The sequence below is a fragment of the Colossoma macropomum genome, unplaced genomic scaffold, assembly GCF_904425465.1.
Source record: "Colossoma macropomum unplaced genomic scaffold, Colossoma_macropomum, whole genome shotgun sequence".
NCBI lineage: Eukaryota > Metazoa > Chordata > Actinopteri > Characiformes > Serrasalmidae > Colossoma > Colossoma macropomum.
Window position 1 is genome coordinate 38,825,567 of NW_023494791.1, and position 121,941 is coordinate 38,947,507.

At 37.8% G+C, this 121,941-nt stretch overlaps 2 protein-coding genes across 14 annotated transcripts; one reads left to right on the plus strand and one right to left on the minus strand.

Moving 5' to 3' along the window:
• Positions 1-51,235: 51,235 nt before the first annotated feature.
• mlh1 (mutL homolog 1, colon cancer, nonpolyposis type 2 (E. coli)) lies at positions 51,236-68,357 on the plus strand. Its single transcript, XM_036575037.1, has 19 exons — positions 51,236-51,452; positions 53,308-53,398; positions 53,556-53,654; positions 53,982-54,055; positions 55,536-55,608; positions 56,226-56,317; positions 56,422-56,464; positions 56,549-56,637; positions 57,499-57,611; positions 57,726-57,819; positions 59,014-59,167; positions 59,499-59,812; positions 60,487-60,650; positions 61,041-61,149; positions 62,808-62,871; positions 64,857-65,021; positions 66,877-66,969; positions 67,091-67,201; positions 68,034-68,357. Exons 1-19 carry the CDS (start codon positions 51,346-51,348, stop codon positions 68,184-68,186), a joined length of 2,202 nt encoding a protein of 733 aa, XP_036430930.1. The 5' UTR covers positions 51,236-51,345; the 3' UTR covers positions 68,187-68,357.
• A 1,757-nt stretch (positions 68,358-70,114) lies between these two features.
• Positions 70,115-121,071, minus strand: lrrfip2 (leucine rich repeat (in FLII) interacting protein 2). Of its 13 annotated transcripts, none has more exons than XM_036575040.1 (28): positions 120,595-121,071; positions 112,091-112,254; positions 105,668-105,754; positions 103,569-103,625; positions 99,561-99,614; positions 99,405-99,452; positions 98,272-98,346; positions 94,879-94,926; positions 93,833-93,895; positions 90,707-90,802; positions 89,883-89,930; positions 89,229-89,276; positions 89,064-89,120; positions 87,448-87,519; positions 86,721-86,834; positions 85,225-85,269; positions 84,602-84,736; positions 82,541-82,612; positions 81,276-81,446; positions 79,854-79,946; positions 79,457-79,549; positions 77,448-77,549; positions 76,859-76,991; positions 75,611-75,660; positions 75,342-75,462; positions 73,102-73,181; positions 72,369-72,473; positions 70,115-70,889 (listed from the first exon to the last, which is right to left on the minus strand). In XM_036575040.1, the coding sequence occupies exons 2-28, from the start codon at positions 112,178-112,180 to the stop codon at positions 70,779-70,781; spliced, it is 2,268 nt and encodes a 755-aa protein (XP_036430933.1). In that variant the 5' UTR covers positions 112,181-112,254; positions 120,595-121,071; the 3' UTR covers positions 70,115-70,778. The 13 variants fall into 13 exon arrangements, with proteins under 13 accessions (XP_036430933.1, XP_036430932.1, XP_036430934.1 ...); XM_036575039.1 differs by having other exon boundaries at positions 99,405-99,455; XM_036575041.1 differs by lacking the exon at positions 82,541-82,612 and having other exon boundaries at positions 99,405-99,455; positions 120,595-121,070.
• Between the last annotated feature and the right edge of the window lie 870 nt (positions 121,072-121,941).

Consider the following 121,941-nt stretch of genomic DNA (forward strand, 5'->3'; position numbering starts at 1 on the left):
ACCTTGTCCATATGACTGCGCCATTGACCTCATTAAAAATGCTACTCTGCCCCAGTCTAGAATTTACCCTTTAACTCAGGAGGAGAAATGTGCTATGGATACTTATATACAAGAAACATTAGAATGGGGCTTTATCAGATCCATAACCTCACCAGCAGCCTCATGGTTGTTCTTTGTTAAAAAAAGAACGGTGGTCTCTGTCTTTGCATACATTAGCAAGCCCTAAACCAAGTGACCAAGAAGTACCCTTACCCACTCACACTCATTCTGGTAGCTTTAGAACAACTTATAATTTGATGAAAGTCAGGGAGGGTAATGAGTGGAAAACCGCATTTGTCACTACTAGGGGCACTTTGAGTACCTGGTCATACCGTTTGGCCTGTCAAATGCTCCTGCTGTGTTTCAAGCATTTGTTAATGATGTTTTACATGATATGAGTGGCACATTTGTTATCAACTATATATAGATCCTCTTAAATTACATCCTACACCCTTTCTCTTCACATAAACTAAAACCAACCAACATAACTATGATATAGGAGACCACAAGCTTCTTGCAGTAAAACTAGCCCTAGAAGAATGGAGGCATTGATGAGAGGGTGCTAATCACCCATTTACTGTGTCAACCGATTATAAAAATCTGGAATAACTTTGTACTGTGAAATATCTTAATCCCAGCCAAGCACATTGCTCATTGTTCTTTTCAAGATTCAGGTTTTTATAAATGGTTGACACAGTAAATGGGTGATTAGCACCCTCTAACCAGTGCCTCCATTCTTCTAGGGCTGGTTTTACTGTGTCAACCGATTATAAAAACCTGGAATAACTTTGTGTTGTGAAATATTTTAACCCCAGCCAAGCACATTGCTCATTGTTCTTCAAGATGCAGGTTCAGCATTTCTTTTCACCCAGGATCTTTTAATATCAAGGCTGACACACTATTGAGAACACATCAGGGACTAAAAGAGGTAGAGAACACACATGAACCCAAAAATATTCTGCTCCCATGCATTAGCATTTCCTCTATTCATTGTGAAATAGATGAGGAGATAGAGAAGGATCTAGAGAGCACAGAGATACCAGACTAGTGTCCCTCAGAAAATGTCCGGTCACCGTTTGGAGATTGTCTCGTTACTTGGGCTAGTTCTACCCTTACTTCTGGCCACCCAGGTGAAACCAGATCACAAGAACTTATCACCAATCGCTGTTGGTGGGAGACAATGAATAGTGACAATCATGCTTTTGTTTTATCTTGTTCAGTTCACTCTCAATGTAAAACACCAAGAACATTTCCTGAAGGTAAACTGATGACATTGGCTGGCCCAAAAGACGCTGGTCCCACATCACACTTGACTATGTCACAGACTTATGAGAATCTCAGGGTTTCACTACCATACTTACCATAGTAGACCGATTTTCTTGTAGTGTAAGATTTATTCTGTTTCCTTCCATCCCAACCGCAGAAACTCTGGTTAACCAAGCTTTTGGGTAAACCTGAAGATATCCTGTCAGACAGAGAGCCCCAATTCACATTTTAAGTGTGTTCGGCCTTCTTTGAACGTATAGGGTTTCTGTGAACTTGACTTCTGGACATCACCCGCAGTCTAACAGACAGTGTGAGCAAGTAAATTTAGAACTAAGAAAATTTCTCAGAATTTTCTGTCACAATAACCCCAATGATTGGTCTTGCTATATTGTCTGGGCAGAGATGGCACAAAATTTTTCTTTAGTTATTATTAAATTTCAGTGCGTTCTCAAAACCACCTGTTGCCCCATGGACTCGACTCTCCTCTAATGTTCATGCTGTGGATGAGTGGAGGCAATGCAGTGAAGGGGTCTGGGAGGAGACACACCAGCGAATCGAGGCGGCCCTAGAAACGGAATAAGCAGCAGGCAGATCACCACCATAGTGATGCTCCTTCCTACCAGCCTAGAGACCAGGTTTGGCTGTCGACTCAGGACTTCAATATGAAACCATAAAAATTTAACATTGCTGTGTGGTGTATTTATTTCTTTAATATTGAATACATAATGAAAATTTAAATTCTTGTGATCTCAAGATGCCAACTGTATCTTTGTGCATACTTCTCAAAGAAAATCACTCCCGTAGAGATAAAGTTAAAACTGTCACTGGAGGAGTGGAGGCACTGGCTAGAAGAAGCCAAAGAATCATTTCTCATTCTAGCAGTACATAAAAACCTGGAGTATATTAGGGCAGCAAAGACAATGAACCCAAGGCAAGCAAGGTGGACACTATACTTTACCCATTTCAATTTTCATAGACCAGGACCTACGGACACAGAGGCAGATGTTCTATACAGGATTCATAAGGTTGACTCTGTAAATTCAGAGCCTGACACTGTTCTGTCTCAGTCTATCATTGCAGCCCCTGTGTTCTGGGAGACTGATGAGGATATCCAACATGCCCAAGGGAATGATCCCACTCCAGCACATTGTCCTTCCAACCACAAATGTGTACCTCAGTCAGCTTGTCGATAATACCATTTCCTAGTTTGCCTAATGCCTTTCAGGTTGCAGAGACAATGTTTACAGTCATTACATACTTTATATATATAATATATTTATATATTTATTGGCCTCCCTGAGGACATTGTGTCTGATTGTGGCTCACAGTTCACCTCCCATATATGGAAACTGTTCATGGAGAGACTGCGTGTCATAATCAGTCTCATATCAGGTTACCACCCTCAAGGTAATGGTCAAGTGGAGAGGATCGAACAGGAATTGGGCTGTTTCCTGCTGGGGCACTGTCATGACCTGCAAGACCAATAGGCCAAGTTCCTCCCCTTGGCAGAATATGCTGAAAACTTGATCCTTGATTTCGCACAGATATGAGTCAATTTTAATGTGTCCTTGGATATCAACCACGCTTGTTACCCCAGATACTGATCCTCCACCATTGGAGATCAATGGTTTTCTGGCTTACTCAGTTCGTTCAGAGGGGGGTAGCATCCAATACTTTGTGGACTGGAGGGCATACAACCCAGAGGATTGGTGTTGGGTCCCCTCTTGGGACATTCTGCACCCTGAGCTGGTGAGGGAGTTTCATCTAAGAAAGCCTTGCTATTGATCCTGGACATTTTTTCTTGATTTTTTGAGACTGTCTGCCCCTTGTTCTGACACTGTTTGCTGGCTTTAGTTCTTTGTTTTACCTTTTTGCTTGTTATCATTAAAGCCTTCTGCTCTTGCATCCAGTCTGTATCTCATACCTGACAGCAACTTAGGTACTGGTACCCCAGAAAAAGAACTCAAAAGTGCTGGCTGACTACAGACCTGGAGCACTAACATCACATCTGCATGACAGAGGGCAGAGGCTGCATCTTTATAAAATGGATCAATGCAGTTCCAGTCTAAGGCAAGATGAATCAAACCAAAGGCTCACAAGGCAGGCATCATTAAGGGAAAGCCACAGAGCAACACTGAAGAATGTTTGCTTCTGTAGTAAGATGCAATAAATGTGGTTCACGTGACCCAGAGAAGAAGGAGTTGAAGAGGTGAGGCAGTCAAGTTTAGCTTATAGAGTAAAGAGACAGTGTCCAAAAGGATGGAAATAGTGTCTAGGCAAAGGAGAATACAAAACATGACTGAAGGTGGTAGATGAATTGGTGCCAGCTGGAGATGGGTTGAGAAAGATGGCATGGAGAGAATGCAGACTTCACTGGTAGGGCCATATGACCCTTGAAAATGTACCTTCTGGTGAAAGTAACCACTGTAGAAGTCGGTTCTTTGCTGAAAGTGACCCTTCAAAGCCTGAGAACAGGTGGTGGTAGACACTGTCCAAAACAGAAGGCTGGTCAAAAGAATGTCCCAATAGACAGAAAAACAAGAGGAATGAAGTATCAGGCATTGGCAGACAGGACTGTCAGAGGTAGATGGCGGCACCAGTTGTGCAGGGAGTGCTGGAGCCAGCCAAGGTGCAGAGCAAGAGGAGAGAAATTAAAGTCTGTAAGTGGAGAATCCATGAGTGCAAGACAGAAGGGACTGGAAGAGGCACAGAGAGCCAGGCATTGAGAGTTGGGGCTTTGGGGTGGAGCAGTAGAAACAGAAATTCTGCATGAAGTGATGGAACCAGCCGGGGGGCGGGGTGGGGGAGTGGGGGGGTGACAAGAATTGTCCAAGTCCAAGAACCCAGAGGATTAGCAAATTTATAAAAGTCAAGAACTTTTGTTTACTTTAGTGATCATCCTTATCTTCCCTATATTTATAGATGCTTGAAGGTATTTGCTAAAGGAAGCATTCTGAAACCGGAATACTCAGAGAAAACCCACACAGACATGGGGAGGACATGCAAACTCCACACAGAAAGGACCCTGGTCACCCAGCCAGGAATCAAACCCAGGCCCTCCTTGCTGTGAGACAACAGCGCTACCTGCTGTGCCACCCTGAAAAGAGTATAAAGACAACAAATATTGAAACTCAGAATTTTTTTTTTTAGAAATATATGCCCATTTTGAATTTGAATTTTGTTCCAAAAAAGTTGGGACAGTTGCAAGAAGAAAGACTGGTAAAGTTGTGTAATGCTGAAAAAACACCTGGTGGTTGATCAGTAATATGACTGGTTATAAAAAAGCATCCCAGAGAGTCTTTCAGAAGTAAAGATGGGGATGGGGTTCGCCACTCTGTGAAAGACTGCATGATCAAATGCAACAAATGCAAGTGCAACAAACCAAGATTAACATTTCTCAACAGCAAAGAACTTTTGCTTTTTATTATCTACAGTACATTATAACATTATAACATTAAAAGGCCAAAAAACAGTATTTGCTGGCCGTGATCTTTGGGCCCTCAGGCAGCACTGCATTAAAAACAGACCTGATTCTGCAGACAAAATCACTGCATGGGCTCAGGAATACCTCTGAAAACCACTGTCTGTGACAGTTTCGCTACATCCACAAATGCTAATTAAAACTCTTAAATGCAAAGATGAAACTGTACATAAACAGGATCCATAAATGCTGCCACCTGCTCTGGGCCAGAGGTCATTAAAATGGTCATTAAAATCAACATTTTGAATTCTTTTTGGAAATCATGGACACCGTATCCTCCGGGCTAAAGACCACTCAGCTTGTTATTGGTGCACAGTTCAAAAGCCAGTATTCATGATGGTATAGGGGTGCATTAGTGCCCATGGAATGGGTGTTGTGTATATTTATGAAGGCATCATTAATGTTGAATGATATATACAGGTTTTGGCAACATATGCTGCCATCCAGACGATGTCTTTTTCAGGGAAGCCCTTGAATATTTCAGCAAGACAATGCCAAACCACATTCTGCATGTATTAAAACAGCATGGCTCCATATTAAAAGAGTCTGGGTGCTAAACTGGTCTACCTGCAGTCCAGACCTGTCACCCACTGATATCGTTTGGCGCATTATGAAATGAAAAATATGACAAAGGAGAGCCTGAACTGTTGAGCAGCTGAAATCCTATATCAATCAAGAATGGGAAAACATTTCACTTTCAAAACTAAGCAATTGGTCCTGCTCAGTTCCCAAACTCTTACAGAGTGTTATTAAAAGAAGAGGTGATGAAACACAGTGGTAAACATGCCCCCATACTAACTTTTTTGGAATGTGTTGTTAGCATCAAATTCAAAATGGGCATATATTTTTCAAAAAACAATAACGTTTCTCAGTTTCAACATTTGATATGTCTTCTTTGTAGTATTTTCCTCTAAATATATTGTTCATGCGATTTGCATATCATTGCATTCTATTTTTATTTACATTCTGGACAGTGCCCCAACTGGAAATAGGGTTGTAATATGAGTAGGAAAATATGTAAATTGCATTGTGTTTGGAATTGTTTCTAGGGGTGGCAACAATTGTGAAATGCTTTTGTTATTATTTTATATATATTTTTTTAATTATTTTATTTTAACTGAAACATTAGATTCATTTTATATTGTAAGATTATTCATTACATTTTTAAAGCCTTCTTCATAAATGCTAATATTGTGGTGGCTGCAGCTTGCTGTGGTTCGTTGGGGAGGGGGGCTCTGGAGGCATAGTTGCTGTTTGTTTTGCTAATATTGTTCCTCGGTTTGAAGGTGTTTGTGTGTGTTTATTGTGTCATTTTTGTTGGGCAGTGGGGTCAGTTAGAGAGGGTTTTCATACTGTAGAGTGAAGAGCTATGGCTGGCAGTGACCTGCCTGCTTTGCCTGGCTGTTATGTGCCTTTTCTGCTGGTGTTAATGAAGAGCTTTTCTCATAGCGGGAATCATGGCCTCTCCTGTGTCTCCTGTGTGCCTTTGAGTACATTTAGCAAGGAAAACAGCAGACTAAACATCATAGTAATGCAAAACCATCAGATTCAGTAAAGCCCTTTTACATGGAAGAGCACTATTGGATGAAAAATGTATGATTTAGCTTCCTTAATTGTGACAGCTGCATTTGGCTACACAAATTTGAGTAGATACCCCTGCAACTGAATGCTTTAATGCTTTAATCTGATTTAACAAGATAAATGAAGGCAAATAATCTAGGCTGCTTGTTGAGGTATAATGGCATTTAAACAAATCTATATACCTTCATAAAGCATCATGAAATACTATGGACTGACCGATGTCCTTGAAACTCAAGTATACTTGGACTTGGTCGAGACTAGAAAATATATGTGGTGAGAGTGATGGCCAAGTCTGTGACAAGTCTAAGACATCTGGAGTCCAGGCTTGAGTACTACAACTCTACTTAGGCCTACTGGAACACATGCTGAGGGCACTTTCTCATGCAAATATTGATATGTAGGTTGTATACCATGGAAATATTGATATTGTTGGTTTGAATAATATTTGAATAGCAGGTGTGTTTTCATCATTTCAGTAAATAACATTCACATACTCCAGAAGACTAGCAGGACCCCAAGGATACCTACCACCAGGTAAAAAGCCAATAATAAACAATGGGCCTCATTCACCAATATCTAAGTTTTTTTCCTAAATTTGTTCTTGAGAAAGGTCCTAAGAAAAAGTCTGTCAGATTCATGTTGTGTTCTTAAACTGCAGAATTGTTCACACCTTTGTGCTTTTGAGTGTGCATAGATTCTGTTCTTACCTAAGAAGAAATCCCACATAACAAAACATTGGTGAATGTCAGAATCTTTGTGAAAACTGCAGAAGTGAGTTTTTGGAAGAAATTTCTTCTTAAGAAAGATTGGTGTTTGAGGCCCAATGTTCCTTTAACAAAAATGTTGAATAAGTCTAAACAGTATATACAATTTAGAATTTATGTAGCTCATTCATGATCTGTGGATTGTGTGTATGTTGTTACTTAAGACTCTTATTTTATATATCTTTCCACTGATGCTTTTAAAGCCATGCATACTTTACTTTTAATTCACTTTTTATTATTTATGTTTATGTATTGACAGCTCGCATGCTTTATATGACCCAGTTCAAAGTTCTATTTGCACAGTGTTTACTTTACTACATTTCTTTACTTACTACATTTCATGTTCTAAGACAACACTAATTGCCTGATTTTCTTTTCCACATTACAGCTTCATTACAGAATGTTAAACATCTGTGATGGATATTAATTCCACTTTTAATTCAACTCTAGATCTTGAGGACTGTTTAGATAAAACCCATGTTGGAATGGTTGTGTCCTATGTTGTAATGCTGCTCTGCTTCTTCCTGGGAACACCAGCTCATTCTTGGCTTCTCTGGCTCCTTTTCCGTCATGGATGGAAGATCAAACCCACTCAGGTGTTTCTTGTGAATCGCACTGTACTGGAGCTGATCTTCTGCATTCAATGTGCTGTTAAGATGCTCGATCCCCTTACCAGTGATACAATTATCAGGAGTGTATTCGTTTATTTCTGGCCTAAGCTGGGTTGGCAGACCTCTGATGCAGATCTGCATTTGTGTTGAGCGGTATCTGGCAGTGCTCCATCCAATAATATTCTTGAAATATAAAGGTATCCAGTACAGGATTGCATCAGCTGCAGCAGTTTGGCTGGTGGCAGCTGCATATGCCACATATGAAGCCATTGCAGATATTTACCAGGAGTTTGTTTATGACATTGTCTTCTTCACAGCAGTGACTGTGATCTCGTTTTGCTGTGTGTCTGTCCTGCGTGCCCTGAAACACCCAGGACCAGGAGACACACAGATCACAACACAGAGAGGTAGAGATGTTGGCAACCAACAAAAGAGGAACGCCTTTAAAACAGTCTTTTCAGGATTGCTCATAATCCTGTTCAGCTACCTCCCTCAGATATCACTTACTTTATTTAATGTGATACAAATAGATGACAAATTGTTGCTTTGTGAAATTATTCCCATTGCAGACTGTTTCAACATTGTGAGCGTGATGATTACACCACTGCAAATAAAATTTACAAGGATGATCACCTGAAATGCCTAAACCATCAAAGGAAAATGAAAGGGAACTCATGAGTGGGTAGCATGGTTCTCAGAATCTCTATATAGCACCTGTTTAGACTCTGCATGGTTCAGATCAGGCACAGTACAATGTTCTGGTCTGAATATAATCTGAATATGATTGTGCTGAATGTCTCTGCTTGTAAATGGGAATTTCCTTTATTAGGTTCATTTGATTGTGTAACTAGAGGTAAAGTTTGCAGATGCACTTCAAACAACAAGGCAAATGTGAAACAGGTGCTACTAAATTCTGAAGATACATGCTTATGGGTCATTCTCCATTTGGAGTGGGATTTCAGGTGGATACATTTTTTAAAAATCTGTTTCTTTCATCCCAAAACTAAATAATGTCCATTGACATCTCCTATTATCATATATGCAAAACAGGAGAGCTTGATTCCATATTGTACATGTCACTGGTGTTATATGAATGTGGTCTAACACTAGTGACTGTGACACCAGTGACATTCTGGTTAAAACTGAGGATGTTGTAAATTGGCTGGCTCATTGACAGTCAGGTGATCTTGTGCAATTATTTCAAATCAGTAATAAAAATGATAAAAAATCAGTATCCATCCATTAAAGCACATAACACCAGTGACACACAGAAGTTATGTGCTGCCTGATAAACAAAATTATCAGTATATTAATGAAATATAGTGTGCAAATGTGGTCTTGTAAGTACTATGTGAAAATGTAATATAAGTCCTGATAAGAGTGCTGATAACACCAGTGACCTAAATCTCTGTGACAAATGATTTTTTTAAATAAAATACATATTTTTAAATGTCGTATAATGTTAATGATTTAAAAATAAACATGAATCTGTTTTATACAAATTCCTAAGTTAAACCTCTTAAAAATATTGTGTTATATTAAAAATGGTTTCCCAAATGCTGAAAATTGGTTTTGTGATGAGCTCTTTTACATATGCAGAGCAACTATGAAACAAACTGTGTATATGTAAATACCAACTTCTGGAGCGGTGCCTAATATTTTAAGCATCTTTTTAAGCCCTGCAACCTTTGTGACATGGTTTACCACTGATGGGAAATATTGAATAAAACATTCCTTGATTAGTGATCAATAAACTAAATATTAGCTGACTAGAGACCACTCCTAAAAGACTGTATGCGTTGGACTCTCTAACGGGGGAAGAGTTTCTGGGCCCACGGAAGGGAGTTGTACCAGATGACAGTTTGTTATAGCTGAGGTCCACTCTTTTACGTATATGGAGGGTTGTGTAAGATGGCCCTATGGAGAGTTGCATAAGAGGGTCCAGTAAGGAGAGAACTGTCTAGTAAGAGTCAGACTAGAGTGTGTTTTAAAAAAAGACATCATACGCGTTTGGGTTTAAAGGCTACCAAAAAAGGTGTAAGGTTTGGCTATGATGGGGACTAAAATGGTATGGAATTGTGTAAATGGGGTGGGGAGATTACCTCATCCCCCCAGAGGGGAATACAAGGGGATGTTTTGAGATGTTATTTGCATTGTGGTTGTTCAGGAACCATCTTGCCATTTGAAGCTCAATAAAGCGAAGGCCTTTTCCTTCCTTCCACAAGAACTCAGCGGCTGAAGTCTTTTTTTCATTCCTTTTTATCCTTTTTCTTCATTTTTGTTGATATTCTTTGATTCTTTTTTCTTTTTAAAGACATTAGATTGCAGATAGTTATTAGGGCAATAGAATAGATAATATTAGAGTTACTCATAAATGTCCAGACCCTGGGCAAAAAGAGAGAGCTCTTGGTTGCGACACCACTCCAAATGGATAGTTTGGTCTCAAAAAAAGAGCTTTTTTCTCACTGGCAAAAGATTTGTTTCTGGCACGCATTAAGAGTCTTTAGATGACATCAAAATACAATTATTTTCCACGTTAAAGCCCCCAAACGGTATTTGTAATAGTGATTTAGTGCTATTTCAGGGGGATAGTTTGGAAGAAAGAAACATATTGAAGTTTCACCTATTTTGTTTTTGTCTAAATGACTGGACAGATCTCTCGAACAAATTTACACCAAACAGCACATCAGCTTTGTCATGACAGTTCCGTGACCAGCAGCACCCTGATGACTGTTTAACTGTGAGAGCGTGACCACTTGAACCAATAAAACACGGACAGCTTGAACCTCTGAAACACTTTGTTGTAATATTTCTTTCACTGGCCAATCAGGAGGGGAAGCAATGAATGCAAACATACAGTTTCTACACTTTTTCTTAAATATATAAGTGAGTTATTTTTTTTCTTAAACATTTAAATGAGCAGTGTTTATCAGTATGTGACTAACTTTCAAACTCTAACAGCAAAAACTGAAGAGAATGAAAAATAAAAATGTAATAGGTGCTTATGCAGTATATATGTTAAAGTTATCACTGGTGAAAGGATAATGTATTATTGCTCAGCAATTAGAGGAATTTGTGTTAATTTTCTGTTAGCATGCATTTCGTGGAAAACGTTTGGCTTTATGGGCAAATTTTTATTTTTAAACTCGGGCAGGACCACTGGGAAATTTGAGTCACTTTGTGAAAATATCCTTCCATAACACATATTTATGGGTAGAGCTCTACATAAAACTGTAGGTAGGATGTTTTGATAACCTAAATCACCTTATTGGAGATCTTTGAGCAAAATCACAGTTTGTCAATGGTTACGCATATTTTATATAGAAGGATGTATTGATTTCCTGAACACAGAACAGCATTAAACATTTTAACACCACTGTTATATTTTTGAGTGCTTTTGAATACCAACCAATCAGCAACCTGTAGCAGTAATGCCAACGAGTTAGCATTAAGTAGCAGTAATGCTGGCATCCTACTACCTAAAACCTGTTTTCTGCAGAAAAAAGGAAACATACGGATTCATTTTCTTTGCTTACTGAAATACATCCTTCTACTTTCTAAAATTAATGGACAAATGGTCTGGACAAATAATTAAAAACTATTTTAGCTTTTCATGCAACAGGTAACAGGTAAACACTGCCATCTACTGGAGAACATTTTTGGCATCAGATCACTAAATGCACTCAACACTCGTTGCCAGTTCAGTTTGGATTAGTTTGACTTCTCTGGGGGCTACTGGGGCTGCAATATCCAAATGATCCCACTAACCAATCACAGTGCTCTTTTTTACTGTTCTGTGAGCATCTCAAACAAGGGTATATCCAGTGTTTTTACTACAATCCAATAACAGTACTTTTTGGTCAAAATAATGTGGGCCAATCATTAAACCTGTCACATTAATGGTGCATTAATTAATTGGTGTATTATCAGTGTGTTATTCTCAATATATTGCTATATCACAAATGGTATATAGTGTTATCTATAAAGATGTACTTACATGAACTGAAGGTGTTTAGAGAGTTATGATTATTATTATCACAGACCAAGTCCGTCCAAAAACGTCCAGCATCTTTTAATGACACTGGGCCATGACTGGCAATTCCACAAATTTAAAGTATTTTAATGATCATTATTACTTTTCATTATTTATTTTATTATTACATTAGAATTCATATATAATATGATATAATAATAATAATAATAATATAATTTAAGACGCATTTTATATACGTCAATTATTTTCCTTCAATTCCAATTACTTTATATGTCTAGACCTCTTTGTTTATTAACCATATGTAGCTCGATTTAAAGCACAACATTTACTCAGATTAACATTCACATTAGTTCAGCTGCAGCATAGCAGAAAATCCAAACAACCATGCATGAAAACCAACTAGTTCTTTCTCAGTACTTCACTCAGTTGTTGAAGGCAAACAGAACAGAACTCACAGCTATTTTATTTATCAGGGAAGCCCAATCCTAATGTAGGAAAAACACAGGTGAACACAACTGTGTAATTAACCCTCCGCCACAGTTTGAAGAAAATGAAGTGCATTATCATGAATTAAGCCAATGTGTACTCTACATTGTTCTTAAAGCTACCTGTGTTCACCTGTATGTATGTAATCAATTTTCAAATAAGACAATTTAAAATGTGTATTTTTAATGTTTTCAATTAAAACTAATGTTTAGTATAACAAACTACAAGTTTTCATTGTTCTATTTAAAGAGTGAAACCTCAACCGTAATTACAAGCAGAATTATAGTCCTTAATATTCTCACCTCCTGTACACTAAGAAACAGAGACTTCATAATGTAACGCATTACTTATTTATTTATTTATTTATTATGTTTGCTGGGGTTTTCCTGCTGGTCTGTAGTTGTTAGGCATCCTGGTGGAAGGTGGTGTTTTGTATTTGGCCCAGGTCATCCTAAAGGTGTAGATAATGATCTTCATCCTTAGAGTCTTCATTTTGCTGATTCTCATGACTCTCAGTCGTCTTCATCATCCTCCTCTACTTCAGACAGGTCTGGCGAGATGGACACACGCTTTCGCCTACGGAAGAAGTACGACTTGACCCCAAGTGTCTCACAGAGCTCTGCCTTAGATCTCCTGCTCTGGCACAGATGGACCGCAGGGACGTCCTGCTCATTTAAGGAGGGAGCAGCATCAGGTTCACGAGCACTATCATCATCCTGAGAGGAGTCCTCGATGTGCTCATGTATCTCCTGATCTTGATTTTTGTTCTGCACCTCTTGTTGTTGTCCAGTCTGAGCGTCATCTTCTGCTGCGATGTCTTTTTTGAGCTCAGTGTTTTCAATTTTATCTTCCAGCACTACCTTCTCAAGTCCTTTCAGTGCAGTTCCACGTCTCCTCTGTGACGCGAGCCTCTGGGGCTTTGGACCAGCAGGTGGAGTTGGCTGAGTGTGTGGACGTTGAGCTGAGGTGTGAATTTCTCCAGTCACTGCACAGCCGGTATCTTGGTTCCGCAGCAACGTTTTCATTCCCTCTCTGTGTTCAGGCTTCTGATCAACACAGAGAGCTTGGTAAGCTTTCAGGGGTTCTAGCATCGTCCTTTTACCTGCAGTCACAAAGTTTCGGTGGGATGTTCTCAACTGAGGTCTGGATGAAGCTGTCCTTTGGGTGAAGCTCTTCCCTGCTGCACCTACAACATTTCCACTGACGTTCTGCACAGGCAGTGGTGGAAACTTGGTGGGTGCGCTGGGCCTGGGCTTCTTCACAGTTTGGGGGTCTTTTTTCAAAATGTCTGGCAGAAAAGAACCACTGCCCTTTCTACTAGGAGTGACGTCACAGGGTTCTCGTCTCACTGTGAGAGGCTGTAGAACCTGTCGTTTCTCCATTAGGGTGGTCCTTTTACTCCTCCTCTCATAGTTGTCCTCCTTCATAACTACACCTCAGTAATGACAACAGGTGGAAAGAAACTCAAAATGAGGTGTTAAAAAAACGCTGAAAGAACTTGCAGACAAACGTCAAGTTCTGTTTCTGCTGTTTTAAAGAAGAAAAACGAGTCTATTAAAAGACTGTGCGCAAAAACCGTTGTGTAATAGTCTCAGAGTACTTCACTGATCAGATGAAAATCCAAAAGTGATGTCTTCCCTCATGAAGGTCATATATATACCCTCACATGCCCCATTATGACATCATCAGCATGTATGAGTGATGTCACAATCACACTGCCACCAATTTGGTCACTCAGTTCACTCAGCAGTGCTGTGGCAGTTTGTAATGAGAACAAAGCCAAAACTGATCCAGCAAAGGCAATAAAACATTTTTTAGATCTCATTTTAAAGTGTTGAGGTAAATTATTGTATATATTGGAGTAAATTAATGTTTTTATTGATGTAAATTAATGTTTTTGTTGATGTAAATTAATGTTTTTGTTGAGGTATATTAATGATTTTGTTGAGGTAAGCCGATGTTGGCTTCGTTTTCACCAACTTTGGAGATTCGTTTTACGTTTAAGGCACAATGTTGTTCTGACTTGCACTCATCTGTTTGTCTTTTTTCATCCCTCGTTCCCCCAATAGAGTCCCATTCTTTTTTGCTCCCCAAACAAGCCTAGTTGCACCAACAAACTACTTGCACTTACCCAGGTCAGGCCTTCAAACTCTACTCCACAGCCATACTGACCCTCATTCCTTTACATGTTGCTTTTTCATCCCTCGTTCCTCCCATAGACTCCCATTCATTTTTGACAAAACTAGCAACCACTTTGGCAACCCGCTAACAAGCACTCAGTTCACACCCCTCATGCCATAACAACTGCCTTGAAACACGTTACCAACTGCTGGAAACAATCTTCAGCAGTGCAATCACTCTGCATTCAGGAAATGCACTACGCCAGTTATTATTATTATTATTTTGGTAACACTTTACATTAAGGGTCGCTAATCAATCATTAAATATATAATAATCAACTATTAGTTTCCCATTATTTAGCTATTAGTTAACTCTTCATTAAGCATTAGCTATTACTTAGTAATTGATTAAGCACTTATCAATTAGTAATTAAGTACACTGTTAGTTGATAAGTTAGTTTGTCGTTAGTTTGTGACTTACTCGTTATCTGTGTGCTAATTGCTGCTTATTACATTGTTAATTAACTAATAATATTTTTCTTCATATAAAGAAGTAACGTGATAACTTACTAGCACCTATGTGTTAATCCCGCTAATTATCTGTTAATTAACTTTCCATCACCTCCATATATTCAGTTGCTTCACTTTTCTCACTTTGGTTCATTAAAGATGCTTATGGTCACATCTGACCGTAAGATGAGCGCACACAAATTCATGGACAGTTTTGTTATTCATCACGTTCATCTTGGCATATCTGTACTCATATCTGGTAGGAGTGCATGTAAATTTGGGCATAAATGCTGGATATGTGGCTAATTAACCAAAACTATTATCAACATAATCTGTAATTGCAAAAATAAGAACAACAATAGAAAATTTCAATAATACTAATTTGTGTGCATGACAGTCCAGTACAAAAGTGGATGTACTTACTTTACATGCACATTGATATAAACAAGTGCTGCAGCTATTTGATGTTCCATTTAAAGACACATTACACTGTGCTTTTGTTTCATACTACTGACTCACAAACACAGCTTCGGTCATACACTGCAATAATACAGCGTTTATTTTAGGGAATTAATTACACTAAACAATCACTCTACTATGTTAACAACACTGAGTATTTAGTTTTATTTCACATTTTATTTTTTCCAGTTGTTGTCATTTTAATACTGTAACGGGTTTTGCAATTTTTAATATTATTATTGCTAGAACCTTATGTGAGGGTGTGAGGTAACCCAGATTTATTTGAAGTCTACAGACCAGGGCAAGAGAGAGAAACGCTCGCACCAAGGATGCTTCAGAAAAGGGAATTTATTGGCTAAATATCAAACTACTTTTGGACTACATTCAATGATAAACAATAGAAAATAAAACCAGAAAACAAAACAAAACAAAGTGATACTAATGAAAGACAAAATAGCTCGAGTAAGTTAGAGTGATTCACGGCTAAACGGTATGAGGCAGTGTGGTTTGGGGAGCCGCTTGGGAGAGCCTCTAGAGAATTAACCTAAGACTGGATGGGAATAACTATATGGCTGGATGTACCTATAAAAGTTATCTTATTAAATAAATTGGCGTCAGGGCCCTGACTGCAAATTGGTGGTTCCAGCTTATGTGGGGGTCGGGGGCTGATTTCGGGAGGGGTCGTCTCAGGACAGACTCGATCGTAGGCTGGAGCTCACGCGGTGGTTCCTCTCCTAGCTGGCCGTGGATGCTGCATCTCCGTGCGGGCACGCGCCTTTCCGTCAGTGATTGGGCAGAGGCGTCTCGTGGCCGTCTGACGGTGGAGCTTGGGCAGCCTTTCGAGGGTCGATCTGTTCACAGATCAGTGTGTGGCTCTGGGTGCGATGCTGGGTCTCCGTGGCGTCCGAACCGCTCCCACTCCGCTGGCGAGGTTCAGGTTGCAATAAGGGTTCTGAGGCTGGTGGTACCAGTTTAACTAACTACCTCTCTTTAGCAGAATCGAAAGTTATGGATATATCCTCCCGGGCCAGACAAGAAATATCCACCTTCCTTCTCTGAGGGTGGTTCAAACTTAAGGTGTGTAGACGAACAGGCAAGTTACAAAACAAACAAAGGTTTCAGATCTGAAAATTTAGCGTCCCAATACTTCTGACCTGTCTTTCTGACCTAGGCCGGCACAAACTTAGAAACTTTTGTTGCGAACGCAGGAACCCAAATTTGCGGTGCACTCTGGTTTTGCTCGGCTGGAGGCCCTACCCTTTGGAGGTGGTGCCAGAGTGCTGATAGGTTCTCTTCACCTAAGGTTCTCTGATTGGTTGTGCATAGTTTGAGGAATGCCTTCCCCAAAATCACTGCCTCCTTTGTTTCAGCTAGTTTAAACAAAGAAAAAGAACATTTCTATATCATCCAATTGGTTTAACTTTCAAAATCAAGGAATGAACAATTAGGATATTCAGGCATGTTTCTAAGAGAGAGTTTAACCCTTGTTACATGATACACAATACATGTCAAAGAACACAGGTACTATTTGCCTATCATCTCTGAACATGACCCAATGCATGAAAAAATAAAATAAAATCAACAATAAAAGGAAAGGAACAAAGGAAGAAAGAAAAGAAAACCACATTCAGGATACATCTTGGTCAATGGTCTAAACTCATAGCAATTAAATGGTTGGGTCTGACTGTTATCAAAGTTATACTCTATGTATTTCTAGCGTGTAACAATAGAAAAAGATACCGGTAATATTTAGGTACTACCCAACAACAAGATTAATACCACAAGTAGTATTACTTATAGATCATAGAAACGTCGATAATCAAGCAAACAAAGCACGAAGTTTCTGGCTTCTTATAAGCACAAGTCCTTATGGCGGTGATGCGGTAATTTGCGGTTTGACCCCTTGGGGGTGCTGTGGGTCCATGCTTGAGATCCCTAGGGAATTTAGAAAGTTGGAATTTTGCCGTCCAAAGTCGTACAAATTCCGTTTTGGTATGTCTAGTTTAGTTAAAAAGAGTTCTACCGAATGGTTGCAGTATGCAGTGGACATACACCTTAGAAATGTACTTTCTGTTACTTAAGATAAAAAGTTGTCCACAGTACTTTGGAGAGGCATCTGCCACATTCCGGAGGAAGTTTCCTGTTTTTCTGCTAGGTGAAGGAGCAGGGGGGCTGGTTCTCGATTCAGCTGTAAATCTGACTGAGTCTGGGGTTGGGGGTATTAAGCCGAAAGCTTTACGCCTCACTCCCAGACTTGCTGGAGCCAAAAGGCCCTTAACTTTTGGGTAAACACTCTGCTTGAGGTAGAGTTTCAGCCAGTGTTCGCTACAATACTATTAAGTTTGATCAGCAGGGGAGGAGTGCACTCACTGCTGGACATCAAACTCCACCCACGAGCACGGCCATTAGCTTTCATGCCAAACACTGCCGTTTTATTGGCTGGCTACTGAAACATCTGCATGAATTAGTGTGTGCTTCATGTAAATGATATGTAAATGAGGTGCTGGTCGGCTGGTTTCATGCACTGAAGCTGATTTATCATTTATGCTCAAATCTCCACTTGTTTCCACATCGTACAAAATTGTTATGAATCAGATGCAGAGCAGTTCATACCGTATAAAAGGCAAGAAAAAGGTGTTTTTTTATGTAACTTTGATGATTAATGGGCCCTTTTCACAAGATTCGTGATTACTTCCGGTTTAAGCATTAGCAGGGTAAAACTCACTTCCTCTCCATAAAGCTACTGCAGACGCGATGTCAAAATGTTTAGTAGTGAACTGTAACGCTCAAACACTGAGCTACAACAGCTGTATTTGAGTTGTCCTGCACGGTTGTGACAGTGAGAGTAAGAAGTGGACGGAAGCTCTGATTTAACTGTAAACAGAGCTGAGATGCTGTATGTTGTTTTTACTGCAGTTCTGCTGCAGCTGCTTCACATCAAGCCGTCTCTGTGTCTTTGTACAACATGCCAGCGATTTCGGTAATCTTCTGTTTTCAAAAGAAAGAAGAACTTTTATATGTAGCATGAATGTTATAGACTCTGTTTATATTAAGCTAGCTTTACAGGCTAGAAGCTACTGCTAACCAAACTAGCCTGGCTAACATGAAGAAGCTTTTGCAGATGTTTTTTTTTCAGCTAAGAGTCGCGTTTTTGACTGAGCAGTGAAAGGTGGATGTTTTCTGAAGTGCTGCTTCAAAGATTGCCATGAAACTATAAGAATAATGCTGTTTGGCAGATCGCTAACATAGCCAGCGTTAGAGTGAACTTAGCTTTAAAGTGTGCTGCTCATACGAAGCTGGTGCTCCTCAAACTGCTAATGGTAGGCTAGCTAATTAGCGACTGTAGCCTGCTAGCCTAGCTTAAGCTAATACAGTTTAAACGATGTCTATCAAAAAGACTTTACATGTAAAAGTTTTTGTTTGTGTTTATGTCAGAAGTCACTGCCATCATGTAGCTAAATGTGTCACAGAACCTGCTCCACGTTAGCCGGCTGGTGGTAGCAGCTGATGAAAGCTAACTAGTTTCCTTATTTTGGGAACACAGCTACAGTTAGAAATGGCTTCTAGCGTTGCTAACTAGCCACAGCTAAACAACGTCTACCAAATTCATTCTACACAGAAGAACTTCAATTTCTTTTAAAAACAAAAATATTACAGAATCAGTGCTTCCATTCACTTCCTTTTGTCATGATAATTCCACTTAATCAACCATTCATTGCTTCTTAAATTCCTCTTACTTAACCATTAATTACTGCTTTTGTGTTGTCACTTTACTTGGAGGGACACAAAAGCAGTACTTAATGGTTAAGTAAGAGGAATTTAAGAAGTAATTAATGGTCAAAATGTAAAGATCTAATGGCCATGGGCCCTTTTCACAAAGAGTCACGATTACGTCCGGATTAAGCATTAGCAGTGAACTATAATGCTCAAATACTGAGCTACAACAGACATATGTTAGTATTTGTGCACAATCATGACAAAATGGCCATTAGATCTTTACATTTTGACTATTAATTACTACTTAAATTCCTCTTACTTAACCGTTAATTACCGATTTTGTGTTGTCACTTTACTTGGAGGGACACAAAAGCAGTAATTAATGGTTAAGTAAGAGGAATTTAAGAAGCAATGAATGGTTGATTAAGTGGAATTTAAGAAGTAATTAATGGTCAAAATGTAAAGATCTAATGGCCATTAATCATCAAAGTTACATAAAAAAGAACACATTGTTCTTGCCTTTTATAAGGTATGAACTGCTCTGCGTCTGATTCATAACAATTTTGTACGATGTGAAAACAAGTGGAGATGTGAGCATAAATGATAAATCAGCTTCAGTGCATGAAACCAGCCTACCAGCACCTCATTTACATATCATTTACATGAAGCACACACTAATTCATGCAGATGTTTCAGTAGCCAGCCAATAACACGGCAGTATTTGGCATGAAAGCTAATGGCCGTGCTCATGGGTGGAGTTTGATGTCCAGCAGTGAGTGCACTCCTCCCCTGCTGACCAAACTTAATAGTATTAAAATGAAAACAACTGGAAAAATAAAATGTGAAATAAAACTAAATACTCAGTGTTGTTAACATAGTAGAGTGATTGTTTAGTGTAATTAATTCCCTAAAATAAACGCTGTATTATTGCAGTGTATGACCGAAGCTGTGTTTGTGAGTCAGTAGTATGAAACAAAAGCACAGTGTAATGTGTCTTTAAATGGAACATCAAATAGCTGCAGCACTTGTTTATATCAATGTGCATGTAAAGTAAGTACATCCACTTTTGTACTGGACTGTCATGCACACAAATTAGTATTATTGAAATTTTCTATTGTTGTTCTTATTTTTGCAATTACAGATTATGTTGATAACAGTTTTGGTTAATTAGCCACATATCCAGCCTTTATGCCCAAATTTACATGCACTCCTACCAGATATGAGTACAGATATGCCAAGATGAACGTGATGAATAACAAAACCGTCCATGAATTTGTGTGCGCTCATCTTACGGTCAGATGTGACCATAAGCATCTTTAATGAACCAAAGTGAGAAAAGTGAAGCAACTGAATATATGGAGGTGATGGAAAGTTAATTAACAGATAATTAGCGGGATTAACACATAGGTGCTAGTAAGTTATCACGTTACTTCTTTATATGAAGAAAAATACTTATTAGTTAATTAACAATGTAATAAGCAGCAATTAGCATACAGATAACGAGTAAGTAAGCCACAAACTAACGACAAACTAACTTATCAACTAACAGTGTACTTAATTACTAATTTATAAGTGCTTAATCAATTACTAAGTAATAGCTAATGCTTAATGAAGAGTTAACTAATAACTAAATAATGGGAAACTAATAGTTGATTATTATTTATTTAATGATTGATTAGCGACCCTTAATGTAAAGTGTTACCAGATATTTGACTTTGAAATGTAGTGGAGTGAAAGTAAAAAGTCACCAAAAAATGGAAATACTTCAGTAAAGTACAGATACACGAAAAAACTACTTAAGTACAGTAACGAATTACATTTACCTAGTTACTGTCCACCACTGGTTAGTAGTGTTACATTTTTAACACTCACACTGTTGTTTTATGACACGTGAAATAGGACTTTTAACACTAAATTGTGTCATTGCCTTTTAATAGGAGTGTTAATTCCTGACATTCACTGTGTTGTTTTATGACACAAAGTATTTTTGAAGAGTTTACCTCCATATTAATGTATGCACTGCACTTCCACCATAAATGTCTTCACCAAATCTCCTCATTCTCTGTATTCACATACGTTTACAAAATTTGTTCACCCACAAGACTTAAAAGTGAACAGGTGTAATAAATCACTAAAACAAACCATCATTGAACTCTTTATTCAGGAAACACCATCACCACAACTTATATATATGCACAGTTACAAAGAAAATAAAGATAACATATACATATATATATAGCTTTTTCCTTTTTATTTTCAGAACACTCAATTTATTGATTGCTCTCAGGTAGTAAAGCATATTTCAAGAAATATAACAAATGTTTCGAAAATAAATCTCTTACTCCACCGTTGAATGGTTTACTACTCAGAGATGCAAGTAAGTACAATGTAAGGAGAATTAGTAGCTTGTTAATTTAAGCCGCTCTCTGACGGGTGGGCTCCCTGTCGTGACTAATCAGGCCGTGCACATTTATGCGTTTTAAGGGAGTAGTTTTGGAAGGAGGGCTAAAGGTAGGGGGTGGGATTTTTTCGGTTGGATGTTTTTTCAAAAACCTAGCTTACACTTCATGGTTTCCATAAATTCACCTACTCCACCTTTAAATTCGGGGATCCAAATTACATTGAAACACACTGTACATAGTTCTGCTGTACGTTTGATGTTCTACCAGAGGAAAATGTGCCCCTTACTGATTGACTAACGTAAAGTTAACTGCTAGCATGCAAAACTAAATTAGCTACTATCCACCAGCTTCAGTAATACATATCAAATCATGTCACACCCTACTTCACACTAACCCTTAGTTTATGTAACGATTAACGGCTTGTATAAGTAGATATATTTAGCCGTTACCTTTTTAAATCGTATATTCCAGACACTGGGTTTTCTCAGGCTTCACTGTGAGCTCCAGGAAAAGTGTGTGTTAAAAACGGATGTGGAATTAACTCAGTCAGGAGTGTAAGCACTTCACTCGCTTAAAGAACACGGCCCCCAGAGCTAACTCAGCACTGCAGGTGCGCAGTTAAGACCTAAATCAACACCAATTCACACTGCCGATTTTGCAGTTTAGGCCCAGATCTGGCCCATATCTATTAATGACACTGGGCCACAAGTATTTTAATGGTCGTTATTACTTTTCATTATTTATTTTATTGTTACATTAGAATTCATATATAATATAATAATAATAATACTATAATTTAAGACAAATTATATATACATGTCAGTTCTTTTCCTTCACTTCCAATTACTTTATATGTTTAGACCTCTTTATTTATTAACCACATGTAGCTCTAATAAAAAGTGTGTGTGTGTGTGTGTGTGTGTGTGTGTGTGTGTGTGTGTGTTGAAAATTAACTTGTGTGTCTTGGATGAGTGAATGTTCATATTTTATGAGAGGCTACTTGACAGTAAGTTCCGACATTTAAAATCTGTAATTTTAATGTCTTCAATTAAAACTAACGTTCAGTATAACAAACTGCACAAGTTCTATTTCAAGACTGACAACTGAACCGTAATTACAAGCAGAATTATAGTCCTTAATATTCTCACTTCCTGTACACTAAGAAACAGAGACTTCATAATGTAATGCATTACTTATTTATTTATTTATTATATTTGCTGGGGTTTTCCTGCTGGTCTGTAGTTGTTAGGCATCCTGGTGGAAGGTGGTGTTTTGTATTTGGCCCTGGTCATCCTAAAGGTGTAGATGATGATCTTCATCCTTAGAGTCTTCATTTTGCTGATTCTCATGACTCTCAGTCGTCTTCATCGTCCTCCTCTACTTCAGAGAGGTCTGGCGAGATGGACACACGCTTTCGCCTACGGAAGAAGTACGACTTGACCCCAAGTGTCTCACAGAGCTCTGCCTTAGATCTCCTGCTCTGGCACAGATGGACCGCAGGGACGTCCTGCTCATTTAAGGAGGGAGCAGCATCAGGTTCACGAGCACTATCATCATCCTGAGAGGAGTCCTCGATGTGCTCATGTATCTCCTGATCTTGATTTTTGCTCTGCTCCTCTTGTTGTTGTCCAGTCTGAGCGTCATCTTCTGCTGGGATGTCTTTTTTGAGCTCAGTGTTTTTATTTTTATCTTCCAGCACTACCTTCTCAAGTCCTTTCAGTGCAGTTCCACGTCTCCTCTGTGACGCGAGCCTCTGGGGCTTTGGACCAGCAGGTGGAGTTGGCTGAGTGTGTGGACGTTGAGCTGAGGTGTGAATCTCTCCAGTCACTGCACAGCCGGTATCTTGGTTCCGCAGCAACGTTTTCATTCCCTCTCTGTGTTCAGGCTTCTGATCAACACAGAGAGCTTGGTAAGCTTTCAGGGGTTCTAGCATCGTCCTTTTACCTGCAGTCACAAAGTTTCGGTGGGATGTTGTCAACTGAGGTCTGGATGAAGCTGTCCTTTGGGTGAAGCTCTTCCCTGCTGCACCTACAACATTTCCACTGACATTCTGCACAGGCAGTGGTGGAAACTTGGTGGGTGCGCTGGGCCTGGGCTTCTTCACAGTTTGGGGGTCTTTTTTCAAAATGTCTGGCAGAAAAGAACCACTGCCCTTTCTACTAGGAGTGACGTCACAGGGTTCTCGTCTCACTGTGAGAGGCTGTAGAACCTGTCGTTTCTCCATTAGGGTGGTCCTTTTACTCCTCCTCTCATAGTTGTCCTCCTTCATAACTACACCTCAGTAATGACAACAGGTGGAAAGAAACTCAAAATGAGGTGTTAAAAAAACGCTGAAAGAACTTGCAGACAAACGTCAAGTTCTGTTTCTGCTGTTTTAAAGAAGAAAAACGAGTCTATTAAAAGTCTGTGTGCAAAAACCGTTGTGTAATAGTCTCAGAGTACTTCACTGATCAGATGAAAATCCAAAAGTGATGTCTTCCCTCATGAAGGTCATATATATACCCTCACATGCCCCATTATGACATCATCAGCATGTATGAGTGATGTCACAATCACACTGCCACCAATTTGGTCACTCAGTTCACTCAGCAGTGCTGTGGCAGTTTGTAATGAGAACAAAGCCAAAACTGATCCAGCAAAGGCAATAAAACACTTTTTGAATCTCATTTTAAAGTGTATTAACTGATATATTTCAGTGTATTGATTTGATTTTCTTTCACTTGTTGCTGTAGAGATAACAAATGGAAGCTAAAATCTGAACAGCTGAGATTTCCCACTTTCACGTCCCAAACCACATAGTAGCACACTGAATAGTATGCAAAAATAGCGCATATAGTATTAGAAGTGCACTCATTAGTGTAGTAGGTGAAGTACAGAAGTGTGTGGTTTGGGACGCGGTGTTAGATCCACCAGTGAGACGCGTTTATCAGCTGTTTCGCTGTGCTGCTTATTAGCAGCTCATTAAACATCATTAAACACCAAGCAAGTTTCTGAGGTATTTGTTAAGGATGCATTTATTGAGGTAAATTAATGTATTTATTGAGGTAAATTAATATATTTATTGAGGTAAATTAATCCATTTACTTGAGGTAAATTAAGGTATTTATTGAGATAAATTAATGTTTTTATTGAGGTTAGCTGATGTTGGCTTCACATTCGCCCACTTTGGAAATTCGTTCTACGTTTAAGGCACCTCAGTGTAACTGCAGCACCATTTAAGGTGGAACAGAAAATTTTAATTAGTAGCAGGCAAATAAGAAGCTGAATTGAGCTTGATAAATATATATAACATAATTGTTATCCGATTAATATTTTTTTTCTTCTTCTTCTCCTTCTTCTTCTTCTTCTTCTTCTTTATCTTCTGCCAAATTTTTGTCCGCTAACTCATCCTCTCTGTTTTTGAGAGATCAACACCGTTCCAGCTCCAGAATGTTCGGTCTGATTGGGAATGGTGCGCTTGTATACAGCTTTTTGATCCAATGAGATTTCGTACAATCTTCGTTAAAAATCAGAAAAAACTCCATTTCACATATACTATCTCAGGGTAGGCCCTCGTGCACAAATTCAGTGTTTTTCTGACTCGCACTCATCTGGTTGTCTTTTTTTCATCCCTCGTTCCCTCAATAAAGTCCCATTCATTTTTGCCCCCCAAACAAGCCTAGTTACTGCTTTGCCCGACAGCCTCCAAACTACATGTACTCACTCAGGTCAGGCCTTCAAACTCTACTGCACAGCCATACTGACTTGCACTCCTTTATGTGTTGTTTTATCCTCCCTTGTTCCTCCCATAGATTTCCATTCATTTTTGACAAAACTAGCAACCCGCTAACAACCATTCAGTTCACACCCCTCATACCATATTAACTGCCTGGAAACATGTTACCAACCTCTGGAAACAATCTTCAGCAGTGCAATCACTCTGGATTTTCTTCAGGAAATGCACTACACCAGTTATTATTATTCTTATTCTTATTATTATTTAGGAGCATTGGCAGCTTTGGTGGCCACTTTTATTAGTTTTTATAAAATATCACGCACTGCTAGTTCACCAATCTAGCTAATCTTCATGTAGCATTTTCTGGAGACTGCATTAAAGTGTCTACATATCTTTAAATCTTTATGGTGGTCATTCTGGTCTAGTTTGCTTGTTTTTTATCCACCTGCAGGGTTATAGCTGCTGTAATACTCATGAGACGAGCTCAATCAGAGCACAGTCACAGTAACAGTTTTGCTTCTTTTTTTGTTTTAAATAATTTCGATCGGCAGCTGTGACCAAACAACTAGACCAGGGGTGCACAACTCCAGTCCTGGAGGGCCGGTGTCCAGCACAGTTTGGAGGTTTCCCTGCTCAAACCCACCCACTTAACCTGCCAATTAACAGACGAGTGTGATTAGGTATGCTGGAGCAGATAAATCACCAAACTGTGCTGGACACTGGCCCTCCAGGACCATGTACCCCTGAACTAGACAAACTAAAATAGACCACTTTCACATTTCTTTGTTCGTTAATGTGGAAGAATAAATAGTAGCGTTAAACAGTTTCCAGTCACTTTGTAAATAATGGCTGATACTGCCTGAAATCTTTGCTGTTGCTAAATGTACCAATAATTCAACTAAACAGGCTTATCTGAGTTTCCACTTGATCAAATTTAAAATGTTTAACTTCAGCTGAAAAGCTCTGCTTGTAATTTGTCACTTTTAATGAGGTAACCAATCAAAAAAGGAGGTAAAACTGAACTGTAGAGTGAATGTGGGCTATACAGTGAACAGATTTACTCACACTTGTGATTAAAATGCTCCAAGAAAAATATTCACTGGGCTGCATTTGAGCTCCACACAGCGGTAAACAGTCCACAGACACTCAGGCTCATACAAAGTTCAAATGTTTTCAAGTTTTGAGCGACGCACTTTGACCAAGTCAAACTAGCCTTTCTGTCCATGTTGGAGGAACTACCAGACATGCCAACACCTCTCCTAATAACCACGCTGAGGTCGAAGGATGATTTTTGACGGAGGCTACCAGCCATCCTCCATTTCCGCTCTGTTAACCGGTGCAGGTGGAAGTTCGATAACGCTACTATTTACAGCCGAATGGACGACGCAGAGACTGTGAGAAAGGCCTATTAGCCAGAAATGAAAAGAATACAATTCAGCAATCAGTGTGGACTGTGAAATGCTTTAATCATATGATATTCAGATAAATGTTAATCCTGCAAGTATTGAAAAATTGGAGCTGAACCTGACATTGTGACTAAATTTTAATACCCATTTCATAGTTTATGAAATTCAACAGCCTTTTGTGCCATGTCATCTCTGTAATTCTTTTCCCATACATAAGTGACTAATATTTGTTTTTATGAAGATACAATATGAAAAGGAATGTATGTAATTGAGATCAAGTTTGAGTTTATTTCTTGGACATGTTACCAAATTGTAAAATGTGTATTTAAAGTAGTTAGTTCTCCATCACCAGAGAAAACTTTTTTTTTCTGACAAAATATGAATGTCTGTAATAAAAAGTGTTTTTGTGAAGCCCCTTCAAGTATTACATGCAGTTTCATAACATAGACTGTATTTTTTTAGAAAGTAAATGTCTGTGACACCGTTATTAAAATGAAAAAGCCTTTACTATAACATGGCTATAGACAAAAGACAAAGAGTAAGACTAAGCTCAAGAGTAAGACTAAGCTCAAGAGTAAGACTAAGCTCAAGCTGAAATGTGTTAAGAGACTTTTTGTCTTTTGTACACTACTAATAAGTGCAGTCAAGTTGAGTAGGACTCCTGGCAACAATATGGACAGTGTTTCTCCAGAACATCCTGTCTTCTGTTTGGGTCTTCTGAATGTATCTATCTGTCTTGTTGCTGGCCATCCTCTTCCTCCTTTACCTTCAGCTGTTCCAAGCATAATTGTCTTTTCTAATGAACTGGTTCTTCTTATAATGTATTATTGTCTGTGGGAGAGCAGAAGTAAACAACATCCGTTGAAACCACACAGTGGTGAGTTGAATGGCGCTATCCTCGCTGAAGGAAACACGTTAATTAGTTGGTCAATAATAGGTGCTTATTAAGGCTAAATTAATTTAATTGACTTAAAGTTATTTGAGCAATAAATGTAAACATCTGAATGTTTTCCTGCGCTTTATCAACTCAACTCTGTGGAGGGTTTAAAAGTTTGCTAGCCCTGGTATCCCAAGGACTGATTAACAGCTTAGAGGTAAATATAATTCAGTCAAAATAAGATCGAGAATCTATGTTATTTGCCATTCAAGTTGCTCTTAAAATTCTTTGCCAACACCACAGTTCGAAAGCATCAATATTTTTCCTGTCCTGCTTTTTTTATTTTCTAGCTTTCACATCCGTAGAGAACCACAGGAAAGACCAATTCTGATCTTTCTCTGTAGAGAAAAATCATTACATTTGAAGATCTTCACAAGCTCCGTCATCCTTGTCCTGCCAGGTGCCAATCTGTGTTGAATTTCTTGAGTGCTGGACCTTTTACTTTTTAATAATTGATGCAGGCAGGCAAAAGCTGTCCACTGCTTTACATCTTCACTAATAATAGTCAAGCTAGCAGTTTTTTTACATTGTATTAACCACTGTTTTCCCATCTTTTCATTTTGTTCTTTAACTTTCTTTATAAGAACCTTTCGATCTTTTGGATTTCTCACTTCTGTCGCATCATTGAGAGTCGTCTGTGTTTAGAAGGCTTTTTGCACAGTACTGTATTAGCTATTTGTTTCCCATCACGTAATGGAACACAAGCTGGGAGCACTTTATTATGCAAATATTGACATGTCTATGATGTTGGTTTGAATAACATTTAAATAGCAGGTGTGATTTCATTATTTCAGAAGACTTGCAGGATCCCAAGAGACGTGTGCCACCAGGTAAATAGCCAATAATAAACAGTGTTCTATTACTAAAAATGTTGAATATATCCTTACAGACGGTATGTAATTTATCATATTTGTTATATTGTGTTACAGTCCATTCATAATCAGATGATTGTATGTGGTTATTTGGGCTGATAATTTACACCACATGTTTCTTTCACCTTAACTTTGTCCCAAAATGTTCCAAGGCAACACTAATTGCCTCATTTTCTTTTCCACATTACAGCGTCACTAAACATTGTTAACCAACTGTAATGGAGACTAATTCCACTATGAATTCCACTTTCAATTTTTATAACTGTTTTGAAAAAACTCATTTCGGAGTGGTTGTGTTCTATGTTGTAACACTGCTCTGCTTCTTCTTGGGAACACCAGCTCATTCTTGGCTCCTCTGGCTCTTTGTCTGTGATGGCTGGAAGGTCAAACCCACCCAAGTGTTTTTTGTGAATCATACTGTACTGGAGCTGATCTGCTGCATTCAATGTGCTTCTGACACGCTCACTATGCTGATCTTCAAAAGGGAAACACTATTTAGATATTTGTGTATTGTTTTTGGCATAAGCTGGATCGGCAGGCCTCTGATGCAGACCTGCATTTGTGTTGAGCAGTACCTGGCAGTGATCCATCCAATAATATTCTTGAAATATAAAGATATACAGTACAGAGTTGTATCAGCTGCAGTAGTTTGGCTGGTGGCGGTTGCATTTGCTGTACTTTGGGTGTTTGAAAATTTTTACTCTGGCCCAATTATTTTCATTGTCACCTTCACAGCTGTTACTGTGATCTCGTTTTGCTGTGTGTCTGTCCTGCGTGCCCTGAAACACCCAGGACCAGGAAACACACAGATCACAACACAGAGAGGTAGAGATGTAGGCAACCAACAAAAGAGAAACGCCTTTAAAACAATCCTTTCAGCATTGCTCATAATCCTGATCACCTACCTCCCAGAGGCGTCACTTACTGTATTTACTGTGGTTAAAATCGATGATGAATTATTCAATTGTGATATTATTCCATTCATGAACTCTTCAAATGTTTTGGGTGTGATGATCACACCTTTGCTGAAAATATTCAAGAATGATCTTCTGAAATGCTTAAACCAACAAAGGGAAATTAAAGAGAACACATGAGTGGAGTCTGTGGTTTTCATGTAGAACAGTAGAATGTGTTAGTCATGGATATGATATTCAATGTTGTACAACTCAACTTACCCAGCTCTTATTTAGGTGGTTAAATGGAATTAAAATGAGAAGATACATGTCAACTGAATACATCTTTAAGAGTTGAAGGTTGTTGTTCAAAGTTATATTAACTTTAAGCATCTTACACTCTCAAAAAAGATGGTTCTGTTTAGAACCTTGAGTTTTATAAAGAAGCATTTCATGCTAAAGGGTTCTTTGTATGGTGAAATGGTTCTTCAGATCGATGGAGAATGTGTTGTATATGGTCCTATAATAAAATGAAAATTATTCTATTTAGCACCAATAATTGTTCTTGGTACTAAATAGAATAAAGTTTGTTTGTTTTTCTTTTGGATTTTGGTCAATTAGAATTACAAAATAATTACATGGGACAGTCACGCATTGCATAGGAGACGCTAGGCTACACAGATATATCATTATTTGAGACAGAAATGCTATCAGAATGTTGGTATCTTTATAATTTAGTCAGTTTTGTTAGTTTTAGTCACATTTTTGCTTAAACAAACATCACTGAAATAGTTGATATTTCAGATATCCTTAGATTAGAGTGTCCAGGTTAGAGTGAGCTGTAAAATACAAGAATTTTTATAGTGGTTCATTATATGGCTTATTTCTATGTAAAGATATATATGTATAGTATACAGTGGTCACATTTCTTTTTTCTTTCATCTTGCATCCATTTATGAGTGCTAAAAAACCACTGATAGCCAGCAACACATCACAGGAATACTTGTACAGGAATACTTACCTGTTTATACTACTGAACAATACTGCAGGATGTCAATTATTATTGGTATATTTATTATTATTCATTATTACTTTATCTGTCCAATTTTACTCTGAGCTGAAGTTATTGTAATGGAGCAGCCACCCTCAGTACTGAAATGCCCCCACTGTTGCATAACCCCCTGCCTGCTGTATTTTTAACCCTGCCTGTGATTACTGTGAGTTTTATATTGCCCCTAATAAAGCTGTTCAATTAAATGTATCCTGTTTGTAAGCCTATTTGTTACAGACTTTGCAGAATATGGATGCAGAGAGTTGGAACCTCTTGCAGCCATCAGTAAGGCCTGTACATGAAGAAAGACCCCATTCATAGCAAGACTACTCACTACTCACAGGCTAAGATCTGGAATCTTTTCTCATTCACTTTCAACCTTTTGCTTAACTAAGAATATTAGAGAACTTTGGGGGCCCACCTGTTCCCATAGCAACACCCAGTGCTCTGGAGAGTACTAGCGAGTAGGCACCTTGACCCACAGCATAATCCAGTGCTCTGGAGGGCACCACATGTTGAAGGCATTGTCTGAACTCACAAACTGTAGTTCTGTTATAACTGAAGTTTGGGGAGAGGAGCATGGCTGAAACCCCTCCTTCTTCCCAATCTAACGCCTTATAAATTCACATCCTAACCTTCCATTCCTGTGACGTGAAATGCTCTCAATCCTCACCGCCACCCCATCTCTTCCCTATTCCTCAGTCCTGCATCAGTCTTGCAACAGCTATGAGGGGGATCTGGCCTTCTAGCTACAGGCAGAAGCTGATCAGAACTCCAGCCCAAGTTCTCTGAGTTCTCCTCCTCCCTCAATCAATCTTCCCTCACACTACCACCACCATGTTGATGGCATGGTCTGAATTCATAGACTTTATTTAATGTGATAAAATAGATGAGGAATTGTTTGTAATATTGTTCCATTCATGAGCTCTTTAAACTTTTTTGGTGTGTTGATCACAAAACTTCTAAAAACGTATGGTCATTTGAAATGCGTAAATGTACTAGAAGAAACTAGTAATGATTTAAAATTATATAAGACAATGACAGATAAAAGACAAATATCAAAGAGATGTGGAATTTAAAGAGTTTTCAAATGTTTCTTGAAAGTGTGCACTGAGCTTTACTGTGTAATAAAGCTTTTTAAGTTTTGAAGCATAATACCTGAAAAAGGATCTCTCCATGTTTTTTGTACTTTATATAAGGTGGAGATCTAAGATCACGTGCTGGAACATAGACAGACATTCTGTGAAGAAAATAGGTGCTATGTCATTTAGAACTGTGAACACTAGCAGAACTTTAAAGTCTATTATAAAAGATACAGGTAGCCAGTGCAGTTCTTTCAAAATAGGAGCAGGTAGAATTTGCTTTGTCTCCTATAGGTGGGCAGAGGTCCTGAGATGACGATCATGGCGATCACCTCGGTACTCTTTCTAACAGTATATAGAAGTAGGCCAAAATGCTCCTTGAGGATTTCGCTCCGACAGGATAAGAAGTTGTTCACCCGCCGGCATGAATGATGGTGCAGACATCCTCATGTTTGCTCACAGCGATGAAAAACCACTTGGAGACAACAAGAGATAGCAGCATTACCTCTAGAGACAGCTACTTTCAGGTGTCTTACAATGGAGTCTTCAATCACTAGAACACTGAATTAGTGGCCAAGGAGTCAGGTGGAGAGGTGTGAGCTTCGAGCCAGTTACTGGAGGTGAAGTCCAGTGGATGAGGTGGAGGAGGCCTTTTCTTTCCCCGGGCATGTTAGCATTCCCAGTCCCGCTCCGGTACAGCAGTGAAGTTGGGGAATCCTGGTGTTTGCCATGGATGTAGCGCTGGGTCTGGAGGTTTCAATGTTACTATTGGACTTGGTGGACATGAAACTGCTGCATATGAGGCATCCTGGGCTGCTTGCAAATGTGTTTTCTTCTTGTGGAGCTCAGTCTGCTGCTCCAGGAGAGCCCTGATCTGTCGATCCAGCTGTTGGAGTTTTCTGCTCAGCATTACAAGCTCATGTTCCACGGCGATTGCCATTTTCTCAGCGTCCAGAGAGAAAAGAAAAGTTAAAGTCAGACTGGAAAAAACTAAGAAAACTGTTATAAGAAGCACCATTATTAATAAATTAAGGCATTGATTGTGTATTCAACATAAAGAGATAACTGGAAAGATGATTTATGATTATACACACAAACTGTGTCCACTTACTGTCCAGTCTATTAGACACACCTACCTTGTTGGTCCACCTTGTAGATGTCAGAGATAATAGCTCATCTGCTGCACAGTTTGTGTTGGTCATCCTCTATTCCTTCATCAGTGGTCAGAGGACACTGCCCACAGGATGCTGTTGGCTGGATATTCTCAATTGGTGGACTATTCTCAGTCCAGCAGTGACACTGAGGTGTTTAAACACTGCAGTGCACTCATATCAGCATGACACACACTAATGTGCTATCACCACATCAGTGTCACTGTCAAATATGGCGTGTAGAGTCTTCCTCACACCAAAGCACAAGTTCAGTCCAGCTCACTGAAGCTTCATTGATGCAAATTTTGATGATAAAGACTCAAACCTGAGTGAGGAAACCTGTGTTTTTTTATGTAGAGCTGTTAGTTTAAGTTTATTTTAATTTATCCTCATTAGCACCAGAAGCTAATGTTTTATTTAGTTCCTGGATTTGGACTTTACTCTAAAATCCTTTTGCTTTAAGTGACCCTATACTTTAATCATGTTTATTTCATTAACACATGATTTAACATTCCATTTTGACACTACCAAATCAATCATAACACCACTAAAACTTTACCAAAGGTTTTGGTGTTGACTGTTTCAGTATTGACAAGTTTAAGTTAGTTAAATGTACTTTCATGCAATAATTCATGAAAGAAGTAGATACATCAGGTTAAAATTAAGAAATAAATGCAATCATCAAATCAATCCACTGACAGTGCAGATATAACAGTTTTGCCAGCATAACTTGTGTTCAGCAGCAATGCCAATGCTATCATAATAAAAATATATAATTCTACTGTTCAATGTAAGTTCACTTGATTTGATTGAACACTAAAAAAATTATTTAACACTAAGTATTTTTGATAATTGTAGCGAACACTACATCTGAAACTCTGCTTCAAGCCGAGTGTTTCTTAGCTTATCAACAAAAGTTAAGAGCTTTTGGCTCCAGAGAGTCTGGAGTTAGAAGTGTAAATCTGTCAAAGTTAAAATTCACAAACCACAAACTCAGCCAAATTTACGGCTGAATCAAGGACTAGAACACCTCTCTCAACCCAGGGAGCAATATAACGCCTTGCCTGGAATTCAGCCACATGGCTCTCCAAAGTTCTATGGATAACTTTTTCTTTAAGTAACAGAAAGCACATATTTAAGGTACATAGCCACTCCAAACCGCAACTGTTCGACGAGGCTCATGGCTACGAAATGGGACATACCAAAAACAAAACTAATAAAACAATCTGAACTGAAATTCAAACTTTCTGAATTCCATGAGGGTTTCAGGCATGGACCCATAGCACCCACATGTGGTGAAAATGAGAATTACCACACCATCACCTTAAGGACTTTTGCTTACAAAGGACCCCAGGAAAACTCATTCACATGCATGTCATTGACAATCAACTTTGTGTAATCGGCAATTGATAATGCTTGTATTTTGTGTACTCGATGACTTAAAATGTGTATTCTTTTGATTCTTTTGTTAGATGCTATGAAATGTGTGGTATAACATTTTGCTAAGTTACTGAAGTAACCATTTAAAGTAGTGACTTTAGAACACTGATAAATACCTACCTAGAATGTTACTTTTCACTTGTTTCATTTAACTTCTTTTACTTTACTCTTTGTGTTTACTTGATTTTATTCTCCTGAAGTAACAATTTTACTGTGTCGAAATTTGCTCATAACGAAACGACACCCAAGGATTACCTATAGGGTTGCTTCTGTCTTCACCATGGTTGTTTTCAGGTAACATGAGTAAAAACTGTATAGTGACAGGTGAATGTTTTATTTGTTCTGTTATGGGTTTTGGAAACTTAATTGAATAATCTAAAACTATTTTCATTCTAATCGAATTACAAGTTTTGAGACCTAGTTGGAACAAAGTAGGGAGTGTCCCTGGGAAAAGCAATACCAATCAGAATCGAAAACCATGAATAGCTAATTATCCATTAGGTGAAAAAACCTATCAGCACATTAATTTGCAATAATTTCTACATAATAATAATAAGAAGAAGAATGGTTATGATTATTATTAGCAGTTGTAGTAGTTGTGGTTTGTGGTAATTAAATAATTGTTTCTAAACAAGATGTGCTTACATGTGTTTGTGTTATACAGATAAAATTCATACTTGGAAAGCATAATGATTTTTTTCACGTGCATTTTCCACCAGCCTTTTCTTGGACACGACCATCTGGCAACTGGCCTCCACATAATTTAAGTATGAGATTCCTGTTTTAGTACAACACATTTATTTTTTTGACCTTCCCCTGTGTTGTTTTTGCTTTTATTCCTGTTTTTTTTTCACTCTACAATATAGATACCCCTTATCATTTGCCTTTTTGCTGTGATTTATCCTAAACCACATCAGAACAATATTAATGAATATCATATATGTGTTGTGGTGAGCTTAGCAATAGCACATTATAGTACATATCCATATATTTAATTCTATTCTAAATTTTAATCTCTAAATTCACAGTGGTTCCCAACACCAGTAAGTATGCAAAAAGACAGTGGAGACATGCATATATAGCTCAATTAAAATATCAGGAAACCTTTTATACTTTATTGCAATTTAAGCCAAATTAATAGAGTCAAATAAAACACTGTAATACTATTACTGACCAAACAATGAAACAAAATAAAAAATAGATAAATGAATTTAAAAAAGAAAACATGAAGATTTCCCTTGTGAAAAAGCCATATACTTTAGAATAATATGATATTAGTCTGCTTAAACTATACACAGGATGTTCCAAGTATATTTTTTAAATTTATATTTGACTTTTTATCTAATGAATATCTTTTTACCTAATGAATATCGTTATACTTTAAAAAAATTACTTGGGTGTGCTAATTTGGCACTGATGATATGCTTTATAAAAACATTTACTGTGCTTATTTTATGATGAAACTATACTTCTGCAAAGTGTGTCCTAGGAGCTTGTGTTACTGCTGTGTTAAAAATGTACTTCAATAAAGTATGCTTGAAAAATGTGTTAATTTTGTCTTTCAATAGTGCTAATTTATGCTTTATATTGTGTGTGCAACACAGTAAAACACACTGAATGCAAAAATTGCATAAAATGAAAGAATAATCATCAGTGATGCTGGCATTCAGTTAAATGTAAGTAAACCTCACACAGTATTCAAACAACGCTGTAAAGAAGTTTCTGTTTTCTGCTCTGATATTGCTGCACAGACACTGAAGATAAAGGACTTGAATGGTAAGCTGTATTAAAATGAAACTCATGTAATGTAACTCTGTACTGACTGTCTATCCAGCTGTTTTTTGTGACGATCAACTTGCTGTACTGCGATTCGTAGCACTAGTGCTGCTTCCAGGCCTCTCAGCTCAGCTCAAAGTAAACTAAGCTTTAACCAAGTATGAAGGTGAACAATATTAACAATACTGGTTTGTTCATGCTGAAAAATCTCTCTCTGAGAATCATTTATAAATGTCAGTCACCTAAATCTTTCTGCTAAAACATACTGCTACCACAGTTTAAATGTATTTTTAGGGTTCAGTTTGATTAGGTGACTTGTATATCTGAGAAGGCACCATTACTGCTGAACAATATATATACAGGTTTTGGAGCAACATATACTGCCATCCAGATCACGTCTTTTTCAGCAATAAATGCCAAACCACATTCTGCATATATTACTCTGTAGTAAAAGAGTCTAAAGGTGCTAAACTGCATTGCATGCATTTAAAACATCTGGTGTATTATGAAATGAAAAATATGACAAAGGAGACCCCAAACAAGAATGGGAAAACATTTAACTTTCAAAACTTTCAAATGGTCTACACAGTTTCCAAACGCTTACAGAGTGTTGTTAAAAGAAGAGGTGATGCAATGCAGTGGGAAACAGGAATGTAAGATGAAAAAGAAAATATGCTAACACAGAGGACTTTATCAACCTTACCTTAAGTTCCTAAAAGCCGTTATTGTGCTGCTCAGTCTAAGCCATGTCCTGAAGTACTCTTGGTCCCTTCCTACCCTTTATTCCAGCCATTTCAGCAACCATGCAGTGTAATTCCCAGTTTAGAAAAACCATGAAAATTCTAAAATAAATAGCTCAAATGTTCATCCACACTGGATAAAAATACAGTGTTGGTAACAAAGTACAGCAACTTGACTGATAACTGAAGGTCCCAAACATCCATTGCATTAACCTTTGAACAGTGTCTGGAACATTGCAGAGAACGAATGGCATATCATCGAATAAAAAAAAGTCCAATTTTCATTTTATGATGCTCTGTGACAGAAACCTGATTTAGCTACTGGCTAAATCCATGGTTGAAAACCACTGTGCCCTAGAAAGAATTCAAGGACTATAGGATACAGAAAATAGGGAACACATTCTTCCAAGTCTTACTGTTAACTTGTTGTAATCAACGCACATACCAAGACCACCTTTGTCTTTACTAGAACAATGGGAAGGTATAGGCGCTACTATTATCCATAATGATTTGACTATCTAGCACGTATATGTGCCTTTACAGCTGACATCTTCAGGTTTTTTTTTTGGTTCTCGGTCTGTCTATGCTGACATGATGGAAACAAAAAAAGCACTCTGAACCTTGCGGCTCGAATCCACAGGTCAGAAAATGTGTTTTTTACAAATCCTACAGGGGTTACCTTGCAAAGTACATATGAAGTAAAAGCTAATACATGTTTTGTAAACTATTTTTATTATAAAGCATTATCCAGCTACATCAAGTTCACATGGGTGGATGGCCTTTTATGCTGTGCAGCATACATAAAACAGTTCGGAAACTCAGATACTGTGTTCTGCAGATAACTCACTCTGCTCAAAATTATATTCAGTAGAATTTGCTATTTGATTGCCATAATTTTCTGGAGCATAGACTGAGGGCACTTTGACATAAATATATTTCACATGCAAATATTAAAATACACTTTGCAAATACTGGAATGTATAAATTATCGGTTTGAACTATATTTAAATAGCAGGTGTGTTTATATCACTTCAGTGAATCATTATTGATCTGAAACTTGCAGGATAACCCCAGAGACACCAACCACCAGGTAAAAAGACAATAATAAACAATATTCCTTTACTAAAACTTTTAGATAATTTCAGACAGACTGTATATATGACATAATTTACTGCATTTATCATGTTCGCCATATTTTATTCAACCCGTCTATGATTGGTGGATTTTGTCTTGTAATTTGATTTTTTTTACATTTTTATTTATATTTATACCTTATTTTATAGGTATATTTACCAGTTCCGGCCTATACTTGCACAGTAGCACCTAAACTTTGTCCTGAAATGTCATGTTCTATGTCACTAACTTCATTTTCTTTTCCACTTTACAGCATTACTCACACCTGTAATGGATAATAATTCCACTATTAATTCCACTTTTGATATTTATGACTGTTCCAAACAAACTCATGTCGGAATGGTTGTGTCCTATGTTGTGATGTTGCTCTGTTCCTTTCTGGGAACACCAGCTCAGTCTTGGCTCCTCTGGCTCTTACTGCATGATGGCTGGAAGATCAAACCCACCCAGGTGTTTCATTTGAATCATGTTGTACTGGAACTGATTTACTGCATTAAATGTGTTGTCGAGATGCTCAATGTGCTGATCTTCAACTGTGGCAAATTATGGAAAGTGACATTTATGTTTTTTGGCTTAAGCTCGATTGGAAGATCTCTAATCCAGGTCTGCATTTGTGTTGAGCAGTACCTGGCAGTGATCCATCCAATAATATTCTTGAAATATAAAGGTATCCAGTACAGAATTGCACCAGCTGCAGCAGTTTGGCTGATTTTGGTAGCACATGCTGTATATGAAGATTTTTCAAATGATTTCCCTGACCCTGTTTTTGACTTTGTCTTCTTCACAGCAGTGACTGTGATCTCGTTTTGCTGTGTGTCTGTGCTGCGTGCCCTGAAACACCCAGGACCAGGAGACACACAGATCACAACACAGAGAGGTAGAGATGTAGGCAACCAACAAAAGAGAAACGCCTTTAAAACAATCCTTTCAGAATTGCTCATAATCCTGATCACCTACCTCCCAGAGGTGTCACTTACTATATTTAATGTGATAAAAATAGATATCGATTTATTAGTTTGTGATATTATTCCATTTATGAGCTCTTTCAACATTTTGAGTGTGATGATCAGACCACTGCTGAAAATATACAAGCGCTGCAATCTGAAATCCTGAAACCTTTAAAGGGAAACTAAAGAGAACTCAGAAGTTGTTATGTGGTTATTATCAACTCTATGCAGTATATGCCTCTACATTGTTCAGATTAGAAGCAGATTTGCTGAATTGAATTTCTCATTTTGTAAACTGCTTATTTTAATTGTGTAATAAAGTAAAATGTGCAGATAAGCTTCAACTTAGAAGACAACTGTGCAACAGATGTTATTAAATTCTAGAGATACACAGTTTTATGTTTATTTAATGTACATTTTCATACTCAAGTACAACCCCATTTCCAAAAAGACTTTTTCGACTGTGCAGAATAGATGTGAATAATGTGCATAGAATGCAGATATGCAAATCATGTAAACCATATTTTTAAAAGAAAATACTGCAAAGACAACATGTCAAATGTTGAAACTCTGAAAATGTACATAAAATGTATATAAAAATATATGCCCATTTTGAATTTGATGCCAACAACACGTTCCAAAATAGTTGGGACGGGGGCATATTTACCACTGTGTTTCATCACCTCCTCTTTTAACGACACTCTGTAAGCATTTGGTAACTGAGGAGACCGACTGCTGTAGTTTTGAAAGTGAAATGTTTTCCCATTCTTACTTGATATAGGATTTCAGCTGCTCAACAGTTTGTGGGCTCATTTGTCATATTTTTCATTTCATAATGTGCCAGATATTTTCAGTGGTGACAGGTCTGGACTGCAAGCAGGCCAGTTTAGCCCACAGATACTTTTAATACAGAGCAATGCTGTTGTAATACATGCAGAATGTGGTTTGTCATTGTCTTGCTGAAATAAACAAGGCCTTCCCTGAAAAAGACATCTGGATAGCAGCATAAGTTGCCAAAATATGTAAATATAGTTCAGCATTAATGGTGCCTTCACAAATGTGCATGTCACCCATGCCATGTGCACTAATGCACCTCTATACCATCATGTATACTGGCTTTTGAACTTTGTGCTGATAACAAGTTGAGTGGTCTTTAGCCCGGAGGACACAGTGTCCATGATTTCCAAAAAAAATTTCAAATGTTGATTTGTTGGACCATAGGACACTTTTCCACTTCCCCTCCATTTTAAATGAGCTCAGGCCCAGAGAAGGCGGCAGCATTTCTGGATCCTGTTTATATATGGTTTCTTCTTTGCGTTTTAGAGTTTTAACTTGTATTTGTGGATGCAACGATAAACTGTTTTCATAGACATTGGTTTTCAGAAGTGTTCCTGAGCCCATGCAGTGATTAACATTACAGAATCGTGTCCGTTTTTAATGCAGTGCTGACTGAGGGCCCAAAGATCCCAGCCTTTGTTGGCCCTGTCCCAACTTTTTTGGAATGTGTTGTTGGTATCAAATTCAAAATAGGCATATATTTTTTTAAAAAGCAATAAAATTTCTCAGTTTCAACATTTGATATGTTGTTTTTGTACTATTTTCAATGAAATATAGAGTTTAAATGATTTGCACATCATTGCATTTTGTTTTTATTTAAATTGTGCACAGCGTCCCAACTTTTTTGGAAATGGGGTTGTATTTGTTACCATGACAATGAGAAATCACATAACACTGGAATAAAAAACAAAAGTGCAGTAAAATAAATTTAGAGCTGTGAAGAAAGATACACATAGAAAATGTGTCCCAAATATGCTCATAGTTCAACATAGTTTAAGAAAACCATAGGAAACATAGTTCAAGCCCCTTCCATTATATGTGATAAATCTCAAAAAGTAACATGGAGACATATTTAAGTTTTTAACTAGTGTTTTCTTTATGATAGAACAGTTCTCCAAAATATCTGGATGTTAGTGCACTGCCAGAACATTTGCATATTGTTCCTTATATTTGCCCTGTACAAATGTGAAAAGGGAGCATCCTAATACAGTATGAACAGGAACATGTGTATATTAGACTATGTTTAGAACTGGCTGTTTCATGGCAGTGATTAATTGAAATGATTTCATAGTGATTTATTATAGGTGATGAAAACACAATTGCTATTTAAATATTGTTTAAATAAACAAAGAACTATTTGCATTTTACAGAGATGTTGAAAGGTACTGGAATCATTAATGAAGACTGTGAAAAAAAAGCTATGAAAAGTGTGTTGTAATGATCTTACACTGAAAACACACAATCAATCTGACCTTTCAATGAGCATCTGTCAAACTACTCTTTTATTGGACAGCACCTGAACAAGCATCAACAGGGACACTAAACACAATTTTTTAGATTGAGATTAATTAGGATTGATTTGGATCATTCAACCAATGCAGAACAACTGTTGCAAAATGAATTAAAGCATCTCCTTTTTTTTGTTTTTTTAATCTAAGTTACTTGGTTCAAATGTTAAACTTTAGGTAGTAGAATTTGGCTTTGATGAGGTGTGTTTTATAAGCTAGTTAGACTATGTATTTTTTGCAAATAGTCTTATTATTTGCTGTTCCATCCTTTAACTATAAGTAATGGCAAAAATATGAAACTATTAAAATTCAGTACAAAATCTAACATTCTAACTGCATGGTGTATTTATTTCTTTAATATTAATTACATAATGAAAATTTAAATTTTGATCAGTGTGTTTTCATCAGTTCTGGTAGTGAGGACAGACAGAGTTGTATACAGGGAGTGTGGAGTGGTGTAAAAGAAGTAGGTCGCTTACCTTTCTACTGTTTTTTATCTTTTCCTTAAGGTGCTTCATGAACATTAAGATTCCAAATACATAAAAATGTGAAATGTTCACTTTTTTATTTTAGGCTGGAAAAAAAACAGTCATAAATAAAGGTGCCAAAATGGGTTCTTTGCATGATGCGTGATCTAAAGGAGCCACTTTTGGTTCCTCTAAAAACCTTTCAATGTATGGTTCTTTGGAAGATCTTTTTGTAAAGATGTGTGAATTTAGGACTGTTTTTGAAGTTTAAAGAACATCCACCTAATGTAAAGGTTTAGGTAGATCCCTTACATTGCTATAAAAACCCTTAAAATTAAGTCTTTCATATCTTTAGTATGAATATTCAACTCTATATGTATATTAGACTCTTGTCTAATAATTTCTAAAAAGATATCTGAACTGCTAACTTTTGTGATAGTCAGCACATGCAAATTTCCAAAAGTGTAGGAGGCACCATGTAAATGTTTTGCTAAAAAAATGGCCAGTTTCACAAAGATATCAAAATTGTGTAATCATTAACGTGATGACATACACAGATCAGGCATAACAGGCATAACATTATGACTTGTTTCTACGCTCATTGTCCATTTTATCAACTCCACTTACTATATAGGAGCACTTTGTAGTTCTACAATTACAGACTGTAGTCCATCTGTTTCTCTGCATACTTTGATAGCCCCCTTTTACCCTGTTCTTCAGTGGTCAGGACCCCCATGGATCCTCACAGAGCAGGTAAACACCTCAGTGTAACTGCTGGACTGAGAATTGTCCACCAACCAAAAATATCCAGCCAACAGCATCCTGTGATCACTGATGAAGGACTAGAGGATGACCAACACAAACTGTGCAGCAGCAGATGAGCTATCGTCTCTGACTTTACATCCACAAGGTGGACTGACAAGGTAGGAGTGTCTAATAGAGTGGACAGTGAGTGGACACTGTTTAAAAACTCCAGCAGCACTGCTGTGTCTGATCTACTCATACCAGCACAACACACACTAACACACCACCACCACGTCAGTGTTACTGCAGTGCTGAGAATGATCCACCACCCAAATAGTACCTGCCCTGTGAGGAGTCCTTCCAATAACGACTATGTACCTCAGCTTCCAATCACAACTATGTACCTCAGCTTGTCGATTAATCCCATCTCCTAGTTTGCCTAATGCCTTTCAGGTTGCAGAGACAGTGTTTGAGTGCATTATATACTTTATATATAACATATTTCTATATTTGTTGGCCTCCCTGAGGACATTGTGTCTGATTATGGTCCACATTTCACCTCCCAAGTATGGAAATTGTTCATGGAGAGACTATGTGTCACAATCACCTCACGTCTCATATCAGGTTACCACCCTCAAGGTAATGGTCAAGTGGAGAGGACCAAACAGGAATTAGACTGCTAAGTTTACTGCTAAGGCACTGTCATGACCAGCAAGACCAATGGGCCAAGTTCCTCCCCTTGGCTGAATATGCCCAAAACTTGATCCTTGATTTCAGGTATGAGTCCATTTCAATGTATCCTTGGATATCAACCCCCCCAGATACTGTTCCTCCACTATTGAAGATCGATGGTTCCCTGGCTTAATCAATTCATACTCTTCTGGAATCTAGAGGAGGGGGGTTGCGCCCAATACTTTTTGGACTGGAGGGCGTAATGCCCAGGGGATCAGTGTTGGGTCCTCTCTCAGGTCATTCTGGACCCTGAACTGGTGAAGGAGTTTCATCTAAGAAAGCCAGACCATCCTTCACCACGTCCCCAGGGCTATCCAATGAGCAGGCGTCACCAGGTGGCTGGAACCTCCCCTCAGGAGGTGGGTACTGTCACAACCCAGGCTCCTCATCCTCTTACTCTCCAGAGCTCTGCTTCACCTGCCTCCTGATCACCAGCTCTACCCATCCTCAGGCTCTCTCCCTTCCACACATGAAACGAGTTTCTGGACCATTTGTATAGCATTTGCCTTGTCTCCTGTCTTCATTGGCTATTGATCCTGGACATTTTTTCTTGATTTTTTGAGACTGTCTGCCCCTTGTTCTGACACTGTTTGCTGGCTTTAATTTTTTGTTTGCCTTTTTGCTTGTTGTCATTAAAGCCTTCTGCAATTGTATCCAGTCTGTATCTCATACCTGATAACATCTTAGGTAGGTTGGTATGTACAAGTGTATATGCCAGTCTGGGAAGTTAAGGAGCTAGATTCAAAATGAAAAGTGGGTTGAAACGCTAATGGTAGACCTTTTGAGTGAGAGATGTGGAATGTTTGGTATCCTATGGTTTGGTGCAGACATTTAGAATTTGGGCCATCTCTGAAAGAGGGTGTGTTGTTGTTGAAGGTCATGGCAGAGGTAAGATGAAGGTGGACTAGATTGAACTGATTTGCTCTTCATGACGACATTGTCACAAGCAAAACTAGCAAGCCATGGGTGGCAGTGACAAGAAAATTCTCCCATGAGGAAAAAATGTTTAGAGGAAATAAGACTTAATACAACTACTATCTCTTCCTTCCCTTCCTCTCCCTTTCCTCCACTCCCACCATGTCAATAACAACTGACCAGTTGAAAAAAGAGCTGAGGAGACTACATCAGGCACTGTCACAGTGTTGAAGACCTGGGTGGACCAACTATCTGGAGTGCTACAGCATATTGTTGCTGCCCAAAGAAAAACAAGTATCTCCAAAATAGTGACTTTACAGGAGAGAGTAAAAACATTCTTTACTCTCAATGTAAGTTAATGTAAAGCAGTTTTATTTCAAGCAATCTTGTAGTATTTCTATCAGTCCATTCATCGTGAAATTTTCACACAGAGCTGCCATGCCCAAATGATAAAATGGAGATACATATTTTTCTTTGGACAACCTTTAAGACATCCTGCCTGGTACTGGTACCCAAGAAAAAGAACTCAAAGGAGCTGGCCGACTATAGACTTGTAGCACTAACATCACATCTGCAGGAGCTGCAGGGTTCCAGGGCAGAGGCTTCATCTTTATGAAATGGATCAATGCAGTTCCAGCCTAAGGCAGGATGAACCAAAACAAAGGCTCACAAGGCACTCATCATTAAGGGAAAAGCCACAGAGCAACACTGAAGAATGTTTGCTTCTGTAGTAAGATGCAATAAATGTGGTTCACGTGACCCAGGGGAGAAGGAGTTGAAGAGGTGAGGCAGTCAAGTTGAGCTTACAGAGTAAAGAGACAGTGTCCAAAAGGATAGAAATAGTGTCTAGGCAAAGGAGAATAAAAAAACAAGACTGTAGGTGAGATATGAACTGGATACTTGATGGTGAAATATGAAGAGTTCAGTTGAAAGAGTAGAAGTTTAATGCACGAAGGTGGTTGGATTAGATAATGAGAGGTGGTGCTTATCCTACAGAAGAGAGACTGAAAATAGGTGATTAGGAGGACAACAAAGAAATCAAAACAAGTAGAAGGGCCTACTGCCAGCTGGAGCTGGGTTGAGAAAGATGGCATGGTGAGATTGTGGACTTCACTGGTAGGGCCATATGACCCTTGAAAATGTAGCTTCTGGTCAAAGTAACCACAGTAGAAGTAGGTGGAAGTTCTGAAAGTGACCCTTCAAAGCCTGAGAGGTTGAAAAAGCCTGACAGGTGGTGATAGACAGTGTCCAAAAGAGTAGGCTGGTCAAAGGAATGTGCCAATAGACAGATAAACAAGAGGCATGAAGTATCAGGCATTGGCAGACAGAACTGTCAGAGGTAGATGGTGGCACTAGTTGTTCAGAGAGTGCTGGAGCCAGCCAAGGTGCAGAGCAAGAGGAGAGAAATTAAAGTCCATAAGTGCAAGACAGAAGGGACTGGAAGAGGCAAAGAGAGCCAGGCATTGAGAGTTGGGGCTTTGGGGTGGAGCAGTAGAAGCAGAACTTGTGCATAATGTGATGGAACCAGCAGAGGGGGAAGGACAAGAAGTGTTAATGAAGTCCAAGAACCCAGAGGATCAGCAAACTTATAGAAGTCAAGAACTTTTGTTTACTTTAGTGATCATCCTGATCTTCCCTATATTTATAGATGCTTGAAGGTATTTGCTAAAAGGAATATCATCCGGTTTCCTCCCACAGTCCAAAAACATGCAGTCAGGCCAATTGGATGTGCTAAATTGCCCCTAGGTGTGAGTGTATGTGTGTGAATGTGTGTGTATGTCTGTCTGCCCTGCGATGGACTGGCAACCTGTCCAGGGTGTATCCTGCCTTTCGCCCAGTGACAGCTGGGATAGGCTCCAGCACCCCACTGCAACCCAGAAGGATAAGCGGTTTAGATGATGGATGGATGGATGGATGGATGAATTGTGTTTGGAATTGTTTCTAGGAGCGGCAACAATTGTGGAATTGTTTTGTTACTATTTCATATATTTATTTTTAAATCATTTTATTTCACTGAAACATTAGGCTTATTTTATATTGTCAGTGTAAGATTATTCATTACATTTTCAAAGCCTTCTTCATAAATGCTAATATTGTGCCAGCTGCCGCTTGTTCCGGTTCGTTGGGGAGGGGGGCTCTGGAGGCATAGTTGTTGTTTGTTTTGCTAATGTTGTTGTTCCTTGGTTTGAAGGTGTGTGTATGTGTTTATTATGTCATTTTTTCTTGGGCAGTGGGGTCGGTTAGAGTGGGTTTTCATCTACTGCAGAGTGAAGAGCTATGGCTGGCGGTGACCTGCCTGCTTTGCCTGGCTGTTATGTGCCTTTTCTGCTGGTGTTAATAAAGAGCTCTTCTAGCAGGAATCATAGCTTCTCCCGTGTCTCCTTCTTTTCCAATGCGCTATTTATCTATTTTTTGTGTTTTTTGTTGTGGTTTTGTTTAACTCCAGCCTTCCTATCTTACAGATTCTGACGTTCAATGTTTTCTTATGTGGGATTTCTTCTTAGGTAAGAACAGAATCTACACATGTTCAAGAGCACAACAATTCTGTGGTCTAAGAACACGTCATGAATCTGACAGACTTTTTCTTAGGACCTTTCTACAATTTTACTTAGGCCTACTGGAACGCATGCTGATGGCACTTTATCATGCAAATATTGATATGTAGGTTGTATACCATGCAAATATTGACATTGTTGGTTTGAATAATATTTAAATAACATCATAGTAATGCAAAGCTGTCAGATTCTATAAAACCCATTTACATGGAAGAGCACTACACTGTTTGAACAAATGATTGATTTAGCTTCCTCAGTCATGACAGCTGCATTTGGCTACTCAAACCTGAGTAGATAGCTCTGCGACTGAATGCTTTAAATCATTTCTGATTCAATAGGATAAATAAAGGCAAATAATCTGGGCTACTTGTTGAGGTATAATGAAATTTAAACAAATCTATATACCTGCATAAAGCATCGTGAAATAGCATGGATCAACCAATAATTACATGTCTGCAAAAATTAGTATACTCAGACTACAACATATATTTGGCGAGAACGATGGCTGAGACCAAGACAAGTCAGAGTATACATACTACCAAGTCCAACACAAGTCTGAGACATCTGGAGTCCATGCTTGAGTACTACAATTTTACTTAGGCCTACTGGAACGCATGCTGATGGCACTTTATCATGCAAATATTGATATGTAGGTTGTATACCATGCAAATATTGACATTGTTGGTTTGAATAATATTTAAATAGCTGGTGTGTTTTCATCCCTTCAGTAAATAATTATTATTCAGAAACTCCAGAAGACTTGCAGGACCCCAAGGAGGCCTACTGCCAGGTAAAAAGCCAATGATAAGCAAAGCTTTTTCTTAAATTTCTTCTTGAGAAAGGTCCTAAGAAAAAGTCTGTCAGATTCATGACGTGTTCTTAGACCACAGAATTGTTGTGCTCTTGAACATGTGTAGATTCTGTTCTTACCTAAGAAGAAATCCCACATAAGAAAACATTGAACGTCAGAATCTTCTTAAAACCTGCATAAGTGGGATTCAAAAAGAAATTTCTTCTTAAGAAAAATTGGTGAATGAGACGCAATGTTTCTTTAACAAAAATGCTGAACAAGACTAGATAAACAGTATAGACATCATTTATAACGTTTGTAATTCATTCACGATCTGTGGATTGTGTGTATGTCGTTACTTAAGACCCTTATTTTATTTGTCTTTCCACTGATATTAAAGCCATGCATACTTTACTTTTTATTCACTTTTTATTATTTATGTTTATGTATTGACAGTTCGCATGCTTTATATGACCAGTTCAAAGTTCTGCTTGCAGTGTCCTTAAATCTCATGTTCTAAGACAACACTAATTGCCTCATTTTCTTTTTCACATTACAGCTTCACAACACTGAATCTGTGATGGATATTAATTCCACTATTAATTCCACTCTAGATTTTGATTACTGTGTAAATCAAACTCATGTTGGAATTGTTGTGTCCTATGTTGTAATGCTGCTCTGCTTCTTCTTGGGAACACCAGCTCATTCTTGGATCCTCTGGCTATTTTTCTGTCATGGATGGAAGATCAAACCCACCCAGGTGTTTCGTGTGAATCGTACTGTACTGGAGCTGATCTTCTGCATTCAATGCGGTCTTGAGATGCTCGATATCATCTTTAGCAGTGATACAAGAGAGTTTTGGAGAGTGAAATATCTTGTTTATGGCCTAAGCTGGGTCGGCAGACCTCTGTTGCAGATCTGCATTTGTGTTGAGCGGTATCTGGCAGTGATCCATCCAACAATATTCCTGAAATATAAAGGTATCCAGTATAGGATCGCAGCAGTTGCAGTAGTTTGGCTGGTGGCGGCTGCATATGCCACATATGAAGCTTTTACAAGTATTTACCATGAGTTCGTTTTTGACTTTGTCTTCTTCACAGCAGTGATTGTGATCTCATATTGCTGTGTGTCTGTCTTGTGTGCCCTGAAACAATCAGGACCAGGAGACACACAGATCACAACACAGAGAGGTAGAGATGTAGGCAACCAACAAAAGAGAAATGCCTTTAAAACAGTCTTTTCAGGATTGCTCATAATCCTGTTCACCTACCTCCCTCAGGTATCTATTACTGTATTTAAGTGGATAAATATAGATGAGGGATTGTTATTTTGTAATATTTTTCCCATTATAGACTGTTTGAACATTTTGAGCGTGATGATCACACCACTGGAAAACAAATTACCAGGATGATCACCTGAAATGCCTAAACAATCAAAGGTAAATTAAAAAGAACTCATGAGTGGATTACATGGTTCTCAGAAACTCTACACAGCACCTATTATGACTCTTCATGGTCCAGATCAGGCACAGTACAATATTCTGGTCTGAATGTAATCTTGTTATGGTCGTACTGAATGTCTCTTCTTGTAAATGGAAATTTCCTTTTATTAGGCCCATTTAATTGTGTACGTATAGGTAAAGTTTGCAGATGCGCTTCAAACCACAAGGCAAATGTGAAACAGGTGCTACTAAATCCTGAAGATACATGCTTACTTGTTTTTTTTTATTTATTTCAGTGAAAATGGATGCAGAGAGAGAATGCCCTCAATATTGTCAGAAATGTAAATTAGGTCCTTTCTATGATTCTATTATGTGCCATATTGATGACTAAATTTCCCAAATTTAAAGAGTGTCTACAGTAAATCTCAAATCTTGGTCTCACAAAGTGAGCTTTTTCTCACTGGGAGCAAATATTAAGAGATGGAACCTCTTTAGAGGACATCAAAATACAATTATTCACCAAGTTAAAGCCCCCGGGCGGTATTTGTGATAGTGATTTAGTGGTGTTTTAGGGCTGTAGTTTGGAAGATAGAAACATGTTAAAATTTTAACTATTTTTTCAAAATAAAATGAAGTTCGCTGACCAGCAGCAGCCCAAAGAGTGTTTAACTGTGAGAGAATGACCACTCAGACCAGTTAAAACATGTACAGCTTGATCCTTTTGAAACACTTTGTTGTAATATTTCTTTCACTGGCCAATCAGAAGGGGAAGCAATGAATGCAAACATGCAGTTTGTACTTACTTAAATACATAAATTAGTTTTTTTGCTTATACATTTAAATGAACAGTGCTTTATCAGTATGTGACTGTAACTTTCAAACTCTATCAGCGAAAACTGATGAGAGTGCAATTTTAAAATGTAGGTGCTTATGCAGTATATATGTTAAAGTTATCACTGGTGAAAGGATAATGTATTATTGCTCAGCTATTTAAGGAATTTGTGTTAATTTTCTGTTAGCATGCATTTTGTGGAAAACGTTTGGCTTTATGGGCAAAAAAAAACTGCATCTCTTAGTGCCTATGGCGTGGGCAGCATACACATCTGGAAAGGCACTATCAATGCTGAACTGTATATAGAGGTTTTAGAACAACATATGCTCCCATCCAGACAACGTCTCTTTCAGTGAAGGCCTTTCATATTTCAGCAAGACAGCGCAGAACCACATACTGCATCCATCACAACAGCATGGCTTCACTGAAGAAGTGAGTCCAGGTGCCTGCCTGCAGTACAGACTTTTCACCAATAGAAATCATTTGGCACATCACGAAACAAAAAATCAGGCGAAGAGACAGGACTGTTGAGCAGCTGGAATCCTACATCAGACAAGAATGCGACAACATTCCTCTCCCAAAACTCCAGCAATTGGTCTCCTCATTTAGCACCTAGTAGCAATAAAGCTAGCATCCTACTGCCCAAAATCTGCTTTCTGTAGAAAAAAAGGGAAATAAACAGATACATTTTCTTTGATTTCTTACTGAAATACATCCTTTTGCTTTCTAAAAGTAAAGTAAACTATTTCTAGTTACGGCTCCATTCATCCCTTTAGGACTCACCCATGGACGCACTCTGTCATTTTGCAGTTGGTTTTTTGATAACGGGAGAAATAGATATGTATAGATAGAAAGTGAAAGTGGCCAGACTCTCCTTAAACCAGCTCTGAGGAGAGATGTGCGGATGAGAAGGGAACCCAAAATGGATGAAAGGAGGAGGCAAGGATGTTAAAGGCACTGTCCATTAATATAGTTCATTTTCTGTTCCATTACCTTTTTAAATGCAATAATGTTGTTGTTGTTTCTGTGAAAAAACGAAGGCATTTGTACTTTAAAATAAAATGAATAAATTTACTATTTAAATGATCACAAAAACACATGAATGTCTGTGTCCAACTTTAATATGGTGATTTAATATGGCTGTCCCACCTCACTGACATTGAACTTCTCTATTAAATATATGTATTGAAATCTTCCAGCAACACCATAATTACAGTGCTATTTGTTAAATGTCCGTGCAATTTAATGTTAAAATAATATTTTTTTGCGATTAATTTACTTAATTTAACCAAAAATGTCAAAGTAAATCGTGTCCCACATTTTATGCGCGACCCTGCTACCAAACCCATCAAAATTCCCACAATGTTTGGGACACATCGCTCCCTACTTTCTATCTGGTGCACTATGGTTACACAATAATGGCTTACACACCCAAATACTGAATTATATGTCTACAAGAAAGTAATTTAGTTCCAGTCAAAGCTGCGCAACTCCCGCCCAATCTAACATTTAGTGCACTACTTCGGTGTAGCCATAGTTTCCTTACCTATGAAGTGCACTACATAGGGAGGAGGGATCCATGAAACAGATGAACTAACGAGGCACACTTGGAAATACGACTAAGACATACATTAAAACTGCCAAGAACAAAACCAGAGCCAAACTGAAACAGCGAGCAGCGCTTCGGATTTGTTTTGTCTTAATTTAAAAAATCGTCTCTGTAATGCGAGTCGGCTCTCTTCGTTCACCTAAAAGAACTGACTCAAAGAGCCGACTCACCCGCGAACGACACATTACAAACAGGCAGTGGAGCGAGCTACCTAAGGTCTTGAGGGTCCCGAGAGTGTAGGCAGTGCGCGGTGTGCGCGCTAATTTGGACTACAGGAGCTGAACGGCTGACAGGGTCGTGTTTTCAGAGATGTCTCTGTGGTGAATGAGGTCTGAGGCGTTATGGCGGGAGTGATTCGGAGGCTCGATGAAACCGTGGTGAACCGTATTGCAGCGGGTGAAGTCATTCAGCGACCTGCTAATGCTATCAAAGAAATGATAGAGAACTGGTGAGCTGGCCGGCTAAGAAGCGAGCTTAGCTAAGTTAGCGAGTTTATTCTGCTCTGTCTTCCATTATTAACCGAGACTTAGAGTTACTGGTTTACTTGGTGATGGACAACTAGCTGTTAACTACTGCTGTGAACTAAGTTAATCCACGCAGATGATTGATATTTAACCTACGGTATTCACTTCTAACACTAGCAGCTGGTTTGATAATAGGAATGCACGGTGATATCGGAATCATATCGATATCGGCGTCAGACAGATATTTAGATATCACTGATATTTCAAAACAATATTTGACTCGATCTTTTTATTGCACTTGTGGCTAAGCTTGGGCAATAATGTAAATTTAGACAAACCATTATCGTCTGCTGAATTAGTAGGGCTGAAAGATGAATCGTTTTCTGTATCGAAATTGCAGTTTCATAGTGTGTAACTTTCACATTGAAGGAGCTGCATTTTTTAAGTACAGTAACCTAGTAGCTACAGCTGCATTTATAGCATACAGTATCAAAAATGTTGCCTTAAGTTTTAAGTGGGGAAATTTAACCTAACCACAGAGCTTGTGGACCTGCCCATAGACGTTTACATTTATGGCATTTAGCAGACGCTCTTATCCAGAGCGACTTACAATTGGAGCAGTTTTTTTACACAGGTAGGTGGAGGTAGTGTTAGGAGTCTTGCCCAAGGACTCCTAGTCTACAGTGTAGAAGGCACAGGTGTTACCCACTACACTATACCAACCACTACATTAGACCAATCAGATCAGGTCAAGCCTGAAGCCAGAAAAAGATGATATTCTGGTCTTCATGGCCAAAAAAAGAACAGGCCCGAACCTTAATTTATAGTAAATAATCGCAATTTAAACTGTAGTCGCAATATTAGTCAGAAAAATCACCATTAGATATTTTCCCCTTCAGACCAAATAAAGAGTTATTATGATGAAGAATCACTGTGATAAATGATATCATGATGATTCAAATTCAGTTAGGAAGTACCACATATGAGCATTACTAACTTGCATCCTATGGCTTGCATTTTGTTTCTAAGATATGGCAATATAATTAACGTATAATCAATAATTGGTCTGGTTTCTAATACTATGTCATAATTTATAATGATTATTTATTCATTTACTTACTTAATTGCTTACTTAGCACAGATGGAATTAACACTGTCAACGTTGAGAGGTTCTCTGTGGTCATTTGGTTGAAAAGCAAAATAAACTTTCCTGGAGAGTAGCTCTCATATACTGTAGTTTTGTTTCATTTGCATATTCCTCAGGGTTCCTTTCCACACTGAACATCTAAATTTTGTTGTTAAACTAATTTATGTTCAAAACAGGCATGTGTGTAGTTCGTTAGTCATGATGTTCTGTTTGTGTAGCCCAATTAAGTGCAGCCTGTTCAGCTGTGTAGACTTTAGAACTAATAATTGAGAAGAATGATTGAGAGAATGGCACAGCAATAGAAAACTCACGTAGCACTTAAAACAGAATGAAAATGATTATTTGCATATTTTTTAATTTTTTGCAATATTATTGCGATATTCAGTGATATAAATAATCAGCTCAAGGGCTGTTTGTGACACTACAGAAATAAATGTTGCATTTCTCCTTGATTTTGGTCCAGAAGGATCAGGGGTGTCCAGTCTTATATAAATGAAAAATATCATTAGCATCAACCCACAGTTCCCATACTGGTGCATCTCTTTAGTAGTTTGTTAAGTAAGCTACTGTATAATAAGTTACTATTTGTAATTTGTATATTGTAATAAGTTAGACTGCTGTTAGGTTGAGAAACTGCAGCTGTGGTATGAATGAACCATCACTTAATGAAATCATTAATATTGCATCTGCAGTCTGGATGCCAAGTCCACCAACATCCAGGTTACTGTCAAGGAGGGAGGATTAAAGTTGATCCAGATTCAGGACAATGGCACTGGAATTAGGGTAAGTTGCAGGAGAAGCTGTAGTCCACTGGATCATTACTTCATCTTGGCAGTAAAGATAAGCTAATTAAAATGTACAGCTCATTTTTGTTGTTGATGCAGTGTGGTTAGTTTATCCACAAACGTGTAGCTCATTTTTTCATGATTTTCTTTGGCAGAAAGAAGACCTGGAAATTGTTTGTGAGCGGTTTACAACAAGCAAGCTTCAGACTTTTGAGGACCTCACATCTATTTCCACATATGGGTTCAGAGGAGAGGTATAGTTATGTCTTGGGTCCCTGTTGTTGTTGTGATATATTTAAGAATGCATTCATAGCAGTTCAGCAGAAGGAATTGGAATTACAGAAATATGATCGAATACAATGAAATGATCCTGTGCTATTCTGTGCCATATTAAGTGCACAAAGGTCAAATGTGTGTTTCCCTAAAGAAAAAATGTAATACATCTAATGGTTAGTGCTGGTCAGTGTGCAAAGGCTGTAGTCAGTTTTTACGATTTAATATACACATGATGCAAAGAGGAATAAATTATACAAATAAGACTTTTACGGTATCTTCATTAAGTCTACTGTTGTGTTTGTTAGGCTCTTGCCAGCATAAGTCATGTAGCCCATGTCACGATTACCACGAAAACAGCTGACGGAAAATGCGCCTACCGGTAAGTGCACCTTCTTATGGTCCCTGTTTTCTTGTCTTGTTCCAGAATTTGTGTTGAATCTGTGAATACAGAATTTTGTTGTTTCCAGAAATTGTATTTGTTTACTTTGATGACCAGTTATTTTACTCATGCATTAAATATTGCAAGCTGGTGTTTTGTCAACACTCTCTGGGCATATCACAGTGCCAGTGCCCCAGGAGTATTGATAAATTTATAATCACTATCACCCGGTCGATATATTTTTTGGCTGAGAATATCAGCCAATAATGAGGTCCTGCATATTTATCAGTGACTTTAATAAACCCGCAGATAAAGATGAAGCACCTTTGTTGAAAACATTTGGCTCTATGTTGTAACAAATCTCTGACGTGAAGAAAACACGTTCGGTTTTGAGGATTTCTTGTCTGTATGTCACTACAGAAACTGCTGAACTGCTGACAGGATAGCTCAAAAAACATTTCTCAAGAAAATTGATGAAAAGTAAGAAATGTAAGAGCTAATTAATGGAAACCAAAACCACAGAGAATTCTGTGAAGTGCCGGACCCCGATGCCACAGCGCCGATATTAGTTACGATCTTGAGAGTTTCCGCTATGTTAGTTTAAGAAATGCAGTAAGAACTAACAATTGTTTGGCAGTTGAACTGACACTCGTATCAGTAAAGCAATGTGTAACTAAATCTAATGTGTTTTAATTTGTTAACATAGTAATCAGAATTTTTAGCTTCTTAAAATGAGTATCGCATCAGTCACACAGTTATCACGTCATCTTTCATGCAACTGGCTGTTCATCATTGACATCACACTTTCATGTGCTCATTCATGAGGCTTAATCACAGCCTGAGTATCTAAACCTTGACAGAGAAATTAATAGAGAAAGTGGTTAAATATGTTATGAATTGAGTTAAACACAGCTTTTGTCACGCTTAGTCAGGAACCCTGTCTAAGGGGAATGTGCTTTGTGAGACGGATCTCAGTTCAGAGAATTTATTTTGAAATCAGAACGGAAAGAGAAAAGCTTGTATTTCTTTACTTTGCTGACCAGGAACAATAAACATGCTTTAAATAATACAGCTAATGTCGGGGGGTATCAACATTCCAGTACCTCAGTAGCATTAATGATGATTATAGACTTGCTGATATCTTAATTTGCTGATTGGCTGTTATAGTGACAAATAGGTGGGACCTATTTGTCACAGATAAAGCCTGATATTTAACAACTTGTTTTATATTGTAACAAACCTCTGACGTGATCAAAACATTCGCTTTAGAGGGTTTTATGTCTATATGCCAAAGTCTTCACATCTGTCGAGTCCTGATCACCACAAAAAATAATTACGTCTTTTGAGAGTGTGAATGTAAGAGAGAGAATATTTCAAAATGGTGGAAAGATAATTCCATACATGATGCCAGTTCCTGGACTGTATGCTAAATCTCATCTCATGTCTCCTGAACTCATTATTGGTTTTTTTTCTTCCACAGAGCTAATTACTGTGATGGGAAACTGAAAGCTCCATCAAAACCTTGTGCTGGAAACCAAGGGACACTTATCTCTGTAAATATCTGTCAACAAATCAGAACCTCCAGATTATCTCATGAGTGCAGCTATGCACAACCAGCCTCATCACCTTTTCCTAATGTGATCAAATGTGATCTGTGCTTAGTTTATTTGCGGATTGCGTTTTCGCATTGGCCGTTAATCACCAGAGTTGTGTAGAAATGAGTGCAAGTCTGCCATGATTGTGTGATTGATCCTTAAGCACTTGTCTACTTATATTCCCTACTCAAGGACTAATAAGCTGATAAAGATCCAATTGTACAAATGCACACTCACAAATTACATAATCAAATTGAACTACTTACTATTTAAATAGAAATGTGAAAATATTATTATTAGCTTTATTTTCTAATTTTATTGTTATTACTAATAATTTTAATAATATAGATTTGACAGTTTAAACAAGCATTTTTTATATTGTTAACATATGATGCTCAATTTTACACAAACCAGATGTGAGTTTGATCATATAGTTACACCAAAGATGTACAGATAAGAAAACTGTTGGTTAAATTTGCACACATCCTTTATATGATCAGTTTAGACTTTATGCAGCTTTGAAGAATAAGTGCAATGATGTTTTGTTCTGTATAATAATTGGGCTCTGTTCATAGGTTGAAGACCTTTTCTATAATGTCCCCACTCGAAGGAAAGCCCTAAAAAGCCCCAGTGAAGAATACTCAAGGATTGTGGAGGTAGTGAGTAGGTGTGTCCATTGCTTTTGTAACTTTTTCATGGGTTGAATGATCTGGCAAAACAAAAACTTACAGTGTGTGCCAGTTTCATAATTTTGCTTTTTATCTTCCTCAGATATGCTATTCACAATTCTGGGAAAAGCTTTACAGTAAAGAAGGTAAAAGCGACTTTTAATTTGCAATTATTTATCATTGTGGAGTTTATTGTACAGTAAAAACGTTTTTTTTTTTGTTTGTTTCAGCAAGGAGAGATGGTAGCCGATGTGAAGACTCTACCCAATGCCTCAGTTTTAGACAACATTCGAGTGGTGTTTGGAGTGGCTGTGAGCAGGTATCATGGCACAATCATAGAGCTCTATCACTGGACCTATTTTGGTCTTTTTGCTAATCTATGCTTACTGTCAGTGACTTTGACCATTAACTTGAGCGCTGTCAGCCTGTCCAGCAAGGGCCCAAACACTGTGAAGATTCTCCCCCTGCTGTTTGCGTACAGAACATAGGATAATGAACATAATGTGCCGTGACAGCCCCATATTCATTTATATACATGATGCTATGTCAAAACATTCACAGTAAAAGGCAGAAACACAGTTTTTACATGTATTTCCCTGTACATATATATATATATATATATATCTGTTGACACTGATACATGAACATTTATAAAATTAGAAATAATAGAGCTAAATCTAAATTCTAAAACAATAAAATGAATGTAATACAGACATTTTAGCACAGTAATCCAATGTAACCTTAACGTTCTGCTCTTCTGCCTCTATAAACTAGAAAGCTAGAAACCTTTAAAAGTGAATTTTTCTCTGCCACAGCTTGGACATGACGGCCATTCATACGCAGCATTTGAACAGTTCAGCAGACTTACTTACTGGAAATTCTCATCAATTGCAAAAGGTTTTATAAATATTACACACAGTTGGTCTCATGTCTTAGTTTGCTGAGCAAAAGATAAAAAACATTGTGTTATAGCCACACGAGTCTCCTGGTGTTTCAAGCCTATACCTACCATAAAAAGCCAGTATAACATGCAGTGTTTAACTATTTTTGTTTAATAACGGCCACAAATTATATAATTTATGAAATATACTCTAGTACTCACTTCAGCCGGTTAATTGTGGTGTATTATAAGGATGTTAAAGTGTCCTAAAAGTAGTAAATACAACTTTATTTTTTCCAGGGAGTTGATCGAAGTTGGATGTGAAGATCAAAAGCTTGCCTTTAAACTGCAGGGATACATTTCCAATGCAAACTACTCAGTGAAGAAGTGTATCCTCATCCTCTTCATTAACCGTAAGTGTGTTTTTCCTATGTTTTGTTTTTTTTTTTTTCTCTCAATACTCGGTGGCTTTGGTTATGTCACCAAAACTGACGTTTTTGTTCTGAATGGTACTTGATGCTTTCCAGATCGTTTGGTGGAATCCAGTGCCCTGAAGAAAGCTATTGAAACTGTCTACACAGCGTATCTTCCCAAGAACACACATCCTTTCCTTTATCTCAGGTACCTGATTTTAATTTGCTTCATCTCAGGTGTCCCAGATATTACAGACACAAAGGATCTATTTGTTGCTAGTGATGGGTCATCTCTATAACTATGTAATGGTGATGTAGCATGCTTCTGAACATAAATTGGCCACTAGTATTCATAAATGCTTTGTTTTCTTTTCTGTTTTGGAAGCTTGTGCCGTCTTTGCGTATGTTCGTTTTGGTGAACTCTGATTCTGATGGTACTAGCTAGCATTAACATCTAAAAATGCCCATCACATTTATCTGATCATAGGGACATTTCACAATCTACATATCAGTGGAAGCGCTTGGAAGGATGTGCAAAGATTAAGCATACCAGTATGCAGCAGATGCCTTCAAACCCAGACACTGAATCCAGTTTCCAGTCCTGTATTTTGTATTCACTGATTCTAAACTAACATGTTGATGTAACTGATTGGTCACCTAACCCACTTTAACACTCAAAACCCAGGAAAATATTGGAATCCTTTTACTGTAATTGTTGAGGCTTTGCCAAGTTCACGCACGCAGCCCTTAAACAGCTTTTTACCAAGATGTAAGCATTCATACATGCCATAAAGGCCTGGTAAACATGGTGTGACATCCTCAGCATGAATGGGCAACAGCTGCTTCATTTCCTTCACTTCTGAATCATGTACAGCAATACATTGCCACAGTTTTTTCATTTGGAAAAACTAAAAAAGCAGCTGTAAAATCCAGGAGCGTCACTTGTTTTGCTTCTCTCTGTCATCATATAAAAATATACTCTTGTGGTATTTTCACTCAAAGAAAGAGACCTAGAAATGCAACTGTAAATCCAAAATTCACAGAAGGTTTCACATTCATGATTGTAAGGTAGACATCACTGTATGTTCTGGTAATGATTTGTTTTCTTCAGCTTCTGCTCACACATGAGCTCGCCAGGTAATTTCGCAGCAATTGTACTAGATCTCGAGTCCTCTGATCACCGAATCAGCTATTGGGTTTTTGACTCGCATCTTCACATTTTACTCCGTCCTGTTTATTTACCTTTATATTGCCGGTTAACTGTGCATGCATGGGAGGGGCTTTAGTGTCATACCTGCCAGTTAATGCAAAATCCAGCACCAGAAACTGGATTCAGGATTTCTGGATTCTGTTTTTTTATTATGTCCACTAACTGCTTCATAACTGGTTCCTTTCTTGAAAGCCTGGAAATCGCTCCTCATAACATTGATGTGAATGTGCACCCCACCAAGCATGAAGTGCACTTCCTCCATGAAGACTGCATCATTGAAAGCATTCAGAAACACATTGAGAGTAAACTCCTTGGCTCAAATTCCTCACGGACGTATTTCACACAGGTATGTAATGAAATATAACACTGAATTGCCAGTTTATTAGGTACCAACAGCCAGTGGCTTTTTTTATCAGGCACCTACCATACCATATAGATGCATGTTGTAGGTTTATAGTTCTTGGGACCACCATAAGACCACCACTGACCAGATGTTATTTGTGAGCAGTCAGATTTAAATCTGGTTTAAATGTGTCTTTGGATAATCTCTATCCAAACATAATCTGGATACTCAAGATGCATGCAAGGACCAAGTACAAACAGGATCTTTGTGTATGTTTCTGCAGTGTATATGAGCTCCTTGTTAGAACATTGCTTCTGCTTTGTCTCCCCAACAGACTTTACTTCCAGGACTATCAGCCTCTGTTAGTGATGTCAAAGCCTCAAATAGCTCATCAGCAGACCCCAGTGAGCGAGTCTATGCCCATCAGATGGTTCGTACTGACAGTAAGGCCCAAAAGCTGGATGCTTTTTTGCAGCCAGTGAGTAAGCCTTCTTTAGTTCCCAAGCCTGCCAGCCCCCCAGCTCCAGCCCAGGCTACTGCTGAGGTGGATGATGCAGAAATGGGGGATGCTGTGGATAGTTTGGAACCCGGCGCCTCAAAAGACCTGGAGCTTGACAGTGGACATGTCCAGTCAGAGACACCACCCAGGTGAGGCATAAGAGGCTGTTGTAGTGGATGCTTCTGTTTAAAAAGTCTTTTTTTTCTGTAAGTGAATTATGTACCAATGTCATCATATCCTCTTTATGTTGTATATTGTTGATTTTGCATTTGAGACCTAAACATCGAGCACAACCTTTTTGAGCCTGTGCGTTTATTGTTAATACATAAATAGTTTAACATGGTTCGATAAACTCCACAGAAACCTGACCCAACACCTCTGACGAAATTGTATTGATTTTGGCCATAATGATATATCTTTGTTTGGTAATTCATTAGAGTGCTCACAGCTCATGGTCAAACATTGAATGGTTAGTTAAAGTTAGAGGGTTTGCATGTTGCGATGTCGGTATAGCAAATTCCAATATCACAATAACAATTACCAACATTTTGTGCAGCACAGAAGCAGATGCAGCCTAATATTGGTTGGATTCTGGAAAATTACTACACAGTAACAACTTCACAAACTATGAACCTGTAAGAACACAAACACAACTCAACCAGATGGAGTTAAATGTTAACAGAACCTGTTGATTTGAATCCTGGAACACTTTGGCCAGGAAGGCTAAATGATGAGCCTTCAGCTTTGACTGAGGTATCATAGAAGGCAGCTGCCTTATTTTACCACCCAAATAAAACAACACAGTGTGTTTATGCTATTCTAGAAAACGGCCTCACATTGAGGAGGACGGGGATGACCACACAGCAGCCTGCACGCGCAAGGAGAACAAAGATGACCTCACAGCAGCCAGCACACCCAGGAGACGGGTCATCAAGCTGACCAGTGTGAAAGAGCTGCGAAATGAGATTACTGAGCAAACTCACAACGGTGAGATAATTAATAGTCTTTATTAATCATGTACAGTTATGTCATGTTCCAGTCTAGCACTGTCACTATTAAGTATATTTATAATGAAGTAATCTACTAAATATTTTAATGATTTATCAAATAAAATTTAACAGACTTAACTGTGTCAACACATGTTATTAACACTAACTTTTACAGCCCTAGAAATTAGGTATAGCAGGTATATTGTAACTAATGATGTTTTTTAATGGAGTCATTACGTTTAATCTATTATTTGTGACATTATAACTACGACTATATGCTTGAAAACGTCCTCCACACATTTGCTGGCTTCTGGTTGCTGTCGCCTGAATTTCATGCCGGCTGTTTACTTGCAGCTCTAAAAGGAAATCTTTGTTGCTCTCTGATCAGGTCTGCAGGAGATGTTGCAGAATCATTCATTTGTTGGATGTGTCAATCCCCAGTGGACCCTCGTCCAACACCACACCAAACTGTACCTACTGAACGCAACTAAACTCAGGTTAGCTACTGAATGTACAGTTTGAAAATGGAAATATCTGATCTGTTTGGATTTTAATATTGTACATGTTTAAAAATAAGCAGTAGATCCCTTTGCATCACACATGCTTAGTGTCCTGCCATTCTTTTTAGCACTTTTTCAATACTGATAGCAGATAGCAATGAGTATCAGCTTATACTGAGATATATATATATATATATATATATATATATATATAAACTTACAAGCTTTAGAGTCGACTATTTTAATTGAAGCTTTTCACTTCAATGAGCATCTAAAAGTAGACTCAAATACACCACTGCTCCAGAGGTACAAATACACAGATAGCAACATCACATCACACGGTATGAGTGTGTACACCCTAGCAGCCACCTTGGATACCATAGCACCTGTTCCAGGTGGCTGCTAGTGTGCTAGCAGTACACTAGCAGCCACCTGGAACCTCATAGCAACCAGTTAGCAACACCCTGTATAAACAAGCATTCTTGCAACTGCGTAGCAACACCAATTAGTGACATCCTAGGAACCACTAAAGATGCCATAGCATAAAATCACCAACTTAGTAGTCTAATAAGAAAACAGAACAACTGCTCAATAATGACAAACTGTTTAATGAAAATCAAATCCTTATAAACGTTTAAACTTCTTCTCAGCCTTCCACAGATATTCTGACGTCTTTTCCACCCTGTAAAGAGAAGATGTTAAAAATGAGACAAAACAACTTTGTCTCAAGAACAGACCAAAGACCAAATTCCAAAGTAATACATTAAGAGAAGAGTTCCTTTGTTTGGTTAACCACCTAGCTTAGCTATGTAACTCAGTTGGTAGACTAACATTAACAAGTTGGTAGCGAATTAAGGTCAGCTAATGCTGTCACTCCCACAAAAATACAGTTATAATAATAACAATCAAACAGTTTTCACTTAAAATAAAACACCTTCTTTGTTGGTATCCTTTGATAGTAAGTAGTAAAACGACTACATTTTAATGGTAGTTTACATACTGAGCAGCTGGACTCCCTAACATTACATAAAAGCTACCCAGCACTGTGAAAACAGCCCAACCAAATGACCCAACTGACTCAGTTGTTTGGGCCGAAACAATAAACCAAGATGTTTTACAGTGTATAGATACTATATATATCTCTATATTTTACTAATGCCTGTGGAATGTGTTTCTGTTTACTGCATGTTCATGTATATTCAATAATCAGTCCTTACTAATATTTCAAGGGTTGTATTTTTGTGTTTTAAAAAAGTGTTCGCTATTAACAACACGTTGACAGCTTTCATTAATAAGACCTCTGTTTGGAATGTTGAGGTCAGCAAATTGGAAAAAATGGCAAAATGGCAATCAATCTCTCATCAAACAATAATTCATACGTGTGATTTTGTTAGGGTGCTAAAAAGGGATATATTAGATAACCTGCAGCCACTGCGGCCCTTTTTTAAGTTTTCATAGCACCAAAGCAGGAGCTCATATCATCAGTTGTTTAAAGACAGAGATCAACAGATTGATAAGTAGAGTCAGGAATACTTCAGCTTGTTTGGAATGAAAACTTTCAGTCAAACCAGACCTTTGCAAAGACGTTTGACACCACTGACTTCAATTAATGTAATATTTCATATAACACCCAATTATGTGGTTCTTTTTTCCAGCCAGGAGCTCTTTTACCAGATCTTAATATATGATTTTGGCAACTTCGGCGTCCTGCGATTGTCAGTAAGTATGCCTTTTTTCTTGTCTTTCCCTTAGTAACTGAAAAGATTATCCAGACTTTCATAATTTTCAATAGGGGTTCATAATATATAGAGCTGTGAAAAAGTATTTACCCCCATGATATCTTCTGTTTTTACATATTTTTCACACATAATTAAGATCTCCAACTATATATAAAGACAAAAACTCATTAAACACAGAATACTGGCTTTTAAATGATCGTTTCAGTTATTGATATAACATTTAAGTTATACACCACCAGCTGGGCCTGTGTGAAAAAGTAAATGCACCCTAAGTTACTTAATCAACAAATTAACCAAATTAATTATTAACAATGATTAATTAACAACACATACCCAGGTTTGATGTACTACCAGACTTGTTGAGTGTGAACATCACCTAAATAAAACCTTTCCAGAAGTGTGAAGTAGGCTAAGGGTCTCAACAAGCAGCGCACTATTTCAGAAAGGAGAAAGGAAAGGAACTTCAGAAAGGAACTTTTCTGAAGTGTATCAGAAAAGGGTTGCAAAGCCATTTCTGAGGGTCTGGGTCTCCAGCCAACCACAGTGAGAGCCGTTATCTCCAAAAGAAGACAATCTTGTGAATCTTTCCAAAAGTGAATCCAGGAAACAGAGGTCTGCACTCCCATAGATTCCCTTTGGACCCATGGGACCCGCCACAATGTCTTGCAGCATGGGACCAATTTTCAGTGTTAAGGGTGGGAAACCAGGCCGCTGCAGACGGGAGCGGGCTGAAGCATGGATGAAGAGAAATCCCGCAAATTAATGAATAGCCTAAATGAAGTAGAACAATCACAAAATCATATATAAACAACATAAAAATGGTAACAGTAAAACAGTTAAATGAATGAAGTCATTCTAAAGAGTTGCAAAGCAACCGATCACAATAACAGTACGCAAATTCTTTTAGCTTAGAGAGATGGCGGAGCCTTCACTTTGATGGCCACTGCTGCCCAGCAAAACAGCAAAAATAATCGTTCAGTGGTTTCTTTCCTGCTTTGTGTTTACTGGGAATAAGTGGTATTTGGTAAAGTTACTTCACAGTGAGCCTGATGAGCATGACTGCCGTGTTATTTCAGCAGAGGATAATGTTTTTGTGAATAGACTGTTTCAGATATTGTCAGTTCACCTTGATGGAACTGCGCAGGCTGGAGCGGGCCAAAACGTTTCAGGTTGTGGGCGGGAGCGAGATAAATGATTACTATTTTCTGCGGGACTGAAAAACCAGTCCTGCACAGACCTCGACCAGGAAGTCACAAAAGAACCCAGAACATCTGAGGAACTGCCGGCCTCACTCGCCTCAGATAAGAGCAGCATTCATGATTCCAACATTAGGAAGAGAGTGAGCAACAGCTGTGTTCATGTGAGAGCTGCAAGGTGGAAAACACTGCTAACCAAAAGGAAGGATGATGGCAACAGTCAAAAGATGAGAGAGACCAGTGATAGGAAGTGTTTAAGTGCAGTTGTTGCTACTAAGACTTTCAACCAGTTTTTAAGTTTAGAGGAGCAATTACTTTTTCAAACATATGAAAGTGTTTCAGAATGTTTATTCCTTAAAAGATCATTTAACAACTGTTTTTTGTTTCCTCATGTTCTTATGTCTTATGTTACAGTTAATATGAGGATCTGAAACGATTTAGTGTGACAAATGTGGAAAAATAAAGGGAAACCAGGATGGGCAAATACTTTTTCATGGCCACCAAATAAAAATATTATTTATGTTGGACAGATGTTGATATTACTGCTGATAATTATTATAACCGATAATGTAGCATCTTGTTTGGAGTTCATGCCCTGATATACATGTGTAGTCACCAATAGTTGTAGGGCAGATGTCACTGCAATAAACCTGAAGGGTTGAAAAAAAATGCTGGACTGGGTATTTAAACCAGTTCCTTGTTTTAAACATCTAGTTTTGGTCACTTCCTGCCCGTCGCAGTTTGGTATTTATAATCTGTGGTTTTGCAGAGCCCAGCCCCTCTCTATGACTTGGCCATGCTGGCACTGGACTCTGAGGAGAGCGGATGGACGGAGGAGGACGGGCCTAAGGAAGGACTCGCTCAGTACATCGTAGATTTCTTAAAGAAAAAATCTGAAATGTTGGAGGATTATTTTTCCATGGAGATCGATGAGGTGGGTCAGTGCATTATACTCTAATAATGAAAGTCAATACATAATAGAAACCTCATTTACTTTGATTTGTTCATGAATACGACAGCGTCATATTTTTGGTCATATTTAAAGTCAACTTGAATCGGAAATCATAACTTGGGGCGTTGCATGTACACAGTCTTACAGTCGTATGCCAAAGTTTGTGCGCCCCTGGTCACATTCCATGTTTGGTTGATTTTTTTTTTTAAGTGAAAAGTGACCACATCCTGTACAGAGAACACAGTACTGCACATTTTAATGCACAATAAAAAGAAATAAAACATAAAATTTCATGTTTTATGTTTCATTTATTTCCAATATGTTAAACTCAGCAAATAAATAGAAACTGTTAAATGTATAAATTAAAAGTATTTTCCCACCTGCTGGTGCAGAGTGATGTATTCAAAACTCAGAAATCATTTTAGAGCTGGGTTACCACACAGTAAAACAAGATTTTTTTTTTTCTTTTCAAATGATGTGATACAGTGAATCGGACTTAATATGACCAGAAACGTTTAACTAACAAGGTAAAATATGTCTGTTATGACTTTAGGTTAACTTTATGATGGCTTGCCAAAGGCAACTTGCTGATAAATCATCTTATTGTTCTATCCAATTGATTTATTATAGACTTATAGCTTTTCAGACTGCTCCCAATTCAGCTTAAAGGTTACTTACAGCACCTGTAAGGAGACCCTGCAAGTAACCTCACCGGTCTTAAACAAAAAAAACATAAATCAATATTAAAAATGTAATATAATCAAAAAGTGAAACAAAATTAAAAATAGACACTAAAACTAACAGCATTAAAACTCAGGATAAATATTTATTTGACTGTGCTGTAGTAAGTAAGCAAAAAGCCTAAAAACTGCTTTTCTTGTGATGACAAAATCTGAAGACGTCTGGGTAGAGTACTGTTACTACTGAAACTCAGATGAGATTTAGATACGATCTTTCATGAGTCTCTGGAAAAAAAAACCTACATTAACAACACAGCAACACAATTATATGGGTTTATCTGGTGGTGCTGTAGCTGTGTTTTTACAGTATGTATCCCTATCCCTACTACAATGCTACAGAATATTGTGTTCCTAGAAAGCCACATTGGGTTTTCTTCTAATAATCATTTAGATACAGCAAACAATTGAAACAAATACTTTGTGAACTAGAACCAGTAGGTTACCTAATCTGAGCCGTAGTCCTGCTTTGCACAGTTTAGTGTTTTCCCTGCAGTAATAATCAGTAACCAATAATTAAAGATCCTCAGATTCTTGAATCAGATGTGTTAAAGCAGCAAAGCATGAAACTGCAGTTCAGACGGGCCTTCTTTGGCAGACTTTTGCCACTAGGTGGCACCATAACATAAGGAAAAACTGCCTTAAAAATTAAAAAAAGATTTTTTTACCTTGTGAGTTGATGTTCCTGGTCATATTAAACAGGATTTGTCATGTCAAATTATTGATAAGACAAAATTCCTATTTGATCGTTGTCCTTCAATGGAATGTAGTGACTCTTGGCGCCTTGAAAAGATCTTCTGACTTTTGAATACATCACCGTGCACCAGCAGGCAGGCAAAAATAATATTGCTAATATTGTGTCCCCCCGGCATAAAACCACCCCCACCTATCATTAAGTGAAAACACTTAGTCAGGTCTAAAACCACGTTTCACTCAGAGGTACATCATACTATGAAATGAAAATGCGTTATGGTTTCCTGTTCACGTTTGATTTTACTCCTGAATAAATCGTTCAGTCTGGACAGTGTAAAGTTTATTTTATAAAATATTTTAATATTTGCTGTCTGTCATTTAATGGTATCACTTTGCATCATTTGTAGGAAGGGAACTTGACTGCTCTTCCTCTTCTGCTCGACAACTACACTCCTGCCATGGAAGGACTACCACTGTTCATCCTGCGCTTAGCCACAGAGGTTTGCATCCTATTACGCTTCCTCTGAAGCAGAATAAACAGAGTGTAAAGTTTCATGTGAAATAGTACTGTACTTAAAACAGGCTGAACAGGGATCATGTCTTTTTCTTTGGGTAATCCAGGTGAACTGGGACAATGAGAGGGAGTGTTTCCGGGACTTCAGTAAAGAGTGCAGCCAATTCTACTCCATAAGAAAACAGTACACAGTGGAGACTGAGGATGCAGACTCTCCGGTAAGCTGCACTCCTCACATATCATTACTCAGCAGTGTGCTGGAGCTACGAGGCTAATAGCTGAGGATTATAGCCCAGTCAGCATTTTGCAGTTACACTCAGCACGTGCCTTAAACCATGTTGAGTTGTTAAGTAATCTCAGATAGACTTGTTTGTGGTTTTGGCACTTTGACACACTAACTATCTCTGCATGCACACCAGTGGTTTGATATTACTGTGATGCTGCTAAGCTGTGATCATGTAAACAGCACAGTGCAACTGTGAGAAATAATCGGATATTTAAATAGAAGGAGAAAAAGGAATGGAGGTATTTTTAAACGGCAGGACTCATGGATAAACGTTTACCTTAAAATAATGACTTATTTTCTTGTGATTTTGCCAGCATATCAAAATATTGTTACTTTCTCAAAATTTTGACATACTATCTCAAAATAATGACTTGTTTTCGCAAAATGTTGACCTTACATAAGGACTTTTATAGAATGAATTGCTTAGTAGAGCCTTGTCTTCTTTTTTCAAAATGTAGACCGTCTCGAAATTAGTATTCTCAAAATATTGACTTAATCTCAAATTAATTAAGTCATTATTAAGTCATTATTTTAACATACAAAGTCAACATTTTGAGAAAATAAGACATCATTTAAAGACCAAGTCAATATTTTGACATATTGCAGCTCCGGCTCCACTGCCTGAACGCACCTTAGGTGGCTGTAAGCTTCTATTATTTGTCAGCTACATGAGCCTTTTAGCCTACATTTGGGGGGGATTATGTGAATTTGATTTGTAGCAAAATTGCTATAAATTACATTAATCATCTTGCATGTTCTTGTAGGACGCAGAGCCGAGCTGGCAGTGGAAGGTTGAACATGTTCTCTTCAAAGCATTGCGCTCCCTCCTGAGCCCTCCAAAACACTTCAGTGAAGACGGCAGTGTCCTCCAAATTGCCAACCTGCCTGACCTCTACAAAGTGTTTGAGCGATGCTGAACCCACACTGTCACCCTGAGTAGATTATTAATGTCACACTGGGCGTTTCATGACATTGAGATTCATGACTGTCCAGTAGTTTGTCCTCAGCCAGTATTCTGAGATCTTTTTGAAAGTTAGTATTTGTATATGGAAGTTTTCACTTTAAACATGTTTAATACAAATAAATATATTTTATGGCACTGTTTGTAGTTTCTGCATTTGATTGATATGAGGTCTGGATCATGCTGTCATTTTTTAACAAGAGTTTGATCTGAAATCTTAAGACAGTTGACGTCCACGCCTGTAATGCTGGACACCATTTTAAAACAATTCCCATTATAAAGTCAGTCTGGAATTAATAAAGGATTTAGTGTACACAGTGTATTGATGGAATATTCCCAATGGCTTCCTTTTTTTTTTTACAATTTTTACATTGTTCTAATGTAGTCTGAGCCAGGGTTGAACTGGAGAAGCAGTGACCGACGCCCAGACTGCAACCCCTATGAGAGGAAAGGGGAAAAAAGTACAAATCTCTGTTTCTTGGTCTTGGCAGCACATGAAATAGGCTAATGTAAAATGCCTAACAGTCTGGAAAAGAGCAGCACACATCATGCTTAAGAAATACAGAAGCAGGCTAAAGAGGGCAAAGTATGCAGAGAAACAGATGGACTATAGTCTAACTGAAGAACTACAAAGTGCTCCTACAGGGTCAGTGGAGCTGATAAAATGGACAATTGTTGTAGATACAAGGAGGCGGTTTTAATGAAGTGGTTGGTCAATATACGTTTGGCCCCATAGCTGGTCTTGAACACCAGTGTGTAAACTGATGTGTTGGGCAGATTTAAGAAAAAGGCGTTCTTACTTCAGAGACAGCTTTTTTCAGTGGTGATGTACATTTAATACATCCCACCAACCCCTAAATCAATCAGCAGAACGAGTGTTACACTGCAAGATCGTTTACAATACCACACGGCTTGAACAAATACTGAAAAACAGAACAGGGCAGGAGTCGATTTGAAGGTTTTTGAGGTTTGAACTGCTTTTGCTTACATTTTTGTTTTTTGTTTACATTTAAAGCATTTATCTGAGTTGAACTAAAGCCAGTTGCTTGTTACCAGAGAAAATTTTACAAACTGACGAGCCATGTTTTAGTGTATAGAAATGTTTCTCGCAATGATGGCATTAAGTAATTTTATATCAAAATATAGATGCAAATAATGATATTGTAGCCCTTTTGCCATTGGCAACTTACAGAGAGTGAGTAATGTGAATAGGTTGTTTTGCAAACTACACTCTGAAAACTATAAGCACAAATGAACTGCGATATTTCTGAAATGACAGGGCCCATATCCTGCACCATCCTTGTTTTCCTCCATAAGGGTTTACTTATGTTGGCTGTGTGGTTACATGTACCAAAAACAATGAGAATTTCATTTTTACACAATCTTTTTCCAACCTCTCTTTATCCCTTAGTAATAAACAAGCTGTGCCTTTAAGGCAGATGCAGGTAAAATTACCTGCATTCTGATTGGCTGCCCTGTGCCTCATTCCAGAAGCAGACTGGGCTGAAACACACTAACTTAAATCTGAATGGGCGGTGCTAACCTGATATGCAAAGTTTTTTGTTGTTGCTCACGAAAACAAATAATTCAATTTTTTGCAGTTTCCATATATGGACTGAGTGAGTGGAACATTTTAAAACCTGGCAATGTTTACATACTACATCAAACTCCTACTAAAATTCCAGGATATGGACCCTTTAATATTCTACTATTCAGGTCAGCCATTGTACTACCTGTAAATCCAAGGTAGCAAATTCCTAACCATCAAGCAATATGGGTAAACTAATCCTCATGTAACGTATGTATGAATTCTGTTTCCAGATTCTCAAAAACTGAATGTGGCGAACGCTTCAAACACAAAATCATCCATCTCCTTCACACATCACTAATTTACACATTTATTTTCAAGAAATATTTTAAATATTTTGGAAAAAAAAACAAAAACTCACTGAAACCATAGCAGAAAACTGGTTTTATATTCAGATCATGACTGAAATCCCTATATTAAATAATTTTTTTTCTTCTGTACCGATTTTTTTCCTTTATAATGCAAACCCTTAGTTTCCCTGTGAACAAAAGGCACACTGCTGTGAATGTATATCAGTGTTTAAGAGCTGTGTGAAATTAGTTTAAAATACACTTTTATATTCATTCATGCAACTTATTGGGGAGGAACAAAAAGACATCAGGAGGAATCAAGCACCCAAATCCAAGCAATAAAACCCAGGTGAATGACATGATATACAAAGCTTTCAAAAACACAAAATACCAGCCAAAAAAGGTCCTCAGAGACTCAGAGAGGGGGAAAATCATTTAGTGGCTCCCTTCCTGACACAAAGTTATGTGTGAACCAGTCTGTTGTTTTTGGTTTAAATGTTTAATGAAGAAAGGACTTCTTGTTGGTAGCAGGTGTTTTTTTTTTTGGTTTCCCCACACGTACGGCGTTAGGGAACAGGAGCAGCATTTGCAGTGTATGGCAGAAAAGTCTCGAGACTAGAAAGAAGTTTAAGGGCTTTTAAGATTGCGCAGTGGCCAAGGCAAAGTCTCATCACTGCTGAGAGAGGAGAGCGTTGCGATTGGCTTTCATCTTCTCCAGACGCTTTACTAGGTGGTTGTTGGTCATCTCCATCTCCTCGATCTTGTCCAGGGCTGCACGCAGCTGCAGAATGAATTGAGATACAATGAGGTTAACAATTTCCTGAAAGGATTCCCAAATAATAAAAATTCAACTAAATTCAATCAAAATACATCCATTTTGAATGATAAATTGTTAAATATGTTTATGTATTATTGTTATTCCCAAAAACTGCTAAGAACAGGATAGGTGCATTTATAAAACTTATTACAAATGTGAAAATCTATGAATATGCACATTCATTAAAAAATGTAACCGCCCCTTTGCTGCACTGTTTCTAAACCCCCACCTCTTCCTCAACTACCCTGCACGTAGTCTGTTTGTTTGAACAGATGAGACAGAGCAGCAACAAAGCTCCCATTGTAACTTTAATAATCAGAAAGATCTTTCTGTCACTCCAGCACCAGTTACTTGATTTCACTCACTCGGATTTGAGTCTTTATCCTCTAAACTTGCCTCAGTGCAGCGTCACTGAGCCAGAATTGCTGGTGATTAGATTCCGGTGCTAACAAAGACAGTGAGTTAAAAGTAACTTAAGCCAACAGCTTCACACAAAAAACACAGGTTTACCCACTCAGATTTGAGTCTTTATCCTCTAAACTTGCCTCAATGGGGTGTCCGGAATAGCTGGTGGTTTAGCCTTCTTGCTCAGCAAACATTAGCCTTTGGTAGTAGTAAGCTACATTAGTGCAGGGATGCTCTGTAACTGTGGGTAAGCTGCCCATTGTAATGTTGTAATCCTCTCATTATCATATTTAATATGTTGGACCAAGCTATACAACTGAATGGTGATGCTGCCCCATCAGTTTGTGCCAATGAACCAGACAATATGTCTACAGAATCTTTAAGATGCCATCTTTTAAGTGTCTAAGCCAGCAAGACTCTAATTCAAGTATATTTTACAAATTAGATAGTATGCTGTTAATAATCTGCCATTTTTCTGTTTACAAAGACTACATCTCCAGTTCTCATTACGTTTGTGCTATTCAGACTATAATTTTTTTTTTGTTTTTTTTTTTAACCAATGTGTAATCTTGCCACTATTTCTTTTTTCTTTTTTTTTGCTCACTGTCTTCAGTGAATTGCAGATCCCAAGTAGAACTGTAAAGTTGAACCATAGTAGAATGTACTTTAATGTTGGTGATTTCAATGACAGACTGTTGACGGGTTTTTGTTTTTCTCTTTTCCCCACTCTCAGACCACATTATCAGTCACAGGAGTTTTCCTTAGCCAGGTCGTTTCTACGCACATCATTGTCCCCCAACACAAAATCTTTGTTTGCCGTGGCCTCATGTTCCCCAACTCAAAGCAGAACTGCTTAGTAACACATAAAAGCCTTCAGTGTTTGGAGACTTCTGGAGGGCAGTGGATTCACACACACAGAGTTTTATTAAATGAATGAATGAATGAATAAATAAATAAACATATAAATAAAGTGTAACTTGATGGCCTCTGCTCCAGCAGTGCTGCTGTGAAATGATATTTTCTGGTTTGATGCCTTACCTCCCTCTGAAGTTTTCTTTTCTCAGCTTTCAGCTCATCTTCAATCTTCTCTGCATTATCAGCCGCTGCTTTGTATCTTAACACCTGCCCTTCAAGTCTGTTGACCTGCCGACCAAAAAGATTTTTTTTCACATTTTCACCACTTTACACTTACTGAGCACTTGTTTCACAGCTAAAATGCTTTACTAGTAAATAAAAGCATACTGTAAAACATCTGAGCAAATCATTTAAAGAAACAACTTTAGTTTTCTGTTCTTACTGCTTTATACAGAGCATATGGCCCATATACATATCTGTATGCATATATGAAAGTATAAACAAGACTCAAACAATGAAACTGAAGTGCACATTTACTTGTTGAGGGTTTCTGACTAAACAGTCTTTCATAGAAAGTGGACATATACGGAATAAGTCAGTGTATTCATTAGCTATATTTGTATATGTATTTACAAATGTTTTATTGCAGTTGCTATGCCCTTATATTAAAATATTACATTTTTACAAAAAAAATTCTATTTAATTAAAGAAAATGATAGGTATGCCATTGATTATCAGTATGACCTGTAGTGTGGACACTAGGTGCACTAGATGTACATAATAAAGAGGGCAATGGACATAAATTACATGCATGACATTAAAATATTTCATCAAATATATTCTCAGAAGACTAATTACTTATTAATGATTATTGGAAGAATGCAAAAGATGTTGAATTTAATGAATATGAACTTACATTTTGTTCCATTGTACCCATTTCCTGTTCTGCCTTTGACAGCTTGAATTTATATTCACTAATTTGTCTGTTGGCGTCCCCTACAAAAGACAAAGAGCATATGATATATGTTAGTATTAGTGTCTCCTACTCGCAGCCATAAACTGAACTTGCAAAGCTGTTTCTACTTCAGAAAAATATTTACACAATGTGTTTAAAGTTCCAAGCGCATCTGAGTGCTGTAGTAGATTTGTGCAGAATAAAGGCAACTGGACAGCAACAATGCAGGTTTTGGTGGACACTATGTCCCTATTTCCATATTCTAGATTTTTCAATTAGGTGAACTTTTAAACGCCAACCCCCCCACGAAGAAGAATTTCAAAGAAAACACAAAATAGGTAAGGAAACTGTCACTCTAAATTTGATTTTTTTGCCTTATAAATATAATTTTCTTACTTTTATGTGTTGAAAAGTAGTGTGTGCTTGAAATTCATTGATTTGGATTTGACCTTTTCACTTAAAAAAAAGTGACATTCTTAATGGCCAGAATTGTCATTTTAATATTTACAATTTATCATCTGGGATACTTATTTTTAAGATTCATAAATATTACCCAAATCAGTTAATATTTAAAAATTTTAGTTCATACATAAACAGTATCTCTTTATTTACACCGACCTCCAGAATTACTGGCAAAGGTGAGAAAAAAAAAAGGCAGCAATCTTCATGTTTACAGATGACTAAGGATGTTTGGCCTTCATCCCACTTTATATTTATATCCTAGTGAAACAGGAAGCTATGGATGGCCAAGAGTACTTGACAAAGGTCAAATATGAATGTGTCAACTCCATTTTATTCATAAGAATTTCATAAGAACTGAAGGGAGCCAAAGTTTTTCCCTTGTATTTTCAGTGCAAGACCTTTTCATGGCTTCTGTTGCTCATGTTTACCAAGGGTGCCAATAATTCTGAAGATCACTGTACCTATAATAAACATTCATTCACATTCATTTAAACAGTCCCAAATGGCCGCTGCTCAACATCATTTGCGCTAGAGATTAACATATTAAAATATTTAGTTCACTGTTCATCACTGTTATTAAATGACAAAAAGTAGTTTTTAGGTAGTGAGTACATTAAGTATAAGATAATACTGGTAAGGTAAATGGTATGGAAGCCAAAACTATACGAATCCTAATTATAAACATGCACCTTCTTTAAACCATTCTAAAGGTTATAATACAAAGATGTTATATATCCAAGGTGTTGTATTTGTTCGTTACATTATGGTTTCTGTTTCTCTATATAGTATATAGTATTCCAAAGCATGAACTTTTATTCAAGCTACAAACATTGTAGTCTTAACCACAACAGGTTTCAACAACAAAGCCCTTTAAAAAGAATAGTTATTGTTAATATAAGGTAAAAGTTAAAAATTAAAGTTATTGCTGGTTCAGTTGAATGCATCATAAGTTCGTGCCAAGCATCCATGCCACCTTGCCTCAACAAACTGCGCAAACAAACTGCACTTGAGCTTTAGACAGAAATAACCTATATTATCAGATAATAAGAAAAATGCTCGGTGCACATTTGACGATAACAGGTGGGTATACCACAAACGTACAACAAGTTTGATGAATCATCTCAAATATGTACAGTGACACTTCCTGGAGTACCACCAGTCTCTGGTGAAGACGATGCTAAAAAACAGAGCTCAGAGCCACAAACTTGTCTGTTATGGTGAGTTTTGACTGTGATGGAGGACAGCAACACTGGTGCTGCTGCCATCACAGTCACTCCTAGGTAGAAGTGTCTGGCGCAGGGGTGAAGCTGAAAAGATCTGTAGCTCCAAACGCGCCTCAATCATTCACTCTACTCTCTGTAACTTGACAGAGCTCCACTCGGCCTGTGCGTTGCTGCTCTCCATGATTAAAAAAATAATATGTAAATATAATAAATAAAAACTACTAACTAAAAGCATGATGGTATTAAATAAAATGATACCATTAATTCCAATTCATTACACCCTTAGCATCAACATGACTCATAAAAGCTGTATTTGAACGAGAGGGCTACAATCACAGTTTCTATAGCAACATACGACACGAGAGCATCTGAGCTTCAGTCTGAATGTTAATACACTGTTCTTGCTGCTTTATATATGTCATTTAAAAAAATCAGTTATATTTAACCTATTTTTCTATATCTTGGAACCAGAAACATTTGTGAATGTATATATAAGCTGTGAATGAGTAAGCTTACTCTGCATTTCGATTAAGTGCAAGTCTGTGCCATTTTCCATCCGTTCTCCGTCTGTGTAAACACTTTCCATCTTAGAATGTTTCTGTCGCTCTTCCTCCAGCTGCATTTTCAGTTTCCTGATCTGTGAGATGTCAGAGACGACAAGTTCAGCTGACAGCACGCACTCTTCTAGGGAAAGTTACACTAATTACATTTCATAAAACATTTGCATCTTCTTACTAATCCAAACAGCATTTTTACTGGCTTTGCGCACAACAACACATACATACCTGAGCTAAAAGTTCATCTTTCTCCTCAGCAAGTTTTCGTAGCCGAACATCTGTTGTATGTAGGGGGGGAAGGAAAGTGTTTATGAACATATGAACATAAGTAACCAGACACCCCTTCAAATGAGTGATTTCTGCTACTTTAAGGTGCATGTGTTGCTGAAACATGCATTCAACTGCACACACACACACACACACTCCAGATTGTATAATCTACACAGAAAAGCACTGAACTAACCACCAACAACTATCCACTAATGCTGTGTCTGAACATCAAATCCTCATAGCAATGTTCCAACATCTAGTGTTAAGCCTTTCTAGAAAAGAAGAGGCAGTTATTGCAGGGGGTCAAACTACATATTAAAACCCCCGATTGCAGAAAAAGGGCAGGTGTCCATAAACTTTTGGACACATAGCGCAGTAGCTTCTTTTAAATCATGCACATGAGAGTCTGGCCTACATACTGTGTGGCTGACAAAACTGGCTGATATTAAGATCATTACCTACCACACAAAGGATCTTGTTGTACACTAGACACTTCTAATGAAAAATCACTCATTTTTAAGTTTCACGTTTTTTTACAAGTCTGTACAGAGACGGCTACGCAGCCACCCACTGCTGACCTTTATGACTGCAACACAGGCTAAACCTGAACAAAAAAATACCATCACAGTTAAAATAACAAGCATGAATGATGTATTCAATCCTAACCTTTAGCATAAGGATAACGTGCCAAAACAAAAAAAATCAGCACAAACCACACTCACACTAGACATCTGCAGTTCATACTGCCTTGCAAGCACGCATGACCAAAGCTGGTCCAAAAGACTGGGGACGAAAAAAAAAAAATCCTCCATTTTGGTGCAGTTAGCAAGCGAGCTAGATAACTAACCATCAACAGTAAAATCACAATCGTGAACATGACTGTTTTACATAAGTAAATACCCTTTAAAGGTCAACACAGCCAATGCAGCATCACTACTGCTCAAAAGATGCAAATTCCTGTGTTAAAGTTAACTAAAGTTTTCACCCTGGAAGTCTGTGACTAGAAATCACTAATCACAATGAATTTCCATTGAAATTAAAGGAATTCACTCTAAAAATTTTACCTGCAAAAGCTAGTGTGACTGGGCCTTTAGGATAATGTCAGAACACAAAAGAACTGTACATGTAGAAAATTGATAAAGTAAAAAAGGAAAACACAGAAATCAATAGAAATCAACAGAAACCAACAAAACGGCTAAGACTTACCCAGAGGTCCATCTCCAGCCGACTCCAACATATGTGCAGCTTCCTGTGTGACAACAGTGATCCCTGAGGTGGGGGGCTCGTGGTTGACATCACCGTTGGGCGTACCCTCAGGAATGATGACCAGCCCGTGTTTCTGCAGGGAGCAAAATGATGAAGACCAAACAGAATTAATAACCGTTGAAGTGCAAGCACTTTTTTTTGCGCAAGCAGTCCAGTTTTTTGCTTGCTATGAACAGAATCATTACATTGTATGTTGACTCTTTAAGATTTAAAAAAAGCTTCTTCACATTTATACATCTCATTAAAAAAGTTTTATTTCTAAAATGTATGAACTGGGATTAGCATTACACAAAAATATAACATTTATTTGTTAAAAATTTATTGAAAGGTTCTACAGAAAACCGAAAGTGGCCATGGCTTCGCTCCAAAGAACCCTTTTTGGTACCTTTATTTTTGAGTGTACAGATTGTGAGTGAGTCACAGGGGGGGGAAGTAACATACAAAAACAGGTCATTATGAAATGTCCTTCCTAGGACAACAGTAGCATTTTGTCCTTTGCTGGATTTCACAGTCTCCATCACTGACCTACCTCTACTGCTTTGGATTTCCCCTTGAGGTCAGCCAGCTCATCTCTGAGCTCGTCCCTCTCATTCCTAATGCAATCAAAGTACTCTTTCTGCCTCTCTAAGGCCTGGCCGAACAGCAGGGCAGGAAAAGAGAGAAGAAGCATGAGGACAAGTGAAGAAGGAAAAGCCACAAAGACGCAGGCAAGACATAATGGTCAGCATGCACAGAACAAAAGCAGGTTCATATTCTAATGCACACAAACAGTTACAAGCATAGAAAGCGAGCAAGAACAAGATGGCAATGCATGACTATTCAGGCAATGAGAACGAACCCTCATACTGTATCAATACAACTGGCTGGTCTAAGATGTGAAGAAGAAAGCAGAGAATGAAATATAAAGTAGTTCAAATCTAACTCAACAGGCAAAAATGGGCAGAACGATAAATTCTCTTCAACTGTAATTTAATGTTAAACTTGCTTTTAGGACAGTAACAGTAGATAAGGCAAACATGCTTTGTTGACTTAAGGTAAAGGGACACTCCAGGCAAAATAAAACATTTTCCCATTGCTAGATCTGTTGTAAAATGCTTATTCCCATCCTACAGCTGTGCTGCAGCAGTCTCTAGAGTGAGATTGTCTGGTTTAAGCTTTAAATATTAGGAAAACCCCTAAAGAAAGAAAAAGAAAGATGAAGATTTTGTTCCAAAAGCAATGATACCTCGGTTTGGCTTCTTTACTCATTTTGTGCTAAATAAAGATTGGTCATGATTGGCTGACACCACGGTTTTAGGCTGGAATGCCCCTTTAAATCAAGAAAAAAAGCACATTACCACCAGCTGGGATGGTGGCGGTCGTCTGCTAATAATTTATTAATACACTCCTAAACTGCATAAACACAAACTAAACTTTAATACACTGCAGCAAAATGTTCTGCATGCATGTGCTCACATTTGGTTTGAAGCATCTGGTTACCAAGTACTTTAAAATAGGATGCAGGCTACTATCCAAGGACAGGATGCATCAGACTGCTAGTAATATACAGTTGTGAGAAAGTTCATGAACCCTTTGGAATTTTCTGGATTTCTGAATGACTCCTGGAATGTGATCGGACCTTCATGTAAGTCATAATACTAAAAACAGCACTGTAACTGTTAAAACACTACAAACATTTTACAGCACTGGATCCATATAAACGGTTGAATCAAGCAAAAAAAATAATAATAATAATAATAATTTTGAAATTCTAGGGTATTTCTTCTGTTTGCTCTGCTGCTGATTCACCCCAGTGTTTCTAAGAGGGAGATCGAGAGTGGTCTCATCTTTCTACAGGCAGCATTTTTACTTTCTGTACTTTCCATGGTAAGCTCCCAAGGGCATGGTAAGCTCTCTCTCTTGTTAAGTGTTTTCATAAGACAAGACAAAGTATAGCGATGCACCAACTTTTGGCCACCAAAATATTTCAGCCAAAAAAGGTCAAAAGTGGCACTTTTGGCTTCATCTGAAATAGAAAAAATGCAGAAAATTTTGGTCTGTAAAAAACCCAAAAGACTGTAGTCCATATGACTATAATGAAGTGTCAACATCTTAAAACTTAACAAATCATTTGAATTATAATGACTTTATAAGACTAACTAGATCATTGTCTTGGATGACCAACTGTTCTCTGTTGTCAAGGACAATGGATACTGTAGTATATTCCGAGGGCTACAGACTAATCATTTTAGTAAGTATATTTTATAGAAGTAAATGTCACAAAAAAAAAGAAAAAAAAAGAAAAAAAAGAAAAGATATGGCAATTAATGACCAGGATGAAGATCAGGTCACAAATCCAGAAGTGTTCAAGTAGAAATCGAGATAACAGTTCACAAACTTTTTCAAACAGCTGTAAATGCACACAAGAACTGGCAACCAACTGCAATAACGGCAAATTAGAACATGCATATGGTTCTCTCCAACTCATGTTATAGTTCTCAGTGAAGTAGCAGTCTATTATTTCTCATCATTTTAAAAACTGCTATCCTAAAATCATACCGCAATCTTTTTGTCCTTCCAGTTAACAGTTTCCTGCAGGTCAAACACCTCTCTCGTGAAGTTATCTAACTTGACCTTAATGTTCTGGTTCTCCTAGAATGGCATGATTCAAACAGAAAGCCATGAAGCCATGGAGTGAAGCAGGGGAAAGAAAGTGGACAAAATCAAGACAGAGACAATGAAGAATCAATACATTAATGGCAGTAAAACACAAGACAAGAGACATAATTGAAAGAAAGCCTACTAGAAAGTAATGAATGTGACAGCATGTGGACCTGAGCCCTCTACCTCTCGTCATTTGGTCAAAAACCCTTGTGCAACTTTGATATCATTTGTGATTAAGCCAAAAAGGGGGATTCTGATGCTTCCAAGCGTAGAAATGAAGTAGAAATCTCACCTCAATAAGTTCATCACGCTGACGGATCCCCTCTTTTAGCTCTTCTTGTTTATGCAGCAGGACTGTACACGTATGCTTTTGCCTCTCTAATTCCTGAAAGTCAAGAGAAACAACAATTTTCATTTAAATTCTCAACAATTAGATTTGTTTATTGTCAAATTTCTAAGTAGCACTGCATTACATTTCAACCCAAATTATTTATGAAAACCACAGGTGGTTATTCACTATGCTGTAGAAATTATTACACTGTTAACATTCTGTTCTGCTTTAATGCTGTCACAGAGTTCAAAATGATAGTATACAAGATTTCTGTTATCATTCGTCAAGAGTTTGTTCTTGCTCTAACTAGCTAGTTCAATAATTACTTAATTTAATAAACCATATCACATGGTTTCTGACACTGTATGGCATACAGTTATGTATAAAAATGGGCAAAAGTACATACAAAATTTAGGTTTCAAGGTGACTGCAACTACAGTTTAATCTAAGTGACACACATAGCCAAAAGTATGTGCATAAAATCAAGATTATAGCCATACAGCTGAGTGACTTTCAACATGATATTGTCACAGGATGCCAGCTTTCCTGCAAGTCTGTCCAGTTTCTGCCCTGCTAGATCTGCTCTGGTCATTAATTTTAAAGTGAAAACATCTAGGAGCAGTTCAGCTCAGCCACAAAGCAGGAGTCCACACACGCTCACAGAACGGGACCACCTAACCTCATTAACAATACTTCACCATCTAAGTCTGAAGGAATAATCTGGGTTTTGCACAAGCCAGGAGAACACTACCTGCCCCAATGCAGTCCCAGCTGAGGAATAATAGTTTTTCATGGTTTGGGTCCCTTAGCTCCAGTACTACAGCATACAATGACATTCTAGACAATTGCATGCTTCCAATTTGGCAGAAATTATGCAATTCCATAATAATGAATAGATTGGAACAAGAAGTTCAGCAAGCACATATGGACATGTCTACTTATCTCTGGCCATGTAGTGTACCTTTGTCCATTTTTATAGATAACAATAAGTCAGAGTGTCAGAAACCACATAAGCAAGTTAAGTAGTTTCAAATTAAGTCACACACTTGTGATGTCAGTCATGCGGTTTGCACAGCTCTAATGGGAGGCTATAAGTTAACATTACGTGTTAGCCACATTAGCCTTGCAGCTCCAGTGCAAAACCAAAGATGCAAACTTTGTACACTAAACATAACTTGACTGACTGACTGCATTCAGGGGTAAGAGACAAGTTTGTATAAAATACATTTTTGGCCCGACTATTGCTAGTGATGTGTTATGAAGTCCAATTATGAACGAAGTAACACATAATGGTGAAAAGAAACAAATTGCATGCATAACTAATGATTCACACACCAAACCCAACCTTTGCTCAGACCATTGTATTGAAAAGCATATATGTACCTTTGACTTCTCCTCCATTTCTCTGCGTAGTTCTGACATTTGCTCCTCCATTTCCTCGATAACGTCCTTTAGTGTATCCACCTGGTAGATGAGGTTTGCCTTATCGTTGTCAAGTTGTGCATTAGATACCATGGCCTTCTTATACTTCTCTTCCACTTCAGACAAGGATTCCTACAAGAAAGTACAAGAATTCCCTATTAATTAATATGGCACAACATTGTTTTCTAGGTGCTATGACTATAAAGGTTAAATAAAACAATACAACCAGTAAAAAAATACCGTTATCACTGCCCCTCAAATTGAAGGTTTGGGAAAACTGTAATTATAAAGAGCACAACTGAACAGAATCAAAAAAGTTTAGTAGAGTCAAGTATAGCGTGAAAACTAGCTAAACATGCAGGGTCCTTTACGCATAGAAAACAGTGTAGACATTTACATGTTTTAAAAGTATTTGAAATGGGGCAACTTCACCCTTCTTCAAATACTTCTACTGAAGTTGCATCTAAAGAAAAAAAAGTTAAAAGCCTTTTTGTCAGGTTTGTTTGTCTCGTTTCTTATTAAGATTTACTAGGTGGTGTTTTACAGTCAGAATTTATTCCAGAGCTTATCGTGTCCAGACTGGCCCAAAAAAGAACAGCGAATGTGCAGTTAACAACACATAACTGTCCAAATGAGAGTTGAATAACAAAATAGATTAAAAGTCTCCAAACTCTGAGGTAGGCATGCCACAACTAGGTCAAAAACCAGGTCAGAAATCTCATCCTCCTGAAAAGGAGTAAGTGTAGCATCAGATCATGTCTCTGGCAGTACACTACAACAGAACAAGCACATACACTGCATTACGGTTATTTCAGGCCTAACCAGAGCACTGATCTTGCCACCGATTAGGTTAACAGGTTGGTTTTAAAAACCAATTCAGAATTACAGTTTCATGCAGGGGCTCATGCTTTCACACAAGAAAAATAGGGCTGTCACTATCGAATGTTAGTAATTGAGAAATCTTAACCTGATTAGGTTGATAATTGGATAATCAGAGACAAAAAAACCTACAAAACAAAAAATAAGTCACTGTTGAAACGTTGAGAAGGAAAAAAAAATTAACTGAAGAATTGAGTTTAATTGATCAATTGTGACAGCCCTAAAGAAGAGTGCCAAAATCAGGGGGGGTGGAGGCTTTGGGTGGAGGCTTTGGGTGGGGGGTTAGTGGGATCACACTCCACAGAGAAGAGGAAGAGAAGGCATGCACTGAGCTCAGGCCCCTCTACCTTCAGCTCTTTAAGCCCCTGCATGTATCGCCCCTCTACATCCTGAATCTGGTCCTTTAGATCATAGATGTCCTGTTGAGGAGATTGGAGGAGTGACTGGGGTGAATGTGAAAGGAAAAAGCAGGAGAATTATGGAAGAACCTGGCACACGCGGTCATTCGAACCACTGCATCCAAAGACTGCAAGTCTATTCATTCACATACAGTGGTACACACAGACATAGTACCAGGGCTTGCACAGACTTTAGCCCTGAGCTACTGACAGAACAGCATGACATACAATACACAGGCACCCACAGCCAGCATGAAAATGAAGAAAATCCACAAGTGTTTTCCATGTTGAAGTAAATATCTATTTCTCAATGTCCTCCAAACAAACCTTCTTAAAAAGGCCTCAGCTTCCCTGTAAAATTTACAAAATGTCCACTAAAATTTTCATTTAAAAATCTTCATTAGACATGTAATAAATGCCTATGTTAACTGAATTTGGCCACCCTGTCAATATCACACATCATACACATTTGAGAAGTAGTTGGCCTTTTTGATGGTTTTGTGTTGAAGCAGGAAAGAACAGAGCACACTCTGTTGCAATGGTTTTTGATAAAATAAAATAAAAAGCAAGATTAATTATTTCTTTTTACAACCATACACATCTTCACTACATAATGCAAACTTTGTACATTTTTTTTTAACAATTTAGTTAAAACTGAGTGGAAATGCTAGAAAAGTCAGCTAAATTTAAGTTTTCTTGACTACTACTTGACTGCTTGTGTTTAGGCAGGTTTCTACAAATATCTGTATTTACTATTGTCAGACTCAACCCTGTATGTTCAGCCACTCCTTAATTCTTCAGTGTAATCACAACAAAATGTATATGTCAGTTTCATAGCAGCTACTAAAGAATTTATAGTAGTTATCACTATTAGAGCTAGGCCTTCAGTTTAGGCCATAAATGTCAAAACCTGGTGAAAAACAACAGTGGGGAGAAAAAAAAAGAACACCTCTACAATAATGCTAAATTCTGTAAGCACCCCTACAGCATGTTTGCGGCAAGCTAATGGCGTTGCATTTGAACATTTGTTGGCCATTCTAGATTAAACATAAACAGTTAAAGCTTTTAAAAAAACAATTCCATGTTTTATCTGTGGTGGGGAAATCAAGACAGCAAAATTGGCCTTGCTGTCTCTGGGTGGCCCTCTCACCCCCAATACTCAGTGCAATGCTAGCCAACATGGGTATCTATTAGCTGATGTAACAGAATTGGTAGTCAACATTCCCCTCCAAGCACACTGAGCTGTCCAAAGATGTTGCTTTAGCAGCAGTTTAAAAAAGATGTGAGGGCACTTCACGTCTCGAAGGAAGAATGTGCAAAACCCTCAACCTCCCAGCTTGGAAGCATCGTGTTACAGAAGATGATCTAACTAGTAAGTGGAATTGGCATTGACTGAATAAGAGTAAATTGAGTAAACAATAAGAACAAACAAATAAATCAATAATTTTATAAAAATTGGTCCCAGTCATTGTAAAATGAAACCTGATTGGTTGCTTATTATGATGGTCATTAATCTGACATGTTAGGCCTTTAGTTCAGTTCCTGAGGTCAACAATGGGAGAGCTAGCTTGGCTGTATATACCTAGATACTAGGGAAGAAAAACCTGGTTAGATCATTTCCATTGGTCGTTTTAAGAATGTCACACTTTCGTGAAAAATTTTGCAAACTTAACACAGAAAATACAGAATTACAATGTTAACAAGAGTTTAGAGTGATTATTCTTTTAAATTAAATTGACCTAAGACTTGGAAACATATGCCTAGAAGACCCTGAGGGCTCCCAAATGGTAGATATTGAGTATCATAAGATTGTAATCTTAAGAGTAAAATAAGGCTAAGACTACAAAAGCGTAGGATCAAGTTTTTTTTAAATAACTCATGTGCATGAATTTAGTTCATGGATAGATTTTGCTTCAGTTGAAATTTTTTGTTGACTACATATTATTGTATAGCCAATAAATAATAATAACTGGAAAACACCACGAATGAGAATGAGAAGCCAAATCTTACCCTCAGTTCACTGAGAGAGGCATCTGGGTCAGCAATAATACTGGACATGTCCCCACTGCCCCGTCTGGAAGAGGTGCCTCCCAGGGAGGCCAGAGACGCAGCAGAGAGGCCTGGAGTGGCACATCGAGAGGACGGCTGCAACACACAGGGTTACAGACATCAGTCAACAGATACTAGATGTTTAAAAAACATTGAGTATCTAAAAATACTAGATGTTTTTTAAACATCTAGAAATTAACATGTTCTACAGCAACTGATTGTTTTGGGCGCTAACAATAATAATTTACACAAACTACTGAAGAAACAAATCTGAATACATAAAAATGAAATCTCCCCAACCCCTTTAAAATCTGCACGATTCATATGAATAGTATATTCATCCTTTAAAACGGTGAATGTATGCTTCTTTCTGATGAAAACAACTTGAAGTCTAAAACAGCTAGCTGATTATACATTATATTATACTATACAAACAGCAGATTTACTAAACTACACTACACACAAACTTTGTGTGTAGTCATTGTCTGATCAAGGGTACTAATAGTTTAACAAAGGCATTAATAATCCCAGAGATAAGCCCTAACATGACCTCGCCCAAAAATTAGAGATTTGTACATACTCACCCGACTGAAGGAGTCTGAGTACTGCTTGTCACACTTCTCCTCCAACTACAAGAAAAGGGAGAAAATAATAATCAGCACATATTTTCAGCTTGAGAATCACAAAACTGTAGCACCTTCTACCTGCAAATAAGAAAGGAATTAGAGCGGAAAGTGGAAAGTGGATCATTTTATGTTTCCAGACTGCATTAATTCTTTAAATACACCACAAAAAAAAAAGCTTCTAAGACACTGGGGTAAATGGGATTGCATCTTTACGACTGTCATGATACCAGAATTTTAACTTCAATACGGATACCAGGTGAAGCATCACAGCAAACTCAAACCAGAACAAAATACCAACAAATTGTGAACATTAGATAAATATGATAATAGTGCATCTTTGCCTATCCATTAGCATGAGCAATTTGATTTGCTTACAGGCAGAATACATCATCAACACAGTGTTAGCATCTTAAATAAAGAATTAAAAGTAAAGAAATGTTAGAACTGAAACTTTAAAACCATTTAGAATATCATCACTCATGTCAACAGTAAGAAATTTCAGTACTGCAGAGATAAAACAGGGAAAATATGCAGTACTATGAAAACAACGAGACATGTTAGATGTTTACATGCAATTTCAGTCATTGTGGGTTATTAAAAACACTGCAAGCTAAATTATGATCTTCAAATTTATATACCTACAAACTAACACAAACACAGGAGTATCAAAACCAAACTTACAATGTCACTTAACATTATTCAGTTATGAATACACAACACCTCTAGTTTGAAATAGGGATGGACATTCACTACTGTTCACAAGTTTGGAATCACTGTTCAAAAGTTTGGAATCAGTGTTTTCAATAACATACCAATTTTGTTGCAGATACATTTCTGAAATTATTTTAATATGATGCTGTTTTATATGCAGAAAATACTTTATAATACTTGATCATGAAAATGACCCCATAATAAATGAGAAATCTGTATAGCACTGAGAATAACCTTCCAGTAAAATTAAAATCCTAAATACCTCACACTTGAAAAGCAGTGACCAAATCTTGCTGATCAAATAGCTATGCGAAATGACTGTGATAAGAAATGTTATTATGGAATAACAAATATGATACGCGATTCCAAACTTTTGAATGGTAGTGTATGGTTATGAATAAAGGCCGCAGAAAGTTTAACATTCATTTAGCATTAGAGGCAATCACGAACTGATCATTCACTTCATTATAAGTTAATACACAATTCATTTCTGTGTTTTTTGACTACAAGCTACATGTAACTCAGTACTTAAATACTAAGCTGAGTCAGCATATTTAAACGGCAAAGCCCATCCCTAGTTTAAAACATTTTGGCACAAAACACTTCACAAAAGTGGTCAAATGCCAAAGTTATCTTGATTATGGTTAAGACCTCATGCGTTCAGACATCTTGAGACACTTAACTGTTGGAAGTTAACAGGTGACCACAGCAAGGCATGCAGCACATCAGTGTGCATCACTTACGCTGTCCAGATCTGGGATGCTCAGATCATCTAAATCAGAAACAATACTGCCTCTGCGGTTCGAGCGACTGAAATAATCAGCCGCAGTCGCGCTCACGTCAGAAATATCGGACGACTACAAAGTAAAGGCAAGTCAAAAGTGAGTGGGAATGAGAATCAAACATGTAGCTTGTGTACTTCAGTGGTTGGCCGAAGCAGTAAACGCAGTTACAGTGGCCCTTATTCAGCAAAGCTGCATGTGGTCAAATTTGAATGTAAAATGAGAACAAATTTTACAGGCAATTCTGTTACTTATCAGTTTCATCTTTGCTGTAACAGTCAAAATCCTCAAAATATAGTGGTAGATAATGGCACTTAAATTACGACTTGTTTCAATGTCGTATGATAGTTTCAGGAAGCAGCCATTAAGTACACAAATAAAGGTGCCAAAAAAGATTCTAGCAATGCAACAGAAGAACCACTTTGGGTTTCCAAAAGAATCTTTCAACTGATGGTTCTTAAAGAACCACTACTGTAAATGAAATAAGAAAGTGAAAAGAAACTTCACATTTCTTTTAAGTCTACATAATGTAAAGCTTCTATACCAATTAAAGGTCTTTCCTAGAACAATGTGTTCTTTATGGAACCATTACTTTTGAGTGTAGTTTGTATGTTATTCTGTGTGCTCCAATCTGCAATTGTTTCTATACAACTTTGATGACCAAGGGCCATTGTCCCTGCTGGCTCACCACACTATCCCTTCTTCCACGGCCGTAGCGATCCTGAGACACAGTACTGGCAGAGTCGTCATCAGAAGAGGACTGGGAGATTACAAAAAAATAATAATGATTAAAACAAAATAACCTTCAGAGTTAGTATGAGATGGGAGTAGCACAGCACAACCGCCAAACACGCCAAAATTTTAGAACAGCTCGTCATAGCACATCACACAGTTAATTAAGTAAATACAAAAATCCTCCAGTTTGTCAGCTAAATTAGACTTTGAATCACAACCATACAGTCATCAGGGTTCTAAACCTTATTCTAACACTATGAACAAAACACAAAAAACAAACATCTTTCAGCAAAGTGTTTCAACATAACTTCAAAAAGCCAGATATGTCCAAAGAGAGTTGAACACACTCTCACAGTACCATGTAGCAGACTTCAAGACCATTAGCAAGTGTTACATCAAGCTGAGTTCACTGCAGGCAAGCAGGAATTCCCATCCAAGCACACTCACCCACAACACAACCAAAACAGAATACCACTTCAAAAAAATTGGGATGTAATGGATGTAACAATGTAGATTTTAGTCTAGGCGTAGGCTTAATCTAGGTAACATAAAGGGATGTCAAGGTCACCTTAAGATAAATTAACTTTTGACACAATCCACTAGTTTTACTAGATCCTTTGAACCATTCATAGTAGTGCAGGTTGCTATGACAAAACCCATGACTGTAGTCCTCTCATTCAAATATAGCTTTTAAATAGTTTTAAAGCAACAGCGTCTGCAACTGAGCTGGACAGTGTTCATGGGTTACCTACAGAAAAATCAACAAGCAGCAGACTAACAAAATCAACAGCAAAGTGGAAAGATACAGTTCCCTCCAATGCAACAAGACTCCACAATCTGTATAAACGAGAGAGGCTACATTTGAGAAGTTGGAATCATTGAGTGTATATATGATTAATATGATATATACACACACTCATTGTTTCGAACATGTAGCTACTGTTGCCCTCATTTGCTTTCATCAGTGATGAAAATTCAATGGAAATCTGTGGAAATCAGGTGACTTACATCTTAAGGTTCATATGAGACCTGTGCACATGATTAAAATAATATGTTCGAATTACTGAAAGCAGTCAATACATCAAAATTAAGATTATTTTGTCCACTCATTTAACAAAATGCAGTACTTTAAAAAAAAAATCTTAAGGTCAAATTTGAGCAAATAAGACAAATGCAATTACTTAGCACAGAATAATGTGATTAAATGCAAAGAGTTGTTTTAATTGTTTGACAGCCCTAGTAACAAGTAACTGACTTCCATCCTGCAAAGATGTTTTGTATCTATTAGTATTAAACTTTGAGCATCCAATGATTTTGAAATTACAGACATTCAAACAATCTGGCAAAGTTGCGGCCTCTAGTCTCTCAACTGTAGAGGACACAAAAAGAAGCCTATAAGCCAAAGGTATCCAACTCAGGATCCTGAATCCTGTGTCTCATCCTGAATTGAATACCTTTGCATTAGCTGTCAGTGCTGCATGCTGGAGATGCTCTCAATGTGTCCTCCATGCTTGTTAGCAGGACTTGTTAGCAGAGACATGGAGGTGGTGCATGGTGCAAAGTGCTTACCACAGGACTACTGCGGGTAGAGCTGGCACCAGAAGAGTACCAGCTGCACTCAGAGGGCTGTGGGGACAAGGATCCCATTCAGAAGGGTTCCAAACAGTGCCTTGTTTTACAGGGTTGACATCATATCAAAATATACGACTATTCTGGATGCTAGTAAACACTTACAGCTCTGGAACTGTATGAGCCATAGAGACCATCATCACATATTGAGGCCTAAGGGCAGAAAAGTGGAAGTCCACTATTGAGCAATACCACGTCAACCAGTAAACTGCATGCTGTCCTTCTTTGAGAGGTGTTACATACAAGGTGAAATCAGAAGCAAGCTCACTCCTGTTTTAATGGCACACACAACCAAAATCCGCATTCAAACTACTGTCATAACTATATATAATGTGAAGCAATTATATAAACATTGCAGGGCCTGAGGCGGAGCTTCCCAGCATTTGAATTCAAATTTACTAGCTTAGCCTGTACCACTCAGAAATAACCAATTAATGTTTAAAAGTTTGTGCTGATTCCAATAAAATAAACAACTTCGAAGCAGAATCAGAGCTTTGTTGTTGGGATGTTTGCCAATACCGATAAGTTCACTGAACCTCAATACTGGCAAACTGATACATCAGTTGGAAGTACTACTTCTATGCTGTTTAAAAGACTGTACAGTGGCCCTAAGCAAGACAGAAGCAGAATGGCTTACTTTGACCTGTGTACACGTATTCAACTATTACACTACCAACCAGACATAACGGCCTCTTGCATGCAAAGGTACAAACTGTAAAGTACTATTGTCCACTTTCGGCATGCAAAGTATAAACTGACCAGGCTGTAGCTGCGCATCAGGCCTGTGGAGCCAGTGGTGGATGTGGCCTGTGAGAGGAGGTGTGGGAGGATTAAAGCACTGCTGATACAGCTATGAGTCTACAAACATGCATCCAACATCACATCTGCTTTTTTATACAGCATCAGGACTCATGATCATACATACAGTACTGTGCAAAAGCCTTTTATTTCACTTCCTGTCAGCACAACCATTTGCTAATCAAACAAAGAAGATGCTGGTGTTCACAATGGACTGACCACAATTGAGTCCAGACCTCAACATCATTTAATGCTTGGTATGTCTTGGATCACGAGAAACAGAAAATGCCACCACAACTTTTAAGACTGAATTCAGAGGTGTGGGAAAATATACCTGCAGATTTCTTTTCCTCAAAGAACAGAACCTATAATAATGGCGTGGACACACTAGATATTGATGACTTTTGCACAGTACTATATGTCTCACGTGTACTATATATGTATAAATACCTATATGCATAAGAACTTTCTAAGCCTAACCCTAAAATGGAACCCCAAGCTTTTGCAAAATGCACTTCACAAAGTGAACATCATTTTGTTTGTCCTAAAACTGAACAACTCACCGCTTTTCTTTCTCTGGTTTTACGAAAGGCAAGAAAAAATGTTTAAAATTGTACAAGAAAAGAAACAAAAACAGACAGACACTCATCTGTACCAATTATTTGGTTCATGTTAATCTAAACTACTAAGCTTGCCTGATCACAGAGCTTTGCAACATGTGACACAATTAAAGTGGACAAAGACAAGCGGACATATGTGGACAACAGACAGCAGTAAACACAAACCCGAGGCTGATAGGTAGAGACAGTGGAGGAGGAAGTAGGAGGTGGTTTGGAGTTCTTTAGACTGCTGTAGTTCCTTTGGTCATGATACAGTCCAGTCTAAGGGAATGACACATCATACAGTCATCAACAGAATGAAAATCTGTTCACAGTATAAGACATAATAACAGCTTGGAGAAGTCCAGGAAGTGGAACTGTGGAAGTGAAAGAAAATGAAAAAGGCCCAAATTCTTAGTTTAAGCCAAGTTATTCAACCAGAGATGATTCATTTAGTGCAGTCAGCAAGGAGTGAATCATCCATATTACAAAAAAAATGACCACGACTACAGTCCTGACCTTAAATGGAAGTGACCAAGCTCAAAATGTTGGAGAAATAAACAATATTTAGCGTGAAACTTAGTTTTCTTTTTTTAATGCAATTTAGTTGCAATGGAAAATGCACCAGCAAAACAGCAGGGCAAGCTTTTTAAAAAGAGCTATGAAAAACTATATATGTTTGCTAAAAAATTGCTCTTCACAGGCTCTTGAATTGGTCTAAATCTGTGAAATCAGTGAAGTTTACCTACTGTATATGAAAAGAAAATTTTGCGTACATCTAACAGATTCATACATGAATCACTGCTAAATCATACACTACAGTGGCAAGGTTTCTCTAAAGATGACAATATCTTTTTACTCTGCTAGTGCTACTTTATTTTAATCCTGTTAGTCTATTATCACATCTACTATCCTATTATCAAATCTATTATCCAGTGAGTTTGCATAGGGTGAACTGTTAACAGCTAGCTGTTAATGCGACCAGGTTATGCATGGAACAATAGGTTATTTAAGCAACTTCACTATTTAATCACAAGGAGGATCATTTGTTAGGCTGTCCCCAAATCACACAATGTAAATAATGTATATGTACCACATCTGCTCTTCATACTAAAAGATTTTGAGAAAAGTACAAACCCTCTTTCAAAAGAGGCGAAAGAGAATCAGAATTCAGAATCTGGGTCCATTTTTGTGTGCTTCATTGAAACAGACCAGCTTTACAGGAATAATCCAGCACTTTTCAAACTAATCTTCAATCTGCCACATTGCTGACTCAAACCACAATTACAGTAACTTACATTGTTTCGGCACCATTGATTTCTACTGTCAGCGCATTTTGAGTCAATATGATTGACTTCTTGTGTGCACAGGGAACAGAGTTAAAATTACAGTCCGTTGCATTATACTGTGTGCTAGACGTGCAGTATAAGGAGATTATGTTAAAAATACTGAAGTATTGCAAATCAGACTAAAGCCAGGTTAAGCACTTTAGTCACCTGTGTAAAAACAGTATTCACCACACATTTAAATTAAATATATAGTTAAATATTGTGCAAAATACATCAACCCATATTGTTATACACATAACATGATTTCTTTTTATGTCTTTTATGCAAAGGCACACCTGTAAATATTAATAAAAGCAAGACAGAGTAACAAGCTGTTTGTTAATCTTTGTTAATTCATAAAAAAAAATCATGCACTCCAACAAAATGTTTAATATGTGAGCTCACCCATCCATTGCAAAAACTAATAGGTAGCAGTGAAAAATTTATATCACAGTAAAATTCAAAATTTCTGAAGGTTTTATAATACAGAACATTTTCAAATTCAAATTCATTTTTGATGCTTATATAAACTTATTTTTGTAGATTAACAGTGGCTTTTTATTCTGGGATGTCCCTTTTCTTTTGATACATTTTAACAAATAAAGTAAATCTGAAATATGAAGATAAAACTTTGCCAACATTGCTTTCTAAAACTGGTCCCGCAGATCTGGCAAAAACAGTGCAAATGTTGTTTTCTGCTCCACCTTAAAAGGAGCAACAGTTATATTCTGGCACCTGTACAGGCACCGGAATATAACTGCTGCACCATTTAAGGTGGAATTGGAATTTCAAAAAAGAAGACAGCTTCAGCGATGTCGAATCTCTCAAGCCATTTTCCTTTTACGTGTTCTATACATTCGTACCTCTGACCATCAGACACTGCTGGAATTTTGAAAATTTTACAGTAAGTCATTTACACTTCAGTACCAGCTGGTCCACGGCTTGTTTTGCAAGACTTTTGCCTCATCTGATGCAGCTGAACGAGTCAGGCTGCTTCTCGGGCAGTAAGAGGAAGTGCAGCAACCTCTCTGGTGTCCATGTTAGATTAAAGCCGACCCCAAATGATCAACAATTAATATGAGTGCCTTAATGTGAGTGTGTAGCCAAGGACATGTTGTTAAGGACACAACTAAGCAGGCAGAGGTAGTACAGCTGTAACCAGACTACTCTACCAACCAACTACACTAGCTGATGTTAGCCAGAACCAAAACCAGTAAAAAGAAATTTCTGTTCCCATTGTAGAGTAGAAAATAGGAAGACATTTGCTTAGAAGTCTGTGAGTCTTCAACATCTACAGCGACTGCACCAGTGAGTTCTAGTGTTAGTTCTGACTCATTAGCTCGCCTAAAGGCAGCTTTTGTTATTTAAGCTTTATCTGACACAAAAATCTACCAGTTTAGCCCCAGTGACCAAAGCATTTTCCTTAGCTATTTAAGAATAATAAAACTGTTTTGGTCTGATTTTTTTAGCTTGCTAGAAACAGTGCATCAGTTTATCCTGTTTGTGTACCAGCAGTAAGAACTACGAAGCCCAATAGGTTAGTAAGAACTGTCTTTGCTACTTCTTCCCATTTTTAAACCAAATTTTTAACTGAACATAATCATTCTGGAGAACACATTCATTTCAAAATTAGTCAGAATGCACCTCCTTAATATTTATTAGTCTGATTTAAACGTTAGAATGACCTTGCGCTGCCACTGTATTTGCACTGGTACAGGCTTTTTCTACTGTAGCTTTCATTAATAAAACCCAAGCATCCTTAAGTCAATAACTGTATAGTGACACTAACCAAGAAGAACATTTAAAAAAAATTCAGACAAACAGTATTTAAAAAAAAAATAAAAAAAGGCTGCAGACCACCAACACAACAACGGCATCAAGCCTGTGGTTTTCAGGCAAAAGATCTACAATAAACACAAAAAAATTGAGGTCTGTAGTTTAAATTCTCAAAAGAGTTTTAGCATTTATACTAAGAAGCACTGACCAGTAGGCCTTTCCTGGAGCTATGGGAAACAGGCTTCATGTGGAGGTCACTATACAAAGAGCTCTGGAAAAAAGAGGGCATATGATTAACTCTTGCTAAGATACTTGTGCTTTAAGAGTCCACAATATTCAGGAGAACAGTAACAGTGCATCACTGTAGCACATTAAACAGTAAAAATGTTGGTCATCCATCAAAATAAAAAGTCATTTGTCTCATAGGTGCATCTTTTACACTTACGCTTTAATCTACGACTGCCAGACGCTGCTGGAATTTAGTAAACTTTACAAGCCGTTCACACTATCAGTTTTAGCTGAGAAGCTGCTGAGCTTCTCGACTAGAGGTCGAGACTGCAGCAACGAGCAGGGAGTGCCATAGTCTCCATACTAGGCTAATGTCTAACTTCTAACCCCAAGAAACTGGCTTTTCTGTCCGCTATCTTTTTCCCCCATTCACTCATTATAATCTGAAGTCTGTTCCTTTGACAAACTGGACTAACTTACCTAAGGCTTCAACTCACTATGCGAGAGGTGAGGGAATCAGTGTGTTTTGCACTGTTTGTGTTCACATCATTATTTATTTGCAAGCAAGTATAAGGGTAATGATAAAACTAATACCTAAAAAATATTCAATAGATGAACCGTTATACTGACTACTACTTGTGAACATATATTAAAATACCTTTCAAACTAAGTACAAGATCTTCTTGGCATACACAGAGCTAATATTAATATTATGTAATAACTGATGATTAAATCTGAAATCTGTATTTTAAACAGCTTTTTTGACTGACGTTTTTGTGAAGTATCCAGCAACAAACAAAGAAAATAAACAGCTTAAAGGCTGGCAACTATGAGTGCTGCACAGGAATTATTTTGTTTAATCAAATTATTATAAACTGATTTTACATCAGCCAGCATCTTATTTTCAAATTACAAAACAAATGTGTCCTCTGAGAAAAAGCATTTCACAATCGGTCACAGATAAGTGAAAGAGGATTATGATTGTGACTGACAATCATAATCATTCACCATAAAGACTGTACATACAGTAGAGTGAGAGCTCTTCAAAGAGGAACTACCGTAGAGGCCATCAGACTGCAAAGAGAGCAGCATCATGTAAATTTTATAATTCTTTTAAAGAAATTAAATCCAACCAACATGCAGTTACAAGTAACATAAACCTCTAAAAAACAAACAGTCAAACTAGATCATAACAAAGACCACTCTACACTAAATGTAATGTTTTTTAGCAGCAAATTGCAAAGAGGGCCCAGTTATTCATTGTGTTACATGAAATGTTAAAGAATGAATGGATGTAATTAGTTAGCAAAAAACACGGCATGGGATAAAAAAAGGTCAAGGTTTATATCTAAATGTTATACAATGTAAAGTCTCCTTTGTGCAGATACAACACTGCACACACATTACTACAAATTCCATAATGGAAAAACGAAGAAGATATTAAAATGCCTCATCTTCCAGTTGTATAAAGTTTACAAGCTGTTGTTACATGTCTAAACAACAGTCTGTACAATGTTCTGTGTTGAATGACAGGTTACATGGATGCTTTGTTCACAGGTGCTCCTGCATGAAGACAACGACGCACCCAGTAATAAACCCAGTAACAACAAACAATAAAGGGATGAATCTTTCCACCATTCACCAAAACTTCTGTGAGAGCTGCACGGGAATGGGCATGGTAACTGCAGCGTAATCTGTGGGTATGGGGACAAAAATATTTTTTTCCTGCAGTAACAACAGCAATGGGCATAAACTTTATGCTATTCCCATGGAAACAGTAATGAAATGTCTATTAACACCGCAGGAATGCTAATGAAAGGGCAGGTTTTTGTTTTCTTACAGCAGCTAAGGTCAATTAATTCCGTATGCTTAACTCACAGTTCTCTGACAGACCGATCACTTTCTCATACATTATTTTCTTAGTTCTCCAATCCCTGCTTAGAAACCATTGCTACCAATCTGCAATCCATTATTACTTTTAAGTATCATCAGCCAGTGCTTACTGTGTGCTTATATTTTGAATGTAAAGCTCCAGATGTGGTCAGATGTGTATGAGGGTCACTCGATAGCGTGACAGGCTGCTGTTTTCTTGCCTTTTGAAACACCAAAAACTGTACAATTGTCAGGTTTGATTTGTCTGTGCAGTTAACCTCAGCATCAGCTGAACACAGAGATCAGAATGAACAAAACTTGTTTGTTTGTTCAAAGGTCAGTCATTTCATTTGCTGTTAAGATGGTAATAGGAGACTGTTTGACTGAATAATAAGCCACAAAGCTAGAGTGATATTTGTTCATGTGAAAAGGGTATTAACAAGATCAAATACAGTATAGATTTTAACTAGTGGAGATTACCTGTTGACGTAAGACCCAAGTGGCTACATATTTTAGCAATACTGTTATAGTGAGAAAATGTGTCTCTTGATGAAAACTTATTCAAAAGTGTAAAGAAAATAATTCAGATGAACTGTTATATTAATATGTTATGTCGTTTGAGGGAATATACTGGTATACCCCTAAGAGTTATAAATCTGGGGTAAGATGGTGACACTGTTGAGGTACATGGAGATGGAGTGAGGACAGTGACGGGTAATGTGGTGATGGGGAGTGAACAGTGTTGAAGCAGGTGGGGATGGTGTTAAGAGGTGTCAGGGACTGTTGGGGTGAGGATATAATTTCATCCTCGTGCAGCTCTCTACTGTGCGCACAAAGGTGGCCTATAGAACTGAAATCAATCCACAGCTGGGAAGAAATTCTCCTACATGAAAACAAACCTAAGATAATGAGCCCCTCCCCCAGAAGAGCTCAGAATCCATCCCAGTATTCAGGCCAAGGGTGAAACTGCTCTAAATGTCTTTCACAGAGGGAAAGTGCTGTGCTATTAGAAGAAGCAAAGATGCTCTACTTTTGCATCAGCTCTGACTTTTATCCAGAAAGGGCCTAATAAAAGAGCTGATGACATCTTATATCCACCTTGTACTTTTCAGATGCAGGAGTGATTCCACACAGTGAAAGACTAGCAGCAAGCATATCACCATGACTGACAGTTGGATATTACATTACTAATTCACTGTAACTAGCACTGCCTTGTTTATTTCCGGGACAAAACTAAGTAACATGGACCTCCATCTGTTGTTTTGGGCTGGCAAGCTAGACTGAAGTACATAGTCAATTACCTTTTAAAAGAAAAAACATTAATGAAAATCCATATTCCCAATCCTTAGCTGACAATTTGCATGATAATCCATACTTTGAATTGTCTCTGACAGTAAGAAACTGCTTACTGGACACACTTTTGCATTTTTTGCCACTGGACTTCCATATATGTAATTTTCAGTAGATATCTTTCATATTTTAAAAGTTTTCTCTGCTCCCAACACACCTGATACAACTTATAAAATAATTAGCAATTCCTTCTGGACTGAGAGGCACTCCAGTAAAGTACTTTAGAACATTTGACAGGCTATGTCAAGTTCTGACTACTCTATTAGTCATCAAAATAAGTGGTGACTTACTCGATTATTAATATAATCTATAGTGACAGCTAGGGCTGGGTATCAAAATTCAATACCCGTATGGCACTGTCTGAACAACTTCAATACTACTGAGTGCTGAAAAACTGTCATTCAACACCAAAGCAAGCTTGTTCTAAAATGTTGACTGCTGATAAGTAGTCTGATAGTCTGTAATCTGTCGTGGTCAGTACATATAGCCACTTCCATTACCTCTCACTTCTTTCTGGTATATGCCACACCCACTTCCGGTTTCAAATCATAAACTGGAAGTGGGTGCGGCATTAACCAGAAAGAAGTGTGAGGTAATGGAAGTGGCTATATCTACTGACCACAACAGATTACAGTTTAAAAAAAAAAAAACTATGGGTCATGAATAAGCACTGAAGTCAAGGTTCTGGTATTAATATCAATATTGAACAATTGTGAACAATACCCAGTCCTAGTAACAGGCCTAATACTATTTTACCAAATACTATTATACTGAAATTACAGCTCCAAGTGCAAATTCAGTACCAATACTCTAAATCATATGTATATATTTACTAATTCGTGTTTAAAGCATGCTACATGTACACATTTATGCTGAGCTCATTTCAATAAGCAGTGAAAACACTAACAATGTAACCTAAGCAAAATTACTATTACTTTTTGGACGAAGTCCTTCATTAAAGTGATTTTAAGTCTTTAAAGTGATGTTGAGTCTTTGTATTTAACGATCTGTAAGGTTAGCACTTCAATGATTAACAACTTAAACATGAAAATGTACAACATCTATAGTTTTTTGTTAGTTACCATGTTACAAGTGTGAGCTTTTAGTTGGCATGTTAGAAATAAACACAGATGCACACATCTCACGGTCAATAACTTAAAAACAACACTCCAAGCAATAACAAGCACAGAGACGCACCACCAAGCCTTTTCTCCTAGATGTGCTAGACCGGCTGGAGGAATGAGAGTTGCCTAGCAGCGATGAAGATGATGACTTTAAAAGATAGAAAAACAAAATGAAAAATCAAGGGTTAGGTAAGCCTATATTTTGACACTCATTTGCAAACAAAGGACGAAAAGACTAGCTATCTACAATCATAAATCACACAAGCAGCTAGTTCTCCTGAGTAACAGCAAGCTGCAGCAACATTACAGAACTCTTCAAATACTCGTTGTGCTTCTCATTACACATCTGTTACTAGTTTATTTCGGACTGGGAGACTTACTGCCGTAGGACACATTACTTGTCATAGCTGTCAGCAGTGCCTGTTGACAGTCAAATGTGTTACAGTTTAAAACACTTAACACGAGATGTGTATGAGTAGTTGTCCACTCGTGTACTCAATCTGTAAATAAAGTTGTATGCAAAAGTTTGGGCCATCTGGCTACATATTTAGTTGATTTTTGAAGTGAAAAGAAGTAAACACAACCTCTGCAGCAAAACAACATTTCTGCAAATAGTAATACACAGTTACTTTATATCTGGTGAACTTAAAAACTAGAAAAATGAAAAATTTGTAATATGTAATTTGACTAGTGGGTGCCCAGACTTCTGCATACAACTGTACCTAGTCTACTCGTAAATCACAAGGCTGCAATGCTCAAATGTTTACAAATATGCTGCTTGATGCCTGAGACACTGTTTTCAGAGAGTTTTACACAGAGGCTTCGGCCTAAAACATATTTTTTAAAAAATGAGAGGTGCATGTAGGATGTAAAATGGGATTAAAAAGTTTTTTTCAGTTTTACCACTATTCATCAACATTACAATACAGCTATTATCTGTGTGATGGACACTGTGGCCTCTGGTTCCTATCACCACCACTGTAAAGAAATTTCTCTACAATGAACACTGATTTCACATCAAACCACTCTGAATGGCTTTGTTTACATCTCAAATATTTAATTATGCAGAATTGTTGAAAACCTACCCTTAACAATGTCTAATACAAAACCTTTCTGATCTGAAATATCATATATGCACACATTCACATGTGATTAACATCATGCTTAACAGAAAACGCAAGATTCATAGACACATTGTTCACACACCCTGTAACTTCCACTACTCCGAACCGACATAACATCATCCTCCAGGCCCTTCTGAGGAGAAATGGAGGAAAGAGGAAAAATAGAGAGGAGATTCAGACAACAGAGGAACAAAATAAGAGCATCTAAAGAGACATGAGGACAAGCTGAGATACAAACCCGATGACTATGGCTTTTGGATCGATGGCTGTGCCGGGCCTTCTCTGTGTCAGCCTGAAGCAGGGAGGAGGACAGATAAAGAATAAGCAACATACAAACAGTGGGATGGTGTTGGTAGTGGGGGTCTTTAAAGTGACTTTCAGTAAAAGAAGTGAAGTGCATTTACTTCAGATCACTGTTAAGCGAGTAAAAGAGTGAATAACTGGATTATTGAGGAATGAAGAATTAGTGAATGAGGAATTGCAAAGAGAGATTTTTTTTTTTTTAGCCTGCAAGTAAATTCAACACATGCTGTAACATGCGCAGCAGAATGAAAACCAGCCACCCATCGCTGTTTTTTATCCAACTGGCAAAATAACTGGCACAGCAAGTGTGTTTTCCACTACCACCAACAAAACAGTTGCCTTGTGGAACAATACACACACTGATGTCAAGAGAAACAAATGCACATCATCTGCCACTGTCCACTCAGACCAAGGCCAGAGAAAGGGGTCCAGAAGATAAGCACAGTGCTTAGCAAAAGTCAGAGACCATAATTTCATTTCCAGTCAAAAGAGTCAAAATAGCTACGAAAAACAAGTTATTAGTTTTTAATTAACAACAAAAAAAAAGCAGACAACAGAAGGCTCAACAGCTAAATATGTTTTTTTTTTTCCAGTATTTAGAGTGTCCACTTTGCCTTTATTACAGTTTCCATTCTTTTCAAGTGACCTGCTTTCAGTTTTTCAAAGAAATCTACAGGGATATTTTTCCCCATCACAGTTCAGTCTTAGAAGTTGCATTTTTCTGGTTCTCACAATACAAGTTCTCAAACACATCCAACGATGTTGAGATGTGGACTCTACGGTGGACAGTCCATTGTTCTGAGAACACCAGCAGCTTCTCTGTTAAATTTTTTTCTTCTTTGTCCATTTCCTTTTTTTCTCTGCGAGGCTTCTTGACAGCTACACATCCTTTCAGACCCATAGCGCTGAGTTGTCTTCTCTCAGTGGAAGGATGGACAAACACCTGCAGATCTTTTGCTGATCTGACAGTTCTGGTGTTCTACCACAATGTTTTGAAACTCCTGTTTTGTCCACTTATTTCCTTTGATTTTCTCTTCCTTTTGCAAGTAGATTAACTAGTCTAAATCTCCTGAAAAAAGAGTACCTTGTACTTAATGGACATTTTGACTGGAAATAAATGATGGGTGGTGACTGACTTTTGTACAATACTGCATGTGGGTAGAGTCTGCCATGAGCATTCGAGTAGACTAATTATTGACCAGGGTTAATCCCAGGTTATCTGATGATCATCAGACTTGATCTGTTGCTACACTTTCTAGGTTGACAGCCTGTCTAGAGGTATTGAGGTGAAAAATGATTAATACTGATAATCAAAAAACAACTTTGAGCGTTTCATTTTATTTTGAAAAAGTAAGTAACTAAAAAGTTCAGTAACTAAAAAGTAAATTTCCTTTCTGGAAATGTGGTCTGTGTCTGTTAATGTTTACAACACAGTATAACGTTCTATCTGGTGTCATTTTAGAAGAAGCAGAATAGAATAACTCAAAGCATTAGATAATTAAAGGTATTAATGCAAACTTAATTATCATCTGATGAAGTGATATTCTGAAAATACTGTGATAGTAAATTTTATCAATATTGCCTTGCACCAAGTTAAATGCTGTAAGATAGTTTTAATTATTTTAAGCAAACTACAAGCCATGAAAAAAGTATATATATATATATATATATATATATATATATATATATATATATATATATATATATATATATATATATATATATATATAAACGTAATGGATTATTATTATACTATTATTATTATTAGATTATATAATGAGCTATTTATAAGACCATGATAAAATGCATCCTTTTTTTATATGTTCATAGTAAGGATACATTAGGGACAGGTATGCTTTTTAAAAGAACAACAAATGGGAGCCTTTGTAAATGCGTTCATTTGGTAAACCTCAGTAAATAACCCTGACATCTGTTGTTTTATATACAAAGTCTACAGGTTAAACGTTTATATGTTGATCTCATTTAGAAAATGTAATAAGAGATACTGTAAAATGTTTACTCTAGAATATATTTTATTCTAGAATAGTTCAATGTTCTTTCCACCATGTTGACCATGCCGATGAAGACGATCCCATTTACTTCATCCTGTGAGAACTCTACACTATAGAAACCAACATTTAAAGAAAAGTTTTAACTAAGAACAAAAATTCTATGTGCATTTTGTCTCTCCTGCTATATTCAGGGAATGTGAGAAGTGTTTGATATGATTACGCATACCAGCGCTATTTTAGGCTCGTGCACTAAGAAACCTAATCCTTCTGATATCACTAGGAGAAGTAGGATGATACAGTCAGAAAACAGTACACATTATATATATATTATATATATATATATATATATATATATATATATATATATATATATATTATATATTATTTTCACTTTATGAAGGCTTCTCTTTTTTCAGCTTCACAATAGTCCTTGTTAGTCACTCTATTATGTTTCTGTATTCCTATTTATTCAGTTAGATTTGTCCTTTTATAATAAGCTCAGATTTTTTTTTAAGTAGCTGGTTCATCTAAGTATGGCCTTCTAATATTAATGATATTAATTCACAATAATTCAGTTTCTTTCAGGTTGAACTTACTTCTCTCTTACTTCGCTCTGCGCATGAAATGCATCTAAGCTATTTAAGGTCCGAAGAAAAATAAAATATTACACAATACAATACAATACATCTTCATGGAACACAGAGTGGGGCTTCCATAAGGAAATCAGTTAGTCATAACAAATTTACAGGACGGTTCATAAATTTGACCGTCATATATGTTTACTGATAGCATGAACGACTGACTAAATGCAGGAGTGTTTTGCTATTAGGATTATACAACACTACTTGAACACTCAAAACACGAACTGAGGAACCGACTCTGTGTTATTAGTTAAATTCCAATTCTACAGATATGCAGATGTTGGCTTAGAAAAGCAAGTTAGACATAAAACCAAACCACAACTGCCCACAGCATTAAAGAAGAATAAACGGTTCAGTTGTTGCAAACTATTTATACTAGTTTACCTTAGAATACTTACAGAACTACAGAATGACTGTCTTTAGTACCAAAATTCATAATTCAATTTGATATGATACAAATTGACATTTTTCAAGCTACCAGATGAGAGAACTTTTCTGCAAAGCTTTAGTTTTTACACACAAGTGACAAATCTGATGAGTGACAAATCATCAAATACCTTTCCATCTGTGCTCATGCAACACTCAATGAGAAAAGCGAAAGCCAGGCTGCGCTTCATGTGCGCATGACTGCTATGGCAGTGCTGGCTGCACGCTGCCACAAAAAAAGGCAAGGATAACACAGGAGGCAGGGGAGAGGTCCAGAAGCAGAGTGGTTAAAAATTTCACGTTGCTGTGGCATCGTGGCAAAAGAAGAAAAAGTAAAGGGAATATGCACTGTGACGCGCCCACCACCATTGTCGGCATGCTGCTATCATGGTGTTGTGGTTATTGCTGTAGCGCTAGTCTAAGCACATGCAAACACACCCTTCTGTACAAAGGTTGAGTCATGCAACAAGACGCCATCAGATATAAGTAGTGTAATTTCTGGTCAATAACAATCGTCTTTACTTTCATTTTGTTAGACGTGAATCCAAATTAAGTGACGCACATAGCAACAATATCACTGCTCCAAAAGTCATCCTCAATAAACAAAATCTCCCAAGAAAAAAAACAGTAAGAAACAAAACCTTACAAGATAACGTGGCACCACACACTGGAACCAAAGTCAAACTCCACAGGAAACCTCTGTTAAGCAAACACGCTGACACTGCACACAAGTTATTCATACCGTTAATAGGAGTGGTTTTGCCTGCTCTTTGAAACACATGTTAGAGACTCATAATGAATCCCATCATTAGCTTGGTGGAAAAAAAAACATGCATGTTCAAACTTATCTAATTCATTTCATACCATCCACTGGTGGATTTGCCCCCACTTCCTACTAGAGGAGGTGTGGTGATAAGAGAGCTGTAAAGAAAAGGCAAGAAGAAAAATCTTTGTGCATCTCCTCAAAACAATTTAACAGAGAATTTTTTGAGCACTGAATGCAAAAGTGGCAAGTAAAAAATACAAACAATTTGTAGTTTGAACTCCTTCACAATTTAATCTGTTATGTAAAAGAAACAGCATCTGAGATCCAACCACTGTAAATCTGTAGCATCTTATTTCACTATTGTGTGTGATGTCAATCCACAGAAAGTGTAGTAAATAGTTTTTTAAACATGTAGAGGTTTAGACTTTACATTAATGTAGGTTTATTAACAAGTTTAAGCAACAGGTCTAATCAACTGTTAGCTTGCTGGACTGGTAGACCCACAGCATTGTTTGAAAACAAAACAGAGCACAAACACTCTTTTAGATCATATGCATTTCACCAAAATTACCAGTTTGACCTCATTGTCAACCCTGCTTTGCTACTGCTTTTCGCACTACTGCAAAAAGAAACGCCAGTCAGAACTGTAACGATATATTTTCAGGCATCACTCAGAACAGCAGAATACAAGAACCCACAAATGCTGAGGTCTTCTTCTCACCATTCCGGAGAAACAACCACAATTTACTTCCAGCTGCAGAATTCCTTCTGAATTAGAAAAACTAAACTTCAGATGCTGTACCTCCTACCTAGAAGGTTCTGTACTAGCTAGAGAGCATGAAAATACACAGCCTGGATTACAAGAGGTCAATGAAATTCCCTTTTCTTTGTATTTCTTAAACGTACTACGATTCTATTCACAAGATATCGCAAAAACATCTACACAGCAACCATGGTGGAAGAATACTTTCTGTTCATATCTTGAAAGATAAGCCTTTTTTAGAGTCCACAGTTAGTCAGACACACCCTCTTCTACACAGTTCTCAACCATAAATTCTTTGCTGTTCATCCAGCCATCACATTTTCAGAATGTTTACATGAAAATCTAAGCGTAGGTTCATTTTGTGACAGATGATGTAATATCTGTGAGTCCTGAGACAAAAACTCAGATCACAAAACTGCTGCAACACTTAACATCTGTGACTACAGTTGAGCAATATTCAGTTTTCAAAATGGCCTTTTCTTATATTTTGTGACAGATGATGTAATCATTCATTGTTATTTTAAAAAAAAAAGAAAGCACAACACTTACAACTATATTTAAAATAGTTTCACCAGTTGCAAAAGACAACTACTTCAAAAAGTAACTAAAACTAAAACAAGCAGTCAATTATGAATTTTAAATTTCAAATTAAAAAAAGAAAGCTGAATATCTCTACACAAAAAAACAAAAAAAAAAAAAACAGTGTCGTTTCTGAACTGGATCTCATTTCATGCTAATTCAAAAGCTAACTTAGTATCAATTCCTACCTCCAATAAACAATAAGGGAAAAGTAATATAAAGAGTTTAAAGGCAAAGTTACACTGCAAATGGAAAAATAAAATGGAAAACGGAGAGCATATCAGACTAACCTCAGTCTAAATTCTCTTTTTTATTATTATTTTAAGGGCACATCACACACACACACACACACACACACACACATGTTTCAGGTGCAAAAAGCACGCAAAATCTAAAATCTCACCATCATCACATGATGCCATCAAAGCTGAAACTTTGCTGGACTTGCTTGTGCTTTAAGAGAGTTGCTTAAATCTCTGCTCCAAACATTGTAAAAATCACCTGCTCATTCCCTCAGTTCAGCAAGCAACTCCTCCATCTTCCCAGAGCAGCTGCACACGTGAAGTGCATACTTTTTGTGTGCATGTCTTTTTGCCTTATTTCACTCTGCAAGGTCTTTCATTGGTTGTTGCCTGAATCAGTTGATCAGTTACGCTGCTGACCAGGTCACACTACAGGACTCGTTCACATCCAAAGTCATAAAAAATCAAACTTTCAAAAATAACGGAAAGCCTTCAATTGCTCTAAAGCTCGATCAAAACATATCCAATCAAGCTCCCAACCTGGAAATTAATTAGCAGTTCTAATTTGTGGAATAGTGCTAAACCCCTCTAGAACAGCAGAGATGTTGATTACCTCTTTCTGTTGCCGCTCCAGCTCTCTCATTCTGATGTCTCGTGCCTCTGCTCTGGCAGCCCGCTTTGCAGCAAGTCTGGCCTCTGCCTAAAGAACATAAAGACGACAAAAACCACGTTTGTGAACGAATTTTTGAACTGACACTAGAATCATAAGCAGTATTTCACAATGCAGGACATCACAGTTAGCCCAACAGTGTCTGCACTTTCTGTGACTGCTTAAAGCAAGAGGGAACATAAATCTATGACTGTATTCTAATTAGGTTAATGTTGCTCTTGTGGGCTCACAATCTGCAAAAGTAGGCTCTGTAAATGACTGGTGAATATGTACATTTACACCAGTATTTCTAGAGACAGTAATAAATAAATAAAGTAGCTTAGTATGGAAAAGCTTTTCCCTTTGGTTTCTTCAAACGTTGAAGTCTTGTGGGTAAACTTGCTTTTTACAAAAATAAGAGTCAATATTGTTCTACTCAGCACTGCTGGCTTCATACAGTTGAAACACACTGCCAAGCTAGTTTGTGTTTAATGTGAGACCGAATATTCTCCACAGGGTTTAAATCTGGACTGTGACCAGGCCAAAACCATTTTTAAAAAACACTGGTATTTTGGGCTTGGCCCAGTGTTTTGGAATGGGTGAGTAATCTGGGTAAAGCTTTACCCTCATCAACCTCACGCCTGAAGTCACTTGTGCCTCTCACAGCTTTTAAGAAGACAAACTACATTGTTAATGGCAGGCATATTCATGTACATGCACACTGATACATTTTGTTAAAACATAATTTGTTAAAATATATATAAAAAGGGAGTAGTGAGTAGAGAACCAGTTTACTGCTTGAAATTCTTCCTCACTTAGTTTTATCACAACCATTATACTGAGGTAGACATCTTATCAAAATTCCCATTCCACCTTAAATATGGTGCCTGTAGAGGTGCCACAATCTAACTGCTGCTTCTCTTAAGGTGGAACAGAAACTATGAACAAAAAACGGTCGAATAAGAAGCCAAATTCAAGCCAAATTGAACCTTGTAGAAATGAATATTTAGCACTTATATATATATATATATATACACACATACACACACATACATACATACATACATATATATACACACATATATACACACACACACACACACACACACACACACACACACACACACACACATTATAGAGGTGGATGGCAAGCTTCCAAAACTAATTGGAATCAGAAATTGCAAAAAGGCTGATATTTTTCCAAAAATAACCATAATTTTGATTTTTCCACTCAGGTCTAATTTTTAGTAAACGAAGGAAGAATGATATACTAATCATGACTTCGCTGTTCTTTACTTTCTTCAGGAAATTAAACTTTCTGCATGATATGTGCTTCAAGATCCCCATTATGTAATCATCGCAAATGTATTGCAAATATAGCCACGGCCAACTATGAAACACTGAAAACCCAACCATTAGCTCACTCAAAAAAGAAATACAAAGTAAACCTGTTAATTCCCATAATATAAACACATATGCAGTCAAGATGCAGTAAAAGATCCTTTTAGGACAAAACCTTGAATGGCAATTTTTGTCCTTTTTTTCTATTTTTGTCTTATTTGAAAACTGCTCTTTACATTGTGTAAAAAATTCATGATGAATGGACCAACAAAATGACCTAAAATTAAAAATAACTTTGTTGCATCTATATCAATTAGAAGTTTGATCAAAAGGTTTTTTCCTTCAACTGTCAAGTTACCATTTTGGAGTTTGGAGGTTTTGTTCTAACTAAAATGAGCTGAGGCCCATGATTATGTATTCATTACGTGGGCCAACTAATTACACGCATTTATTTAATTATTCATTTTTACCCCTTACTATTCACATTATATTGTATCATTCATGCAAAGCACCACTCTACCACAGCAGCCCTGGCGCTTTTTTGCCTGTAGTAATCTCCAGAAATGAACAGTCATCTTCTACAAGCAGATAGAGGGTGCTCATGAGCACCGCTCTGAACACCAAAATGAGAAATGGACCTCCCAACAGCCTTGTGATCCTTGTGGGCATGCACAAATGAGGGTCAAGGGACTGCAAGTCCGCCAATTGGGACAGGACTGATATGTGTGGTGTGGTGTGGTTTGTGTATGTGGTCTGCACTCTGTGATCTGCACCTGTTGGGCTGTCTTGACAGTATGACCTGGTCTGCAGAGCAGTGTGGCTGAGTCCAGTGTCTCTGACCTATCTATAGCCTGTGCATCTAGCCCATCTGTGCCTTCATCATGAGACTGAAACTAGAAATCTGAGCAGCTCCTGCAGCAGAAACACACACCAACAACTAGCATGCAACTCCAGAAACCTGTATTAGAGGGACAGAATTACTACATGACAAACGTTTAACATCCTCCAAGCTGAATATCCACAGTGCTCCATTTTACTTTCAGACAAAACAGACAGACTCAAACTAGGGATGCGTGGATATGAATTTCTGACCCAAAACAAAAATAATGATTTAACACCTTATTGCGGCCAGTTCGCAGTTTAACCCTTTAAGGTCAACACAAAACGTGGTTATTTCTGCAATTTTATCTACTGTTTTCTGTTAAACGTACAATTCCTGAATGCTGTTGTTGTGCTAATGTGATGGGTAAAGAATGTGATCTAAAAAAGTTGAAAACTCTGAAATTTTAATTCGGAGAAAAAGAAAATACTTTCGCTTCTTCTATTATAGCTACCATTCAGTAACAGCAACATAAGGGGAAAAAAAAATGAAAGTTAATATTTTTATTATATATTATTATATATTATTAAAGTTCATAATCAATAACAAAGCAAATAAGATCAATACAAAAAAAGAAAAAGAAAAGCAGCAATTTACTAACTAAATTGAAGAGATATTTTCAAATGTTTCAAGCTTTAGTTCCTAATAAAAGCTGAAACTGAGTTCTAAAGTTTAGAAGCATAATAACAAAGAGGTTCTATCATTACTCTAATTAAACAAAACAATAAGATGCATTAACTGATCTGGACTGTGCTCTGAATGAGCTCATGTGCTTGCTTGGAAAAACAATCACAGTGCATCCAATAAGAAAGGAAGCCTCAGGCATATTTTGCACAGTGATAGAAAACAAGGCAGTACACAGAAGCTCCGGTTCTACAAGCTGAAATTGATAGATAAAATGATTTTACTGTTGCCCATTTGTTGAGATATAACTGGCAGCAGATTTAAGTGAGTGGCTTTATGTTTCTATGGAGCTCAGTACCAGGCTCATCAGGTTCATGTGGTTAAAAAGTTACATCACTATGTTGTTGCAGACAACCAAAACCAGCCTAATGGAAATAAAAAAAAAATAGATTTTAGATTTGGGGAAAATATCTAATTGTGATTTTTTTTCTAATTGCTGTCATAGTTAAACAGGGGGTGTTTCATATCGGGTTCCTCAGGGTCACAACCAAACGTTTTTGCCTAATATTTCAGATGCAAAACTAAATCTCATATGTCGCCTGCAGTATTTTCACCAATACTGATAAAACCATGACAATATCAGCCAATATTTTCAGCTAACCTATTTAATCAGTCAGGCCTTAATTGAATGATGGTTAAAAATAAATAAATAAAAACAGCACAAGATCTATTCTAACAGTACATTCTTTAATATGCACATACAATAAATATAATTTAAAATGAACAGCGCACTGTAAATTTAGATATTTTGCACAAAAACTGAGAATTTGTTATTAGGCTGAACAAGATTTCTGCCAGGATTCTGTAAAGCCAGACTCACAGCAGTTTCTATGAAAGAACACATTGGTAGAAAGAGCATGACACAAACAGGCCCAATGATAAATCTGAAGTTCTCTGTATGATGCTCAAATGATCAGTGCTGCGTCCTCTTTCAAGCTTCAACACTGGTAACAAACTAATAAACCTAATACAGGTACTGCCAAAAGTGAGTCCATGTAATCTCTATCCATTGTTTTCCTTTTGCGTTGGCTAAACTGAGGACCAGTTATTAAAATGTCACGCTAATGCAAGTTAATTTTATCTGACAGTGTCGCAGAGAAAGGGCACCAGCAGATACCGGTGTAGTGGATGTACATAATACTGGCTCAGTGCTGGAGCTCTAACTGAACTTTTACAAGCCACTGCTTTTGCAAAGGCAGTCCTGCTTAATAAGGTACAAATGTAGCTCAAACTGGCAGAACCTGAATATCCACATATCAGCACATCTCAGACAAAACAGAGCTGAGTGTGAACATGTCGCCTGCTGTATCCTTTATGATGACAAACCATTTTTCATATCAGAGAACAATTCAGAGATATTCATCAGTTGTTTCCACAGAGTTGTTTTCATCAGGTCTAAACACAGAGAGTAGATTACAATAAATATATATTCAGTACCATTTTAATCAAAACAAAACAGTCTGCAGTCATTAGCCAGCTAACTTTAATCTTCGTTCTATCTAACTCTGGGTTTTCTGTCTCATGATGGTGGATCACTTTTTAACCAGTAACCAGCTCTGGGACAGGTTAAGTTTGGGACTGCGGATTGTAAACAACTCTTAGACCCATCAGGGCCGACGGACCGTCTTGTGGAGGCAGAAGGACTAGTCTTTTTCAGGTCACTATTTATTTATTTATTTTTATTTTTTGGGGGGAAATTGCATCATCAGCTGTTCAATTGTTTTGTGGTGCACACGCATTTAAGAATGACACAGCAACCACTTACTTCCTTCTTCATCACAACAAACCACATGAAAAATATCACTTTTAAATGCAGAAACAAAATAATGCCATGTAAATATGAAAATTATAAAGCAGGGGCAGTGTTGCTTTCTATCATTAGAAAAGCTCTGCTTATCTGACTCAATCAGCTGTATCACGCTGTCTTGCCTTGTGCCTGAAACATATCGAGGACCAGCTGGTACTGAAGCACACTGTCTCATGGTCGAAGGCACAAGCATAAAACAAATGACCTGAGAAATCTGAGCTCAAGTTGGCTACTTACCTGAAATGCTTACATGCTGCATAAGTTACATTCAGAATGTAACTGATGCTTCATTTAAGGTGGAATGGAAAATTCAAACAGAAACCAGAAAGCCAAATAAGAAGCCATGAAACAACATTCCCCACCACTTTTGCTGGGCCCATGGCAATAATGCTAGAAAGTAATACCGACAGATTTATCTACATATGCTCAGTTTTCTTTTTACTATTTTGCACAATAAATATCTTTACTGCAGTCTCAATAGACAAACACTGGCAGCAGAATGGGTCGTACTGATAAGCTTGGTGACTTTAAACATAGCACTGTCAAACGAAGCCACCACTGCCACAAGTCAGTTTGTGAAATGTCTGTCCTGCTAGATCTGCCCCAGTCAACTGTAAATGCTACTGTAGTGAAATGGAAGCACGTAGAAGCAACAACAGCTTAGCCACGAAGCGGTAAACTCAGAGTGGGGCCGCCAAGTGCTGAAGCGTGCAGTGCTTATTCTCTCTATTCACTAAAGAGTTCTCAGTTGCCTCTGGAAGCAACAACAGCAAAGGAACTGCACGTTAGGAGCTTCATGAAATACGTTTCTATGGCCGAGCAGCTACACACAGGCCTAAGATCAAAATGCACAATGCCAAGCGTTGGGGGGAGTGGGGTAAAGCACACCGCCACTGGAGTGACAAATTACTCTTCCCTATCTGACAGTCTGATGGATGAGTCTGAGTTTGGCAAATGCCAGGAGAACGTTACCTGCCTGATTGCACTGTGCCATCTATAAAGTTTGGTGGAGGAGCGATAATGCTGTGGGGTTGTTTTTCAGGGGTTGGCCTAGGCCTCTCAGTTCCAGTGAAGGGAAATCTTAATGCTTCAGCAAGCCAAGACATTTTGAACATTGTATGCTTCTAACTTTGTGGGAACAGTTTGGGGAAGAACCTTTTCTGTTCCAGCATGACTGAGCCCCAGTGGACAAAGCAAGGTCCATAAAGGCCTGGCTGGGTGAGTTTGGTGTGGAAGAACTTGACTGGCCCTCACAGAGCCCTGACCTCAACCCCATCCAACACCTTTGGGATGAAGTAAAACAGACATTGCGAGCCAGGCCCTCTCATCCAACATCAGTGTTTGACCTCACAAATGCTCTTCTGGATGAATGGGCAAAAATTCCCCACAGACACTCTCCAAAATCTTGTAGAAAGCTTCTCAGAAGAGTAGAAGCTGTTATAGCTGCAAAGGGGGACAAACTCCATATGAATGCCTATTGATTTAGAATGGGATGTCGTTAAAGCTCCTGTAGGTGTAATGTGCAGGTGTCCCAATACTTTTGTATACTGAAAGTTGGATAAAACTGTACAAGAACAACTTTGGTCAGACACGATCACACACAGAATTCATCAACAAAATATGCACACAAAATGTAACACTGTAGCATCTCAAGAAAGAGAAATAAAGGACTTACCTCTCGTGCTATGCTACTCAAGGCCTCATCCTCAGCTGAAAAGCGGTCCTTGATTGGAGCGCGTTTTCGTCCTGAACCTGGTGTTCCCATGTCTGTTCCTCTGTTTCTAGCTCCACAAAGACTGTTCCACAGCCAAAATGTGATCTAACTTGTTTCGTGGTGTTCTGGAAATACAAAGAAACAGAGGACAATTTAGTCCACGCCAAGAAAAAACAAATAAGTGGGTAGTTTCTGGGAGAAATGAACCACCTAATATCTGCCAAACACATCAAGCATCAAACAGCAACTATGCACTTTCCAATGTTTCTCCCTCAACAACCTTGCCACAGCATTGCAGAGACAGATGCCGTACCTAGCATGAATATTTTCCTCACAAAAGCATTCCTCCTTTCACAGAGCAAAGAAGAAAGTGAGATGCACATTAATGTTTTATAGTTATTTGCTCTCAAACTGAACAGATATTTGCAATAAAAAAAAACTGAATCAGCAAGTCTACCTCTAACACACTTCCACACTGTGTGGACTGTAGCGATTGAGATTTTGAATAATTTGAGTATTCCAGCACTCTACGTACCTTTAACATAAAAAGAATTGCTCAAAATTCCTGTTTTATTAATTTCTGATATTGGCTTTTTATACTGCTTTACCCAATTCTGTACTATAACACACTGACAGTTCAAATCAATGTATCCTGTAGGTTTTCAGTTTCATACAGCACACTCAATGCAACTTGTCTGTATATATAATATATATTCAAAAGTATCCCAACACCCCTGGCTTTTAGTGAATTCAGCTGCTTTCATGCACATTCACTGCTGACAGGCATTCAGTTGCACAAACACAGCTTGTAACCTCCAAAGAAAAGCACTGCCAAAAGAATAAGATGATCTGAAGCAGCTGCACATGAGCCTACAGTCACCATGCCCAACACCAAAATATCAGCTAGAGCAGTATAAAGCCCTGCAGTACTGTACTGTGGAGCAGTGGAGCTGCACTCTCTGGAGTGATGGAGCTCCATCTAAGGCCTTTGGGATGAGCTGGAGTGGCATCTGTGATCCAGAACTAATCTTCCAACATCAGTATCTGACCTCACTAATGCTCTAGTGGCTGAGTACAACCAAATCCTAACAGCAATGTTTCAATATCTAACGAAAGAAGTTTGCTACTAATACCTCAGATTTTGGAAGAGACGCTGGGTGAGCAGCTGTCTACAAACTTTTGGATATGTAGTGTATATTGAGCAACCACATCTAATTACAATACTGCGCAGGGACTCCAATGGGAAGCTCTCAGTGCTTATGCAGATTCCCTGATAATGCATATTTTAAGTTCTCCTGCTGCCTCTCAAAGCACAAAACAAAGCCCAAAGGACACACCCTCTTACATGCATTTTCACCACGCAATGTTTTTAAACTTTTTTTAATTAACATAAATTAATTAAATTAAAACTTTTTTACACATATTTTGAAAGCTTACAAAGAGTTTGTTATTGTTAGGCCTTTTTTTTTTAATCTAATTACTTGATTAATAATGGGTGAAAATGATGGGTAGATTATTTCTCTATCAGCTCCCTGCAAAAATGTACCTGGCACACAGCGTCCTTGACTGCTATGTTGGGAACTAGGACAGAGAAAAAAGTGGACCACATAGAGGTCCCAAAAGACTGTAACACTGTTCTAAAGCACAGAAGCACTTTACGCTGAAGTCTAGTAAGGCTGCTAGGGCTACGGTCATCGCTAAGGGTGCAGTGACATAATTAGATTGGCAGGAACGTAGCTTTAGAAGCCCAAGCAGTGCTTTCCTATGCTGGGCCTGAACCCTGATCTCCTGCTTGAAGAACAAGTCAATTAACCATTAGGCAAAATAGCCACTTACAAAAAACACACGCAGCCCAAAAACTATGCCAATCTGAATAAAAATGCTTCTAAAGCAATGACTATTTTCACTTTCAGTGTTGTGTGTAAAAGGCACAGACTGTATGGTAAAATGTATGAAAAAAAGTTTCTGCTTTTACAAAATCAACAGTTACAAGAAAAAAAGCAAGAAAAATATGTACTCCACTCTGCAACAAAATAATGACATAGCTGGCAAAAAAGTTACTGCAGATGATCAAAAATCTTGTAGAAAAACCTGAACTTCCAGAAAAACACTACTATTTTACCAAAAATATACTAACACTAACACCTAGGATTCTGCAGGGCAACTCTTCACACAGTTCACAGAAAATAGGGATTTAATGAAAGTTGACCAACAAGCCTAAAAATTTGATTACAGTTAGGCGGTTAACAGCAGAACAGACAGTGGAGCTTATGATAATGATGTTAGGCAAATTAAAGAAAGACAAAGAGATGTTAACGGTTCTTTGGGGTGAGCGCCAGGAGCTAGAGAACTGAGGCTTCAGGTTAAGATAAAGAGGTTTCCTCCACTGGTTTACCCAGCATGCTCTTCACAAGACAGTTGGCAATGCTTAACAAATAAAAGTACCTACGAAATACTCTAGTGAGCAAAGAACACTGGCCACCTACTCAAAACTGGAAAGGATGTCAAGAAAATGTTTTTCCATTTACACAACACATTCACCTGCAGAGCTCATGTTAGGCAAAGAAGACAACAAACAGTTTTCACTGCTCCTTTGTGAAGCCAATTAAACTTAATTCAAGTCAAAAACTGCAGATTTTCCATCGACAGGAGGCGAATCTCACTGTCTCACTGCCTCAGCCTGTTGTTAGTGTTGCTATTTGTTGTTTACTATTTTCTATTTCAACTAAAACTGGTTGATAATTAGTTTTATTTAACATGGTATTTTTGACATCCTGAATGGACTCAGTTCCCTAATTCACAACTAAACCACTGTCTGAAACAACTAACGGTAAACACTCCCATATTTACCCCAGCTTTAATCTTCTCCTCGAGCACTCCCGAAGCCAGTTTTGATGGAAACTACAAACCAGATCTGCTCCAAATCGTCACATAGAAGCAGAGGGCGTTAGTCAGTCTGCATTTCTTAGGCTTCACAAAATGGAAAATGTGCAAATGCCTTTATTGACTGTCAGATCAGTATAAATATGCACTGCCACTTGTAAATGACCTGACAAAGTTTATGTAGACAACATTACAGCATAACTATTACTATCTAAAGTAGTGGGGAGCACGTGGTTCCCCTGTAAATTGGCAGCAGTCCTGGGAGCAGTCACAAAAATAAAAAAGTCTAGGAGGGCATTTTACCTACAGAGCTCATTTATAGTGCTTCAATTTTATGTACAAATAAGCACATGGAAACTACACTGTCCATTTTTCATTTATAAGTAATTACAAAGCATATCTGGATATCTGTCCTATTCAGTGTAACCTCAAAACCCACCCTGAATGCCTACTGAAGCAGTTAAACAGTAATCATGTGGATTTTTGCCAATTTTGCCAGTAAAATTTCTTTATGAAGGTGTCAAATCTCTGTTTCATTTCTCTCTAATAAACCAATAAATTCTGAGTATCGCTCAATAAATGTTAAACAATCACCTTTACAACAACTTAGTAACAACAATGGTAATCAGTGGTAACGAGGACAGTAGAGTGGTGCTGGTCATGGTGCTTGTGCTAGCTCAGACAGCAGGCTAACAGCTCCGTACTAGGGATGTGCTAATTTCATTATTTGCGGAGCTAGTATTGGAATACTATTGGAATAATAAGTGTGTTCATTATCTCTTACCACTATGAAACAAGTGCTTTTAACTGAGCAGGTTGCTAAGCATATAGGCATAGGCAGAAGGCAGCTGGATGTAACTTGTCTTTAGCACTAACTAGGATAACTACTCTTGATGTCAGCTAGGTTCAATACTGAACACTCATCTAACACAAAAACCTAGCTACCCAGTGCTGTCACTTAAAAAGGTAAGCCTGGAGTCCTGCATTAATTTAAGCTGAATTCCTTTTTTTTGGGTCGGTTTGTTGTTTTTTCCCCTTCCAAGCAGTTAACACAAACCATTCATCAACGCTTACAGATAATCTAATTTCAAAAACATTCAGAACACACACAGCTACTCGACTGTGTCCGTATAGAATGTTTAGGACGAAAAGAGGCGCATGTGTGTTTTCAAATAAGGTTTTCAGATTAACTGGGCAATAGTTATCATGCTCAGGCCTGCCCTAACTGGCTAGCAGCGGGAGCACTTCTACAGAAGTGCCTTCAACGCATATTGAACACATTCATCAATCACACTTCATCAAATTAACTGATCAAAGCATGAAGAAACAAATGACAAGGTAATAAGAGAAACAGTAATGAAGATAAGCTAAAGGAGTGAATTGCTGATATAATTTTGGAAGAAGCCCACCCCCACAAAAAGGGACAGGGTGGGGAAAACATTTGCCAGGTGGTCAAAGTCATTCCTGTGTTTTTAGCAACACCAGCACCATGATGCACAGAGCTCTGCTTCAGACCTTGTACTCAGTCTAAATCATCGAGGCTTTCCATCCCAAGTTCAATAAATACAGCAAACAAAAATAATTTTGAAGTATCAGTCAAATCTGTACATTATCGATAATTTTTTAAGCAAATATTTGCCAATATCTTTTCTGATACCACTGTGCATCCCTAATACCATAAAAATGCAACAAGATTTTTTGAAAAAAAAAAAAAGGTTTTAAAAAAGTTCTTGGTTAGATGAATAAAATTAGAAGAACACCAGTTTGGGTCACTGGTTTCCATGCTATTGCAAGGATCTGTTAAATTCCATCAGCAGCACATTCAATTTAATGACGGACTAATCAGGTAACCCAGGTACTGGATGTAAACTGTAAACACTTGACTTCCTCGAAGAGAGGACACTCAAAAGACATAGAATTACAATGTACTCTTTAGTTCTATTTATTGCACTGTTAGTAATTTTTAGGTAACAAATAAATGTTACTACCCAGAGAAATAGCTTTATACTATTTTCTCAGATGTCCAGAGACTTTTTCACAGTACTGTAAAACTGCACTGAAATTTTTCCTTTATAAAGTATAATTTATTCCAATGTTCTAGAAACAAACCAATAAGAAACTGCTCTTTTGGCAAAATTATGTCAGTCTCTTGGCTCTTGCCTTCAGTGCTATATATACACATTTAAGTAGGGGAACATGTCCTAGATTCCTTCTTTTTTGTGCTTTAAAACTCTGAGCTGCCACTTTGTGGTTCTACCATTTCTCAATGTGGCTTTAACTGACAAACAGGAATAAAAATTACTGAAACGTATTGACATTTTTGCCTGATACACTTGTACCAGCGCATGTCAGTATCATGTCAGTTATCACTGCATTGCTGAGAATGGTCCATCAGCCACATGATATACAAGTGGTCAGTCGTGGTCCTATGGTGGTCCATTTACACTGACGAATGGGGTTAAATTATGTAGCAACAGATGGACTACAGTCAGTAACTGTACACCTACAAAGTCCACTGATATAGCAGGTCTCTGACTAAACGACCAAAGTTTGATACTTGTGAAGGATGAAGTCGTCACATCAGGGACTGACCAACTGCATGTTTCATTATAAAGAGAGAAAAAATAGTCCTGTTTAACTGGATTTAGTACAGCACAGTATGTGAAATACTGAATATAAATCACTGTATTTACAATATTTTATATTATTTTTATGTAGCACTGCTGGTTATTTTTTCTCTGTTCCAACTAATGCGACGTCTGAAAAAATAAATGTCAACATATTATGTATTATGAAAATATCTTAAAGTTTTGCGATATTATATTTTGCCATACCACCCACATCTAAGTTACATACAACATATGTCTGATTCATGGTGGTGTGGATTCTGAAGCTGCAGCTGAATGGTCAGTAAAGTAACTTTGCCTCAATGTTGGTATTTTGACAAACCAAACTACTGCTAAGGACACTCAGTTCTTACTGTAAATGACCAGAGTGATCAGAATGAGCTAAGGTTCCCCTTTCAATCATCACTAAAGCTCATCATGTTAGAAAACAGTCACTGGAATATTTCAAGCTGTATCAGTTTCTGTTAATCTGAAGTATTTAATGGTGACTTTAAAAACCAATAAACTCTGCAGCTCATCCTGTCACAGTGTTATGTATATTAGCAGGCTAACTACGTACAACTGGTTAATTAGCTTAAAAACGATTCATTCTGAAAACATGGTATTCACACAGAGCTTTTCTAAAGAACCATCATGTTAAAATGTTAAACCAGTTAAATGATGCTGCAGCCTGAAGAGCGATGTGGTTTACCCACATACTAATTATTATATCACTTATTTTAAGCTACTGCTCATTGCTTACCATAGGTCAAAATTATGGGCAGGCTTAAATAAATCACTATGCTTTTTTTTCTGTGGTGGTAATTTAGCCATTGGTGAAAAGGACCCCAGTTTGTCAAAACATTGCCAACCAGTTCATTGTTACAGCTCTTCGCATTTACAGACCTCATTTAAGCTGATTAATCGATTATTAGTCGACTAAATCACATGAATCACATTCATTTTTTGCAGCGCTGCTTTCACTACCGCTGAATTCTAGTACTACGAAGCCCTGCAGTACTCAGACACCACCCTGAGAAGGAAGGTTAGTGGTCAGAAAACCTGGCTATGAAACAAGAGGTCCATCACAGCTCATAATGTACTGCTGATACAACTGTGCTCTGGAAGCACTTCAGTGAATGGGGGCTGTGCTCGCAACTGGCATCTGCCTCTCTAGATGAGAGGGTCTGCTATATGTACATGAACTGATCAACTGTGTGGCATTCGCCGGGGCCAGCCGCCAAGGCGAGCGTTATGAGACAAAAAAACAAAGATGACAACAGTTGTACTTAGTTCCACATCTGTTTCCTTTTCCAAAACCAGCCCAACCCAATCAGCAATGCTGTCATATGTGAAACCTGCTATGAATAGTCCTAATGATGAGCATAAGGGCCTGAAATATTATTTAAAAGAACAATGCGCTGAAGCATCAGAGGCTAAGAGTCATTTACAAGACAAACAACACTTTAAATTAAAGGGGAACGTCATCCATTTAAAAAAAAATTCTGCATAGTCCATAGTTCAGAGTGGTTTGACGTTAAACTGCGCATTATAGAGAAACGTACCAACTAATTTCTTTAACGTGGCGTCTTCTGAGTTTTTACATGTAGTGCTGATGATGGTAAAATAGTGGTAAATCTGAAAAAAAAAGTCTTCTTTGGGGACCATTTTGCCTTACAACGCCCTCGGTGTAAGTCTACCATCAATGTAAGTCGAAAAAAATACGTTTTAGGCCAAAACTATCATAAAACGTGTATAAAATGTATCAGGCATCAGACAAAACATTCATACCTATTTCACTGAATAAAAAGGCAGCTTTCAGAGGCATTGAACACTTCAGACGTCTGGTTCCTATCACCACCACCGTCAACAACTGTGACTCGGTAGCTAGCTAAGTCTCTCTAAAACAGATCATTTAACATCAACTCACTCTGAATGGCTTTACATCTTAAACATTTAGTCAGGCACAAATTTCGAAAAATAGGTGGAGCTCCCCTTTAATGCAACAACATGCCGAACATAGCCTCGTGCTATTTCGCCAAGCCATAAGATCCTTTAAATTAACCCAGTTTTCATCGCCATAAAACATCGCCTCTGCTATGATTACTGTGCTACATGTTACCATGGCTGTGTGGAAACACTTTCATATAAGCAGATAAAGCATTAATGGGTGTATAAAATCCAGGTGGGGCTTTATCGCCTGAGGTTAAAGACCTATAACGTTACTTTTAGGTGAAAGTCCTGATGGATCTGCTCTACTAGGTGCTTCATTTAATCGGCTGCATAATGATATGTTGTCTTTTTTACTTACGGGAGCGCTTCACAAAGACTTCACACTGTCATATCACACGCAAGTGGCTAACATTAGCTATGCGCGAAGGGCTGGCTAAATATAGCCCGTTAGCATTTCTGAAGCTTGACTGGGACCCGTTTGGAAAACCAATCAGCTACACTGAAACTAGGGAAGAACTTCCCCAACCAACCGGCCCAACGAAACCCAAACGAGCTGTCTAAATGACCCAAGTCGGACAAAAATAACTATACAACAAACGCGACTATTCAGCTTGTCACTCAGTGATGTTTGTAACTATTATTAGCCTCTGTGTAGTTAGGTTAGCTAACCTAGCTGGAACCGCAGCTGGAATAGAAAAATAGCTAGCTGGCTAAGCTAAGGCTAAGGAAGGATATAAAGTACGTTAACAAAAAAAAACAGCTTGGTTTTCCATACAGTCTCAAATCCATTACCGTCCACTTTGAACGAGGCTGAAGTTCGGCTTCTTCTCGTTCGAACTCTCCCGTTCCACCTTAAATGGTGCAGCAGTTCCATTGTGGCGCCTCAGGCGCCACAATGGAACTGCTGCACCATTTAAGGTGGAACGGGAAAATTCGAACAAGAAGCTGGCGAAAAAGAAGCCGTCCGCTTCGAGGACGTGAAGTAACTTTTGTGTTTGAAAGTAGCGGTTTTAGCAGTTTTACCTCCTTTCGCACTCCGCCTGAATCACACGGTCTGGTCCAGGGTTGTCCTGGAAAGCCGAAAAGCGCAATGTCACCTCAAATCCCACAAAAAGACCGACCGCCGCGGCCAGGACGCTTCAGGCTAGCGCTGGTTAAAACAGCTAGCGAGCTGGCTAGCTGGCGATACTGGCCTAATCGCTCCAACGGCAGAGTGTGTGTGGTGTGGTGCGGTGTGTCTGTCAGTGTGTGCGGGACAGCAGAAACTGACACTGCCCGTCACGTCACACTTCCAAAAGAAACTCCTGCTTTCTTTCCGGCGCTGAAGTCTTCAGGGCGCTGAGCTCCACTCTCTGAACTGCGCTCTGGAGAAGGACGTTTTCACTTGGACTCCTCACTGCTGAACATGTCTGTGCAGGAGAGGCTCCCTCCTTCCTTCTTCCTCGCCCTGTCTCCGCTCAGATGGCAGGGAAAGATACTCTGCCTGTCCCGGAAGTGTGTGTGTATGGATAGATGGATGTGTGTATGTGCGCGCTTGTCTTGCTATCACTGTGAGGACCACATGTCCTCTCGGTAATAGGACGACATGACAGTTTGGCACAAGTGAAGACAGTTTGATGGTCCTCACTTTAGCATGTGCTGGTTTCGCCATAAATTACTTTTTTTTTTGGAAAAACTAAAAGAGCTGAAAGATTGCCTGTTGGACACTGAGGTTAACACTACTAAAACGTGTGTGTGTGTGTGGTCTTGTATTCAGATGGCCTCTTTGGACTGTGGAAAATGTTACGGAGGCAATTTATTATCAAATGTTTTAAATAATAAAAAAAAAACACAAGCAAAATAATAATTATTATTTTTTAAATGCAAATCATTACAAACCTCGGTTCCAAAAAAGTTGGGACAGGAGGTTAATAATATAACAGGGACGGAAATGCTAATAAAAACAGAAAGCAGTGATTAATAATTTTGTTTGACCTGTATTAAATTGAAAACAGTTAAAAAAAAAAAAAAAAAAACAACAATAATATTTGATGTTTTACATTATAGAGATTTTTTGTTTGTTTGTTGTGTAAATAAAGTTGTATGCAAAAGTTTGAGAATTTCTCAAAGCAGGATTTTTTGCTTTTAACACATTTTTACAAGTGGGTGTGGGTCTTAGAAGAAGACGTTCACCTCAGGTGTCTATTGTTCAACTGATTTTGGAGTGACAGGTCTTCCGGCCTTAGTCACACTCACTGGGCTAGGCTAGCAGTGTTCACTTAAAGGAGAATTCCTCCAATTTTTACAATTTTCTGAATATTTCTGTCCTTGATGTGTAAACAAAGTCAATTAGAGTGGTTTGGTGTAAAGTGGTTCATTGTGGAGAAACAG

Bases quoted from the DNA above. Each gene is read 5' to 3' on its own strand.
- mlh1 (XM_036575037.1), top strand. From the start codon at position 51,346: ATGGCGGGAGTGATTCGGAGGCTCGATGAAACCGTGGTGAACCGTATT. The intron at 57,820-59,013 runs GTACCTGATTTT...CTTTCTTGAAAG, and splicing joins CATCCTTTCCTTTATCTCAG to CCTGGAAATCGCTCCTCATA. The intron at 66,970-67,090 runs GTTTGCATCCTA...TGGGTAATCCAG, and splicing joins TCCTGCGCTTAGCCACAGAG to GTGAACTGGGACAATGAGAG.
- lrrfip2 (XM_036575039.1), bottom strand. From the start codon at position 112,180: ATGGGAACACCAGGTTCAGGACGAAAACGCGCTCCAATCAAGGACCGC. The intron at 90,803-93,832 runs GTCAGTGCTTCT...TCATTCCCTTAG, and splicing joins GCTCCAGGAAAGGCCTACTG to ACTGGACTGTATCATGACCA. The intron at 87,520-89,063 runs GTAAGCACTTTG...GTAATCTCCCAG, and splicing joins CTACCCGCAGTAGTCCTGTG to TCCTCTTCTGATGACGACTC.